The sequence below is a fragment of the Amphiura filiformis genome, chromosome 20 (genome assembly GCF_039555335.1).
Source record: "Amphiura filiformis chromosome 20, Afil_fr2py, whole genome shotgun sequence".
In the NCBI taxonomy this organism is placed as follows: Eukaryota; Metazoa; Echinodermata; class Ophiuroidea; order Amphilepidida; family Amphiuridae; genus Amphiura; species Amphiura filiformis.
Genome location: NC_092647.1, coordinates 13,195,583 through 13,330,360, shown reverse-complemented (window position 1 = coordinate 13,330,360; position 134,778 = coordinate 13,195,583). Strand labels below are relative to the sequence as shown.

The 134,778-nt window shown below is 37.0% G+C and overlaps 4 protein-coding genes across 4 annotated transcripts; all 4 read right to left on the bottom strand.

Moving 5' to 3' along the window:
• Positions 1-19,467: 19,467 nt before the first annotated feature.
• Positions 19,468-57,648, bottom strand: LOC140142124 (uncharacterized). Its single transcript, XM_072164090.1, has 6 exons — positions 57,623-57,648; positions 55,169-55,963; positions 52,720-52,746; positions 40,986-40,996; positions 38,896-39,459; positions 19,468-21,033 (listed from the first exon to the last, which is right to left on the bottom strand). Exons 1-6 carry the CDS (start codon positions 57,646-57,648, stop codon positions 19,754-19,756), a joined length of 2,703 nt encoding a protein of 900 aa, XP_072020191.1. The 3' UTR covers positions 19,468-19,753.
• Positions 57,649-66,411: 8,763 nt separating this feature from the next.
• Positions 66,412-84,627, bottom strand: LOC140142597 (uncharacterized). Its single transcript, XM_072164593.1, has 2 exons — positions 83,421-84,627; positions 66,412-68,247 (listed from the first exon to the last, which is right to left on the bottom strand). Exon 2 carries the CDS (start codon positions 67,669-67,671, stop codon positions 66,982-66,984), a length of 690 nt encoding a protein of 229 aa, XP_072020694.1. The 5' UTR covers positions 67,672-68,247; positions 83,421-84,627; the 3' UTR covers positions 66,412-66,981.
• LOC140142123 (uncharacterized) lies at positions 78,628-95,405 on the bottom strand. The gene is made up of 4 exons (XM_072164089.1): positions 95,023-95,405; positions 88,767-90,568; positions 88,484-88,589; positions 78,628-80,521 (listed from the first exon to the last, which is right to left on the bottom strand). The coding sequence occupies exons 1-4, from the start codon at positions 95,039-95,041 to the stop codon at positions 79,038-79,040; spliced, it is 3,411 nt and encodes a 1,136-aa protein (XP_072020190.1). The 5' UTR covers positions 95,042-95,405; the 3' UTR covers positions 78,628-79,037.
• Positions 95,406-106,250: 10,845 nt separating this feature from the next.
• Positions 106,251-134,394, bottom strand: LOC140142595 (uncharacterized). The gene is made up of 2 exons (XM_072164591.1): positions 134,174-134,394; positions 106,251-107,844 (listed from the first exon to the last, which is right to left on the bottom strand). The coding sequence occupies exon 2, from the start codon at positions 107,840-107,842 to the stop codon at positions 106,754-106,756; it is 1,089 nt and encodes a 362-aa protein (XP_072020692.1). The 5' UTR covers positions 107,843-107,844; positions 134,174-134,394; the 3' UTR covers positions 106,251-106,753.
• Positions 134,395-134,778: the final 384 nt, after the last annotated feature.

Below are 134,778 nucleotides of genomic sequence, written 5' to 3'. Positions count from 1 at the left end.
ATTTATCTTGTCCCCCCCCCCCCAAAAAAAATAATAATAACATGACTACGCCCCTAGCCCCTTATTCCTATTTCATACATTCGATGCAACACAGAAATAGGGCCTATTCAGTTTTGTTGAAAGTGGACTTTATTTTCAGCCAGACGCATATATTTCTACTTATGTTTTCTATTGTTGAAGACATATTGCAAGATACTATGAAGTATAATTTGCAGGACATACGTCTTAAACTTGGTGCACTTTTAAAGACAGTTCTTCATGCAATAAAACATTCACTGTGTTTACAATTATTTTAAAAACATGATTTGTATTATAGTCACAGGATTAAATACATTTCACGGTTGTGACTAGTTTTGTTGGACACTATTATCATGACTATGGAAAGTATGATGGACACATAAGTAGATGAATTGAAATAACATAGAAATATTTACAAACGGTACTATGGTTCTGTTTTATAATAATAATTATTAAGTGTTGTACAACAAGACTTTATATTAACGTCCCCCTAAAAGCAACCCAAAAATTTAAACAAATAGTGTAAAATTGAAATTTGGTCCGGTAAACATAAAATTTCACCCTTTGGCTAAAATAGTGTAAAATTGAGATTTCGTGGGGACCAAAATAATGCCCATATGAAATTTTGTGTGTTTACCCCCTCATACAACTGACTCTCATATACTCGTACGCCACTCAACATGTAAAATTCTTCGACTCCAAAACCGATTTTTACAAAGACTACTCGCGTATAAAATAGTATTTAAGAAAGTAAATACGAAAGTTAATATCAAAATAAAGTTAGACGTTTTTAATCTTTAAAACTTTGATCATGAAATATATAGAAACACTGCAATAAATAACGCACGCAACAATTGGTGTGGCGGGCGTATGTTACAAAATGAATGTTATTTACGTGTTCATTTATCATTCCACCGGGTTGCGCCGTTCTCATCTTGAACGATTGAACCTGAGTCGCAGTTAGAAGCTCGAACTTTTGAACTTGTTGTCATTTGAAATTTGGTAGCTTCTAATATATTACGATGGTGTGAAGTTGGTAAGATATTAGTTGAATCCTCAAGCGTGTCAGCCTTTTCTTTTTCATATAGATATCGTTTAGAATGAACATCAAATTAAATCAGTTTTGATATGATATGTCATCAATTATTACGCGTGATTTCTGGATCTGATGTTTATTATTTGTTTTCTAACGTGACTCGCATGATACATTCAGGGTGGGATGGTTGGGAACTCCTTGCAATTTGAATGAAAGTTGTCGAGTTCATCAGGAAGTGATATTCAACTGAAATTTGAAATGACATAAAACTTGAGATCAGTAAAATATTAGGAAAATTAAAACAACGTTATTTATTGAATTCATTTTAGGTAACAAACGTGTTAGAATACACGCCACATGGACGATAAGATGTTCGCACTTTAGATGTTTTCCTTGATTTTTATCTTCAATACACCAGCAGCAGGCATGATATAATGGTCTTTTTAGCATGGCTTGAGCATTTCGTTTGAGCCAGTATGGTCCCATCAAGACCAAGCGTGTCTTCTCATAGAATGGTCATTTTAAAGAAACAAAGAAGACCAAAATTGTATCGATAATTATGTTGTACATTGTATGCCTAATATGCAACATTACTCGATCGCGCTTTTTTTAGACTTCAAGCCTTTTGTTTTATTCACCATTCCCCGGTATAATGCATGGAAGATTTTCCAGTTGTCATACCCTTTTAGCAGTGTGGTTCTCCGATTTAGAATACCCTAATTAAACCTGAAATATTTAATTGTTCAGACACAATCTTGATAATTGGAGATTAATAACCTGTTCGTAAACTGTGCAGAGGTACAAAAATAGAATGTCATCATATTTATCATCAATGGTCATAAATGTCATTTTTTGTTCGACTAACGCATAACCATGATGGTAAGAATTAATTTTGACGTTCTGTGAACAGTATATCACACGAAACAACCCAAAACAACAAGAACAACACCACCGCCACCACCACCACCACAGCCGCTGCCGCCGCCGCCACCACCACCACTACCACCCCCACCCCCACTACCACCACCACCACTATCACCACCACCACTATCACCACCACCACTATCACCACCACCACCACCACCGTCCGACCACCACCACCACCACCACCACCACCACCACCACCACTACCACTATCACCATCACAACCACAACCACTACCACCAAAACCACCACCACTATCACCACCACTACCACCACCACCATCACTACCACAACCACCACCACCACTATCACCACCACCACCACCACCACCACCACCACTACCACTACCACCACTACAATCATCACCACCACAACCACCACCAAAACCGCCACCACTATCACCAAACCACCACCACTACCACCACTATCACCACCACTACTCCCACTACTACCATCACCACCACAACCACAACCACCACCAAAACCACCACCACCAAACCACCACCACTACCACAACCACCACCACCACTATCACCACCACCACTATCACCACCAACACCACCACTACCAAAACCATCACCACCACCACCACTACCACCACCACTACCAAAACCATCACCACCACTTCCACCACTACTACTCACTACCACCATCATCATCACCATCATCATCCGATAATATTCAAAATGTCCATCATTACCATTACCTCTGACTTCTTACGCAACTCCAACTCTTCGAAAATATAAAGATAAGAAATTAATTGGGCTATTCCATTTAAAAATCACCCCCTTGAGAATGATATTCCAACCAAATCAGTTTTAATCCAAAACAGTGGTAAATGGGTGGAATATTTTGAGATTCCAAACAAAAATCCAAATCAGGGGCACAATAGTGTAAAATCCAAATGGATTTCAACATTAATTTTGCCATTTTTTTCAATTATATTTTTAGGAAGCACACAACACCCGGATGACCATAGTTGTACTGGCTTACGATATAGCAGTGTCATCTTACACAGAGGGAAGGATGGATCCAAATGGAATTCTCAACACATATTGCAACAGTCAACCAAACCTTTGACCGTTTGTTCGTTGTTGTTGTTTTTTTCGTTTCGACAAACGCTATAGACTTTCAGCCCGTTATCTGCTGTGATTTTCAGTTACGCTGCGATTTTCCGCTCAATATTTGATCGGGGCTTTGTTTTGACTCACGGATAAACGTTAAGGGGGTACTACACCCCTGCCAAATTTTGTGCCTATTTTTACATTTTCTCACAAATTATAGCTCATTGGTCACGACAAGTAAGATATGCATATTATAGGGGCAAGGACTACAATTACTGCACTGTAAATTTTATTTCAGCACAGACAACAGTTGTGGAGTTACAGTCAAAATGAGGGAAAACCAATATTTGATCAATAAATCAATAACTACTTGCCTTGAGTTGCTGAATTTTCAGTGCAGTAGTTGTAGTCCTTGCCCCTATTATATACATATCTTACTTGTCACCAATGCGCTATTTTTGAGAAAAATGCAAAAATAGGCACAAAATTGGCCAGGGGTGTAGTACCCCCTTAAACGAACTGGAATTGTCAAATGCGTTTGTCGCATTAGCAAAACGCACGTGAAACGTTGAACGTTATGTCTTTATAATTTTCGACCAGCCCACTCACACACCTCATTTGAACAGCAAATATTAGTATCAAATTTCCCGAAAGTTACAAAATTGATTAAAGTTACCATACCAGCGAATTCAGAAACGTCACATCACCCCCAGCTAAACTTGTTAATAAGCATGATAAGAGCCATCAATTCATAAACTACATATTTTTGCAATTGTAACTCCAGTGTAACAACTCATCATACTCATATCATAATATTTATATGAACATATACCATTTCACCACCCATTGATTTACTACCAGTGAGGTTATTTGTATTTACCTCATCTCCGATCTCAGCTGCCGCGGCAAGTCGAAATAAACAGTAAATTAGAAGATGGAAAAAAAAAAAGTTCTTAATTTATTACTAAGTTTAATTTCTCGCTATTCAAATATGGCTGATGAATTAAATGTTAAGTTTCGCCTCACCTTAACATCAGAATAAGACCATGGCCATACGTAAATTTCCAGAGGAGAAATTCTGAATTTTGAAATTACTGAATTAGTTGGGTTCTTATTTTGTCCGTCTTTTCTTTAATTCTTTCTCTTGTTCTTATTCGTTTTGGTCTTCTAAGGCGTTTGACTATGGTGCGAGAGGTTGTGGGTTCGAGCCCTGGCGGTAGTTAGTACGTTCTCGTGTAAAAATTGAGTTGGCTTGAAATTGGGCAAGCAACTTGTTGCTTTTTGTATCGCTGTAACCAGTACACAACTCGGGCTGATCCCCGGGGCTGATTCTGGCCAATCCTGGCGGCGATGGCCAATTGTGGAATATCTAGGGTGTGCGCTTCTTAGCTGCAAGTCCACATATTGTTGTTCAATGGTTCATGAAATGATGTGGGTCGTAGTTGTCAGCGACAACAACCTGTAAAGTGTACTGAGGCTTGTGGATCAACGTCCAGGCGTTCATGCCTGTGCGTATAGTGCCAAAATCATTGCCTTTTTTTCTCTTTCTTCCTCCTCCAGCACTTCCTTCTCCTCCTCCTCTTCTTCCTCCTCCTCTTCTTCCTCCTCCTCCTCTTCCTCGTCCTCCTCTTTCTCCCCCTCCTCCTCTTCCTCCTCATCTTCTTGCTTCTCTTTCTCCCCTCTTCCTCCTCATCCGCTTCCTCCTCCTCCTCTTCCTCCTCTTTCTCTTCCTCCTCTTTCTCCCCTCTTCCTCCTCATCCTCTTCCTCTTCCTCCTCTTTCTCCCCTCTTCTTCCTCCTCCCCCTCTTCTTCTCCTCCTCCCCTCCACTTCTTCCTCTTCCTCATCCTCCTCTTCTTCCTCCTCTCCTTCCTCCTCTTCTTCCTCCTCTTTTCCCCCCTCCTCTCCCCTCCCCCTCTTCCTCCTCATCTTCTTGCTTCTCTTTCTCCCCTCCTCATCTTCTTGCTTCTCTTTCTCCCCTCCTCATCTTCTTGCTTCTCTTTCTCCCCTCCTCTCCCCTCCCCTCCTCCTCTTCCTCCTCATCTTCTTGCTTCTCTTTCTCCCCTCTTCCTCGATCCTCATCCGCTTCCTCCTCCTCTTCCTCCTCTTTCTCTTCCTCCTCTTTCTCCCCTCTTCCTCCTCTTTCTCCCCTCTTCATCCTCCTCCCCCCTCTTCTTCCTCCTCCTCCTCCTCCTCTTCTTCCTCCTCCTCCTCTTCCTCCTCCTCTTCCCCTCCTCCTCGTCATCATCAATATAATCATCACCTGTTTCCTCTTCTTCATCATCATCACAATCTTGTATTCTTGTTCTTGCGTCTTTTGTGCGTACTGCGTCTTTTTCTGCTTCCACTTCTTCCTGAACCGCCAAACGGGAAACGTAAAATAAAATTTCCCCTAGGCCTAAAGGACGTAAACTTGCATGTAAACGCCGTAGTAAAATGTCCTTAGAAAAATAGTAAAGTCACGTTTTGCGAAGTGTTGAACCCATTTGAAAGGTCACTTCGAGCGTGAGGAAAACCAATAAGTTGGCGAAACAATCTTGGATATATTGCTATGTTGAATGTGTAGGTGTGATAAAACATTCAAAAAATTCATGTAAACTTGGCTCATGCCTAAATAAAGATTTGTGGCAAAAATAATAAAAACATACAGGCCTAAAATAAGGAATAAAGTAAATAAATGACATTGAAACATAAGATACTGAGATGCGTATTCATAAAATCTGATTTTAGTCGCCAGCGGAATCTTAGCAGTATACCGTACCCGGAGACGGGACAAACTCCTTGTAAATGATAAAAGCGTAATTGAGGATTGTAACTAGTAGCCCATCCAAACAAACATCCCAAACAAAAAACAAAACAACAATTTATTAACCACATTATAATATATCAGAATTTGCAAAGAGATTAGTTGTTAACTTGTAATGTTGCAAGTCCGCGTGTAAGACTTACACCGGGTATTTTGAATCAGACAGTGTTTTTCGATCAACATCCATTTTGGGCTCTTTTGTGGATAAGAGCCCAAAATGGATGTTGATCGAAGAACATGTTTTGATAAAACAAAATCAAAATTTTTCATGCAGTAACCTTTATTAGTCATTGCGTGTTGCCTTCACACTTCTCTTTTATTCGATATTAGAACTGCGAGCAGATAGATAGACACACAGCACGTACATCGCAAAACGCGCATATCAGATAAATGTTTTCTCGGCACTGTCATCCATTTGACCAAAATGAATTACAACATACTCGCATAAATCTGGGTGATAGATGTAATGTAACATAAGTTTGTAATGATGATGGTTCATATGAGCACTTTTATTACTCTAACTTGAATGAGATAAATGACCAGTGATATGACTATACCTCTTTCCTTTCATCACGTCCATGCATGTTCTTAACTTCCCGATCTATCACTCTCTTTAAAATGTTTAATCAAGTTTCCTAACACATTATTGTGAAACTTTGAAGTTGGATGCGTGGGGTTTTTCATTACTGGTATCTCTTTTCATTTCGTTGTGCTAAGTAAAAATGAATCAGATCGGGAATCAGATTGGCTTTTCGTAAACCACAGATGGGGAAAGGAAGAAATTAGCGAGAGATCGTAAAAAGGTGATCATTTATTTCATTTGTTGCTTTGGAGCATTAGCATGAGTGTCTTATAAGAGATTCATGGAATCGGTCACCCAAGTACCTGTTATGAGTTTGTCGTGTTTGCGATACATTTCCTACCTCCACCTGGTCTGAAAACTTGGCACATATACCAACCTGTGCTCTAGTAATTATCTGTATGAGTCAATCCATACTCATAAGTCATAATCAGTCTATGTGAGACTGAATGTACCGATACAATAGCGCCCTCTGTTTTACATTAAGATTGCTGTTGGGCAAATTTACATTAAGGAGACTGTTACATTAAGGTTACTCTTGCTTTTTTGCCTAGGGGCGCTTATATTGGGGTCCCGCTTGGAGTGTTTAGTCGTCGTATGGGAGACGCGACTGGCGCGTGCCCCGGTTGTAAAGTTACAATTAACTACTGATAATTAATTTGATAATAATTATAAAAAACGTTATTGCATATACCATTGGATATTTGCCAGCCGTTAAAGTTTCTGTATGGTTACTCCTGTGTGGTTATTAACCTGACGCACCCACCCACCCTCCACATACTTTCCTATACCCAGAGTTTTTCGGAACTAGAGATAGATGCCGTTTTGTGGCGTCTGGCCAGATGAAGGGGCTAGACCCGGCTAGACCCGTGACGTCGCGCAGAGAGAGCTGTTGATGAAATGCACTTTTTTGGCCCAGATCTATGCTGTTTCGCATATTTATCAGCGTTTCCAACCCTTCTGAAACCATCCTAAGGCATTCCATGCGCTACAATGTCCAAATTGTGGCTACATCATAGATATCTGGGCCATCACACAGCATTACCTGGTCTTCGCATATGAAAGTAATTAAGGTGTTCCATCAAAGCTATCGTCGTGTGCTGCCACAGCGGTGGTTCCGGGAACGATGCGTCTAGCCCCCCCCCACACACACACACCCCGACCCCACGTGCAATATCTTACCATCTTTATTTCTTTCCAAAAATTGTCTCCCTATTCTTGGCCTTAAAACAACTGAAAGGTACCATAATTTGGTATTGTTGTAACGCAAGTATAGATAGTAATGTACGTTTTCCATAACTCGGAATACCACTATATAAACATCCCCCAAAAGAGTAATTACCCCTTGAAATAACTGGCCATTATTCAAAAACGGGCTATTGTATTACAAATCTGTAAAATGCGTTGGAAGCAGAATTTATTTTTGCGCATTTTGACACTCATTTGAAACGATAGCCCAGACAACAATAAAACACCGGTTAATTTAGTGTAGTGAGGTCCAGATTTGAAAGTTGCACTTTCAACAATACTAAAACCCTCAGATATCATTACACAGATTTCCTTCCATTATACTGAATACAAACCGATAGAATTTAATGCAAATCTTGGGTTACATTGATTTAAATTCCATTTCCAAAATTAAAGAACCTTTTTGAGAGGTTCAAGACTCAAGAGGGAGGGTTCTCCGCATGAGAGGAAAAAATGCTCTATTTAGAACCTTTATTTTTTTTAAGTCAGTGTATGGCACATGAAGGTAGTATAATAAGGTCCTTTTCTACGCAGGTTAAAGTCACAATTTCTGCAGACATTATTGGCAAAGCAAGTATAGAAGACAACGTCGCTGCAAAATGCACAATTGATTTACACAAAGAATCCCGGTCTTGTTTTGTTGTGAGGTATACCAAAATAATTATTACCACTGTTACCTTTCCTGCAATATGTATAGAAAAGATACGAATCAAAGCTATTTCATTATGTTATATGTTGCTGTAGAATAGAACCATAAGAAAAGGAAGTATGTTGTGGTAAAATAAGACTTACATACATCCATTTATCCAAGCATTTCATCACAGACAGTGGTTCTGTATGACCTACAAATGAATTGAACCAAGAAGTGCTATTGTATAACATTTTTGGAATACAAAAGTTAACTGAATCTGTGGTCTCCCTGGATATTAACATGGTGTCCTGTTGTAAGAGGGAATATGTGCACCTTTTTGTAGGTGGTGTATCCAAAAAACAAATAAATAAATATTAGGGCCCTATAAATAATATAATCGTTTTATACCGTATGAGGTGAACAGGGATGCTAATTGTGCGGGAGCGGGGAGCACCGCTCCTAGGAAATAAGAGCCAAAATTGAAGAAATAATGCCATGGGAAAAAAAAAAGAGAGGAAACAGGAGGGAGAGAGAAGAAAAGAAAAGAGAAGAGGAAGAGGGAAAAGAGGAAAGAAAAAAGAAGAAGAGTGAGGTACAAGATAATAGGGGATGGCTGTGAGGAAGTGAAGCTATTGAATGGAAGAGAGGAAATCTTTAAAGACACTGGTTGTGCAAAATTTTGAGGAATTCACATTATTGTTCAAGAAATAAGAGCAAAAAAGAGGAAGGTGTTGGTGTTAGAATAAATATGGAAATGGGATATGGGGAAATTTACAATTCATCACCATAGGAGGTATTCAATGTAATTTAACAGGAAAAAAAGAAGTTGGATGAAGACAGGTGTAAACAGGGCTCATATCTGAGGAAATTTAGAGAGGTGGCAATTATACCTGAGGAAATTTATAAAGCGTCAGCAATGGGGATTATATGGGAACTAAAGTCATGAAGGAATTCAGTGTACTTAGTATCATATCAATACTAATGCCACTGAGAAAAGGACAAACTGGAAAATATTGAGGAAATTTAAAAAGAAAACCATATAAAGCACTAAACAAGTTGTGCTCCTCTGACAAAAAATGAAAGAGGAAAGGTGGTAAAGGAAAATAAAAGGGGAAAGGAGCCTCTGTCCGACCACAATAAATTAACCCCTAACTAGTGTAAAATACCAAATTTTTGCGCGCTACACGCGCACATTATCATCGTAATGCCTTTTTTGGAAGTTCGAAGACTTAACATACTGTCGCTCTAAAAATTCACGCTATGTTAACATTCTCATCTTTTGAAGTGCAGAATAAAGTATTTTATGCACTTGATGATTGAGGAAATCTTGAGCCTAAAAACCTTGCTCCTGAGGAAGAAATCACAATTTGCACCCCTGGAGGTGAAGTTCGGATAGACAAGTGAATGTACCCCAAATACACACACCCCTATAAAGAGAAAACTGGTTTGTTTGGTTTTTTTCAATCAATCTGATAAATATTTCTATATCTGATCTGATATATTCAACGTAAGTGAAAAACTGCTGGTTGAAAGTGCTCAAATTTTTATTGAAGAGCTGATCTGATATAGATGTCAAACTAGACATTGACGATCAAGAATTGACGATGTCCTTATTGACTGTCTTCGCCATTAAAAAAAAACCAAAACATCCAAACGATGCAACTTTTATCATTTTGATTTGCCAAACGAATAATTTGAGACCGGTTTGATTAAAATAATAGCTTATTTTAATTGTAAACGCCCGTGCCCCCCCCCAATTTGACCTTTGACCTTTTTGCCTATAACTCAAGAACTATATATCGGAGATTGGTCAAACTATACTTTTTTACCGTGATATTTTACGGTTTGTGCCGTAACAAACGGTGATTTCTAAGGGTGTACGTTTCAAAGTCTAGTTCGTTTTTGTTCATTTTCATTAAGAAGACTTCACTCTATATCATATTTATTTTGTGGTGAGATGCTGAATAGCTAGGTTTTGTCCCTGAGCGTTTAAAAAGATAATTAAAATTGAATTTTATTTCACTGATATCAGTCTTGATTAACGTTTATTAGGATTCGTGAAACGTGACGTTTTCATTTGACCTGTTTTTGGTGAAGTTTTGGTGGCAAAATATTCGAGCGTTTTTTCCTTTTAGGTTTGAATTTAGCTTGGACTGTTGACAAATTATTAAAATTTGATATTTTCACACTTTTTTGATATATAACAGTCCTCGAAGTAAATTTTATAAATCTAATGATATATACTTAAAGTGTATGTAGCTGGGAGGAAAAGCCGACGATCAATTGAAAATTTTGACCTTTCATATTGAAGATATGGATTTTTTTTTTTTTTTTACCAAAAAACCTAATTTTTTTGGTGTTTTGTGAAAAAAATCCATATCTTCAATATGAAAGGTCAAAATTTTAAATTGATCGTCGGCTTTTCCTCCCAGCTACATACACTTTAAGTATATATCATTAGATTTATAAAATTTACTTCGAGGACTGTTAAAAATATCTATTTTTAATCATTTGCCATAAAATGTGTATTACATTGCGAATTTCAAAAAAATCAAAATTATTTGATATCAGAAGGACTTTCTTCGTATTCGGAATGCAATTCGATATGTCTGATGTGCTCTAATATCCCACAATAAATACTGTCCAAACGATCATACCCCATCCCTTAAAGTTTGTTGAAAATGTAAATCTGAACAACCACACTCCAATACCGATTTCGGCATGCTTGATATTACTTATAGTTATTTGACATCAATAAAAAAATTGAAAACACATCACTTAGGTCGAGACATTTACTGTATATAGGGCCTACATGGTATAATTGGGTTATAACTGGGTTAAAGCCATTACGGTGGTTTATTCCACAGCGAAGTCCTTATTTTTTCTTGAATTTATACTTTTTGCATGATTGTAATGTCCAATGTACTAAAATATCATGTGAAAGACTAATCTGAAGTGCTTTAATTACCCATTTAGTATGTACTTTTTTTTTTGAATTTTCTTTTCTTTTCGCCAGCCCATAGGGCTGGTACCTAATTCTGAGATGGGATTTGTGTACACTAAAGATTAGCTAAGATTATAGCCTTCTTCTATTGGTATGAATTTTTTTTTTTTTTTCTTGTGGTGGAAATGTTTTTGATGTCTGCTAATTCGATTTGCAAGGAAAAGAAGGTATGTTTTGCCGTTTCAACGAACGAAAACGATTGAGTATTGCCAAAGTTATGTTTGAATTAATTATGACGTAAAAGTTATCATAGGTTAGGCCTACACATATAAACATAAACTTGTTCAGCAATCAGCATATCAAAAATATGACATGGTCAACAATTAGTAATTAGCGGGGAATGATCACTGGAACAAGGTCATATCAGTGGACTACTGAGCATAGCATGATGTTTGGTTGCCTGTGAGTGCATAATTGATGTTGATAACAGATCTAATAATGTTGTAGAATCAAAATCTTCATTATATGGACCACATTGAAGTCAAAGTAATTATCTATCCTATCCTGTATCGTTTTATGGATGAAATTGACTCAAAATGTTATTGATGATATTATTGCTATCTTTAACATTAGTTTTGTCTTTTCAACGGGAAAAATCCGATGGAAAATAAAGTTTTTAGGGGTTAGCTATAATATTGAACAATAAATACCATATTTTGGCATGCACTTATAGAAAATAAATAAATTATTGTCTTACTTTATAAATTATAAATACTGTAAAATGACACACAACTAAAGTGAGGCCACTTTCTATCTTTTTTATTTGATTCATAAAATTACATTCAACAAAATGATTGAAGACTGAGAAAACACACAATGCAGACTATTACAGAATGGAGTAGGTAAGATGCCATGTCCATAGCTTTGCAGGAGTTTCGGACTAACAATCAACACATTCAAAAAACACAGTTTAAAAGTGAAGATTGTAGTGAATGATCAGTCCTTTTATCATGTGCTTGCCACTATCTATACTTTATAGTAAACTATACATTGCGAAATAATATAAAATAAGTTTAAAATAAAATGTGCATGTAAGTTGAGTTTACATAGCGAATTAACTAACAACTGCAGTGTATTTCTTGATTTTAATAATAAGCATGGGTAAAAAGCAGTAAAGACAAAAATACAGAACAATTTGGAGTAAGTAATGAATTAAGAGTTGACAGGAGTTATAGGAGTTAATGCTTTTTGCTGTTTCAGTGTGCATGTTCTCAGCATTGATGGTTTGGTGAACTGTCATGTAACATGGATGTAAGCGTGATCCTAAAAATGCCTTTCACGGTGACCCAAACTATTTACAAGACCTCTTCTGCATTGAGGCTGGCCTTCCCTTTTAAAGGGAATTTTTATTATGTAACAAATTCAGGTGTTTTTCCATTGCTCGGGGTCGCCCGCGCCGGCCAAAACAAATTTAATGCTATAACATGAATGCGGAATTAAGAATAGGTGTTTCTAGTACATCTGTACATACAGCGTCTGAAGACTTAGCCTGAGTCCCACGGGCTCCATGCAAGAATGGCTCTCCGTTGTTGCGCCGAAATCACCGGATTGCCGAAACCCCGAGATTTCGGCAATAAACGAAGAAATCAAGGAATTTCGGCAGAAATTTGTTGCCGAAGTCCCGGGATTTCGGCAGCTCCGAAATCACAGGGTTGCCAGCATAACCCTAACTTACCATAACACTAACCCTAAATCTAACACTAACCCCAACTCTAACCTAAAGCCAAGAATTTTCTGCTTTACAAATTTATGCTAAATTCCGCTTTTCTCCGCTTTGTAATTTTAGCACATTTCTGACATAATAAAATTTCACAAGAATCTTACCAAGAACAAACTGATCGGGTATCATGGCTGCAATGGGAGGTAGGACAGGCGTTGTACGGGAAATCTATGACGGATTTTACTTTATTTTGATGAATTTTGAAGACCCATTTCATTTAGTATTTCATTTATTTCTTTTCAATTGTTTTTTTTTTTTTTCTTTTTCTAGGTCATTTTTGCTTTTTTTTCTTCTCAGAAATGCGTTTTCCGCTTTACCTCCGAATTCCGCGATTTTCGCCGAATTTCCGCAACGCGGAGAATTCTTGGCTTTACTCTAACCCTACCTAAACCCTAACCTAAAATAAGTCTAGATCCCAGTTATTGTTCCCATGCACATAGATGATATTTCTTTCTGACCTATTTCTTTGTAATCCTTAAAGTCCATAGTGTACAAAACAAAATATTGTCCCATGGGTGTGGGAAAGGTCATTAAACTTTACATGGGGTCAAATTTTAAACTTCGTCAAATTGTGTCGACTCTACATTACTAATGTATGTATTCCTCTGGTCATAAGGATTCAGAAAATGTATAGTTTTATCATGGAGGTATATAAATAAATGGAGAATGATCTAGCCAAGCATCTTTTGTACTACGTTGGTTATGACCAATTATTGTTGAATAGGCAATTTCAGGGGATATTGATTATGCTAAGCTGATTACATTGTTAAGTCTGTTTCACTCATGGAGCTATTAAGAATGGAGAGGCAATAGATTATGTAACGCATTGAAAACTTGTGCCGATTTGAAATCTGACAAGCTATTCATCGAAAGGTACCTTTTGTTTGGGACAAAGGGCTTCCACCATTAAATCGGTAAGCTGACCCGACAGTGTATGTATTAACGCTTTACCTAGCAGACTACTGTCAATAAGTGATCAAACGAAAGTCGCGTGTAAGCGCTTACTATAACGAAAAGTACCTTTTGTTGTCATACCACTCAAGGGTGTAATTGAGTAGCCGTAAGCTCAAAAGGCACACATTAGCCGATGATGCAGTTCGTTGTGACCCCACTGACTGTAGGTGCTTCATTTAAATAAATTGAATGCACTTGCTGAATGATTCAGATCAAGGCTGCCATGTCTATTACTGTATAATGGTAATAGCTATACGCATACATGTAACATATAATAAGTATACCGGTAGGCCTATATATAAAAGTTGTTTCACAAATTGACATTTTATTTTATTTTAAGAAGGAGAATGTCATAAACAGTGGCGTACTGAAGGGGGCAGCTCTTTTGTGAGAGGTCTTGGGAGGGATGAGGGATGAAGAGATGAGAGGGGGCTGGAGGAAGAGAGAAAGAGGGACAAAAAGTATGAGGGGATGGAGAAGGGAAGGGAGATAAGAAGAGGGAGTGATACTTTAGCAAGGAAAGAATAAGTACAGAGAAAGGAAAAGAAAGGAATAACAAATAAATGTAGGCCTTATAATAATTATTATAGCAACTAAACACAGCCCCCCCCCCACACATAGGCCTAACACTAACAGCACTATAGGCAGCCATTCGATGATGTCAATGCCTTTATGCGTTACGTATTTAAAACGCCCATTCAGATGTATTTTACACCTGCAAGCACAAGTCACCCAATTTCGAAAATTGGACGTTGAATGTACACTCTCATGAATATTGATTGGCAACATTTTCCAATATGTCAGCGCTCAAATCGGACACAATAGAACAATAGACCATTCAGTGCGCTGGTTTCACTGGTCATTTATTTCAATGGGGTGCTAAATGCAGTTACTTATAATGTTTATTGGAAAGTGCTCATGTTTCAGAAAATTTAATATCAAAATGTCATTTTCGCCAAAAATTGCATTGAAATCAGTCTTTTGAAAAAATAAACACCCTACCTGTAGGCCTATATCTGTGGTCGTATTGTGACCCCCTACATTTTGGTCATGATTCTTGAAAAATTAAAATTAGGCTATGACCCCTATTTTTCTTTCCAAAAGTTATGACCCCCCCCGGTATAGGCCTATTTGGAACCCCCCCCCCAAGAAAATGATGGCCCCTAATAATATTAATAATCATTTAGGCCTAATACTGATAATTATTTATTATAAAATGAGAAGTTTAATGATGATGAAAAGATTTTAGCTGAATTCCGAAGTACTTCCGGTAAATTTTACTCGCTCTTAACTCAATTGGCCCAAATTGGCTTCAATTGGCCCAAATTGGCCCAACATAATTTTTTCGCAATCGGAAGGTAAAAACGTTTTGCTTTCATTTGCACTATATTTGAACTCCCTCAGACCCCCTTAAAAGCTTAATATATGAACATGAAAACTAAGTATATTTGTCAAGTTACGGCACAACTAGTGTTGAAAACAGTTTTAACTTGAGAACAGAACATCCAAATTTCATCGGGTTTTCGCACAATCATACATTGAAACTATAAGCTATCAAAACTGGCGACTTTGAACAGCTAATTGACTAGCTGACGTCATTATACAGTCTCTTTTACAAGCCTTCCGGTACGGGTCAATGTAGGGTCAATTCCTATGAGGAAATTTTGGGAGTGACGATCAATGAACCATGGTAGAGTCTCATAACCATCGTGGAGATCAATAGCTTGGCTGAAGTGGCTAGTCATTCAAGTTTGGTGACTCATTGAATAGAGGTAATCGGATAATCTCCACTTAAGAGATTAGAATTCTGGCGATCATTCTCCATTTATTTATATACCTCCATGGTTTTATTTATCTTATTTATCTAGATGTACCGTTCTTGAGTTATTACAAAAAAGATCAAAGGTCAAGCATTGACCTCTAAAGGGTCAACATTTTAAACTTGCCCCGATTTTGATGAAAATGGTGCCAAAATCTTCGTTTTGATAATGTTCTTAAATAATGCTAATGCTATAGTTCGGGCCCGTACACATTAATGAGGGCCCGTGGAATTTTAGATTCACGGGCCCAAATGGCCCTTGACATTAAAGTTTATTTCCAACGCTGTCAGTATCTCTGTGCTTTTTCTTTGGCATAAGTGCGCTTATTGGCAGTGTCAGTAATACTTCACTTCGGCATGAATTCGTTCGTGTCTTTTCGCGTTACCTGATGGTGTGAAACATCAATGCAGAAGAATCTACACTAACAGGTTTGTGCTTTGTGTGGTGTGAACTCGTTCGTTTTGTGTCAAAATACCAGATTTGTGAAGCCTTAAGGGAGGCTACACCCCTGGCCAATTTTGTGCTTATTTTTGCATTTTTCTCACAAATTATCGCGCATTGGTGACAAGTAAGACATGTATATTATAGTAGGGTTGGGCATACATCAACTTTTTTATCAATATTAATATAAAACATATTGTTTCTATGGCAAAATTTTGTGTAGAACACAATTCTGGTGAAATTTTTGACCTCCGATGATGTTTGATACCACTAAAGTTCAAAAATTCAAAATGGCCGCCAAAATTACGCAATTTTGCCAATAAATTGTAAATTTTACACTTATATGGCATCCAATATGTCTTATTATAGGTTTTTGGTGTCAAGAAACCCAAATATTAAGCTTAAAAAGTGAATAGATGTACCTGTAACTAGTTATGTGGAGTTTGTATTAAATTTAATCCAATTTTCAGCACAAATTTTGCCACAATCGTCTTTTTGAGCAGAGCAAGGTGATGTAACAGTATTCTTTCTAGTGTCACTATGGTAGTTTACTTTAAAGTGGACACCTTATTTGGCAATTCATCCATGCCAAACTCAGGGTTTTAGCACATAACTTAATAAAACATCAATATCAATATTCAAGTTAGATTCTGATTTCACAGCATTTTGTATAGACTGCCTCAGTTCATCGCATGAATTCTGAATTTTCCATCGTATTTTTCTCTTCGCCTCTGACGAATATCAGGGGCAACTGTTACCCTAAGATAACCTACTTCACTGAGTAGTTCCTTTTCTGTTCGGTCCTCAAGTATTCCTACTTTGCTTGGTGTCACAGGGCCCTGCTGGGCCTTGCATTCATCATGGAGTTTCATTGTTCTGGTCAGTTCCTTCTTCTTCAGTTCTGCTTTTTTCATGAGAGCCAGTCTTTTTTGTCATTTTGACTGTATGAAGGTAGTTTGACTCTATCTCCTTTACATCAGATACATTGCCAGAGGTCCTTGCCCATTTCCATTTGTTTCGTTTTTCAACATTGCTAAGTGTCGTAAAAGACGGATCAGAAAGTAACCAATTTGTCGTTATGATGTTTTTACGTGAATGGGTTTGGACTGATGTAGATCCGCCACTTGCAACAATGCGTACATCCAGTTTGGCGAATTCTGATTCACACCCTAGATTTGTAAGAGGTGAAAATTCCATCTTGTCTTCATCAATCTCTACATCCATACCCTCACCACTGCGGAAGAATGCCATTTCAGATAACTGTCTCTCTAACGTATCAATCACTTCATCAAGCACCGCACCATGTAGTCTACTCTTGCCATCACGACTATCCATAGACTCATCTCTGACTTGCTTAAGCTCAGGTAGCTTTCGTTCAAAGAACTTGCGCACTCCTAACCAGGTACGCTCACTTCTATCAACATTCCTGCCTCTGTCATCTATTCCTAAGAGATCCATGAGAGGGAAAATGAAAGCATCTCCCAATTTGGAGTAGATTTTAGCGCAACACAATAACCAGTTATTCTGAATATACGTCGACACTGCCAAAACTAGCTTTTTAGCTAGCTTTTTTGTTTGTTTCTTTACGACATGGCATAACTGGGCATTAACAGCAGAGACAAAAAAGTCATTAAGAAGCTACTGACAAGGAAGCACCAAGAAAGCAATTAACCTCCCGGCTGAAGCTGGCCCCCAATCTAATGGCTGGAATTTTGGGCAGTTAGAGAATTCCATAAGTGGGCTGTAGATGGTAGAAATGATCTTTCATGGCTGACAAGTTTTTATCTGCCACTGCTAGGTCATGGGATCTCACAGACCGTCGCAACCTGGGGTCATGGACGTGGATGTCTGGCATCAGCTGGCATAATAACTCGGACCCTCCTTGTAAAACATACGACGGAGCTTGGCTGCTCCAACTGCTCTGTGTGGCTTAATGGCTGAATACGATGATCTTCATATGCATTCGTTGGCAGACCAATATGACACGCTTAGCTCTATTTTGCAGGAAATATTGCTTTGTGATCTCTGCAATTCTACCGAATCTATTACCAGTGAAGCCCTTGAAACCGGCATGTTCGATGTCTTCCATCTCCATCCATGATGTATATTCGTTACACAGTGATATGGAGTGTGCAGCATGGCTAGGAGAAAATAGCTTTGATATTGCAATGAGGGCCAGCATGTAGACACTTGATCCTGGTGATGTGAAGACCTTCTCACTTGAACGAAGATTTTCTGTTCAATGTTCTTAAAGACTTTGTCAGCTACGTGAGTCGCGCCTAGTATAGTGTGTGCACTGCATTTGAGGATTTTCTCTTTAGTCACCCGAGACTTTGCAAGAGCTTGGAACACTCGCCTGCACGATCTGGCATCCAAAAGTCTATCGCTGCAAGGCAGTTCAGTTTTAGATCATTATGCAACAGCTCCATCAGCTCCTGAGTGACTGATATTTTCTGTAGACTGTTGTCATGGTCTTTCGAGACATGTTAGGACCTGATAATGTGATCAGCTTTCACATCATACATTATTTTGATGCCCTGTTGCTTTGGTTGTGTCGTCAAGACCTACAGTAATTACATCATCATCACTCTTAAAGTGTTCAGCAGGAAGCATCCTCTAGATATCGAATCACAGTTCTGCGACTTGGAATGACATAAGTTAAGTCCTTAGCAGATTTCCGACGCTTTGCTGTATCGTTTTCTGATGTTTTATCATCGTCACTATCCCACTCCTCCTTTTCACTTATTTCTTCCCAATCTTGACCAAAAATAATATTGGCTGTTTGGACAATAATACCAGATAAATATCTGGGGCTGACTTGTAATGTAATCAGCTAAATATTAGACAGTACAAAATCATACAAGGTATATTAATGGTGTAAAAATGTTGGAAAAACAACATTTTTGTGTTTTGGGGTGTTTAAAAAAAAAATTTACCACTTAACACCCTTCATGTACAGAAATTCATGTTAAAAGTGATAAAAATGTGTTTCTTGACCCTGATAACCTATGAAAAGACACGTCACAGGTTGGTAAAGTATGAAAATAAGCGATTTAGTGCTTAAAAATGTGATTTTGGCTCCCATTTTGAATTTTGGAACTTTAGTGGTATCAAACGTCATCATACGTAAAAATGGTTAGCAGATTTGGACTCTACACTAAATTTGGCCATAGAAAACACTCGTTTCAAAAAAAGTATGGTGATTTGCCCAACCCTAATTATAGGAGCAAAGACTACAACTACTGTACTGAAAATTCAGCAACTCAAGGCAAGTAGTTATTGATTTATTGATCAAATATTGGTTTTCCCTCATTTTTGAATTTAACTCCACAACTGTTGTGTGTGCTGAAATAAAATTTCCAGTGCAGTAGTTGTAGTCCTTGCCCCTATATTATACATATACTTGTCACCAATGCGCTATATTTTTTGAGAAAAAAATGCAAAAATAGGCACAAAATTGAGCAGGGTGTAGTACCCTCTGAATTGCAAAACTTACGTTTATATGCCTTCTATTTGGTATGAATTCGCTCATGTGTTTTCAAGTTACTTATCTGTGCAAAAGCTTTACTGCAGCATTTGCAAATATAAGGCTTCTCTTTCGTATGGATTCGTTCGTGTGTTTTCAAGTCACCTGACTGTGCGAAGCCTTTACTGCAGTATTGACATTTATAAGGCTTCTCTTTCGTATGTATTCGTTCGTGTTTTATCAAGACACCAGACTGTGTGAAGCCTTTGTTGCAGTATTGACATATATAAGGCTTCTCTTTCGTATGAATTCGTTCATGTTCTTTCAGGTGCCCAGACGTTGTGAAGCCTTTACTACAGTATTGGCAAATATAAGGCTTTTCTCCAGTATGTATTCGTTCATGTTGTTTCATGCTATCTGACCTTGCGAATCCTTTATTACAGTATTGGCATATGTATAGCTTCTCTTCCGTATGAATTATTTCAAATCCTTTCAAATCAATAGACGTTCCGAAACCCTTATTATAGTATTGGCATTTATAAGGCTTCTCTTTATGAGCATGATGAGTTCGTTGTTCGTGTATTTTCAAGTTACCAGACTGTGTGAAGCCTTTATTGCAATACTGACATATGTAAGGCTTCTCTTTGGTATGAATTCGTTCATGTCTTTTCAAGTTACCTGACTCCGTGAAGCCTTTATTACAGTATTGACATTTGTAAGGCTTTTCTTTGGAATGGATTCGTTCATGTATTTTTAAGTTACTGGACTGTGTGAAACCATTATTACAGTATTTGCATTTATAAGGCTTCTCTTTGGTATGGATTCGTTCATGTCTTTTCAATTCACCAGACCATGTGAAGCCTTTATTACAGTATTGGCATTTATAAGGCTTCTCTTTGTTATGGATTCGTTCATGTCTTTTCAATTCACCAGACCATGTGAAGCCTTTATTATAGTATTGGCATTTATAAGACTTCAATTTGCTATGGATTCGTTCATGGTTTTTCAAGCTCGTCATGCTCGTTGACTGTGTAAACCCTTTATAACAGCCATTTCCACCCTTACATTGACCCTTAACATAAATGCCAAGAGATGATGATTTCAAACAATCCTTTCTACTAGCATCGTAGATGTTTTTCTTTCTGCTTGGTATGATCAACTTCTTCTTATAATCATACCAGTATCTGCGAATCCACAGCTCGTGATGACGTAGATGACTCAGATATCGATGATTATTATTAAAGAACCTTCGTCTGCAATATTTACACACGTGAGGCATCATGTAATCCCATTCTCGTGGTCTTCTTATTTTTGGAGGCATTCCTGAAACGAATGACAAAGACCAAAACCAATTATGTATAGTATCAATAAAGCAATTTCACAAATCTGAGAGACCGCTATCATAGGTGTGGCACTATTAAAAACGGATATATAAGTGGACTTCTTTTCTGTGTATTTTATTTTATAAATTTCATATGATCATACTAATGATCAACAGAAATAGTTTTATTTTAACATCTTTAGTTGTTAGCGAAAAGGTCAAAGGTCAACATTATGGCTCCACGGGCCACGGTCAACACAAAAAATCTCCTCCGATTTTGATGAAAATGGTCTCAGAATACACGACTTGTTATAACAATTTAAATAGCTTATAAACATGACATGTTTCGTTACTTATTTTAAACAAAGTGAAACATATCAATATCCATTCAGTTGCGATGTTAAATTAGTAAAAATAGATCTAGATTGTGCAAACTATTCGGATTTGGGTCGCTACAGTTGCGATATCCATCGCTATTACAAGACAATAAATTTGAGTCCATATTTATTCCTCACATTAGTGTTTACTTCTGAATCGAACATAGGGGCATGGAGAAAAGGCTGAACATAGTAAATTATATTTACCTTCATTTAAATATTTATGATCATTTCATCAAAAAAAAATTTCAAGTGATGATAGTGTGTAATATAAAAAATATAAAATGTCACTATTTTCAGAGAAAATGGTGTTTTTAGACCAAATTGATAGTTATAGGCTTAATTATAGGCTTTGGAGCTAAAAAATTCCAAAATTTTCCAACTTTTGGCTAAAGAGCTACAATTGCCAGAGTTTGAGGCTCAAAGAACTGGAGCATGATCCAAATATCGGTCTTAAGGAACTGCCGGGGAGCCTGAAAAAGGGACCCTTGACCGTCGCACATACTCATACCCCATTTACATGTGAGTACCCCCTCCGGGGCGGCACATCACCGTATGTCACATGTGAGCCGCTCCCCCCCCCCCCCGGGTTGGCGGACGCTTTCTGCTATATCATGATATTGCTAAGTATGCGGTGGTTTATCAACACAATTTACATGATTTAGAGGCAGCAGTTTAAACGAAGATTTTACTTACTTTGAAATAAACGAATGATGACTATGAGCTACAACTGATTATTCCGATGCTCAAAATGTTAGTAATGTTCCCAGGTTTCCGTGTGAATTCACGACTAGACTGATGCGTGACACATAAACACGATAAAAGGTACTCGATTGTAACTTGAAGACAGCATCAATGGTCGAAGTATAAAAATGATGATTGTTGCTACATAAGAAATGCTTTTTGCTTATACCGTGTAATTGATGCTCATCTTGTAATCATAACCAACATGACCAAAGGTCAAGTACTATGCAAAGAAACAAAACATTTACGTACACAGTTTATTGATTTAGTCAAGTTTATAATGATTTGCTCATCCGGTGTAGGCCTATCGTAAAAATCATCAAGATTCAGATTTTGGCCCTTTGTTTTTTTTTGTTAATGTCACAGACAGATACTTTATAGTGGCTTAACATGCTGAAGGTTACGCGGTGTTTTGAATTTTTGTGTAGACAAATTGGCTGCACGTAGCCACCCCGGGGTAGCCACCTAAATTTGTCTTGTTTTTTTCAAAACAAAACAAAACATGATAAGCCTAAAAATCATACTTCATCGTAAAGTTGACACTCTAATGATAATTATGACGCAAAGTTATTTTGTATTGAAATAGGCAGTAGAGGCATCATCACAAACTCCAACAAGTGTAACCTGAGTTCCATTTTCCCCGGCATTTTCCCCTTAGTTTCAAAAAGCCGAAAACCAATGAAACTTTGATAAATGTTCAAAATCTCTCAGTCAACGTGCAATTCTATGTTCCTACTCAATTTTTGTGTCAGTTCCTGGAGAACTCACACCTTCTCCTACAGGTTTGACGATCACGTGACAATTCAAATCATCATATCGAAATATCGCGTGCTCTGTAAAAATATCAATATCGATATCAATACTATTCGTCAATTCAGCCCCAAACCAATTCGCCCACATGCTAATTCGAACCCTGTATATTGATGTACAAAAAGTTGGCCAAATTTAACTATTTCGTGATTTTCTCCATAACCGTTGTTTTTACACCAAATCTGTATATTTAGATGCCTTGATGTCTTGCATTCGGTCACAAACCAATTCCTTGTACTTTGCACTTAACCCTCTATCTTTTAAACCAAATATCCTAAAGAGTCGTGTGATATGTCGCACTTTTCCTCTGGTCATAAAGAACAAAAAAGTCAGCGTTCGCGTATCTGTACGTAGCCGCAGATTGTGGCCCTCACAACACGGGCTTCCGGTGAGCTGCCGGTCCTAGGAAATGGAATATTACTGATAAATATATAAAGATGGCAAAATCAGTAAACCAGTTTAAGTTACAAATAAAGAAAAGTCTAATAAAAAATTACATCTAATATTTAGGCATAATGACCTAATGACCTCACCCATCCCCACCCATCTCCACCCCAACTATCAATTTCTTCTGTGAACTGTGTAATGTCTATCGGGAGCACGGTGGCCGAGCGGAACGGGCTACGACTCATAATCGGAAGGTTGCGGGTTCGAGCCCCGGCGACGCCATCGTGTTGTGCCCTTGAGTAAGGCACTTTATCTCGATTACTCCTCTCCACCCAGGTGTGAAATGGGGAGCTGTTATGAATACTGTCCATTGAGCGCCGCCCAAAGGTATGAGCATGCCTTGGGCATTGTATGGCAGCTGACATATTCTAACGACGGCGGAATAAATGTAAAGCGCTTTGGTACATGTTCACATGTGAAAGGCGCTGTATAAATACCAACATTTTATTTTATTATATGAAATGTTATAAATATTTATATTGGTTCTTTCTTTGCATGTTCTTCTCCTCTTTCTTTTTTCTTTTATTTGTAATTGTATGTTGTAACTTAAGGCAGTGTAAGGGGGTGCTCGCTTCAGGCCTTTGGGCCTTTTGAGCATCTCCTCATTCAAAGGTTGTGTGTTTTATATATATTTTGTATGTCGATTTGAATGAAAATAAAATGATGTATGATGATGATGTACATCATTTCCTACAGAGTCGTGAGATATGTCAAACTTTTCCCTTGGTCATAAGGAAAAAAAAAAAAAGTCAGTGGTCGCATATCTGTAGGATCATTGGTTAATAAGATATAGTCACCTTTTTAAAATGATTTTTCATTTTAAAGCTTATGATATATTTTCTAAACACGAAATAAAACATAATTGACTGCGAGCCGACTTTACAGCTGTTTCGTGATGGACGGTCACATATATTCATTAACATATTAAATCGTTTATCCCTTTTGGTCAATATCGAATTGGTTTGTGGCTGACTTAGCTTGGGACCAAATGCATGAATTGCCATATGGCCAAGTCAACTGTGAACGAATTGGTTTGGGTGCGAATCGACCTGCTTCCATGCTGATACCAGGAAATGGCGAAAAATTACGTACTTTTACAAGGCAAAAAGCAACTTTTCTAGGCATTGTTGACATGGTGCCTTCGCTAAGAAAGTTTCCTACTATAAAGACCTAACTTTTGAGATGGTTTGTATGTTTGAAGGTACAAAATTAACAGTAAGCTTAAAATAAGGCGCCGGGTTTAGCAAGTCATCATCAACGACTTTGACAGATGACGTCAGACGCAATCTCTGTCTTGAATAATATCGACATGGACTAATATAGAGCACGTAGTGTAGACTGGAAACTTGACGCATCGATCCGAGGACAGCTTTTAAACAGAAGTCTTGATAGTAATACGCCGTTTTACTTAGCCTATATCTGGTGGCAGCAGCATTTTTCTACAGTCACGTGATAATGGCACCGGCGGATAATACACGGGGGAAGCCGACGGTGTCCACATCTTTTTTTTTTTTTTTTTTTTTTTTTTCCTTTTTCAGCTTTTTGTATTTTATCTATACTTGGAGCTGGTGGGGGAGAGAAAGCATTAAAATACATTCAGGAAAAATACAACTCGAACCAAAGATCAAGGCTCCATTTCAAAATCAAAATTACAACAACAAAAAACAAAACAAAAGCAAAAAAAGCACCAGACAATGAGCAGGTTCAAAGACTGTGGTCTTGGATGAAGGAAGATGACGAAACAAGAGTCCTGACCCAATCCGAAACCTATTTTGACCTTTACACAAATAAACCACCAGCCCCCTTCTTCATCACATACAATATTTTTTTACAAAAACATCCAATGTTATTTAAACAAAAATCTTTTTGTATTGCGCTGGTATAGGAGTTGCAAGGGCCTGATACTTTGCTGATATCGAATGATGAAATTCGCCATCTTCCTCCTGTGAAAAAATTTGAAGAATAGAAGGCTGACGTTGCGCCAAAACATGCACGCCTATGTAAGTGTATAATTAGGCCTATTTAATGATAAAATGAACTACCACTAAATGTTCTTGTCAGTGCTGCAGTGCAAAACTTTACATTATCATTACATTAAAATAATAATTACATTGTAAATTGGAACTGACACCAATTTTTTTCAGGAATTCTTGTTTACTCAAAGTATGACCATGACTGGTCGATTTAAATCAAAATGCCACCTTTTAGACCATATTTTATCGTTTTAGTGCAATTGTTTCGGGGCGGGTCCCTGTCAACTTATGCAATATTATATCTAATTTAAAATATTATTGATGTATTCCTTTATAACCTGCATTTATATGTTGTATTGTGCTGTTGTTTAATATGCCTGCGGATGTTTGAGCCTGGTCGTGTACCTTCTCAACCCTCCTCTCTGGCCTTAAATGTATTCCTTTTCAATATCTCTGTTTTTATGTGTATTATGAATAAAATTGAAATGATGAAACTAACTAACTGTAATACTTTTAACGTCATAGCTCTTACACAGGGGGGGGGGAGTTTAAACATTTACAGTGCGTCTTTACCAGGCTTAGGAAACACTACAGAAACATTCAAATCTGCAATGAATTTCCTGCTTGCATCATTATATCTAGGATATAAAGTTTGCATATTGGCAAATTTAGGCTGGCCGAGAGCGGGGGAGGGAGGGGGTGTGTTGGCACACTTACCCGCGGAGGTGGGGGCTCATATTTATTGCACAACCCTACGTTAGTTTTTATACCGTTTGTGACAAAGTTGTGGATGTTTCAAATGGATTTTCTTAAAGTCTGAAAATTAATAAAAATTTAATTTTTTACGAACAATTCAGTCGGAACTTTTGAGCTATAGGCACTTAAACAGCGGCCTCATGAATTTCAGCCGACAATCTTGCCTCCTTATAGTTTTAATGTTTAGGTATACTCTATTGTTTTCGTAGCGCAGAAACAAGCACGATTCACTCAAATTTGGTGCCCGTGAGAGTCTGATGTATTTCGCTCCGGTGCTTGTTTGGGTCTATCAATTTCTTCGGAACTTGGGTCCAAAATTTACAAAAAATTGGCGTCAGTAAAATTGCGACCCATCCCCCATTTCGGCAACAAAATGGTATGACCCCTACCACCAGCAATTAAGCTTACCCCCTAAACAGGCTAAAATTGTATTGAAATAAGTCTTTTTGAATAAATAAACACACTATATCTGTGGTCATCTTGTGACTCCCTACATTTGGTCATCAAAAATTCTATGATCCCCTTTTTTCTTTCCAAAATTTTGACGCCCACGTATATTTGGGACCCCCCCCCCCTTCCGAAGAAAATTATAGCTCCCTTACACCATCTTTTTCTTAGAAAATTTCTTCCATAGTTACACCAAATGCGGAAGGATTTAGTGTTGTACCCTCTTAAAACAAGAAGTGTCTTTTAAAAAAGAATTAGTGCTGTGGGATATCTAGAGCAAATATCGATATACAAAAATAATTTTAAACAAGATATTCCTGAAAAAAATTGGTGTCAGTTCCAATTTACAATGTAATTATTATTTGAATGTAATGTTAAAGATGGTTCCGAAAAATGGCCAAAAGCAATTCGACAAATAAAAATATAGGCAAATGTGGTGACTAATTTGCATATCTTGCGACAAAAATTGCATCGGATCTTACGACTGCCGCTTACCACAACCTCATCAAGTTACATCCCTATACGCCTCACCAGTTCTTCGAAATGGCAAAAAAAAAAAACACCCAAAAACAATTTTTAAGTTAAATATGCAAATTAGCTACTTAATTTGCATATTTTGCGCCATAAAAAATGCATCAAGTCTTAGGGCAGCCACTTACCACCACCCTACCAAGTTACACCCATACCCAGATACACCTCACCAGCTCAGCTCTGAGAAACTAACCTGGAAGCCAAAGGCATTTAAAAACAAAGTTCACACAATACAAATACAAAAGACCCCATTATAGCATAAGGCAATTTATAAGTCATTTTAAATTATTTTAAATGTGACGTATACTTTTGTATAATTTGTCTATATCACATTGAGATATAAGATGTAGGGATTTGGGTACTTTTTGTTCAATTTTCACAGAAATTGAAGGATTTTGACCTATGTTTTTGTTTGTCTGTTTACCCCTGGGTCGCTGAAACAAAGAATTATATTAATTAAATCACCTAATTTATAATTAATAAAGGACAAAGAAAGATAAAAGCAAAAGTATGCTTCATTTAGTTAAAACAATAGTAACATCCCTGTTGTGTACAAAAATATAACTCTATACGACAATGCAAATCAGGATCAATTCAAGGACTATTAAAGTGCACAGGGAAATGTTGAGTATGTAAATTAAATGGAACAGCCAAAATGCCAATGGGTATGTAATTTAACTAGAACAGCCTTAAATTGATATCGATATTAATATTGACGTCACAGATTCGATTTGTCACGTGATCGTCAAACCTGTACTAAAGGTGTCAGTTCTGCAGGAACTGACACAAAAATACTTTGTTGATAGAAGCCATTATCCGTGTTCTCCCTCTCTCACTCCCTCCCTCTCTCCGGCTTCCCCCCCCCCCTCATTCTCACTCTCGCAAGGAAGTCCGAGTCCTTTGAACAGACTGAACAGAATACGAATCACCGTCTAAAGATCAGTAAATTCAACACCGCTCGAATATGTTTTAAACATTACTCGTCAAAACCTCTCAAAAATAGGTCAAATGGAAACGTTATGATTCACGAAACTAACGTTAATCAAGACTGATATCAGTGAAAATAAACTTCATTTTTAATTATCATTATAAAAGCTCAGGGACAAAATCTAGCTCTTCAGCATCTCACCACAAAAATAAGTATATACACCAGGCACAAAAAAGAAACTCGTCAGTTATATTCATCCTTGCTGTTCAATAACTTGATAATTTTGGATTATTCTGAAATATACATTTTGTTAATTGACTTTTGCTTTCTCATTTGACACCCTGTTCGTAAAAAACGAACAAGAATTGACCAAGATATGCGCCTCCAAAGCCTCAAACCCCAAAATCAAAAGTTGCATTTTCAACGATTTTCAATGGGAACGCATCGTTGTATTGCGGGCAAATCAATAAAGCACACAATGTCACAGGCACAATTGAATCGTTAAAATGGCAACTTTTCATTTTGGGGTTTGAGAGTTCGGAGGCGCATATATTGGACAATTCTTGCTCAATGTTCACGAACAGGGTGTCAAATGAGAAAGAAAAGTCCAATTAACAAAATATAAACACCTCAAATAAAGAAAGTCCGCAGTCATGTAACCCGTCCTACACCAAAACCTAATCTTGTTATGACAATTTGATTGATAAGGTCATGTGCAGAATCTTGTTAGCTGCAATTTGATACCAAATTTGCTACCGAAAACTCTAAATTCACAGAGATTGATACCAGTATATGAAATTTGGTGCATTTTCAAAAGTTGCAAATTAAAAACGGACCACGCGAACAGGGGCGTAGGCAGCTTTCTTGGTCAGGAGGGGCAAAATAAAATTTCGGGGGCACAGACGAAAAATAATATACCGGTTTCGTTTTTATCATGTTTATAAAGGCTTTATTAATGGGACGATGTGCGCGTAGCGCTCAAAATTTGTGTATTTTGCACTATTTTCGCCCATAATTGGGATTAAAATGGCTTTATCGTATCAATGTGCGCGCGCAGCGCTCAAAAATTTAATATTTTACACTATTTTGACCATGATCGGGGTGAATTTTGGTAGAAAAAGGCGCTTCTTGCGCCTTTTCTTTTCCTTTGCCATCCAGATTTTCTCTTTCATTTTTGGTCAGAGGGGCACTTTTTCAATAATTTTTTGTCAGGGGGGGCACTCTGCCCCCCTTGCCACCCCACTGGCTACGCTACTGCACGCGAACCTGTAGAGGTGAATGGCATAGCACGACCATTGACATACCGCTAGGTCACATCGATCGCATCGTGCCCTAGTACAGTATTCATCAATACATCACTGTTGCAATCCATGCGTTTTAAGGTTATACTAAACTTTGTAATGATCGATCCAGAATGAGACTGCATGTAGCCCCCTTTAAAATTATCTATTTCTGGAAATAAATATCGTAGAGAGAAAACGCAAACTACGTCTAAAAGCTGAAAGTGTAAGGGTTATTATTATGCTTGAATTTTCCACTTGGCTCAAAAAGAAATGTACTTTTCAAACATTTCAATTTTTTTCAATATCCGGAGCATCAAGATTTTTGGGAACAAGGCCATAATTTCTCAGTGGAAGTGGCGATTTTGTTGGGAACTACGACGCACATTACAAACAAGTCAATAAAAGAATGTGCATATTCATTCTTGATATTGCTTGTCTCGATTTGTTTTAGTAAGCTTACATGTTGGCCGAATTTGAAGTAAAATGGCCTCCACTTGTATGTCGTTTTGTAACCAGTAATAATAATTCCGTGCACGATTTCATAGACAAAATTCTGACCTACATTATTTCTATAAACCCTCTTCTATATGCAGGTGCTATTTAAATTTTTATTTCGATAGCAGAAAATTGAGATATTTGCTATTTTTCCGACTCGCTGCTGTCAAATTGTCTAGTTTCGCGATAAAAAGATACAGCGAAATCAATTTTTTTTAAGAACCATTTCACCTCGTTTCGGCTTGTGCTTTGAAGTACAAACTTCAAAATTGATATAGTGATTCTATATTTCAAGCTGCGTCATACTGTGTTTTTCTTACCTCTGATTGTCGCTGCTCAAGGCCAAAATTCGAAATTTTTTGGACAAAAGTGGCACTCTCATTTTGTTTTTTACACACGCTGTTTACGTACGACATGTACGACGGGCTCTATTTGTGGTGTTGCCGCCGTGTGTTGCCGAGTTTGGATTTTAAAATATTTAGGTATTTTCTAGCTTAAAATCTAGCGCCAATGAACCTGGTGCATGGGAGGGAAAATGTGGGGGGGGTAGTTAGGGCGCGAAAAAATGTGCACATTTTCATGCTTGCTGCGCTTGCAACAGGTAGATATTTAGAAATCCATTTAAGGTATGGGTATGGAAATTGGGGATCCCAAAAATTGGCATATAGGCCTAGGCATATGCAAAGGGGTGGGGGCATTTTGGCAGGCCAAGGGGAGGGGCCACAAAAATTTGGCAGTCCAGGGGTGCGGACAAGCGATTTTGGCTGGCCGAGACGGGAGGCAAGCGATTTTTAGCGAGTCGCTTGGAAATTTTGGCTTATAGGCCTAATTAGTAGGCTAATACCGGTACTGATTGCACAGCCTTTCGAGAAAGCAATTTTTGGCAAGCCGGGCCGGGGAGGGAATAAATTTTGGCAAGTCGAAAGGGAGGAAGAATGACTTTACCTAGCACACATTAAAGGGGCATTTCGTGATCCACAGCCTCATACAACCCCATAGGCCTACGTCCTTTCTCACAAGTTAAGATTTTTATACCACTCATCCGCTCTGGCCACATGTTTAGGCATTTTCACACAGATCAATTCGTTAAGCAATGGAAAATATTGCCAAATTTGAATTTCGTTTTAAAAGCCTACTCCCCATTAAAAAAAAACCACTAATTTTGGGGGATTAAAAAAAAGGTCTGTAAAATGAAACAAAAGGCTGCCTCTATCCTAATTATTCATTTAATAGGCCAGGCCTTCATTTCTGAAAATAGCGGGAGCTCAGTTAGTCACTCTCCTATGTGTACTGAGGAGCTTGACAAGGAGCTCAATTGTATAATATCAATATTAAACCATATAATTTTCAAGAAGTGAGCAGCTCAATAAATGCCAGTGGTAAAATTATTAGGCCTACGATATTATATTTGACTGTGATCCGTTTTAATAGGCTAGTGACACTGTATATACCTTTAAAATTTCTAAATTGGTGGAATTGAACAAGCTCTAAATTTCTCATACGTCCAGCATAACCAAGGGCAACTGGGGTGGGGTGGGAAAGCCCCTAGCTATGGCCATACCCGTAGTGGCGGAACCAGAATTTTTTCGCGGGGCATGGGGGAAGTGAATTTGAGACAGGGGCACTTGGAAATCATTGCACTAAATTGCCGCAAAAAGTGGAAAATTACATAATTGTGGGGATTTTGCCTAAAAACTGAGTGGGAAAGAAAAAATATTGGGGGAAATACTGCCCCCCCCCCCCCTAGCGGCGCCACTGCATATCAATCCATGATGCTAGAATGATGACGGAAGTTCTGGCGCTGAAATTCAATTTCAATATCACGAGTTTTTATCAGGGATTTTACCAAGGGAAGGCGATAGGTGTAGGATTTTGCTGATATATACCAGGCAACCTGAGAAAGGAACAGAGGTGTGGCTAAATAAGGGAGTGTTCATTATAAATATTTTCCATTTTCATACTTTCGACGCCGAGAGCATAATTATTTGAAGCGTAGGCCTACATCGTGTCAGTCACATGGTCACATATTTTCTGTTGAAAGAGAAACGCACATGTCTCTGATTAGCTCGGGGATTAGCTACTGCGCGCTGCGTGCTGGCCTGTTGTTGTCGAGTGGAAATGGGAAATTTATGAATGAACTTCCGCAACTTTGCAACCGATGATCATCACGCAGCGGCGTAGCTGGGATTTTTTCCAGGAGGGGCAAGACTGTAGGCCCTATGGGGCGGGGCCCAAATCCACCAAATTTTCCCACTGGGGGCGGGGGCCCAAATAGACAATTTTTGCCAGGCTTATTGATAAATAATATATGGTAGGCCTATTGAGCTGTATTGCATATCGTTTGGATTCCCCATCTCTCTGCCCCTCCTCCCCCCCTCGCTTTTTTTCCTCTTCCCCCCCTCTTTCCCCCTTTTTTTCCTTGCACTAGGGGCAGGGGGCCCAAATAGGCAATTTTGCAATTGCCCCCCGGCAGCTACGCTACTGTCATCACGGTAGACATACGCGGTAGCCTACAACTACAAGAAAGGTTTACAGACAAATATAGGCCTAGTAGGCCTATCAAAATGTTATATTTTTATATTTTCTGGTGGACTCGCGGAGAATATCATGTCATGGAGGTCCCGGCGCTGGGTTGGGGGGGGTCTCAAGGCATTTTGGTATGCCTACCCATGCATGCTTGATTCCGGGAGGTTTTTTAGCAGGCCCGACCATTTTTTTTATAAAAACACCTCGGGGCGGGTCTCTTCAAAACATTTGTACCGCGGGGATCAAAGTCACCCACATTTGGCCTAATTTGACGCTTTTTTAAGGGCACTTTTGCCAAAATGCGCCCAAAAGTTGGTCTTCGCTGTAAACCCACCCATCATAGTCGTTGAAAAGGTAGGCCTACCCCAAAACTGTGGCACATCCACGAACCCGAGGGAGAGACCTCCGTGGGTAAAAACACACCTCTAGCGGGACCAGATTTATAATTTAAAATAGGCCTACATTTTGGAAGCCAGTCATCACGACAAAACGGGCCATGGTAGTGTTAATGGTATTAACACTTTGATTTTAGGCTTACTAATGATGAGTGTAGGCCTATAAATTGCAAATTTGCACACACCCCGGGGGAACCTTCTCAAGTTGGGTAAGGATGCGATTTTAAACCAAATTTGAATAAAACAGACCCAAAATTGTATCAACTTTTGGACTGAAAAAAGTCGCAAATTTTTACTTTTTCGAGAAAATTATTGAAAAATACCCTTCTTAAACCTAATTTTCATGACACTGAGGGTCAATAAAATCATGGCTAAAAATACAACAGAGTCTAAACTAAATGGCTGAAAATGCACCCCAAATCTGCCGCACATCCCCACGACACATTTCACCTTATAGATTTTGAAAATTGTCGCAATAAAATAGGCCCGAACTTATCCCAAATTATCCGGCCCCCGAAAAAATATTTTTTTGCAGGTGAGGTTGGAGTCTTATTATTTTTATTCTCAGAGAGGATAGGGGTTGATATTTTAGCAGGGTACAGTTTGTCTTGTTTTTGTTTTGTTTTTTTGACGTTGAAGTTCCAGATTCTTTTTTTCATATATTATTATTCATTTATTATTTATACCCTGTACGTGGGGAAAAAAGACACACGACAGCTACAGAGAAGCCAAAAAAAAACTCCTGTGAAGTGCATGAAAATGCCCCGAAAATGTGCCAACCGAAACACCCGAACAGGAAGATAAAATAAAAAAAAAAAACCAAAAACCCAGGACATTTCCCGAAATAAGTTCTAAATTCTTTGTCCCCCACTAAAATATATTATGAACACTCCCTTATGAAGTCTGCCCTCTTCCGGCTATTCTGGTAGTAGGCGTTGACAATTACCTATATTTTTGAAGCATGTTTGAACCCGATTTGTTCTCTATTCACATTTTTAACGTTGCAAGTAACATTTCAAGACCTCTATTTGTGACAGGTATTTAATTATCTTGCTAGAGATGTGCCTAAAGTTGAAATTCAATATTTCGGATCGCAAAGATCGAGAGATATAAAGTTAATGAATATCAGTTTAACACCATGGATCATATGGGCGTCTTATATGAACGATTATGATAGCTAAGCAAAAATGGCTGGGATACAGGTTGTATAAATACTACATGAATATTCATGAACTATACAGATTCCATTCTTCTCTAATAATAAAGATGTCAATCACTCTCCTTGACGACAGTTGCTTGGCGCTTTGTAAACAAATCGAATAATAGTGCTTGACAAGAGCTAAAACAAGAAATGTCTTTAAAAAAGACAATGCCTCCAAGATACAAATGGGCAACTTTTGTTATTAGTTAAGGAGACACTTATAATGCTAGCTTTAAGGTAACGCTATTGGATATAGATTTTTGTCTGATTGAAATATGTGAGCCCATTCTCTCCTGATTACAAGACTGAAAATTTTATTTTAATCGGATATTCGGTTACCAAAATATGGCCTGTCAAAATGGCTTTCTTTTATTTTTGTTATGCAATGTTGTCAGGTAGGCCTTATTTTCTAATTATATATGCAAGAGTTATACAAAGTAAAATGTTCAGATCGGCTACAAAATAAGATATAAAACCCATGGATGCCTTTGGCAAATTTCCATTTGCATAATTAATTTGGGCCCTAATCAACTTTTCTAATAAGTGGCCCTGATTAATTATGCAAATTGAAATTTGCCAAAACGCAACCGTAATTTTGTAGTATAGTGTGTGTTCTACCCATGTAGGCCTACCATGCCTCAGTGCCATAGCTCTTTTAATTGTATCTGATTATCTGAAATCTTTACTTTGCATAATTCATGCATGTAATTAGAAAATCATCTGGCAACTGGAAACTGCAAAAATATAGAAAATAAAAAGAAAGTTGTTGCCAATTTTTTGTTTTGGTTTCACGCGCCATTTTGACAGGCCATATCTCAAGAACCGAATGTAATCTACAGGGCATAAGCTTTAACATACTATAGTATTATTTAAATAGAAAGAAAATCTAAATTTGTGCATTAGCCAATAGGGCCACGGTCACCTAAAGCCATCTTGCAGATAATTCTGATGTATGAAATAAGACCTTCAAACTTTCAGATATGAAGAGTTCCAGATGCAGGCAGCCGTTTCTGTTTTTTAAAATATAGGCCTAAGTTGTATCAAGAGTCATTTCTTGTGGATTTTTTGACTGAAAATTACAATTGTAACGTTTCAGAGTAACAGATTTTCGTATCAGATTCTTTTATGCTTGTTTATTACATTTTGTATTCAGGACTAAAATAATATTAATATTATTATATTTAGGGGGGTCTTTTCATAGGCCATTACTTTTTTGTATGTGTAGGCCTAATTGAATAAAAAATCAAAAACATTATTGTTTTGTTTTCTTTCCTTCATTTGTGCTTTGTTTTGCATCGAAAGGGCCAATATCAACACCTTGTTTGTAAGAAGTATTGTGTGGGGAAAGATGATTCTTGCATTTTATTTTTATTTTTATCTTAACAAACAAAAAGCAAATTTCTCAGTCATAGTCTTGAAACGGTCATGGGTATGCATACAAAAATATTGCAACAGTACTCAGTAGAATGTAACCAACTGACACCATACCACCAACATGACCAACCACGCATGGGAAGCAAATACTTTAAAACGAATTATTCCGAATTATATCAACGCAATAAAATTGCAATACTTTAGTACATGATTTGAACAGCAATGAAGCCGGCCATAGGCGCGGCTATAGGCGCGGCTAGGCGCATCATAGTTGAACACGGCACAGCACATACATCTCGTATGCAGAGAAATCAAATAGCTAGCCGGTCTTTTCAATCCCATCATTTCAACCTATTATTATGATGTACGATGATTGCGGCCTAGTCGAGCCTAGCATGCATGCCATTCGGCCTGCTGACTCACCGCGTATTAAATGACACAAAAATACCTCAAATTTTGCACAAAACAATCCATGATGTCAAATTATCACATCCAAAGTGTCGCCATGAACGTCAGCTTCAACTTCTCCAGCCAAAGTTTTTGCATTGATAATCAGGTTTCATGTAATCATGAAATTAAACCTTGTTTAATGTGTTTTCCCATTGCCACACACAGCATAACGGTTGTCCGACTTTATTTCTACGATATTGCTGATGTGCTCTATCTTTATTCCATGATGAGGTTACAACCCATAATTAAATACCGAATTAAAAATACTAGTTTGCGTCTGACGTCATGACAAAGGCGCGCCGTGATTGGTTGCTGACCTGCGCAGTATGGCATTTTTGGTCTGGTTGACAGGACGGCATACGCAAGCTAGTCTTTTTAATTCGGTCTTCAATTATACAACATATGAGTTTGAAAAATTCTAATGCATAATTCATGAGCTTGATAGACTCGCACCATTGGCGCCACGTGCTAGGTGTTTCTAGAATCCCTATAGAATAAGATTAATTTTAATGCTAATTTATTGCACATGCTGAGGAAGCGTGATTACCTTTTGAACATTCGGAAATGGCGATAGGCGAATTTATGTATGGCGCAAAGTGGTGGGGGATATATATTGGGCTTTCGATATTGGGCGGAAATTAGAGTACTTGTCAGAATATAAATTTGTACAATCGGCCTATATGCCGCGCAATGTGCGGCATTTTAGGTGTAAATTTCAAATCATACTACCTCCTGGCGGAGGCAGAAAAATAGGCTAAAAACACATTTTCACACATTTTTTCCGGATTTTTTTTATTTCACATGATAAGTAGACATATTTTCTTACGTATAAGGTAATAATATATTTTTTCTGGAGGTAAAGCCCTTCAACACTTTGTTTAACCTTAAATTGACAATTGAATAAAGCGCGCGCTTGGGATAGTCGACAGGGGCCCATCGTGGGCAAGCAAGCTTGAGCATGATATTGCCACGCCATTTCGACCGCGTGCTTCGTTTGGATTTGCAACTTTCGAAAATGCACCAAATGCCATAAACTGGTACCAACCTTTGTCACTTTTGAGTGTTTGGTAGCAAATTGGATATCAAATTGGAGCTAACAAGATTCTGCATACGACCGTATCAATCAAATTGTCATAACAAGATCAGGTTTTGGTGTAGGACGGGTTGTATGACTGCGGACTTTCTTTATTTGAGCAGTTTATATATACTGTGGGTAAATGTCACTGTTCATAAACACGGATCACGGATGGCACTTGTTGACACAAATGACTTTGCGGGTATGCTCCCCCGCGAAGACCCCTGTTTTTGGACCAGGCAGCTCCAAAAGACCCATGAATTTTAACAAAAAAAGAGAGATTTCTTTCATTTAATTGGATTTCCAAGCTTTTTCAAGTGACATTGGCATTTCTGTGTTTGCTGGGCGCAAATATTATAACATAATGTCATTTAAGTGTTAACAAAATATTTGGCAAAAATGTTGCAAAAATAGATTACAATAACATTTTGAAAACATTAAAAAATATTGTTGTATAGTGTGTTTTCATACAAAACGTTTTTAAAAACGTTTTCATTACCTTTATATAACCCGACATTTTAATGTTATTACCTGTAAAACGTTTTTGTCTAAACCAAAAGCCAAAATATAACTTATTCAAAACGTTTTTAAAACGTTTTGTGTTTGCTGGGGCTCTCTATCCATGTGTGGGTCGTCGTACTTCAAAAGGAGGTACATTTTGAACCAGAACCGATAATGTGTTATTTTAATACAGCAACGAATGAGATTTTAAGAGACTGGTTTATAAAACAACACATCTAACAATAAAGTGCAGAAAGTGCAGAAAGAAACATGTTTCCTGGAGAAAGGGAGTGATCGGTGAAAGAAACACAATTTTTGGAGATTGCCATCTGCGCAAGGAGTTTTAACTCAAAACACTTAACTCCTTGCGCAGTTCTCCAAACAACTTAAAAGTGTTCGGAGAACTGCGTAAGGAGTTATGTGTTTGGAGAAAGCAGCACCATTTCTGTGCGAGGATTTTATATGCAAAGGATAAATAAATGTAAGTGCACAGTGGACTTCGCTGAACAGTGATTTTCGCAGGATAAGCTATTATCATCTAGAAGAAGACTGCTAAAAGTGTGATTATATTGTAGGCTTATGTGCATTTATTGTTCATGAACCAATCATATTTTACTTTTAAAGACTTAGATTTTGTTAACTTAATCAAACAGTGTATTTTGTGTGCTTTCGTGTGAATTCGGGTAAAAGGTGATATTGTATTTTGGCCTTGAGTTTTTACGGCTCGTAACACTTGCAATTATGATGTTGGGTTTGATGCCATTTTATCGACACTTCCACAAGGTCCAGTTCTTATCCAATGCAGTGATTTTCAGGGCAAACATAATGAACGTAACCCACAGATGGTAGAGATCTTTGGATAAATCCACTCCTGGTACTCAAGAAATATCAAGTCACTGGGAAAGTGAGGGAGGGTGTGAAAATTTGAACCCCATCATTTTCTGACAGTTTGGTCCATATAGAAGCCAAAACACCAATAAAAACCAATTTTAGCAAACAAATCCTATACGGAAATACATACCATACCGCACTATATTGACAATTTATTGTATGGCATCTCTTTCGTATGGATTCGTTCATGTGTTTTTAAGTTGCTTGACGAAGTACAGCCTTTATTACAGTATTGGCATATGTAAGGTTTCTCTTTGGCAGTGTTTGGTATGGATTCGCTCATGTCTTTTTAAGTAAGACGCTGTGAAGCCTTTTTTACAGTATTGTCATTTATATGGGGTTTTTTTGCTGTGGATTCGTTCATGGCTTTTCTTTGGTATGGATTCGTTCATGTCTTTTCAAGTGACAAGATTGTGCGAAGCCTTTATTACAATATTGACATCTATAGGGCTTCTCTTCCGTATGAATTCGTTCATGTCTTTTCAAGTGACCGAACTGTGTGAAACTTTTGTTGCAGTATTGACAATGGTATGGCTTCTCTCTGTTATGAATTCGTTGGTGACGTTTCAAGTTACTTGAATCTGTGAAGCCTTTATTACAGTATTGACAGTTATATGGCTTCTCTCTGGTATGGATTCAAGTTATATGACTGTGTGAAGCCTTTATTACAGTATTGACATTTATGAGGCTTCTCCTTGATAGGACTTCGTTCATGTCTATACAACTGACTTGAATCCGTGAAGCCTTTATTGCAGTGTTGGCATGTGTAAGGCTTCTCTTTGGTATGGATTCGTTCATGTATTTTCAAGTGACTAGATACTGTGAAGCCTTTATTACAGTATTGACATATGTAAGGCTTCTCTTTGGTATGGATTCGTTCATGTCTTTTCAAGTGATTTGAATGTGTGAAGCCTTTGTTGCAGTATTGTGTGAAGCCTCTATCATAGTCATTTCTACCCGTACATTGTTCGTTAATATAGACGTGAAGCGATGATGATTTCAAACAATCATCTCTTCTGCTATCATCCCCGACGTTTTTCTTTCTTCTTGGTATCGGTATCAGCTTCTTCTTATAGTCATACCAGTATGCACGGATCCACAGTTCATGACGACGTAAATGACTCAGAAATCCAGGATTATTATTAAAAAATCTTTTGCAATATTTGCAAACATGAGGCATCAGGTACTCCCATTCTCGTGGTCTTCTCATTTTTGGAGGCATTCCTGAAAACGATTGACAAAGACCAATATTTATCTAATATTAATAAGATAACTTAATAAATCTGGGAGACCGTTATCATGGGTGTGGCACTAAAACGAATATTTAAGAGTGATACACCTACTTCACTGGACTTCTTTTCTGTTTATTTTATTTTATAAATTTTATGTGATCATAAAAACTGTACCAATTAACAGAAATAGTACATAATTTTCATTTTTAACATCCTTCTTAGTTATTAGCAAAAAGGTCGAAGGTCAACATTATGGCTCCACGGTCAAGACAGAAAATATCCTCCGATTTACACTGATTTAGATGAAAATGGTCTCAGAATGCTCGACTTTAAAACAATTTAAATAAGGACTAAATTAAAAATACAACATGAGATGTTTCGTTGCTTATTTTAAACACAATGCCCATTCAGTTGTGGTGTTTCCTGAGTAAAAAAGATTTGGATTGTGCAAACTATTCGTTTTTGGATCGCTATTTACAAGGCAATAAATTTGAGTCCATATTCATCAAAATCTGATCATTTTTGTTTGCCCCGAGTGTAGCCCCTATTCACTGGCATATAGGTCAGACCATAATATATAATTTCTGAATCCTAATAAATGAGATGGATAGTTTAATTGGATTTTACATAATTAAAGGAATTTTGAATTTTGTATAAACTTTGACCTCTGAATTCTGGAATTGCACAAAGGGTGCAAATTGTTAAACGTATTAATTTCTTTCTCAAATATATATTTGGCCTCACTTGGTTTGAAAAAAATTGTCGGTCGATTACTTTTTTTTACATTATAAAATAAAATCTCTAACTGCTTATTAAAATATATATAAATTGCATAAATAATGTGTAGCTTGCAATAATAAGCTCACGGTTGTTTGATGGCATGTACATGTACAACTGTATCCATTTTAAACAAAGTTGAACACTGATGGCGCTATTCATCTTAAATCTTGTTTGCGTCTTTACAAGGGGTAGACACTTTTATCTGATTAATACATCCGAAAAATTGGTAACAAATAGCAAGGAAAACTGATTTCTAAATTATTTTATCATGAAATGAAATGAATAAAACTCATATTATTTAGCTAAATTAAACTTAAAATATATGTAAATAGCACCCTCAATTTTCACACAAAGAATAAAAACACTACAAAAAGGCAGATGATAAATAATATATATTTAAAATAGCTAAAACATATGTTTTTATTAGTATGATAATTTTTGGTGTTGTCCCGGTCTAGAATTGAAACTTACATGTTTTCTTTAGAAAAACTAATAAATATGATCACATCAAACAACGGTTTTAAGTGACACATTCTGTTTAAAAACATGTATTTTTGGTCAAATAGAATGCAAAAATGTAGGCAGGAAAAAATGTTTCTGGATTTTCGGAAATTAGGATCGGTATTCTTTTGTACAGTAAAACTTTTGTCCCATTTTCAAAAGTAGGGTCGGTCGCTTGAGGCCAAATTATGCCCTTTTTGGCCTAATCACGCTACATGGTGATTCACAAGTACATACCAAATATGTTGCTATAATATCACCATTATACCTCAAATGAATATTAATCTCCAGTAGGCCTACTAAAATGGCCTGTTATAACGTGCAATGTACGTCTTAATTAATATATAATCTTATAGGAGTCAAGGAAAACAATGAGTGCATTTCCATAGGTCTTGCGGTTCTTGAGTTAAGGCCGATGATATGTTAAAACGAAAGCCGGAAACAAAAGTTATTGGTGTTTTCCTCCTCCCAAAAAAATCATGCACATGGGGAGGAAATGACACCTCTTATACATGTTATATAACATATCAAATTTTGGGCCCATACCAATAAATGTGTGAGCTTTATTTGACTCAATTTACTCTCAAAATTTGAGTGTCAACCCCTGTTAGGTCATGCTCTCCTCCGACCCTTCTAACCTGGGTTACTCATTTAGTGCACTGCAGGTAATTGTGATGTTGTCCAGGCCCTAGCTAGAACCCGGCCTACACCGGATAGGGTAGAGATTTTGACACTTGATTTGGGTTATTGGACCTTTGAGGTTAAAGAATCACGGAGGTGCTTTTGCGAAAGCGGCTGCGAATTCGAGAGTTCCAAGATGGCCGCCGGCGGCCATTTTGAAAATTTTAAATTTTAGTTTTCACTCAATATTCATGTGTAATACATCATTCTATAGGTTTTTGCATACAAGGAATCAATTTCTGACATTATTTTTATGATTGAAGGTCAGTATAACATGTTTACATTCAAAATGGCCGCCGAATGGTTGCCAAAAGATGGGGTTTTCATTAAAATGCATTTAGAATTCAATATTTTAACTTATTTGATGTTAAAAATAACCATGGGATGCTGATATTATGGTGACAACAAAGCATAAGTCGTCTATGTCATTTCTATCATCTCCTGGATATGTTTAAAAATCAAAATGGCCGCCAAAATAGTCTTTTTTCATTCAAATGTGTTACAGGAGTATTATAAAGTACCAGATTTACAATGAAATGGTGCCAAACATTGTGTTATTTTGTATTCAAAGTATCCCTCTGGTAAAGGGGTAACAATATGACATCGGCATCAATTAATATTATCTCATATGGGCATGTAAACATTCAAAATGGCCGCCAAAATGGCTGCAAAACATGATTTTTTCATTAAAATGGTATTTAAAACAGCATTTTAATAGATGTTGTGTTAAATATTTCCATGGAACGCTGATATAATGTTAAAGGGATATTTCTATCCCAATTTCTTCCTGCTCATGTGTTTTTACATTCATAAAATAATCTTAAATCCTAAATTTTATGCAAATCGGACATTCCGTTGGCGAATTATGGACTATAACATACCGTATATTTCAATGGTCCATAGGATTGTGTGTTATACTTTCGTTGGCGACAGAATAAAATTCAAAATCGAACATGTTGGCCGGTTTCTCTGGAAAGGGAATATATTTGCAAGATTCCTCTTGCACATGATCATTATGCACCTAGTATATAAGGGGTCCCGTTGGTATGAGCATGCCGGCAGAATCATTTTACGACAGAATGTTAACCATATGCCATGAAGCTGAAAAAATGACATCTCCTGTAAAAACTGGTATCTTGAAAGTTGGTGTAACAGTCATTTAAAAGAATATAATATACTCTTTTAAATGACTGTTACACCAACATCCAAAATATTATTTTGGTGGCCAAGTTGAATTTTAAACATGCCCAATTACCCATAAGTCCATGCTGTTTTCCTATTACTGCTATGCTATAATGATTATGTGGGAAAATACTCTCCTTTTATGGCACCATCCCTTGAAAACCAGATACCTAGTGTCGCTGTAACAGATTTTGATGAAAAATAATATTTTGGTGGCCATTTTGGGAGTCACTTTTATTTCTTTGAACTTACCCATGGGATAATTTTGAATGACATATTTTACGTTACCCTTCTGCCACAAAGATATTTTTGGATCTCGAAGAAAGCACTCATGTGGCACCATTTCCTTAAAAAATCAGATACATTACATGTTGTTGAGACATAATATTAATTATCAATTTAAAAACTACTTGCATGGTCATTTTGGAGAAAAAAAGAAAGGAAAGAAAGCACTATTGTTGCACATAGTACATTATGTAAATTGTAAGTTGCTGGAAGGTATGGGTCTTGCTTAAAATGCCATATAGTTGAAAGCTTTCCATCCTGTTTCTGTTTTGCGGAATTTGATGGAAAACAAAAAATAGACTATGGGGCAGGTTGGCCCACTTGTGCTGGGGCAGGTTGCCCCATTGTGTTTATGGGCAAGAGTTATGCATACTTTCTCCATTTTCACCCATTTTGTGTCAAATGAAGCAAAATACAATTTACACACCAACACTAGTCAGTTCCATGGATAAAATTGTTCAAAGGCGGAGTATAGTACAAAAAAATCTATATTGTTGTCCTATTTGAGCACTTTTTGACTGGAAATAGCAATATTTCAATATCATATTTCTTTATAATTGGGAATTTGTACATAAAAAGTAATTCATCACTCAGAATAGTTAATAAAAAAAAAAAAAGTCAATTACAATTGTTATCCACAGCCTTTCAGTTTTTCGTTATGGGTTTTATAAGATGATTGGTTAACGTTATTTCCTTGATTTTAGCTATTTCCTCAAGAATGACCCATGATGGCGCAAAATGAATTTTATTTTTTGATTATCTTGGAACTATGATAGGTGATATCTTACCGCAGTTGTAACTTTAGAATGTTTTATTGGAAAGAAATATGGCAATAACACACGGTTGTGCATAGAGGGCCAACCTGCCCCGTTTGGTGGGCCAACCTGCCCCGGCCTGGTTAATTTTCTTTTCGCTCTCTCCTACAACTACTATAACTTTTGTATAAGTCACAGAGCCATATAAATTTGTTAGCATTTACCTAGAGTAAACAGCTCTCAAGTATCAAATTGAGAGCCTCCTAACCCACAAACTGAGCTCTCCAGATAAGTGGGGAAAAAGGGGCCAACCTGCCCCGGTCTCCTTACTAGGTGCATAATGATCATGTGCAAAAGGAATCTTGCAAATTTATCTTATAAATTTATAATTTATATCTAGAGAAACGGGCCGAAATGTTCGATTTTGAATTTCATTCTGTCGACAACGAAAGTATCACACACAATCCTATGGACCATTGAAATATATGTTATAGCCCATAATTCGCCAACTGAATGTCCGATTTGCATGAAAATTTGGGTTTAGGTTTCTTTCATGAATGTAAAAACACATGAGCAGGAAGAAATTTGGATAGAAATACTCCTTTAACATTATATCAGCGTTCAATGAAAATATTTAACACAACATCTATTAAAATGCTGTTTTAAATATCATTTTAATGAAAAAATCATGTTTTTGCAGCCATTTTGGCGGCCATTTTGAATGTTTACATGCCCATGAGATCATATTAATTGATGCTGATGTCATATTGTTACCCCTTTACCAGAGAGATACTTTGAATACAAAAGAACACAATGTTTGGCACCATTTCATTGTAAATCTGGTACTTCATAATACTCCTGTAACACATTTTAATGAAAAAAGACGATTTTGGCGGCCATTTTGGCAGCCATTTTGATTTTTAAACATATCCAGGAGATGATAGAAATGACATAGACAACTGACCATAATATCAGCAACCCATGGTTATTTTTAACATCAAATAAGTTAAAATATTGAATTATAAATACATTTTAATGAAAACCCCATCTTTTGGCAACCATTTGGCGGCCATTTTGAATGTAAACATGTTATACTGACCTTCAATCATAAAAATAATGTCAGAAATTGATTCCTTGTATGCAAAAACCTATAGAATGATGTATTACACATGAATATTGAGTGAAAACTAAAATTTAAAATTTTCAAAATGGCCGCCGGCGGCCATCTTGGATTTCTCGAATTCGCAGCCGCTTTCGCAAAAGCACCTCTGTGATTCGTTAACCTCAAAGGTCCAATAACCCAAATCAAGTGTCAAAATCTCTACCCTATCCGGTGTAGGCCGGGTTCTAGCTAGGGCCAGGACTTGAGCGTGTTTATAGTGAGCCAGATTATCCGGTATTTAGCGTATAAGTACATCTTATACGGTATTGGTCGCCACTATAAACAGACCAATAGCGCTATTTGCCGCACATATTATACGGAACTGATATCCTTCGAAATCGATGGATATTGCAGTATATTCATTCCGTATACGGTCACTATAAACAGACAAGGATTAACGATACCGTTATTCAAGGAAGTGGAGTAGGGTCATATAACTCTCCGAGCTCAAATTTGTCACTGTAATAACAAATCAGCTACAAATATGGTACGGTACTGTAGCAATAATGTTAAAAAGTAGGCCGGTATCGTTTCGACGGCACACTATTTGAAACTGGCACCATATTTGTGTCTCCCACATTGCATTGCGGTGACCTCGAACACGCTGAGTTCAACCACCTCGGATTCAGAATAGCGCTATTGGTCGCCACTATAAACAGCCGAGATAACGGATATGTCACATTCCAGCCTAATCCCATATGCGTATAAAGATACCGTATAAATACCGTACACCACTATAAACACGCTCTATGGTGATTCAACCAAAGAACTAGTACTCCACAACTGAGCTATGGATTGCTGAATAGGCCTAAGTATAATGAACTACCTGTATGCTACTAGCCATACTGGTACTACATGTTGCCCTCTGACTGCAGTCAGAGAGCATCAGTCCCCATTATGCCAATATGTTTGTATATAAATGTATATATATGAATGCATGTGGTGTTACTATGCTATAGAACATTTGGCTCAGAGGTCACAGCTAGGATATCAATTTAAAGTAAATGATTTGGTACATGAAGATCAATCAAAACTAATTATGAACTTGTGACGGCCAGATTTAGTGACCTTCTCTGTCAAACATTGCACAGATTCTCATGTTGAGTATCTGTGATTTTTGTGAGTGAGAATGTTTCACTGGCAAATGCTTAATCAATACTTAATTATTTTGATAAAAGTAAGCCTATATCAAACAGTCTAAGTGGAATAACTTGCATGATGGGAGCAGGAGTAGGTTCCTTCTAATGGTTCCTTCTAATTCAGTCTGTGATGAGAACAACAATGCAATTCAAATCATAGATGTTTGAGAAGTGTGACCTCAGACCAGCCAGCCAGCTAGCCAAGTTCATGAATTAGTGGCCATGGCCATTCACCGGTCAACTTTCATATTGCAACATCATCCCTATATGTCAAAAAATAACTTCATAGGCTACAGAACAGCTGTAGGAATAATTGTCATCGGGACTTGAATGAGGTTAATATTCCACCCATTCCCTGGGTAAAGTCAAGCTCTACTGAATATAGTTTTATGAATTTTGTCATGGGGAGTGAGGTTAGTTTTTTAGTAGCCTGCAGATCCATTAGATACTCTGCATTATCCTGTAAAATAATTTTAATGAGGACGAAGCAAATGCATTTGGCTACTTCGTTTCAAAGTAGCCAATTTGGGTTCAAAGAACAAGGTCTAAACTGAATGTATATCACCCAGGGCTGAAGCCTGGGTGAAACAGGGCTGAAGCCTGGGTGAAAAAATACTAAAATGCAGTTAAGAACAAAATTAAAATATTGGCCTAAACATTTTGAAAGTACCTACCAATATTATATATTAAAGCATAATTTTGTAATTAAAAAATTGTATATTTAAAATATAAATTCTATTTGGGAAATAAGTGGCTGTATGGAAAGATTATACTGCAATTTCGCAGTATACTTATAATGCTATAAATATGCGCTAAATACCGGATAATCTGGTTCACTGTAAACACTCATACGGACTGAATTACAACTCAAGTATTGTTGTTTGATCCTAACACAAAGTAGCATTTTTCACTCATATAAACACAAATAAAGCCGATATCTAAGTAATTGCAATTGTTTTGCTTTGAAAGTTTGTATTCATGTGACCCTAACTTCCATTGAGAAACGCCGGACCGTTGAGCGGACGCTTTCCGCAACATTATATGTTAAACAACATAATTTAGAAAATAGAGCCAGTTGGAAACGAAGAGTTTACTCACTTGGAAATAAACGAATGATGACTATGAGCTACAACTGATTATGCAATTCACTCTTCTTTATTCCGATACTCAAATCGTATAGGCCTAGGCCTAATGTTCCAAGGTTTCCGTGTGAATTCACCTTCTCCAGACCGACGCGTGACGCATATAGAAAGTACTTGGTTGGGAGTTGAAGACAGTTAATCTGGGTGCCAGTCAGGAAGTCGAAGCAGATGGCCGGTGATCTTGTTGCTTGTATAAATAAAGGCTAGGCTGGTTTCTTGGTACATGTACCATTCGCAACTGCATTGCCTAGTTCGACTAATCAGTCCCAGAACAAAATATTAATTTCTGACCGTGTTCTGGGTCTGAACTGTTTCCATATGAAATCTTGATGGCAAATTGGACAAAAGAAGCACATGGTTCTACTTGACAGCTTTTTAATCTATTCATATTACGTGAATCACGCTATTGTGCACCATCCTTCTGATATTTGAGAGTTTGGACAAGCGGAACGGTCTTTTGTCTACCTCTCTGTTTGTAAACAGACGAGGAGGTCAAAATTGTCATCCTCGCCGAATAGGAAAGACAGCGTAATAGCAAGGGGGTGACACTAAATTCACGGTTGTTCTATTACAGTTCGGGGGCACTGCTAATTCAAAGACGTCTCTGATATCAAAGACTCTTCAGTGCCGAGTCACCTGACAGTATCATAATTCAAAGACGTCTCATAAATCACACACTCCCTAGTCTCAAAACCCAACTGGCGCAACGGGAATAATTTTGCGAGTAGGCCTAATCAGCATGATCAGGGTTGTAGCTAGCCCAAGTGCCTGCTAGCTCCTGCTTATTTTACTATCCAATTTACGAATTAAATCGCGGGCTCGGGATACACTCTTTCTAGTGAACGTGAGAAATCGGAGAATGCTAAAAAAATGTTGCTCTTTTTCATAATTGAGCTTAAATGCTGCAGAATAACTTTGCTCCCTCGACGACATTTTGCAGACTTTCAATTCTCCGGACACATCAAAACTGTTTATTGGTTATTTTCGGAGCATATATTTTTTTACAGATTTCCAACTGAGCCGCGAATTTTAGTTTAAGGCTTATATGAACACTCGTGCTCAATAATTCCTTCAATTCAGCCTAAGTTTAGGCTTTTCTGTTTTGCTTGAGGGGGATGTGCTATAATAGGCCTATAGTCATTATCTATGAAAGATAGGCCTATAATTCCTACATAACAAATTTCCTGCGGACCTGACTTCTGCATGAGTATGAACCTGCTCAATTAGGCCTATATGGATAAATGCAAGTTATCCTTTTCTTTTTTGACGGAGAAGGGTGCCTGAGGGGATGAAAGAAGTTGGAGAATTATTTTCAAAAAGTTATGAAAGGCACAATAAAGTCATTTGGTGTAAAAGTTTACACTTATTATTCGTATTATTTTGGGCATAACAGATTTCAACGGACCCGACTTGTGAGGGGAATATTATCCTCAAACTAAAAGCCAATTGGTGCATCATTTTGCATTAGGCCCCTATTATTAACTTATTTTTCCGACCATCATGATTAAGCATAGCCTATAGGCCATATAACCATGTCATGATAATGCATAATATGTATTTTAGAATGGATTTCCAGTGGATGCGACTTCCCGTCACAAATTTCAAGCATGAACATAATTATGATGCGCAATGACTCAGAACGTACTCTTCCTCGTTTCTTCTTGTTTTCTTCCTTGTTTTCTTTCCACTTTTCCCCCTTTCGTTTGCCTAAAAATCCCCGGATATTGAAATGAGCCTGGGTGGCTGTGGCAAAACAAAATTTTCAACCCAGTTTTGCTAATATTTTGTCCTGATTTTTGTAACATTTTCGTTCCGGTATTGGCAGTTATTTTATATATGTTTTCAGTTGTCGGGTTATTTCTTTCAATTTTTGGGAAATCAGACCGAACAAGTAGACCTTTTTCTTTTCCCTCCCTTTTCCGCCCTTCAATTTTTGTAGGGGGCACTATACTGCCCCACTGGCTATGCCCAGGCCCGTATGCAGAGTGGGCCGTGCGGTGGGGCAAAAGTCCTAATTTACGACCGTAGTGAGCAAAAAAATATGTTTTTATGCTTTTTAGTCAAAAAAGGTCCAAAGTTTGTGAAGAAGGTCCACTTTTTACAAAATCGCCCCCTGGAAAAAAAAAAAAAGAAACACTTTTTCAAAATCAGCACCCCGCAAAAAAAAAAAATAACACGAGAATAATTTAACACCCACTAGTTTAGGGACCGTTCACAGACACTTGTTAGGGGGGCCTGATGCAAAAAAATTCACCACTCCCTAGGTAGTGGGAACGCGCCTGGTTTACCTTTGATATCTTTGATGAAATAAATAAATAACATCAACAACAACATCACAAAGCAATTATTTGTGAATCGCTCCCCTTCCCCCTCTTTGACTGCCCAAAAATTCATTGTTCCCTCCTTTTTTGCCTTGCCAAAATATTCACTCCCCCCATGACTTGGGATTTTTTGTTACTTCAAAACGTTGGATATGGCTCGATTTTGCCAATCTAAGTGTTTCTGGGACCATTTGTCAGAATTTGCACAGATAGATATGATGTTTGCACAGGCAGATATTTGCTAAACATAGGAAAGCATATTCCGATACAGTCACCTTCTTTCCGATGTGCTGCATCTAGCCCCAAACTGTAAAAAAAGCACGACGTATGTGATATCACAGACCCCCGTATGTGAAATCACTGACCCGTCTTTGATATCAGAGACGTAGTTGAATTAGCAGTGCCCCCGAACTGATTAGTAACGCAAAACCTATGAAAAATTCCGCTGGTTTACTACCTAGAAAGTGAGGCCAGTTATATCGATCCCGATCCGTTATGAATAATTCATGTTCGACCCCTTGGATCATGTTAATTGATATTGGCAAATAACAACGTTGTTAGTTTTGCGAACTTTGCCTGTTAAGAGTATCGCGCGCCCCAATACATCTGGGCACAAATCAGGCGAAAACGATCTAGTTTAATGAAAATTTGGCTATTCCAGAAAATAGGTGCACACCCCCTATCTATAGAGGAGTACATTTTCAATCAAAGAAATGTCCGGATTTCCAAGTTTGCTTTCTGAAAACGACTGGATTTCCAGTTGCCAATGTTACTGGAAAAAGCTTGGAAATCCAATCAAATGAAGGAAAAATCACGGACATGTTGAAAATGAGCTCTCATATTGAGGATTTCTGGTTTTAAACTATTTTTCTGCCGGATTTTTTTTGCCTTTGGGCACTTTAAAAGTCTGGATTTCCAACAGTCACGACTGGACAAAAGTCCGGATATCCGAACTCCTCTATAGGGGTGTGCATCTATTTTCTGGAATAGCCCAATGGTGGACGGGTATTCCTATCAGGCACCACACAGTGTCATCGCCCGATATCTTCATGGCAGAAATCGCCATGGTAGTTTGAATCCACCGCCACCATGGCCACACATAGCCATTTTATATCGACCTGTTTAATAGTTTTGTGTCGCATCATGGGCCGAAGGACATCTGACTAAGGCTACTGACAATAGCCGCGATTAGCCCGGTTACTGTCCTCGCTGTGTGCATGGAAATAGCCAACTGGTACACGAAATATACTACTGTCTGTTCAATTAGCTTAGATTCTTGAATTTTTAAGATATTTGAAAAAATACAAAATTGCGGTCAAAGTCATCAAAGCAAAGTGTTAGCACAGCCTTAGACCTAACGTGATTTATACTTTTCAAATTCTAAAGTTCAATTTAAAACCCCATTTCTTTTCAATTTTGGTCTTTTCCCGCGATATTTTCAAAACAAGCCGTAGAACGTCGGGTACCATAAACTTTTTTGAATCAATCCATTTAGAGCAATGGGGACGCCGGACGATAAGTCACAATGCGCTGAGATAGTATTTATTCGACCATCCGCATCATATCAAGAATTGTCCAGCAAAATAGCTATATTTGTCAGTAGGCCTATTTCAGATTTGTGTTGAAATCCTACTGTTGAAACATTACCTTATTATTTATGAACTACATGTAAGTTTTCTAAAATAGACCAAGCTTATATAAATACATGCCTTGCGTATTTATTTATTTATTTATTTATTTATTTATTTATTTATTTATTTATCTATTTATTTATTTATTTATTTATTTATTTATTTATTTATTTATTTATTTATTTATTCATTTATTTATTTATTTACTTTGCGAATTTATTTTGCGAATGGATCTGAGAAGGTGTAGGCATTTAGGCCTATTATAAAACTACACATTTATTTTCAATTTAATAGTTATTTCGTTTTGTTTGTTGAATACAAACTATGAGAAGGACAAAAGAACTTTTGTACAAGAAAATATTATTCAAAATAATCAGGTTACAGAAAGCAATTTTTGAAAAGTCACTGTATCTGAAAATGTCAAGCGAATGCTGATATTCTTGGGAAGGAATGATGGTATTAAACAAAACTCAATTTACATTGTAAACCAGTTGAAATAAGATGGAAAAAAATGTTTAGGAAAAGATAATGCTCAGAATAATGTTATGCATAAAACGTAATCGCGCCATATAATTTCGTGTAACAAAAACCGGTGGACCATCATCACCTATAGAACCTATCCAATAACCGGAACGGTATAACAATAGAGGCCCTGCATCATTTCCAAACAAAGGATTTGAACCGGTGTCCTTCACCGTAGTTATGGCGGAGTGCAGTTCATTCAATCAAATGTTGTCATCAACCTATTTGATCGTAGTGCAGGGTAATGTGTGTGAGACGAACTGTCACGGTAGATTGCAATCATGCTTTTGTTGAATGCATTTGAGTAGTCCGCCATATTTACGGGATGATACGTCACATGCAAGGCCTCTATTGAAATGACAGGGCAGATTGGTGAACAGGTTGTTTTGCTATATTGGATAGGGTCTATGCCCTAAGTTGAGAATGGACCGTCCCACTCGATTTGTAAAAAGGTCGCGAACCCTTTGGGTGGACCCAAGTAACTGCCTAAAATGAGGCAAAATTGAAAAGAAATCGTGTTTTAAATTGAACTTGGGAATTTGAAAAGTATAAATCACGTTGGGTCTAAGGCTGTGCTAACACTTTTCTTTGATGACTTTGGCAGCATTTTTTTATTTTTTCAAATATCTTAAAAATTCAAGAATCTAAGCTAATTGAACAGACAGTAGCTTATTACCTATACAGAAAGGTGATTATCAGCCTTCACTCAGCAATTTGATGGCCAGTTTGTCACTTCTAAAACTGGACCTTCGTCTATTCAATTGCTTGTAACTTTACTTCTTGAGGTCACATTGGATTCAATGTGGTGTCAAAATGTGCAGGATTAGAGAGTGCATCTATTAAAAACAAATGTCCCCCCCCCCCCCCAATATTGTTCAGTTTTGAAATTGTGATTATTTTTCCAAGTGTAAGGATACTTTATCGGCGCATTATGTACAGCTCCTGTATAGGTTTCTGTTACCTCCTCATGCAACAGATCATGTTTGATGACAGGCTTTCCACATCACTTGGCACATGTTTGCAGTGACATAAGCACAGGGAGGCAAGGGGCATCCTGTGAGATGCTGGTCGGCCTGATAATTCAGATTGTTAGGTTTTTATACTTTGTAGACCATATTTGAAAATTTCCATCACCTATTTATAGGATGTACCGTTCTTGAGTTATTATAGGTTTTCCCGTCCAATTTCAAACTTTGGGCGTTCAGTTTAGTATAAGTTTCATTCCTTTTCGCGCGAAATTGAATGAACGCTTACATTCTCGATTTCAATTTAGCAAATGTTCAATCTATTTCATTAATACGCATTCAAAATTCTAAATAGTGCACCCAATTTCGCACATTGTGCAGCAAATTTCGCAAATTGTGCAGCCAAATTCACGTGGCCTTGAATTCAGGGCCTATTTGGAAATACAAATTCATATATGGAAAAATGTTTAATCGAATTCGCAAAGTGCAGAATCAAATCGTAAATATTTTACAATGGTTCAAATATAAAAATGCTATTTATCGTGTTTATATTGAACATTAGATAGGCCTACATGTATCGTCAACATAATTCAAACAAGCACGTTGCTATATTAATTGTGAAGGGGAAAAATATTTTTAAGTAATGTTTAAAATTGCCGTATGCATAGCCCTAGTAAAAAGAAAATGAATTATAACTAATTATAATATTCAAAAGCATTTTTCCCGGTTTAGTTCAGAAACCATAAAGTGATGTATGTCCCATAGTTCAATCAAGCTCAGTGTAGTTAAAAAAATCATAATTATAAAAATATAATGAAACTCTTCCTTTACGTTAATGCTACTTCTTCTTATATAGGTCTTTTTTAAATATTCGTATTTCAATTGTATACTAATATGTAGGCCTATCGTATGACTAAAAACTGAATGAACACAGTCAAACCAACATCCAGAAATTAGCTAAGCATATCCTTCACATCACAACCTGTTTAATTAGACCCATTTCGTGTCCATTTCATTGTGTGAAAATCTGTACTATATATAGCCCTATAGTATAACATTTTATATATTAATTTTTATTGGGGGGGGGGGGAGCACCGACCATGAATGGGGCACCGGGTCTGATTTGGGGGCACAAGCCGTTTTCCGACCATTTTCCTGTGGGATTTTCAAAAATTTCAGATCGATTGGGGGCATGTGCCACCCCCGTGCCCCTATGACGCTACGCCACTGGATTAACTGACATGTTAAAGTGTTAATATTTCTAACACCCGAACGTGTTAAGCGATGTTTTAAACATATTTTAATGCGTTCGTGTGTTTAAAACATGTTACATTCGTATTTGCTAGCATTAATGTGTTTATAAATGAACACTGCATGTCAGACTGTACCTAAAGTATACTTCTCATTACAAGCATTACCCATTCAAACATTTGTGTGTTTATTCTGTGTTACATAGGGCTACTCACTTTTTTTCTTCTGCAACGTAGACGTAGGGCCTACAGGCCTGATCAGTATACTTGAAATGCGCATAGTTTCAAATTGAATTTCTTTTCGCTAATTACATTGTCAATGCATAAAATTGTAAAATAGGATTAACAACGTTTCGCAGTCCCCCGTGCATCTTGGGCGAAATTGATTGCATATTTCTTTAAATTAGACGTCTAATGGTGAAATTGAAACATTCGAGAACGAAATTGAATTCACAATAATGAATTGTTCTGATCATACATTAATAATTTGATTGAACTAAAATGAAATCGATTGCTCATAATGCGAAAAAAGAAATCGGGATTCGTTGCGATCATTCAATCTTGCGCGAAAACGAATGACACTTTTATTAAATCAAACGCACAAGTTGCGAAATTGACCAGGAAAACCTATACTAAAAAGGTCAAAGGTCAAGCAAAGGGACAAAATTTTAAATTTGCCCAGATCTTGATGAAAATGGTGCCAAAATCTTCGTTTTGATAATGTTCTTATATAATGCTATGCTATAGTTCGGGCCCGTACACATTAACACATTAATGAGGGCTCGTGGAATTTTAGATTTGCGGGCTCAAATGGCCCTTGACAATTGACATAAAGCCATATTATAACATTTTCATACAAAATAGATTAGCATTTCAGCGTCCAGCACGCCGTGTACGTAATGTGTGTTATGAACATCGTTTATGCGTTCGACAAATAATTCCATCGTAATAATAAAACGCCGGCTCCGGCGTTTTATTCAAAATCTCGGATTTTGACAAAACTACAGCACGTAGAGTCTTAATTTTTGCAGGGTATATTGGTTTAAGTACAATATAATCGTGTAAACAAATGAATTTTAAAGAATCAGTGAGGGCGTCCTCCTCAGCAAATGTTATAATATGGCTTTAAGGTTTATCCAACGCTGACTGTCAGTATCTCTGTGCTTTTTCTTTGGCATAAGTGCACTTATTGGCATCATTACTGTCAGTAACACTTCACTTCGGCAGGAATTCGGTCGCGTCTTTTCGCGTTACCTTGTGAATCATCAATGCACAATCTACACAAACAGGTTTCTGCTTTGTGAGGTGTGAACTCGTTCGTTTTTTGTCAAAATACCAGACGTGTGAAGCCTTTGTTGCAAAACTTACGTTTATACAGCTTCTATTTGGTATGAATTCGCTCATGTGTTTTCAAGTTACTTATCTGTGCAAAAGCTTTACTGCCGTATTGGCAAATATAAGGTTTCTCTTTCGTATGGATTCGTTCGTGTGTTTTCAAGTCACCTGACTTTATGAAGCCTTTACTGCAGTATCGACATTTATATGGCTTCTCTTTGGTATGGATTCGTTCATGTCTTTTCAAGTTACCAGACTGTGTGAAGCCTTTGTTGCAGTATTGACATATGTAAGGCTTCTCTTTGGTATGTATTCCTTCATGTGATTTCAAGTTACTTGACTGTGTGAAGCCTTTATTACAGTATTGACAAATGTAAGGCTTTTCTTTGGTATGGATTCGTTCGTGTGTTTTCAAGTGACTAGACGTCGTAAAGCCTTTGTTGCAGTATTGACATTTATATGGCTTCTCTTTCGTATGAATTCGCTCGTGTGTTTTCAAGGCAGAAGGTTGTGTGAAGCCTTTATTACAGTATTGACATTTGTAAGGTTTCTCTTTGGTATGGATTCGTTTTTCCAAGCTAGTTGATTGTGTGAAGCCTTTATCATTGTCATTTCCACCCGTGCATTGTTCATTAATATAAACGTGAAGCAATGATAATTTCAAACAATCATCTCTTCTGCTATCATCGCCGACGTTTTTCTTTCTGCTTGGAATGGGTATCAGCTTCTTCTTATAGTCATACCAGTATGCACGAATCCACAGCTCATGATGACGTAGATGACGCAGATATCCATGATTATTATTAAAGAACCTTCGTCTGCAATAATGTAGATCTCGTTGAGTTCTACCAGAAAAACAACATATATGATGCCCTGCGAATGCTCGACAAAGTGTTTGTGGACCAAAGAATGGAAAAAAGGCTATTGGCACCGGATTTTGTATAGAATGAGCGGGGAAATATCCATTGGTATATAAACCTATTTAAAACCATGGACATGATGGAAGGCAGACCATGGTCAGACACATGAACCCTCAGACCCCTCTGTGGCCAAAACCAGCATGCTCAGTGCATGCATGGATAGAATGACATCCAAGAATGATTTGGAAATACTTCAGAAAAAACATTTATCTATAAGCAATATAGGCCTATATATAATCCGTAGCATTTCTAGTCAATTGGGTATTTAAAGGTTTCATGTTCAATTTCAAGCAAAAGTAAAGTAATTTTAAAAAAGGAAGAAAGAAGAGGAAAAAGGCAGAAGCCTTGAATCAAGGCTACAATGAGAGAGTTATCATGGGGACTTCAGTTGAGATTGCCCGAGTACCGACTGTGAACTCAGGTAGCACAGTGGTAAAGCTCTGGACCGGTAATCCAGCGTCCGGGGTTCAATCCACGCTGAGTCCTGATTTATCTCTCTCAATATTTTCATATGCCAGTTTGCTCGAGCCCCAATCACGCCAAGTTTTTAAAACATTAGAAAAAGTTACAGGATATCTCCCATTCAGCCGAATGTAATAATCACACAGCCAATTGTACGTATCCACTCCTTTCGTAAACCGTATCTTGATAAACAAATGCATTTAGGCCAAAATATGTGATGCGATCAAGCAAAATCAGTCGGAACTCGGAAATCTTAAATTTTCAGTTTCTTATAGGCTACTAAATAGCATTTACAAAGCTGCTTTTGCAGTAAAACTCATTGAAATTGGACAACCAGTTCCAAAGATATTAGCAATTAAAGTGTTTCCAAAACAACAGGAAACAAAAGGAAATATTAGCTTTGTTTGGCTATATCTCAAAATCAATATTGCCGAGTTCCGACTGATTTTGCTTGATAGCGTCACATATCACAATTAACATGATTATATTGATTTGAATATCGTCAGCCTGCTACGCTAATTGCCTAAGTCATCTTTTTTGTTGTAAATTTGAGAACAAAGAATCAAAATGTGGTTGCTGAAATTTAGAAAATATGGGTCATTTTCATAGGCGTAGATCCGGGGGGATGGGGATAAATCCTCCAATATTTTGCTTGGGGATGTTCCATACAATCATCCCCCCCCCCATGTTGACGCCTGCATATGGGAGGCTGACCAAATTAACCTCATATTTGGCCCTTTTAGCCCACGAAGTCCCAATTTTATTATAACTTTGCACCATATTTTTTATCAGTTTTTTAGGTTCAAAATGGCAAAATTTTTCGCGAGCTTCGCGCGCATTTGTAACGAACCGTATTCTGTCGCGAAAAGTTGCTTGATTCACTGTACTTTATGATAATTTTTTCCAACCCCATTCCCCCAATATCAAAAAGAAATCTACGCCACTGGTCATTTTTTGAATGAAAATCCTAATAATACATGTAAGTACCCTTTTCTTTCAAAATGACCATTAGAAATGGGTAAGCACATCCCCGTCAAAGCCAAATCTGAGTACCATCACCCGGTGGTTAATCAATATAATTTAGATAAGAGCCACAATCAATGAAACTAATAGTTGGCACACCTTGACAATATATTGGAATTCTCCATTGCCGCTCTGATAGTTCAGTGAAATTAGTATAACTATGTTTGATGAGAAGTACAAACCTTCTCCTTTCCCCTTCCCTCCACCCTTCCCACTTCAATCAATGCTGGGGTGACTGTGGAGCCCAATGGAAAAAGTGCTTTCAGTAACATTGAACTGGGGGGGGAGAGGGATGGCGATTTACATTTATAGTATGCCAGTACAGAGTGTGCCAACATTAATTTCCTTGGTTGCAGTTCATTCAGTTTAAACGAAGAGTTTACTCACTTGGAAATAAACGAATGATGACTATGAGCTGCAACTGATTATGCAATCCACTCTTCTTTATTCCGATACTCAAATCGTTTGTATAATGTTCCCAGGTTCTGTGTTCTCTATACTGCTTCGACTACACTGGTGCGTGACGCATACAAAGTATTGGACCTTGAAGAGAGCACCAATGGGCGAAGTAGAATAATGATGATCACCGCTTCATATAACTTAAGAAATGCGGGTGACGCATAAAAAGTATTGGAACTTGAAGACAGCACCAATGGGCGAAGTAGAATAATGATGATTGTTGCTAAAAGAAATTCTTGTTTCTTGATTTCTTATACCGTGTATGGTATAACTGATGCTCATCTTATAATCATAACCGACGTGACCAAAGGTCAAGTACTATAAAAGGAGCAAAACCTTTACGCACACAACTTTATTGATTCATTTTAGTTTATCGAATATGTTAAGGGGTGGGGTATGAACGTTTGGACAGTATTTATTGTGGGACATTAGAGCACATCAGATCGAATTGCATTCTGAATACGAAGAATGTCCTTCTGATATCAAATAATTTTGATTTTTTGAAATTCGCAATGTAATACACTTTTTATGGCAAATGATTAAAAATTGATATTTTTGATATTTAACAGTACTCGAATTAAACTTTATAAATCTGATGATTTATACTTAAAGTGTTGGGATGAAAAGCCGACGATCAATTGAAAATTTTGACCTTTCGCATTGAAGATATGGATTTTCCCCCAAAACACAAAAAATTAGGTCTTTTGGGGGAAAAATCCATATCTTCAATATGAAAGTTCAAAATTTTCAATTGATCGTCGGCTTTTCCTCCCAGCTACATACACTTTAAGAATATGTCAATCGTTATTCTTAATATATCAATATACAGGGGAAAGAAGAATTACGCATCGCACACTAGTACATTTAAACATGAATTTACAAATGGAAACATAACATGCATAGGCAGATATACCAGCGAAAAAACTCCAGACATACCTGCCTGTGCTGGGGACTTGAACCCCAGACCTCTCGCTTGTCGGGCGAGCGCTCTTACCACTGAGCTACACAGACTGTCCCTGATAAACAGGACTCAAGTCTGGTACTTATGGATATGAGCATAGTCAAGGGTGAACAGTACAAACAACACATTACATACCAGTGTACGAGATCAATTAATGATGCTTACCCGCCAGCCTAATAATATAATAAAGAAAGAAAGACTCTTGATTTGACAGTTCCCAGCTCCTATTTACCGGTACACCGTCAGCTTTCATAAGACCCATCATCTCCAAATTATTCCGGGGGAGGGGTATATATACCCACCAAAATTGATGATGTGGTCCCCAGACAAGTTTTGTATCCATTTTCTAACTAGATATTGCGTATTCAAATCATTTTCAATAATGAAAAGAGCTGAAAAGGTCAGATATAATTTTCTCGCATAATTGCGTAATGTTACGTGTGAAATTAAGGCTCGTAACCGTTTACGGCTTAAATTACGGTCTTCTTAGGATATTTTCACATCAAAAGGGCATTTCGTGATCAGCCTCATCCCCCCACTTTTCCCAAAAAAGTTGAGATTTTATACCACTGGAAACCTCTGGCTACATAATGTTTATGTGCAAAAAATTCCTTGCAGATTAATATCGTCACAGAACGAAATTACAACAGTGGCCCATGGAGCAGTGTAATACGTACACATAATCATGCATAACTCGCAAACGCAATATCGGAATCAACTGAAATTTTGGAATAAGCTTTTTTTCTGGATATTTACTGAAAAATGTCATAAAAAGAGCATGCTGCATGGGATCACGAAATCCTCGTTTAATTATAGACGCGGTATTGGTCGAAGCAGCTAAAAAATCTTCATTGTCTAAATCAATATATTATTGAAAGATAACACTTTGATGTTTTGCAAAAGTTCATTCTACAAATCATAATAGTTTGAAAACGTGCTTGTTTTATTGTTGTTAATGAGTTATGTACGTTTTACAAAAGCGTTGTTTTTTCAGCCCTCTTTACAACATGACTCACGAACCACAGGACCTACAAAGGTATATCTGTGATATTTGAATTCTTCTACGCACTCGTTATGATCAATTCAATTTTGCCAAAGCTCACTATACCATTCGCAAGATGCTGTGAACTACCAAATCGCAATAGTTTAAAATAGTTGCTAACCTTAAGGGCTGGGGTATGAACGTTTGGACAGTATTTATTGTGGGACATTAGAGCACATCAGACATATCGAATTGCATTCTGAATACGAAGAATGTCATTCTGATATCAAATAATTTTGATTTTTGAAATTCGCAATTTAATACACATTTTATGGCAAATCATTAAAATTTATATTTTTGATATTTAACAGTACTTGAAGTAAACTTTATAAATCTGATGATTTATACTTAAAGTGTATGTAGGTGGGATGAAAAGCCGACGATCAATTGAAAATTTTGACCTTTCGTATTGAAGATATGGATTTTTCCCCAAAACACCAAAAAAATTTAGGTCGTTTTGGGAAAAAATCCATATCTTCAATATGAAAGGTCAAAATTTTCAATTGACCGTCGGCTTTTCCTCCTGCTACATACACTTTAAAATATGTCATTAGATATAATTTACTTCGAGTACTGTTATATATCAAAAATTTGAAAAATATCAAATTTTTATAATTTGTCATAAAATTTGTATTATATTGTGATTTTCAAAAATGAAAATTATTTGATATCAGAAAGACATGCTTCGTATTCAGAATGCAATTCGATAGGTGTGAGGTGCTCTCATGTCCCACAAAAATACTGTCGAAACGCAATAAACGCTCATTTTAGATCCCTTAAGGCTACAATTTTATGTGACAATGTGAAAGTGACATAATTATAAGCGGAATAATGAAGAGTGTGTTCAAATGGATATTATTAAAAAGTGGATGTTTAGTTATAGGTATGCCTATAGGTAAAATTACCTATTTTATTTCGGTGACCAAAGGTTTGAGGTAGTCAGCAATCACACCTAGCTTAAAGTTTGAAATAACATTCAGTGGTATGCGAAGATGTAATTTAAACATTATAGGCCTATACACTAGAGGTTATCCGTGTTCTATAAGTTGCATATCCTATCAGCGACTGCTATACCTTGTTTAGGAATTTCAAAAGAAGTACCTGCATGTGCAACCATGACTGCTTCAAAATAGCCCGCCATGCAGGTAACACCGAGGTCGTGCATTGAATTGGTTTGAATGAGGAATACTACGGCAATCAGCGCCTTTTGTTAGAAGTCACGCATGAGTAAAGTGGATAACCTCTATTCCCGGGATTATTCACTTAGGCTGAGTTCACATAGAGCGTGTTTATAGTGAATATACCGCGGTAATTCCCTCGCTTTGCACCACTGAGGACCCGGTTCAAACCCCGGCGCGGCCCAAGGACTCATGTGCACTTGGTTTATCCCGATTCCATGCTCGCTCTCGCAGGTTTTCTCCGGGATCTCCGGTTTCCTCCTGTATCGCAAAAATCGGGATTAGTTGTTTGGTTATCAAAAACTTCCTTCACCCAATGGTCACATTGCATTCAATGAGGGGTCATAATGTGCAGAATTAGATAGTGCATCTATTTAAAAAAAATGAATTTACCCACATATGGTTTAGTTTTAAAATTTGAACGGTATACGCTGCACTAAAATCGAACACGCACGATTCCCACTTATTCCCACTATTATTTTTTTCTTGCCCCCCCCTCAGTTTTGAGGCAAGTCCCGCCCCCAAATTACGTAAATTTCCACTTTTTGCGGTAATTTCGCGCAAAATTTGTCGAAATTCACTTTGCCTCCCCCATGCCCCCGAAAATAAATTCCTGGTGCCGCCACTGCTAATGCTGATTCGTCAGTGGTTTATGTCTTATCTGGAAACATTGTCCAATCACTTTTCGTTAAGGGTACCCGAGGTATTGTTGGTCGAAGCAGCCAAAAATTCCCTTTTCATTATCTAAATCAATATATTATGATAAGGATAATGAACTGAGTGCAATGCATTAGTCAAGATAATCGCACGCGCCGTGGAGTTATTGCATTTAGCTCGAGAGCCGATAGGCTCGAGAGATAAATGCAATAACTCCATGGCAAGTGCAATTATCTTGACGAATGCATTTGCACGTGTACATTATCCGTCATACACTTTGAGTGTATTAAAACAATAGGCAATATTAATTGCTGCATTCATTATATTAGTTTTAATATTAGGGAAAATATCTTACATTTTAAAAACACCGTCAGGTCATTGACCAGCTAGGTAAAATTTAACTGGTAAAGAAAATCAATCCCTGTATAAGTTAACTTATAGTGAGCCAGATTATGCGGTATTTAGCTGGACTGCCACGCAGTCTATATTTGTTTATGTTTTACTAACCATTGCAAATCTAGACTACGCGGTAGTTTAGCTAAATAACGGAAAGATTGTCTCACTATAAACACGCTCAATGGTATCGATTGCGCCATACGTCATACTTTAGTAACTTATTCACGCATGGTTTGTAACCAATTGACTTTATGAACACAGAGAGCACTGAACCAGTTCACTGGAAACGATCAATTTAGATGTCCGACTAGTAGGCCTACTACAAGTACGGTGAATTGAGATGAGAAAAAAACATATCAACTGGACTTTATAGCTCTATAATTTGAACTTTAAAAAATCTACTTATATTAAAACACACGACATTGGGATTTTACAATTTGTTCAGTATTATAAAGCATGATCATGATATTATGCGCTAGTGTGTTTTTCCAGGCCCGGCCATGTTATTTTAGATATAGGCCTACATGTATTTCATTTATAAAATGCTGAATTTTTTGCAATAGTGTCATCTTGTGTAATTATGATCCACCTGTTTTTGGCCCTTTTTAATTAATAGAAGCTCGATTATTCTCATTTGATGTTTGATTTATTTGAGGTCATTAATCATAATTTATGACAATGATATTTGCAAAATAGAACACCGTTTGTAACTATACCATTTCAACACCACAGAATGTATATTCGTACTTTTTTGATGGTATATATACCGAACAGACAATTATATAGTTATGTGACCTCTGTGTCGAAAGCGCCACCTAACTCTACTATATAGTTGTGTGAAAGTAGTATTTCTAGTATTTGAGCGTGCACGTATTATCTAGAATCTATTGTTTAGCGTGCGGGTTTTAGATAATGCATTGTTTAGCGTGCAGGTTTATATAATTTGGGCTATGAAGGGTAGTTCGCAAAAATAATGCACGGGAGAAGAATACATAACGATGAATAGAAACGGGCACTAGAAGTGTATTGAAAAATAACACGTAGATGTTTTGCAAAAGTGCATTCTACAAAATCATAATACTTTAAAAATTTGCTTGATTTATTGTTGTTAATGAGTTATGTACGGATTACAAAAGAATTGTTGTTACAGCCCTCTTTACAACATGACTCAAGAACCTCAGGACCTACAAAAGTATATCTGTGAGCGTGTTTATAGTGGGAGCAGATGTGCGGTACATTGCGGTACAATTTCTACCCGGTTAGAGATTATCCGGATACTTGCCCACTATAAACACTAGCAGTATATGTATGTACGGTATATCGATATCCTTCTAAATCGAAGGATATTGTGGCGAGATATTCCCACTATAAACACACCAGTATAAATTGTGTGCGGTATTACCGGAAGTAGAAGCTTTTTCATGATGCGTAGGATGCGCGCAGCTCATTCGGAACGATTATCACACCCAAGAGTTATCAAAACAGAAGCATGTTCACCGCCATGATCATATTGTTGAATGGGCTGTTTATAGCTCGCGCCACAATCTTTACACATTCCCCGTGTGACCTCGGGGTCATTGCAAATGTACGATAATGTTAATTGGTATATAATTTGCGCGGTAACTGTGTCTCACTATAAACAGCAAGGGTATCGGTATATATACAAGGATTATCGTGTACGGTATACTCAAAATGCGGTATATTCACTATATACAATTCTACGCTCGCTATGAATTGATCAATGTAATTTTTGCCAAAGCTCATAATGGTATTTGCAACGCACCGCTCAGTCCGACACGCCTCTATAGTCCGACACGCCGCTACTCTGATTACTCAAATTCCCTATACTTAGGGGCTGAGACTAGTCAGCTTAGGGGTGCGTCAGTAAAAAAATAAAAACACTGCACTAGTCCAAGCTAGTCCGAAAATGGAAACCACTGCAACAGTCCGAGTCCAAAATACACTAATTCGATCTAATCCGAAAGTCGGCGTGTCGGACTGGCAGAGTGTATTTTAGATTCGGACTAGCGGCATGCCGAACTAGCGGAGTGTCGGACTAGCGACGTGTCGGACTATAACGCCTTGTACCCGTATACTTATGGGTATGGCATCCCAGCAAACACAAAAACGTTTTAAAAACGTTTTAAGTAAGTTATATTTTGGCTTTTGGTTTAGGTAAAAACGTTTTAATAACATTAAAATGTCGGGTTATATAAAGGTCATGATAACGTTTTAAAACGTTTTGTATGAAAACACACTACAACAATATTTTTAAATGTTTTCAAAAATGTTATTGTAAACTATTTTTGCAAAACATTTTTGCCAAATATTGTGTCAATACTTAAATGACATTATGTTAAAATGTTTGAACCCAGCAAACACAGAAATGTTTTTAAAATGTTTTATTCAAAACCTTTTAATAACATTTAAATGTCGGGTTGTATAAAGGTCATGAAAACGTTTTTAAAACGTTATCGAAAATATTTTGAGCAAACATTTTTCGCAAAATATTTTTTCAACCCCAAAATAACATTCTGTTTAGAATGTTTTGTATCTAGTTTTCAAGAATGTTTTTGGAATGTTATTAAAACGTTTTATACCCTTTATATAACCCGACATTTAAACGTTTTCTGTAAAACATTTTTGTTTGCTGAGCAGTAGATTATCAAAAAATGTTTTTAAAGGTTATGAAAACGTTTTATACTCTTAATATACCCTTTATATAACCCGACATTTAAACGTTTTCTGACAACCTTTTGCGAATGATGTCGAAAACGTTTTGTGTTTGCTGGGATGGTGTTATTTGTATGGGTTAGTTCATCATGTCTGTTTAAGCCTCCTGATTGTGTGAAGCCTTCATTGCAGTATTAACATTTATATGGCTTCTCTTTTGTGTGAATTCGTTCATGTGATTTCAAGTGACTAGACCAGTCTATAATATCGAATTGATTAATTCGAATTAAACAATTCATTGATGTTAGCACTGGGTAGTAGCCATTACTGCCAGTAGACAGGAAGTCTAGAAAGTTGACCTCAACGCTGCAGGTGGTCTTCCTGTGCTTTTGAATGGGACAGCAGTAACCTTGGCCAATTTTTAGACCAAAATTTTGGATTTTTCAGATTTTTTTCTAAGTTTGTGAGAGCATAGCAAGACTATCCGTCGATGGATTTTTATTTCCGTCGGTAAATATTTTTTAAATTAAGTTTTTCATAACATCTTAAAGAAGCAGAGACCCCTGCTGTATAATAAATTAGCTAGGTAAGTTTTGAGTAACCTTGGTGAAAATTATCAAAAAAGTTCCTATTCTTTTGTGTGTGTACGGTCCATCACCTGTCACTTGATAGTCTTGTAACATGTCTAATGGTGCTGCCCATGGCCACTCGATGAATTGTTTAATTCGAATTAATCAATTCGATATTATAGACTGTAGACGTAGTGAAGCCTTTAGTACAGTATAAGGCTTCTCTTTGGCATAGATTCGCTCATGTTTTTTCAAGTTACCTATAGTCTCCAAATCCTTTACTGCAGGCTTGACATTTATATGGCTTATCTTTGGCATAGATTTGTTCATGTGATTTCAAGTTACTTGGCCGTGTGAAGCTTTTCTTACAATATTGAGATTTATAATCATGGCGTCTCTTTCGTGTAAATTCGTTCATGTCTTTTCAAGTTACCTATATGTACAAATCCTTTACTGCAATATTGGCAAATATAAGGTTTTTCATTAGTATGTGTACGTTCATGTGGTTTCAATTCCCAAGACCGTTTGAAGCCTTTATTACAATATTGACATTTATATGGCTTCTCTTTCATATGAATTCGTTCATGTAATTTCAAGTGACTAGACGTTGTGAAGTCTTTATTACAGAATTGGCAAATATAAGGCTTCTCTTTGGAATGGATTCGTTCATGTGTTTTCAAGTTATTAGACCGTGTGAAGCCTTTATTACAGTATTGACATTAGTAAGGCTTCTCTTCAGTATGGATTCGTGCATGTTTTTTCAAATTACTTGACGGTGTGAAGCTTTTGTTGCAGTATTGGCATTTATATGGCTCATACTGCAGTTACTGTCCGTTTTCCTATACACAATACACAGTGCTCTTTCCCATTGACGCGTGACCTCTACAAATAGCCCTACGTTAAAAGAATGGGGATATGACTAGTTAACGTCGCTGTGTGAAAAATAACCGGCCAATATTAAAAGTACTCTTCTAAAGTTCTAGAAAATATAGTTTTGTAACATGTCCTAAATTTTTAGCTAATTTAGGTGTTTGGAGAGGGTCGTACTTTTGTGTTTTAGGAAGGATATATAAACGACAGATAACACCAAAAATATGAAGAAATTATTTCCAAACCGTGTTAAGTCAACAATCATTATGTTGCTCATTTTCAAGAATGCTGGTTTACAAAAAGCACGCCATTGTCTCATTTCGTGAACAAAAGTACACATACCATTGTTTCCTTTCGTTTCCTTTATAATCGGTTACCCAACTGAAGCTATAATACGCAAACTTTATTGCGATATCGCACATGAAAACAGTCACATGTGCACAGCCAGAGAAGATCCGATTTAATCAGTTGAGCTGTTTCAATGAGTGTTATCTTGGTTTAATAGCTTTTAATGGGGTTAAGTCCTGCAAAGGTCGAGATGAATTCTACTGTAGACATGACTGCATCATGTCCTCTTTCGTATGAATTCGCTCATGTGATTTCAAATTACCTGCGACTACAAAACCTTTACTGCAGTATTGACATTTATAAGGCTAATCTTTGGTATGAATTCGTTCATGTCTTTTCAAGTTACCTGACTGTGTGAAGCCTTTATTACAGTATTGACATATGTAAGGCTTCTCTTTCGTATGAATTCGTTCATGTATATTCAAGTAAGATGACTGCGTGAAGCCTTTATTGCAATACTGACATATGTAAGGCTTCTCTTTGGTATGGATTCGTTCATGTCTTTTCAAGTCACCTGACTGTGTGAAGCCTTTATTACAGTATCGACATTTATAATGCTTCTCTTTCGTATGAATTCGTGCATGTGTTTTCAAGTCACCTAACAGTGTGAAGCCTTTATTACAGTATTGACATCTATAAGGCTTCTCTTTTGTATGAGTTCCTTCATGTCTTATCAAGTGACTAGACTGTGTGAAGCTTTTAATACAGTATTGACATTTGTAAGGCGTCTCTTTGGTATGGGTTCGTTCATGTGCTTTCAAGCTACCTGACTCCGTGAAGCCTTTATTACAGTATTGACATATGTAGGGCTTCTCTTTCGTATGAATTCGTTCATGTGTTTTCAAGGCACCTGACTGTGTGAAGCCCTTATTACAGTATTGACATTTATATGGCTTCTCTTTCGTATGAATTCGTGCATGTTTTTTCAAGTCACCTGACCGTGTGAAGCCTTTATTGCAGTATTGGCATTTATAAGGCTTCTCTGTGGTATGCATTCGTTCATGTATTTGCAACTTACTTAACACAACGAATCCTTTGTCGCAGTATTGGCATCTATGAAGTGTCTCATTTGTATGGGTTAGTTCATGTCTTTTTAAGCCTCCTGACTGTGTGAAGCCTTTATTGCAGTATTGGCATTTATAAGGCTTCTCTTTTGTATGAATTCGTTCATGCGATTTCAAGTTGCATGACTGTGTGAAATTTGTGTTGCAGTACCGACGTTTGCGAGTCTCTCTTTTCTATGGATTCGTTCATGGTTTTCAAGCTCGTTGACTTTGTAAACCCTTTATTACAGTTATTTCCACCCTTACATTGACCCTTAACATAAATGCCAAGAGATGATGATTTCAAACAATCCCTCCTACTAGCATCGGAGATGTTCATCTTTCTTCTTGGTATCGGTATCATCTTCTTCTTATAGTCATACCAGTATGTACGAATCCACAGCTCATGATGACGCAGATGACGCAGATATCGATGATTATTATTAAAGAACCTTCGTCTGCAATATTTACACACGTGAGGCATCAGGTAATCCCATTCTCGTGGTCTTCTTATTTTTGGAGGCATTCCTGAAACGAATGACAAAGACCAAAACCAATTATGTATAGTATCAATAAAGCAATTTCACAAATCTGAGAGACCGCTATCATAGGTGTGGCACTATTAAAACGGATATTTAAGTGGACTTCTTTTCTGTGTATTTTATTTTATAAATTTCATATGATCATACTAATGATCAACAGAAATAGTACAGAGCTTTTATTTTAACATCTTTAGTTGTTAGCGAAAAGGTCGAAGGTCAACATTATGGCTCAACGGTCAACACAAAAAATCTCCTCCGATTTTGATGAAAATGGTCTCAGAATACACGACTTGTTATAACAATTTAAATAAGGAATAGCTTATAAACATGACATGTTTCGTTACTTATTTTAAACAAAGTGAAACATATCAATACCCATTCAGTTGCGATGTTAAATTAGTAAAAATAGATCTAGATTGTGCAAACTATTCGGATTTGGGTCGCTACAGTTGCGATATCCATCGCTATTACAAGACACAAAAATTTGAGTCCATATTAATTCCTCACATTAGTGTTTACTTCTGAATCGAACATAGGGGCATGGAGAAAAGGCTGAACATAGTAAATTATATTACCTTCATTTAAATATTTATGATAATTTCATCAAAAATTTTTTTCAAGTGATGATATTGTGTAATATAAAAATATAAAATGTCACTATTTTCAGAGAAAATTGTGTTTTTAGACCAAATTGATAGTTTCTTTTCTGGATAGAGGTTGATTTGTCTCGGTTCCAGTCGGTTTGTGTTCCTCCGTCACTGAAATGGTTTGTTTTGACGAAGGAGCACAATTCGGTTAGACGGGTAATAAATTTCGGATTTATATAGCACCTTTTCCATCCCATCTAGATCTTGAAGGATTCAAAGCGCTGTAATTCCGCTGCCATAGTGAATCATCACAATCAGATCGCATCATCTAGGCCAGTTGCAGCCGAACCTCAGGCGCAGACCTATCCGCACTTAGATTGTAACATCCACCAATTATCTGTGCAGCTCCCCAAATTCCATTGGGTGAAGGGAGTTTTTGATAACCAAACAACTAATCACCGATTTTTTGAAAGCAGGAGGAAACCGGAGATCCCGGAAAAAACCTCCGAGAGCGAGCATGGAATCGGGAGAAACCAAGTGCACATGATGAGTCCTTGGGCCGCGCCGGGGCTTGAACCCGGGACCTCAGTGGTGCAAAGCGAGTGTATGGGGTTATATCAGATGAGAAATTGTTTTTAGGTACCGCACCGCTCCCCGCAGCCCCGCACCGCAGCCCCGCTATAATATATCAAATGAGAAATTGTTTTTACGTACCGCACCGCTCCCCGCAGCCCCGCACCGCAGCCCCGCACCGCTAAGAGTTATATACCCCCAGTCAAGGTCATCGTAGAGCTATTTTTGACACTACATGTACATAATGTATTCATTATTCTGGGAGTGTGGAAGAGGGGGAGGTTGGAAAAAGGAGGTTTTTAAAAATCCCACAAAAAACACCCCATGATTAAACTATGGTTTTGAATAGCTAAATGGTTGAAATGGCAAGCCCTTTGTGTAGATTTTCATATTGGACCCTCATCCTGCATACACTTCAAAGTTGAGGTACTGCGTTTATCATTTATATTTAAAGCAATTTCATTTGAGACCAAGGAAAACGCATATAATAATTTATTAAAGTAAATGATTTAATTTTACTCATGATATGATGTGTTTTTCCCTGCAATGAAAAGCTGCTCTGTTAATTTATACAATCTTGAACTTCAGCAGCGATAGAAACACCAACCTGAAATTAGGAAAAGGTGTCGATATCGTAAAGCATTTTTAAACATTGTAGGCCTATGCATCGTTTTGTGATCAACACTGTTAAAACACAGTCTATTAAAAAACATTACACGTGATTTGATATGCTTCAACATTCACAAGGAAACTGGTCAAGTAAAGGTATCAAAGCAATTGTTCAAGTTTCCTCTTTGCACGAATCCGTCCATATTATGATAATTTGTAGAAGAGATCACTTTAATGGTAAAGGAATTTTTGGGACACCCTGTACTTATAAATATTCATAATAAACACTAACTTTAACCATAACCCTAACCCAATGGGCTTCTAAATAAAAAAAAATTCAAATTTCAAAATTAGCCAATGGACGACTATTATAGCCAAGCCTCTGCTGTGCGGGACTGCGGTGCGGGGCTGCGGGGAGCGGTGCGGGGCTGCGGGGAGCGGTGCGGTACCTAAAAACAATTTCTCATCTGATATAACCCCATACGAGTGAACTACCGCTGCGCTAACTCGCCCTCGCTCTCCCACGGAGACTAGAGGTTTTTAAACTAATTGTATTGAGCATGCGTGGTGATAAATTGACAAAAAATCTTTAATTTATAAAATTTCCTTTAAAAGGAAAGCCCGGAGGGAAAGCTAAGCAATAAATATACGTCACTATACGTCAATTTGAAAATATCAGTTTTTAAACCAATCACCATAGAGAGTCGTGCGATATGTCAAACTTTTCCTCTGGTCTTAAGGAATACAAAAGTCAGTTGTCGCATATCTGTAGGATCATTGGTTAACGAGATATAGTTACTTTTTTCTACTTTGTGCACTTAACCTCTATCTTTTTAACCACATATCCTAGAGAGTCGTGCGATATGTCGGACTTTTCCTCTGGTCATAAGGAACAAAAAAGTCAGCGGTCTTATATCTGTAGGATCATTGGTTAATGAGATATAGTCACTTTTTAAAAATTGTGTGCACTTAAGGGATCTAGAATGAGCGTTTATGGCGTTTCAACAGTATTTTTTGTGGGACATGAGAGCACCTCAGACGTATCGAATTGCATTTTGAATACGAAGCATGTTTTCTGATATCAAATAATTTTAATTTTTTGAAATTCACGATATAATACAAATTTTATGACAAATTATTAAAATTTGATATTTTTCAAATTTTTGATATATAACAGTCCTCGAAATAAATTTTATAAATCCAATGATATATTTTAAAGTGTATGTAGCTGGAAGGAAAAGCCGACGATCAATTGAAAATTTTGACCTTTCATATTGCAGATATGGATTTTTTCCAAAAAGACCTATTTGTTTTTGGTGTTTTGGGAAAAATCCAAATCTTCAATACAAAGGTCAAAATTCTCAATTGATCGTCGGCTTTTCATCCCACCTACATACACTTTAAGTATGAATCATCAGATTTATAAAGTTTACTTCAAGTACTGTTAAATATCAAAATATCAATTTTAATGATTTGCCATAAAATGTGTATTACATTGCGAATTTCAAAAAATCAAAATTATTTGATATCAGAAGGACATTCTTCGTATTCAGAATGCAATTCGATATGTCTGATGTGCTCTAATCATGCTAATGTCCCACAATGAATACTGTCCAAACGTTCATACCCCTTCCCTTAACCCTCTATCGATCTATAAAACCAAATATAGAGAATCGTGCTATTCGCTACTTGCACGGTTCCGCCATTATGCACTATGTGCGGGGAGAGCCTCGAACTGGCAGCATACATGAAAGGAAGAATTATGTAACCTTACACAGAACGTTATGACTAGTTCAATTCCCATTCATGTATGCTGCCAGTTCGAGGCTCTCCCCGCACATAGTGCATAATGGCGGAACCGTGCAAGTAGCGAATACATGCTATATGTCAAACTTTTCCTCTGGTCATAAGGAACAAAAAGGTCAGCGGTCGCGTATCTGTACGATCATTGGTTAATGAGATATAGTTACTTATTGTACTTTGTTCACTTAACTCTGTATCTTTTTAACCAATTATCCTACAGAGTCGTGCGATATGTCAAACTTTTCCTTTGGTCATAAGGAACAAAAAAAAAAGCCAGCGGTCGCATATCTGTAGTACTATTTCCATGGTAGGATCATTGGTTAATGAGATATAGTCACTTATTGTACTTTGTGCACTTAACTCTGTATCTTTTTAACCAATTATCCTACAGAATCGTACAATATGTCAAACCTTTCCTCTGGTACTAATAAGGAACAAAAAAGTCGCGGTCGCGTATCTGTACGATCATTGGTTAATGGGATAAAGTCACTTATTGTACTTTGTGCCTAACTCTGTATCTTGTTAACCAATTATCCTACAGAGTCGTGTGTCAAAAAAAAAAAAGTCCACAGTCGCATTCCGTATCTGTATGATTGATCATTGGTTGAAAACCCTGACCCATATCTAGGGATTTTCTTATATCTAGAAAGCAGCCTCATGTCTAAGTCTCTCTTGTGAAAAACCGACCCATTGGAGCGGGCGGCACATCACCGTATGTCACATGTGAGCCGCACCCCCCCCGGGCTAGCGGACGCTTTCTGCTATATCATGATATTGCTATTAAAGTATGCGGTGGTTTATCAACACAATTTAGAGGCAGCAATTTAAACGAAGATTTTACTTACTTTGAAATAAACGAATGATGACTATGAACTACAACTGATGATAATACAATCCACTCTTCTTTATTCCGATGCTCAAATTGTTAGTAATGTTCCCAGGTTTCCGTGTGAATTCACCTTCTCTTTACTTTTACCTGCTACATATACGACTAGACTGATGCGTGACGCATAAACATCATAAAAAGTACTCGATTGTAACTTGAAGACGGCATCAATGGTCGAAGTATAAAAATGATGATTGTTGCTTCATAAGAAATGCTTAAATTGCTTATACCGTGTAATTGATGCTCATCTTGTAATCATAACCAACATGACCAAAGGTCAAGTACTATGCAAAGAAACAAAACATTTACGTACACAGTTTATTGATTTAGTCAAGTTTATCCATTATGTTATGGTTTATTTAGTGATTTGCTCATCCGGTGCATGTAGGCCTATCGTAAAAATCATCAAGATTCAGATTTTGGCCCTTTGTTTTTTTGTTAGTGTCACAGACAGATATAACTTTATAGTGGCTTAACATGCTTAAGGTTACGCGGTGTTTTGAATTATTGTGTAGGCAAATTGGCTGCACGTAGCCACCTAAATTTGTTTTGTTTTTTCAAAAAGACAAACATGGTAAGCCTAAAAATCATACTTCATCGTAAAGTTGACACTCTAATGATAATTATGACGCAAAGTTATTTTGTATTGAAATAGCAGTAGAGGCATCATCACAAACTCCAACAAGTGTAACTTGAGTTCCATTTTCCCCTAGTTTCAAAAGGCCAAAAACCAATGAAACGGGACTTTGATAAATGTTCAAAATCTTTCATTCAGTCCTGCAGAACTGACACCTTCTCCTACAGGTTTGACGATCACGTGACAATTCAAATCATCATATCGAAATATCGCGTGCTCTGTAAAAATATCAATATCGATATTAATACTATTCGTCAATTCAGCCCCAAACCAATTCGCCCACATGCTAATTCGAACCCTGTATATTGATGTACAAAAAAAGTTGGCCAAATTTAACTATTTCGTGATTTTCTCCATAACCGTTGTTTTTACACCAAATCTGTATATTTAGATGCCTTGATGTCTTGCATTCGGTCACAAACCAATTCGTTGTACTTTGTGCACTTAACCCTCTATCTTTTAAACCAAATATCCTAAAGAGTCGTGTGATATGTCGCACTTTTCCTCTGGTCATAAAGAACAAAAAAAAAAGTCAGCGTTCGCGTATCTGTACGTAGCCGCAGTGTGTGGCCCTCACAACACGGGCTTCCGGTGAGCTGCCGGTCCTAGGAAATGGATTATTACTAATAAATATATAAAGATGGCAAAATCAGTAAACCAGTTTAAGTTACAAATAAAGAAAAGTCTAATAAAAAATTACATATAATATTTAGGCATTATTTAATGACCTAATGACCTCACCCATCCCCACCCATCTCCACCCCAACTATCAATTTCTTCTGTGAACTGTCTAATGTCTATATGAAATGTTATAAATATTTATATTGCTTCTTTCTTTGCATGTTATTCTCCTCTTTCTTTTTTCTTTTATTTGTAATTGTATGTTGTAACTTAAGGCAGTGTAAGGGGGTGCTCGCTTCAGGCCTTTGGGCCTTTTGAGCATCTCCTCATTGTGTCTTTTATATATATTTTGTATGTCGATTTGAATGAAAATAAAATGATGTATGATGATGATGATGTACATCATTTCCTACAGAGTCGTGAGATATGTCAAACTTTTCCCTTGGTCATCATAAGGAACAAAAAAAAAAGTCAGTGGTCGCATATCTGTAGGATCATTGGTTAATAAGATAATAGTCACTTTTTTAAAATTTTAGCCAAATATCCTAGAGAGTCGTGCCATATGTCAAAAAGGAACAGAAAAGTCAGTGGTCGCAAATCTTTAGGATCATCGGTTAATGAGATATAGATGAGGTGACATGTGTTTACATTTGATACACCCTCTGTTGATCTGTGATCAAAACTGTCAGGCAAAAAACACTATAGTTTACATGGACGAAGTTGATTTTATTCATTAACTTTGGTTTCAAAGCAAACTATACAAAAAATGGTATCAATCTTGTTTATAAATGCATCAAGCTATATACATAATATCACACAAAGCTTTAAAGGTTTTTAAAAGTTGAGTTTTAAAGATATTTATGTGGTCTGTCATAGACACTTCTGTGTTATTTTGCCTGCTTTGAAACAACAGAGGGCGGTCTGAATGTAAACATGTGACATCATATGTCACCTCATCTATAGTCACTTTTTTGTACGGATGTGCACTTAACCCCCTTGTTTTTTTACTTCTGGATATCGTTTGGAGTCAAATGATTTTTCATTTTAAAGCTTATGATATTATTTTCTAAACACGAAATAAAACAAAATTGACCGCGAGCCGACTTTACAGCTGTTTCGTGATGGACGGTCACATATATTCATTAACATATTAAATCGTTTATCCCTTTTGGTCAATATCGAATTGGTTTGTGGCTGACTTACATGTAGCTTGGGGCCAAATGCATGAATTGGCATATGGCCAAGTCAACTGTGGACGAATTGGTTTGGGTGCGAATCGACCTGCTTCCATGCTGATACCAGGAAATGGCGAAAAATTACGTACTTTTACAAGGCAAAAAGCAACTTTTCTAGGCATTGTTGACATGGTGCCTTCGCTAAAAAAAGTTTCCTACTATAAAGACCTAACTTTTGAGATGGTTTGTATGTTTGAAGGTGCAAAATTGACAGTAAGCTTAAAATTAGGCGCCGGGTTTAGCAAGTCATCATCAACGACTTTGACAGATGACGTCAGACGCAATCTCTGTCTTGAATAATATCGACATGGACTAATATAGAGCACGTAATGTGATAAACTGGAAACTTGACGCATCGATCCGAGGACAGCTTTTAAACATAAGTCTTGATAGTAATACGCTGTTTTACTTAGCCTATATCTGGTGTGGCAGCAGCATTTTTCTACAGTCACGTGATAATGGCACCGGCGGATAATACACGGGGGAAGCCGACGGTGTCCACATCTTTTTTTTTTTTTTTTTTTTTCCCTTTTCAGCTTTTTGTATTTTATCTGTACTTGGAGCTGGTGGCGAATCAAAGATCAAGGCTCCATTTCAAAATCAAAATTACAAAAAGAAAAAAAAAAAAGAAAAAAAAAAGCACCAGACAATGAGCAGGTTCAAAGACTGTGGTCTTGGATGAAGGAAGATGACGAAACAAGAGTCCTGACCCAATCCTAAACCTATTTTGACCTTTACACAAATAAACCACCAGCCCCTTCTTTATCACATACAATATTTTTTTTATAAAACATCCAGTGTTAATTAAACAAAAATCTTTTTATATTGCGCTGGTATAGGAGTTGCAAGGGCCTGATACTTTGCTGATATCGAATGATGAAATTCGCCATCTTCCTCCTGTGAAAAAATTGAAGAATAGAAGGCTGACGTTGCGCCAAAACACGTAGGCCTATGTAAGAATGTAAGTGTATAGGCCTATTTAATGATAAATGAACTACCACTAAATGTTCTTGTCAGTGCTGCAGTGCACATTAAAATAATAATTACATTGTAAATTGGAACTGACACCAATTTTTTTCAGGAATTCTTGTTTACTCAAAGTATGACCATGACTGGTCGATTTAAATCAAAATGCCGTCTTTTAGACCATATTTTATCGTTTTAGTGCAATTGTTTCGGGGCGGGTCCCTGTCAACTTATGCAATATTATATCTAATTTAAAATATTATTGATGTATTCCTTTATAACCTTCATTCATATGTTGTATTGTGCTGTTGTTTAATATGCCTGCGGATGTTTGAGCCTGGTCGTGTACCTTCTCAACCCCCTGTCTGGCCTTAAATGTATTCCTTTTCAATATCTCTGTTTTTATGTGTATTATGAATAAAATTGAAATGATGAAACTAACTAACTGTAATACTTTTAACGTCATAGCTCGTACACAGGGGTGGGGGGGCCAGTTTTTGACAATTTACAGTGCATCTTTACCAGGCTTAGGAAACACTTATACAGAAACATTCAAATCTGCAATGAATTTCCTGCTTGCATCATTATATCTAGGATATTTAAAGTTTGCATATTGGCAGATTTAGGCTGGCCGAGAGCGGGGGAGGGAGGGGGAGTGTTGGCACTGGTTGGCACACCTTTTCTTACCCGTGGAGGTGGGGCTCATATTTATTGCACAGCCCTGCGTTAATTTTTACACCCTTTGTGACAAAGTTGTGGAAGTTTCAAATGGATTTTCTTAAAGTCTGAAATTTAATAAAAATTAAATTTTTTACGAACAATTCAGTCGGAACTTTTGAGCTATAGGCACTTAAACAGCGGCCTCATGAATTTCAGCCGACAATCTTGCTTCCTTATAGTTTTAATGTTTAGGTATAATACTCTTTTGTTTTCGTAGCGCAGAAACAAGCACGATTCACTCATATTTGGTGCCCGTGAGAGTCTGATGTATTTCGCTCCGGTGCTTGTTTGGGTCTATCAATTTCTTCGGAACTTGGGTCCAAAATTTACAAAAAATTGGCGTCACCGCGTCAGTAAAATTGCGACTCCTCCCCCCATTTCGGCAACAATTACATGGTATGACCCCCTACCACCAGCAATAAAGCTTACCCCCTAAACAGGCTAAAATTGTATTGAAATAAGTCTTTTTGAATAAATAAACACACTATATCTGTGGTCATCTTGTGACTCCCTACATTTGGTCATCAAAATTCTATGATCCCCCCCTATTTTTCTTTCCAAAATTTTTGACGCCCACGTATATTTGCCACCCCCCCCCCCCTTCCGAAGAAAATTATAGCTCCCTTACACCACCTTTTTCTCCCATAGTTACACCAAATGCGGAAGGATTTAGTGTTGTGTCCTCTTAAAACAAGAACTGTCTTTAAAAAAGAATTAGTTTTGTGGGATATCTAGAGCAAATATTGATATACAAAAATAATTTAAAAAAAAATACTTTGTTGATAGAAGCCATTCTCCGTGTTCTCCCTCTCTCACTCCCTCCCTCTCTCCTCCCTCGCTCTCTTTCTCCGGCTTCCCCTTCTCTTTCTCACTCTCGCAAGGAAGTCCGAGTCCTTTGAACAGACTGAACAGAATACGAATCACCGTCTAAAGGTCAGTAAATTCAAAGCTAGAAAAAAAAACACCGCTCGAATATGTTTTAAACATTACTCGTCAAAACCTCTCAAAAATAGGTCAAATGGAAACGTTATGATTCACGAAACTAACGTTAATCAAGACTGATATCAGTGAAAATAAAATTCATTTTAATTATCATTATAAAAGCTCAGGGACAAAATCTAGCTATTCAGCATCTCACCACAAAAATAAGTATATAGGGCCTATAAATGAACAAAAATAACTAGACTTTGAAACCAACTTCTGCTAGTGCGATAGCTTTTATTTTACCCACAGTATTAAAATACTGTGGGTGAACTGGTGAAATATAATTATAATGTCACAGTTCATAAACACGGATCACGGATATGGCACTTGTTGACACAAATGACTTTGTGGGTATGCTCCCCCGCGAAGACCCCTGTTTTTGGACCAGGCAGCTCCGAAAGACCCATGAATTTTAACAAAAAAAGAGAGATTTCTTTCATTTAATTGGATTTCAAAGCTTTTCAAGTGACATTGGCATTTCTGTGTATGCTGGGCGCAAATATTTTAACATAATGTTATTTAAGTGTTAACAAATTATTTGGTAAAAATGTTTGCAAAAATAGTTTACAATAACATTTTGAAAACATTAAAAAATATTGTTGTATAGTGTGTTTTCATACAAAACGTTTTTAAAAACGTTTTCATTACCTTTATATAACCCGACATTTTAATGTTATTAAAACGTTTTTGTCTAAACCAAAAGCCAAAATATAACTTATTCAAAACATTTTTAAAACGTCAGAAACGTATTAATGGAATGTTGAAAAATTTGATATAACAATAATAATGACACATTCTTGAGACCGATGTTTATGTACAAACGTAATCGAGTATTTTTACCCCCTCCCCCCTAAACGAAACTAGTTTCGTTTATAGGACGTCATCGATCTTTTGGTTTGTTCCCTTATTGGCATCATTGGTGTCAGTAATACTTCACTTCGGCTTGAATTCGTTCGTGCCTTTTCGTGTTACCTGATGTTGTGAAACATCAATGCAGAAGAATCTACATAAAGGGTTTCTGCTTTGTGTGGTGTGAATCACAGATATTGGAACACTCCTTCGTTCGTATTCTTTCAAAATACCAGACGCGTGAAGCCTTTATTACAAACCTTACGTTTGTATGCTTCTATTTGCTATGAATTCGCTCATGTGATTTCAAGATACCTGAAGTTGTGAAGCTTTTATTACAGTGTTGACATATATTATAGGCTTCACTTTCGTGTGAATTCGTTCATGTTGTTTCAAGTTACCTATCTTTATAAAACCTTTACTGCAGTATTGGCAAATATAAGGCTTCTCTTTCGTATGAATTCGTTCGTGATCTTTCAAGGCACCTGCCTCTGTGAATCCTTTATTGCAGTATTGACATTTATAAGGCTTCTCTTTCGTATGAATTCGTTCATGTGTTTTCAAGTTACTAGACTGTGTGAAGCCTTTACTGCAGTATTGACATTTATAAGGCTTCTCTTTCGTATGAATTCGTTCGTGTTCTTTCAAGCTACTTGACCGTGTGAAGCCTTTATTACAGTATTGACATATATAAGGCTTCTCTTTCGTATGGATTCGTTCATGTTCTTTCAGGTGCCCAGACGTTGTGAAGCCTTTATTACAGTATTGACAAATATAAGGCTTTTCTTTGGTATGAATTCGTTCATGTCTTTTCAAGGTATTAGACTCCGTGAAGCCTTTGTTGCAGTATTGACATTTATAAGGCTTCTCTTTCGTATGAATTCGTTCGTGTGTTTTCAAGTTACATGACCATATGAAGCCTTTGTTGCAGTATTGACATATGTAATTCTTCTCTTTCGTATGAATTCGTTCATGTTCTTTCAGGTGCCCAGACGATGCGAAGCCTTTATTACAGTATTGGCAAATATAAGGCTTTTCTTTGGTATGAATTCGTTCATGTCTTTTCAAGGTATTAGACTCCGTGAAGCCTTTGTTGCAGTATTGACATTTATAAGGCTTCTCTTTCGTGTGAATTCGTTCGTGTGTTTTCAAGTGACTTGACCATATGAAGCCTTTGTTGCAGTATTGACATATGTAATTCTTCTCTTTCGTATGAATTCGTTCATGTTCTTTCAGGTGCCCAGACGATGCGAAGCCTTTATTACAGTATTGGCAAATATAAGGCTTCTCTTTGGTATGAATTCGTTCATGTGTTTTCAAGTTACCAGACTGTGTGAAGCCTTTACTGCAGTGTTGACATTTATAAGGCTTCTCTTTCGTATGAATTCGTTCATGTCTTTTTAAGTGACATGAATGTGTGAAATTTTTGTTGCAGTATTGACATTTGTAAGGCGTCTCTTTTCTATGGATTCGTTTTTTCCAGCTCATTGATTGTGTGAAGCCTCTATCACAGTCATTTCCACCCGTACATTCTTCGTTAATATAAACGTGAAGCGATGACGAATTCAAACAATCATCTCTTCTGCTATCATCGCCGACGTTTTTCTTTCTTGGTATCGGTATCATCTTCTTCTTATAGTCATACCAGTATGCACGAATCCACAGCTCATGATGACGTAGATGACTCAGATATGCAGGATTATTATTAAAGAACCTCCGTCTGCAATATTTGCAAACGTGAGGCATCAGGTAATCCCATTCTCGTGGTCTTCTTATTGTTGGAGGCATTCCTGAAACGAATGACAAAGACCAATAATAAATAAGGGAACAAATCTGGGAGACCGCTATCATCATGGGTGCCCGGGTGTGGCACTAAAAAGAATATTTAATAGTGATACATCTACATTCCTGGACTAATGACCAACGGTGACAGAGCTTTCATTTTATTAAACATCCTTAGTTATTAGCGAAAAGGTCGAAGGTCAACATTATGGCTCCACACGGGTCATCACAGAAAATGTCGTCCGATTTTGATGAAAAGGTCTCACAATACTCGAATTGTTACAACAATAATATCTAAATAAGGAATAGTTTACAAACATGAGATGTTTCGTTAATTATTTTAAACACAGTGAAACAGAACAATACCCATTCAGTGGTGGCGTTTCCTTATAATTAGTAAAAAATCTAGATCTACATGTAGATTGTGCAAACTATTCGGTTTTGGATCGCTATCACAAAACAATAAATTAAGCTTGCCCCAGCCCCATTCACTAATTGCTACACATTGATCGCTGGTATATAACTCAGACCATAATATTTTCTGAATCCTGAAATGACATGAATAGTTTGCAATTGGATTTTACCAAATTAAAAGTCATTTTGAATTTTGACCGCTGTATACACTTTGACCTCTGAATTCTGGGATTGCAAAAAGGTGCAAATATTATTTAACGTATTAATTTCTTTCCTAAGTGTATGTTTGGCCTCACTTGGTTTGAAAAAAAACGTCGGTTGGTCGATTATTTTTTTTTTTACATTATAAAGTAAAATCTCTAACTGCATAAATATATGTATATGCAATTGCCTACAATAATGTGTAACTTGCAATATTATGCCATTGTGACGCTTAATTTGCATGTTATTGATGTTTAAGTGGGTTTTAAGTGACACATTTTGTTTAAAAACATGTATTTTTGGTCAATTAGAATGTAATACCGTATTAAAATGTTTTGAATAAACGTGTTTAATAAGAACCCAGCAAACACAAAACGTTTTCGACATCATTCGCAAAAGGTTATAAAAGGTTGTCAGAAAACGTTTAAATGTCGGGTTATATAAAGGGTATATTAAGAGTAAAAAACGTTTTCATAACCTTAAAAATCATTTTTTGATAATCTACTGCTCAGCAAACAAAAAAAATGTTTTACAGAAAACGTTTAAATGTCGGGTTATATAAAGGGTATAAAACGTTTTAATAACATTCCAAAAACATTCTTGAAAACTTGATACAAAACATTCTAAACAGAATGTTATTTTAGTTGAAAAATATTTTGCGAAAAATGTTTGCCCAAAATATTTTCAATAATGTTTTAAAAACGTTTTCATGACCTTTATATAACCCGACATTTAAATGTTATTAAAAGGTTTTGAAAAAACATTTTAAGAACATTTCTGTGTTTGCTGGGTTCAAATATTTTAACATAATGTTATTTAAGTATTGACACAATATTTGGCAAAAATGTTTGCAAAAATAGTTTTCAATAACATTTTTTGAAAACATTTAAAAATATTGTTGTAGTGTGTTTTCATACAAAACGTTTTAAAACGTTATCATGACCTTTATATAACCCGACATTTTAATGATATTAAAACGTTTTTACCTAAACCAAAAGCCAAAATATAACTTATTTAAAACGTTTTTAAAACGTTTTTGTGTTTGCTGGGAACATTGTGTTAGCTGGGTTAGTGCACTACGTGCTGAGACTATTATACCAGGTATAATAGTCTCAGCTACGTGTAAATCATTAATGTTCTTCCATGACATTCAGGGACCACATATATGAAAAGTACATTATATTAAAGTATAATTTTGTAATTAGATAAATACATAATTTCTATTTGGGAAATAGAAAAGTTAACACAAAACCACCTCATACGGACTGCTATTGACCTGAATCACAACTCTAGTATTGTTTGACCCTAGCAAAGTAGCATTTTTCACTTTATAGTCATATATTTACAAGCACAGATGAAAGGAGTACCGTATTTCGTGATCCTAGCATCCTCTATTTATGTCATTTTTCAGTATAGACTATGAGACATGGGCATTTATCTTTCACTTCCGTAGTCCACTCTTGGGCAGAACATAAAAACATAACAAATCAAGAGTAAATATATGTCTGAATTAATATCCAAAAAGTTCCCACGTTTTACTTTACTCATTTAGGAGTTATTTGGGGTTATTTGGAAATCCATATGACATGTAACATCTACAATAGAAATGAAATTTCTATTCAATTTATTTTGAAAGTTACAGCTATTTTAATATTTGACATTTTTGGGCAAAAGTGGAAAAAAATCACGAAAAACTCATTTTTAACCCCAAATAACTCCTAAATGTGCAAAGTAAAACGTGGGAACTTTTGGATACTAATTCAGACATATCTTTACTCTTGATTTGTTGTGTTTTCATGTTCTGCCCAAGAGGGGACTACAAAAGTGGAAAACCAAGGGCCGTAGAGATGCATGGCCCATAGTCTATTAGATATCCACGAAAAAAACCTATTCCCAAAATTTCCGTTGATTCCGATTTTGCGTTCGCGAGTTATGCATGATTATGTGTATTACACTGCTCCATAGACAATGCGTTGTAATTTCGTTCTGGTGCACCAGAACGAAATTCAAATTTCACGATATCTTTGTTAAACGAATTAATCTGCCAGAAATATTTTGTACATAAACATTATGCAGCCAGAGGTTTCCAGTGATGTAAAAATCTCAACTTGTTTTGAGAAAAGTGGGGGGATGAGGCTGTGGATCACGAAATGCCCTTTTAAGCCGATATTTAATTAATTGCAATTGATTTGCTTTTGAAAGTTTGTATTCACGTGAGCCTAAACTGCAACAGTATGTATGCGGTGGTTAATCAACACGGGTAGAGCCAGTTTAAACGAAGATGTTACTTACTTTGAAATGAACGAATGACGACTACGAGCTATAATTGATATACAATCCACTCTTCTTTTTTTCCGATGCTCAAATCGTTAGTAATTTTCTCAGGTTTCCGTGTGAATTCACCTTCTCTTAACTAGACTGATGCGTGACGCATAAAAATATTTAGTTGGAACTTGAAGACAGCATCAATGGTCGAGGTAGAATAATGGCGAGTGTTGCTTCATAAGAAATGCTGGTTTCTTACACTGTGTATCTGATGCTCATCTTATATCATATAGACGGCCATGAACAAAGGTCAAGTACTATGCAAAGAAACAAAACATTTAAAATACGCACACAACTTTATTGATTTAGTCAAGTTTATCGATTATGTTTTATGGCCTATTCAGTGATTTGCTCATCCGGAGTAAAATTCATAAAAATTCAGATTTTGGCAGCTTTGTTAGTTTTAAGTGTCACAGATATGCTAACATAACTTGCTAGTGCGGTTAATCCGTGTATTGAAGACAAAATCAGACATTTTACATGAATCTGCAATTCAGTTCTGTAATAGCCATGTATTGGGCTTCAACTTCACTGCTGTTTTCCTGGTGTTTTTTGTTTTTGTTTTTTGCCACGTTTTTCAATTCAAAATTTGTTAATGACAATGTATCCTTTACTTTTTAGTAATTTATATATAAAGTTAGTTTATACACTGGAATCACTGAACAAGCCTTTAAAGCCATATAATATTTATAACATTTTCAAACAAAATAGATTAGCATTTCTTTGCCATAAAATGTTAGCTTTTACTGTCAGATATATCCCCTTTTATTTTTTATTCTAACAACTACGGCAAAGCAAAGAAAATTGGAATTTACTACCAGCGCACATGTCGCCAATCCCTGCAAACACCAAACGTTTTCGACATCATTCGCAAAATGTTATAAAAGGTTGTCAGAAAATGTTTAAATGTCGGGTTATATAAAGGGTATATTAAGGGTATAAAACGTTTTCATAACATTTAAAAACATTTTTTGATAATCTACTGCCCAACAAACACAAAATGTTTTATAGAAAACGTTCAAATGCCGGGTAAGCCCGGGTTATATAAAGGGTATAAAAACGTTTTAATAACATTCCATCCAAAAACATTTGTGAAAACTTGATACACAAAATGTTATTTTGGGGTTGAAAAAATATTTTGCGGAAAAAATTTGCCAAAAATATTTGCAATAACGTTTTAAAAACGTTTTCATGACCTTTATATAACCCGACATTTAAATGTTATTAAAACGTTATGAATAAAACATTTTAAGAACATTTCTGTGGTTGCTGAGTGCAAATATTTTAACATAATGTTATTTAAGTGTTGAAAAAATATTTGGCAAAAAACGTTTGCGAAAATAGTTTACAATAACATTTTTAAAAACATTAAAAAATATTGTTGTAGTGTGTTTTCATATAAAACGTTTTAAAACGTTATCATGACCTTTATATAACCCGACATTTTAATATTATTAAAACGTTTTTACCTAAACCAAAAGCCAAAATATAACTTATTTAAAACGTTTTTAAAACGTTTTTGTGTTTGCTGGGATACGTACCACTCCTTCGGTCATGTTATAGTACGACCTTTTGTTGTGTATATCACCGTCCCGCACGCCGTGTACGTACTGTATGTTATGAACATCGTGTATGCGTTCGACTAATAATTCCATCGTAATAATAAAGCGCCGAATCCGGCGTTTTATTCAAAATCTCGGATTTTGACAAAACTACAGCACCTAGAGTCTTGATTTTTGCAGGCTATATTGGTTTAATAAAGTACAATTTAATCGTGTAAAAAAATGAATTAAAAATTCAGTGAGGGCGTCCTCCTCAGCAAATGTTATAATGTGGCTTTAATTGGTGGGGGGGCACTCGCATGTGAAGGTAGTACGGGTATGTGCCGCGGTCAACTTGAGTCCCCTTTTCAGGCTTCGGCAATTCCAGAACCCATATTTGGATCATGACAAATGTAGCTCTTTAGCTCAAATTTGGAATCTTTAGCTCCACATCATATAATTTGCCCAATTTTACTGAGTTCACTACACCCCAATATTAAAATTTGAATCCACCAACCCCCTATTATGCCTGAAAATCAGTCAATTATTAGTTCCCAAAGTTTGGCGCTGTGCGCCGCACACCCTACCAAAATTTAAGTTAAGTACCCCGGCCCCAGGCTCCGGGGGTGTAACAGTGACCGAACTTCTTTATCATTATCCGTGTGTGTCTCGATAGTATACTTGGTCCCACTCTCTCATTCCGGGCCATTTTCTTTTTTCGGCCAAACTCCCCGGGGGCACTCCAACTTTGGAGGTGACGCGTATATGTACAGATGTAGGGCTGTTAAGACCCCCTCTTTCAGCATCGCTGTCACCCAAGACACCATATTTTTTTACGAGCACATGCTCTGTCACCCGGAGACCCCCTATTTTTTCCATTTGATCTGTCACTCAGACCCTTTAACAAGTTCAATTTGAACAGCAACTTTCATTTATCACTGATTTTCGTACTTATTTTGAAAAAAGAACACAATGTGTAAATATTGTGGCGCAAGCTTTTAAAAACAGCCCATTCAACAATATGATCATGGCGGTGAACATGTAGCTTCTGTATTGATAACTCTTGGGGGTGAGAATCGTTCCGAATGTCCTGCGCGCATCCTACGCATCATGAAGAAGCTCCTACTTCCGGTAATACCGCACACAATTTATACTGGTGTGTTTATAGTGCAAATATCTCGCGACAATATCCTTCGGTACATACATATACTGCTGCTAGTGTTTATAGTGGAATAATTTCTGACCGGATAGAAATTATACCGCAATGTACCGCACATCTGCTCCCACCATAAACACGCTCAATGACTTACAAAAACGGATACGGAAACAGAAACTGAAAAGATAAAACGATGGCAAGTTTTGGAACAAAACATGGTAATATTGCAAAATTTTTCGCGCTTCCCGGGCACTAGCCCATTACATAGCGAATTCTTGGGCAAAAATAGTCTGAAATTGAAAATTTTCACGTGCTTCGCGCGCAAACGTCCTAGTAAAATCACAACAAAATATGCTCATCACCCTCTCAACCAAAACTTGGCCATTTGAGTCCACATGTCTTCCTCACGGTGAGTTTGGGGGCCTCCAAATTCTGACCTGGCCCAGGGCCCCCAAAAAGGTCAATCCGGCCCTGTATGCACAGATGCATAAACATACAATTACTTCACGCAAATGATAGAATATGCAACATACGAACATTCAATTTTATTGTTGTATCAATCAATATTGGAAAGATCATCTGTCCGTTATAATTTACATGTAGTTAAAAATCATAAAAAAAGTTATAGAAATTATTAACAATGAGAAACATTAATACAATATAACCATGTCGGACTAAAAAGCCTATTCATATTATATACATCACCAGATCACGTGTCTGTCTTTGTTTGAAGTCCGTTTTAGGATATTTGAGTCCATTTTGAACAGCGCTTTTAACAACTTCAGCAAAAATACTCAGCCGATATGTCTAATTATACCATATTGTAGCTCACGATGACTGGTTTTTACAGTGCTTAAGGTTGAATCTGTGTTGAAGGCGATCTGGTGGTCATTGGGTCAAAGGTCATCCAGAGGTTATCAGGTCAAATTACCCTCTTTGGGTTACATAGTTGGTCAGAAAAACCCCACCTGATAAAGAGTAATACACTGCTTGTAATGGTTGAGGGCAAAGGTCATGCATAGGAACAGTGTAATTTACCCATTACCAACTTTAAAGTAATGCTCCAAAGCTGCAGCACCCATATTTATACAACAGTCATATTATGTTGAAAAAGCACTCACGAACTTTTTCATGTTCATTTATTTTTCAGGTTCAAATTATTATTAAATTATTCAAATGCTTATATTTACACCATAACATATTTGAGATTAAACACTGACTTTGTTGTATATTTTTACACCCTGCTACGATTGGTACACTCAGTCAGCAGTTTCTGCATGATCAACAGAATCCACGCGTGCATAGCTGACCCCCGTTCACACACACACCCCCACACACAGCGCCCATGCGAAAGATGGATTTTTGATGTCACAAAAACAACAGAACCGCCAAATATGCAACGGACCCGCCTCACAAGCTTCAGCGCATTCAACGCTACGATAATACACGATGTTTCTTTGGGATATACAGTGACAATCATACTAAAGAAAATTAAATATTTGCAATTAAAAACTTTTTAAAATTTTTTGAACGATTCTGAATTTTATTAATAAAAATGCAGCGATGACGTCATTGGGTTAACGATTTTCCAAATGCTGTTTGGTTGATTGCGTCACTGTCAGTGATCTGTGCATGCACGGTACGAAATGATTTTTCGTATGGGTAAAATACACTGTGATAGGTCATCAAATTCATTCAGAATCCATCGCCTAATATTAATGGCTCTTGAGCCACAGCAGTTCTAGTTGTTGCACTGTGCCTTTCTTTAAGCACCGTCATCCTTATATCTTTGTTAGAAACTGCCGCGATAGTAGATCATTGAATCCACTAGTTCTTCAACAACAGCACGCATGGCGATTTTTTCCGCCGTGTTTGTTTAACATGTTAGCACGGCGCATGGCGATTTTTTTCCGCCGGTTTAACATGTTTAATAGACTAAGGCCGAGAATAAAAATACAATAGATATTTCCCACTATGCAATGCGCCGCTACACATCTCTCACCCGTCTGCAAAACACAATCAAATCCGAATTTTGGTCACTGGTTGGTTTCAAAGCGCTGGCTGGGAATTCAAAACGCCGTTGTAAGCTTACCGTAGTCTTTCAACACACATGTTCATGTACATGTGAAACAAAAGTTTATTATAAAGACCAACATTGAAGCGATATTTTCATACTTTTCTACCCAGAGTCGAAATGTAGGCATCAAAGGTCGAATGTATGATTTTTTTACACATAAAGAGTCAATTTCGATGACGTCACTGGCAACCACGTGATTCGCTAGACGTATTTCTATTGGTTAGTTTTCCCTGACCGTACTAAAAGAATTATTTACCTGGTGTAGTCGATGTGAGCCACTTATGTGCAGAATTAGCATCAGTAAAGTTTCTCTTTGGTATGGATCCGTTCATGTCTTTCCAACTTACAAGACTATGTGAAGCCTTTATTACAGTTTTGGCAAATGTAAGGCTTATCATTTGATGTATTCATTCATGTATTAGCAACTTACTAAACACAACGAAGCCATTGTTGCAGTATTGGCATCTATGAGGTATCTCTCATTTGTATGGGTTAGTTTAGGTCTTTTCAAGCCTCCTGAGTGTATGAAGCCTATCTTATCTTGCAGTATTGGTATTTATATGGATTTTCGTATGAATTCGTTCATGAGATTTCAAGTGACCAGACGTTGTGAAGCCTTTATGACAGTATTGGCAAATATAAGGCTTTTCTTTCGTATGGATTCGTTCGTGTGTTTTCAAGTCACTAGACTGAGCGAAGCCTTTATTACAGTAATTACATTTATATGGCTTTTCTTTCGTATGAATTCGCTCATGTTTTTTCAAGTTACCGTTGTCTGCAAAACCTTTACTGCAGGCTTGACATTTATAAGGCTTATCTTTGGCATGAATTCGTTCATGTGTTTTCAAGTTACTTGACTGTGTGAAGCCTTTGTTACAGTATTGACATTTATAAGGCTTCTCTTTCGTGTGAATTCGTTCATGTATTTTCAAGCTGCGTATCACTTTAAATCCTTTACTACAGTATTGACATATGTAAGGTTTCTCTTTGGTATGAGTTCGTTCATGTGTGTTCAAGTGACTTGACGTTGTGAAGCTTTTATTGCAGTATTGACATGTGTAAGGCTTCTCTTTGGTATGGGTTCGTTCATGGATTTTCAAGTGAGCTATCTGTACAAAACCTTTGCTGCAGTATTGACATTTATATGGCTTCTCTTTGGTATGGGTTCGTTCGTGATTTTTTAAGTGATTATGCCGTGTGAAGCCTTTATTACAATATTGACATTTATATGGCTTCTCTTTGGTATGAATTCGTTCATGTGTTTTCAAGTAACCAGACGTTGTGAAGCCTTTATTACAGAATTGACAACTATAAGGCTTTTCTCCAGTATGTATTCGTTCATGATATTTCATGCTATCTGACCTTGTGAAGCCTTTATTACAGTATTGGCATATGTATGGCTTCTCTTCCGTATGAATTCTTTCATGTCCTTTCAAATCAATAGACGTTCTGAAACCCTTATTACAGTATTGGCATTTATAAGGCTTCTCTTTATGAGTTCGTTGTTCGTGTGTTTTCAAGTTACCGGACTGTGTGAAGCCTTTATTGCAATACTGACATATGTACGGCTTCTCTTTGGTATGAGTTCGTTCATGTGTTTTCAAGTTACTAGACTGTGTGAAGCCTTTATTGCAGTATTGGCATATGTAAGGCTTCTCTTTCACGTGAATTCGTTCATGTGTTTTCAAGAGACCCATCTGTACAAAACCTTTATTGCAGTATTGACATTTGTATGGCTTCTCTTTGGTATGGAATCGTTCATGGTTTTTTAACTCATCAGACGTTGCGAAGGCTTTATTACAGTATTGACATTTAAATGGCTTTTCTTTGGAATGGATTCGTTCATGTACTTTCAAGTTACTGGACTGTGTGAAGCCTTTATTACAGTATTGGCATATGTAAGGCTTCTCTTTGGAATGGATTCGTTCATGACTTTTCAAGTGACCTGAGTGTGTGAAGCCTTTATTGCAGTATTGGCATTTATGAAGCTTCAATTTGCTATGGATTTGTTCATGGTTTTTCAAGCTCGAAATGCTCGTTGACTGTGTAAACCCTTTATTACAATCATTTCCACCCTTACATTGACCCTTAACATAAATGCCGAGAGATGATGATTTCAAGCAATCCTTTCTACTATTATCGAAGATGTTTATCTTTCTGCGTGGTATCGGTATCCTCTTCTTCTTATAGTCATACCAGTATGTACGAATCCACAGCTCGTGATGACGTAGATGACTCAGATATCCAGTATTATTATTAAAGAATCTTCGTCTGCAATATTTGCAAACGTGAGGCATCAGGTACTCCCATTCTCGTTGTCTTCTCATTTTTGGAGGCATTCCTGAAACGTATGACAATGAGAAATTGATCTAGTATTAATAAGGCAAATTTGCAAATCCAAGATACCGCTGTTATTATTAGTGAGGCACTAAAAAGAATATTCATCTGAAATATGGCAACTTAAAAGGGCGGGTCTATTGCAAAAACAAGTTTATCTCTATTCGAAGAGAATAATTATTACATTACAAGTTGACACTTGTTGCAATTTTTTATGCGTATTTCTCCTGAAAAAGGAGAAATTGTGTGGTTTAAGTTCAGCCTCGTACGTGTTCTTCCCCCGTTTGAAGCGTACGTATTCTCAACAAAAAAATTGCAAAAATTTCCACGCTACGCGCGAATTTATCCCACTTTTGCACCATATTTCATCAGCTTAGCTTCAAAATGGCAAAATTTTTCGCTCGCGATGGACTTAATCTGTCGCCAAAAAGTGATGGATTCACTATAGACCACTTGGCATGTGACGTCATTGCCCGGCAGTATGCGCGCGCATTATGGCTATTTCCATTGTTCTTTGCCCTGCAGTGTGCGTACGCATCGTAGTCTGCTAAGGGCATGTGCATTTTAAATCGCCCGCCACATTTCATATAGTACAGGAAAGCCATTGAACAGTGTAGCGGCTCGTTCGAGCATATCGATAGACGAGTCCCTTGCCTTTGTTGATAAACAGTGATGTCAAGTGGACTATACTTCAAGATTTTTTTTTCAAACCCCATCCCCCTCCCAATGTCAAAAAGAAATCACGGCCCGGGTCAAAAACCAATCAAAGTTAAAGGAAGGTGACCTGATATATTTGAAAAATCAGATTCTTTAAAACTTACCTATAACATAAAATGTCGCCCCTTTCAAACATTCATACAAAAAGAACACGTAAATGTTCCTTGTATGTGACTAATTCCTTATGGAATTACTGACATTTTATACAGCGTGATTTTGGTAGTCTACAGTATTTTTTAATAATGATAATCATCATGATAATGTAATAAATTGATATCAAATGAGAGATCCTATTTTTCTCATTAACATATTGAAATTAGGAGTTCCAAATCGGTGTATTTCCGAAGATATGATCAAAAAACTGTAGAATTAGAATTGTATATAATAGGGGCAAGGAATCCAGTTAATACACTGGAATTTCAGTGACTCAAGACAAGTACTATACTTGTCTTGTCTTGTACGATACTACTCAACGCTCCAGTTGAAGCTAATCAAGTTGGAGCCACACGAGTAGGTAGTAGTTATTGATTTAATATTGGTTTCCCTCATTTTTGAATGTAACTCCACAACTGTTGTCTGTGCTGAAATAAAAAAATTTCAGTGCAGTAGTTACCGTATAGTCCTTGCCTCTATAATATAGGCCTACATATCTTACATGTCTTACTTGTCACCAATGCGCTATAATTTTTGAGAAAAATGCAAAAATAGGCACAAAATTGGCCAGGGGTGTAGTACCACCTTAAAGCCATAATGTAGGCCTACCGTACGATCTTATAATATGAAATTGGTTAATTTTACACATGTCCCAACTTGCACCTAAATGGAATCGGCCAAATTTGTTGTCTTTGTAGGTCAACAGAGCAAAGTTCGAAATAAAGTCATAATTTTTTATTATGACTTTATGTCCTCCCATACTGCATGTTAAAGGAGTATTTCGTGATCCTAGCATCCTCTTTTAATGACATTGTTCAGTACATATCCACGAAAAAAGCATATTCCCAAAATTTCAGTTGATTCCGATATTGCGTTTGCGAGTTATGCATGATTATGTGTATTACACTGCTCCATAGACAATACGTTGTAATTTCGTTCTGGTGCACAAGAACGAAATTCAAATTTCACGATATCTTTGCTACACGAATTAATCTGCAAGAAATATTTAGTACATAAACATTATGTAGCCAGAGGTTTCCAGTGATATAAAAATCTCAACTTTTTTTGAGAAAAGTGGGGGATGAGGCTGTGGATCACGAAATGCCCCTTTAAATGGCCAAAATAACCATTGGGATTTCTTTCACTTTACCTGGTTGTTTCAGCTTAAAATGGACAGCAACCCTTACCGGCAGTTATTACATACTAATATTATTTCAAAAATTTGAACAAAGAATAACAAAATTAAAAAATTTGATGGAAATCGTACATTAATTAAGGTTGGTCTGAACCCTGGAAATATGGGAACTTTCGGGCCTCATAACTTCTAAATTGTTGGTCCAAAGTATATAAAAGTATACATATTTTGAATGGCAAAGACTTGATAAGTTCATCTGTGAGGTCAAATTTGGGCCAAAATGGCACTTTTGGCCCCAAATCCCAAAAATAACTGTTTTTGGCCCACTTCTTTTTCGTGCATTGTAGCAAAAAAATTCTTGGGCCATTTTTTTTTTAAAATTATTTTTAAAAACTAGATCAAAATATCTAGGACCAGTTTTTTTATTTTTTTGAATTTCGACCAACTTTGAGAAATTTGCGCCAAAAATGGTCAAAAAATGCTGATTTTTCAAAAAAATCATAAAAAAGCCAGATTTTGGCCCAAATTTCAAATATTTTTGGTGAAATTGGTCAAAATTCAAAAAAATGAAAAAACGGGTCCTGGATATTTTGATCTAGTTTTTAAATATTAAGAAAAAACAATTTTGGCCCAAGAATTTTTTTGTTACGATGCACGAAAAAGAAGTGGGCCAAAAACCATTATTTTTGGGATTCGGTGCCAAAAGTGCCATTTTGGCCCAAATTTGACCTCACAGATGAACTTATCAAGTCTTTGCCATTCTAAATATGTATACTTTTATATACTTTAGACCAACAATTTAGACGTTATGGGGCCCGAAAGTTTCCATAATTCCAGGGTTCAGACCAACCTTAAACCGTTGAGAAATGAGCGTTGTGGTGGAAACCTTCTCCAATATTGCTATGTCTGCATTAGTCTGAATAATCAGTCCCAGAACAAAATATTCATGATCATGTTCTGGGTCTGAACTGTTTCCATTAAAAATCTTGATGGCAAATTGGACAAATACTTGTGTTTTGACAGGTCTTTTGTCCACCGCTCTGTATAAACGTAACCATGGTAACAGACGATGATGTCAGAACTGTCATCCTCGCCGAATAGGAAATTAACAGCGTTTTAATACGGCACTGGTCTGCAGTGAGTAGCTATTACAAATAAAAATCCCTTAAAAAGGGATGCGTCTGGTCCAGAGAAAAGATTGGATGCGTTGTGGTCATGGAAACAGACTTGACGAATCAGGATCCAAGTACTAGTATATTCTCATGACTTTTTATTAATCGACATAAATATAAAAATAGTTGGTGGTATTTAAATAATTTTTTGAGAATTATTACTTTTTATTGTTGATGGTATTGGACATATGTACTCAAGTGATATGTACTCATGATAGCGACACTGTTTCATCTCGTTGACCCCATATAACCTGACCCCGAATGACCTCTGTTGATGACATTGATTAATTAATTATTTATTTAACTGACTACTCTTTCTTCTTTAAAAAGGTTAATATTATAATGCAACCCGGGCACAAAATGGTATAATTCTAGTTGCGGCATGATAGTGGTACTGTTTCACCCCGTTGATCTCCATATGACCTTTGACCCCGGATGACTTCTGATTGATAACCTTTGACCTCGGATGGAATTAATTAATTTATTAATTATTAATTAATTAATTAATTAATTAAATAATTAATTAAATAAATCTATTTATTTATTTATAAAACTCTTTCTGTCTCCATTTATTAAGGGTTAATATATTTAACCAATCCCTGTCACAAAATTAATTAATTAATTAATTAATTAATTAATTAATTAATTAATTATTAATTAATTAATTAATTAATTTATTTATATATTTATTAATTAATTAATTAAATCTAGGCTGGTCAAAACACATCTCTGCTTTCAATGATCACTTTGTGAAATGAAGTGCATTACTTTACCAGCGTGCTTCACAATTTGTGTAATATAATTAGAGAACAAAAAATAGTTTCAAATTATACTATTTCATATCATTCCCGGGATATCATTAAGTTTGGAGGAACATTATTACAAAAATTACAGCAATATAATGTAATACATTAATATTATGGCAACACAGGACTATGTTCATATAATCTTCTGATTTATTATATTGTACTTTCTAGCGTTGACCTATGAACCTATTATGGCCACAATTCTTCCTACTAAATTTATGACACCATAAGCCGCCTTACCCTAAAGAGTCATAAAAGGCTGGTCGGTCAAATCCCATCTCTGCCTCAGTCTCTGTCTCAGTATCAATGATCACATCTTCAGCTGAGTTATAACAGATAACTTCTAGAATGTGTCACTGCCCTGGGGATTTAATCCCGACACTAAATGCATCTGGCCCCTTGGGGCCAGACGCGAAAATATAGTGTTTTCATTTAACCTTTAACGTTGAACTTGAAACGAAGATTTTAAGCTTACCTGGCGCTGCAACTACCATGCTTCTTTATTCCAATGCTTGACCCGTAGCAGGAAAGTTGAGAAAGAACCTTCTTGCGGTAGTTTATATAAAGCTTACATAAATACCCGTATTCGTACTTTTTTCGTAGTATTGTTCCCAATTTTCCGCGGAACTATTTACTGAACAGCCGCACTGAGTGAGTCGGAACTTGACAGCACCAATGGGTGAATGATCAGTGATGATTGTTGCCCGTATTAATGGCAGAATCATGTAAATGTAAATTTTCACGCAGACACTGCGTATCAAGTTATTTATACAAGACCAAACATGGCCAAACATCATGACCAAAGGTCAGGTCCCGTGGCCAAATACTGAACAAAGAAACGCAATCTGTACACACACAACTTTAGGCCGTATAAAATTAATGTTTTGGTTCTCGTCCAGAGGATTTTCATGAATTGATGAGGGAGGAGGTGTTTTTTTTTTTTTTTTTTTTTTTTCAATGTAAAATTACATTGTCAGTAGTTTTTTTTTTTTTTCAACAGTGCTCGAGGAAACGTTGTGGCTCTTTTTTTTTTTTTTCAAATGTGAGATTCTGAGGATAAACCCCTAGAGTACCACAAAAGACTTGGAAGTGATGCTTGTTCTCTAATAAACTTATTTATATGTATGAAGATTTCATAAATCATTCCAAAGTCTAAAAAAATTGAAAAATCTATTTAAAAAAAAAAAAAATCTGACAAATCCCAGAAATTGAGGAGGGAGGGGACGAGAACCAAAATATTAATTTTACACGGCCTTATTTGTTCAGTTTAGATGATTGAAAATTCTTGGCGGATTGAGATAAAAATGTATATTTTGGATTAGTTAAATCTTCATCTTGGGTGATGATCTTGATGGTTTACCCTATGTCATGTTTTCAAGTTTTCTGAATTGCAATTCTGAAGGAGTGCCAGGTTAGGGTTTTCTTTTTCTTTCTTTTTTTGTTTTGTTTTGAAAATGGTGGACCCCCCCTTTAGTCCGATTTTGCACCTGGCATCACTGGGCGTAGCCAGCTTTCTTGGCCGGGGGGGGGGGGGCAAAATAAAATTTCGGGGGTACAGACGAAAAAAATTGCATTTGCATCATAGAATACATAGAACCTGTATGTCTTCGAGCTTCCCGAAAAAGTATTGGGATGCTGTATTTAACACTATTTTACAATAAAATTTCGGGGGTACAGACGGAAAAAATTGCAGTTGCATCATACAATACATAGAACCTGTATGTCTGCGAGCTTCCCGAAAAAGGCCTTATTGGGATGACCTATTTTACACTATTTTGGCCCTGAATTTTGCTAGTTTTCTTTTCCTTTGCCCTCCTGATTTTCTCCTTTTTTTGTCAGAGGGGCACTTTTTCTTTCATTTTTTTTTTTTCAGTGTGTAACTCTGCCTCACTTGCCCCACCGCTGGCTACGCTACTACCTGGCATACACATCGATAATTGGAAAAAGGAGAAGGCCCGTTTTATTTTGTTTTTCTGGTATAGTTTTACATCGCCTTCGGCAGCGATTTTGTTTTTCAATTTCAATTCTAATTTCAATTTTAATGTATACCTTTGGGTGGGGGTCTTTTTGGGCATAACTACACAATACCCACCACACCATGGGCACAGCCCTGAGCTGCTTCAAAGGGAATAGCCCCCTCAATTTGATATTTTCTTGTATTTTGACAAATAATCCCCTATAGTCACATCATAATTTCTTTTACATTTTGGTTCTTGGACAAATGTCTTCAACGAAGCGCCATCTATCTAGTAGTTGGACAAATAATCCCCCTACAGTCACGACATGGCTTTTGGGATTTTGGTATTTGGACAAATAATTTCAGACAGAGAGGGTGTGTTGGTTGAAAACAGCCCGACGGTGTTGGTCGGCGTAGACGCAGTGTCTTCAACGAAGCGCCATCTATCTAGTAGTTGGACAAATAATCCCCTACAGTCACGACATGGCTTTTTGGATTCTGGTATTTGGACAAATAATTTCAGACAGAGAGGGCGTGTTGGTTGAAAACAGCCCGACGGTGTTGGTCGGCGTAGACTCAGTTGAAAACTCATTATTTGAGTACGTCCAAGGTTCCACACCATAATATTAACCAAGTGCGTCCATGTCCAAATAGGATATGCACGCAATTCTTGGTTTTATGTTGGCGCAGTCGGCGCAGACGTAGTTCTGAATTCGATAGAGGGCTTATAGGTCTTGGTTTTATGTTGGCGCAGTCGGCGTAGACGTATAGTTCTGAATTCGATATGGGGCTTTGAAAACAGCATGCTTCTTAACAGGACATAGACACACTTGCGTGTAGGTCTTGGTTTTATGTTGGCGCAGTCGGCGCAGACGTAGTTCTCAATTCGATAGAGGGCTTATAGGTCTTGGTTTTATGTTGGCGCAGTCGGCGTAGACGTAGTTCTGAATTCGATATGGGGCTTTGAAAACAGCATGCTTCTTAACAGGACATAGACACACTTGCGTAAACACAATGCACGACTAAACATAATGTATGAGGGAATGCCTCGTTCTAACAAGAAAGCCCGACTGCGCGTTGGGACGAGAGACCTTATTTTTGTAGTATATTTAGAATCAATCGTATCAAATTTTTACTTGAGTTGTAAAAACCATAAAAAGAGTCTCAATCAGTCTCATTAATTTTATGTATTTTGCTGTTTGTTGATATAAGAAAATATGTAATAGTAAGTGCAATGCATCGCAACAAGACCAAAGTCATATAATTTGGATTATATTATTTTTAGAATGTAGTTCAGCCATCAATTCGCGGGAGAATTTTCCCAATTTTAACGTGATAAAATGGACTTTTATACAATCCATACCCGATGACCCCCCCTTTTTTTTTTTTTTAGTTGCGGCTACCCATTGAACCCCTTTCTTTGGTTGCGGCTACCCATAACCCCTTTTTTCTATAATAGCATCATCTAAATGCAACTAAACAATGCAGAAACCTGTCCAATTTTGCTTCATTTTTTCACAATTATGCCGAAAGTTTCAAAATTTTGCTACATTTTGTCACAATTTTCTACCCGATGACCCTTTCTTTAAATCTTATACTCGATGACCCCCTTTTTTATTTTGTTTGTACCCAATGACCCCCGTAGTTTTAAAAATAACGCTTTGTACCCGATATGCCCCTACTTCGCGACTCCGGTAGGCACATACCCGTCACTTCCAAAATTGAGTGCCCCCCCTCCCCCGAGGTTCAAGTTGGATATGGTATACAAATGTGACTCAAAGACAGAGATATACCATATACACAATTATTGTTTAATTCTTGATGGTTTATTGATAGTAATAACAAAATATACTTACAAAATTGGATGCAAATATAAGTGAGATGATTGTAGTCATACAGTTATAACAAGATTAGAATGTACACGAATTTGTTTGCCTTATTAAGAAATACAGAAAGGTGTACAATAGAGTTGATAATGGTAATCATGGCTATGTGTCATTCTTTTGAAAATATGCAAGCTTCATAAGCATGTAATTGAAGATTCCGCATGTTTTGAAGGTGATAATGATACTTTTTTGTTAATTTTGGCTATGGAGCACGGGCCCAAAACGGGGAGGCTGTATATTGCACGTCCCACGGCTGGTACTAGAGGATGATTTAAGCACTTCCCAGCAAGTCTTGCGGTTAGCATAGCTGTGGGGGTGAACATGACACCACTGCCCGCCCACTGCATACACACGTACACGTGCATGGTTAAATTTGAATTTGGACAGATATATTTACAATAAAAAACACCTTCAAAAAGTTGGCCGATTTCACATTTTATGTTATCTTATCTACAGAAGGTGTGATTTATCTTTCGTGCATACATCACTTTACATCTGAAATCGACCAAGTAATAATGACACACGGACAATTCTTAAACAACATCTTTTGCACAGAGTTCAATGGGATTTGAAAAATATAGTGGCAGTTGAAACTCAGAGGATGATTTTTAAAAGCACTTCCCAGCAAGTCTTGCGGTTAGCACAGCTGTGTGAGTGAACATGACACCACTGCCCGCCCACTGCATACACATGTGCATGGTTAAATTTGAATTTGGACAGATATATTTACAATAAAAACACCTTCAAAAGTTGGTCGATTTCACATTTTATGTTATCTACAGAAGGTGTGAATTATCCTTCATGCATACATCACTTTAGATCTGAAATCGACCAAGTAATAATGACACACGGGCAATTCTAAAACAACAACAGCAGAGTAAAATCTTTCCCCTTTCTCAACACCGGGTAATTTTACTCAATTCATGTGATGTTTGGTTTATAATGTGATTTTTGGTTTACATTGTGATATTTTGGTTTAAAATGTGATTTTTGATAAAAAAATTAGTTTTTGGTCTAAAATGTGCTTTTTGATCAATAATTTGATTTTTTTGTTGGTCAAAAATCAAAAATGTGACTTTTGGTCAAAATTAATGTGATTTTTGGGTTGGAAGGTGTTTTTGGTCAAAATGTGATTTTTTTTGGTATGTATGATTTGTTTTCCTTTTCTAAAACATCTTGTTTTAAAATTGGGAAACAAATGATAATGACGTAGATATTCATTTGTTTTATACACATTACCCACCTAAAAAAAATGCGGACAGTCCTATATTGCATAATATGTATTTCGATTGAACATCTGCATTTTGTACCATTCAAAGAACAGTAGTTTTAGCTAGTAGTAACTATACAGTTAATATTGATGAGAATTTCAATAATATGATATTGGAATTAAATTCATAGTCCCTCTTTAAAAATAAAATGTTATCAATTTCAGACAATTGAGGTTCGATTTAAGGGTACTACACCCTGGCCAATTTTGTGCCTATTTTTGCATTTTTCTCAAAAATTATAGCGTATTGGTGAAAAGTAAGACATGTATATTATAGGGGCAAGGATTACAACTACTGCACTGAAAATTCAGCAACTCAAGCCAAGTAGTTATTGATTTATTGATCAAATATTGGGTTTCCCTCATTTTTGACTGTAACTCCACAACTGTTGTCTGTGCTGAAATAAAATTTCCAGTGCAGTAGTTGTAGTCCTTGCCCCTGTAATATACATATCTTACTTGTCACCAATGCGCTATAATTTTGGAGAAAAATGCAAAATAGGCACAAATTGGCCAGGTGTAGTACCCCTTAAGGAAAGTTAAAAATGAGAAAGAATCCTCACTTTGCAGTTTTTATGTTTCTTATTATTTTGTGATGATAAAAGTAAGGATATTTTAACACTTTAGAAATTTCTCGTTTGTTATGTTTCTTATTACTTTGTGAGGAAAAGTAAGGAATTTTTGTATTACTTTGGAAATTTTTCACTTGTTATCATCATGTTTTGTGATGACAACAGTGAGAATTATTTTCATCATTTCGCCAACTTCTCATTTGTTATGTTTAACGTTTCTTATTATTTTGTGAGGAAAAAGTGAGGATTTTTTATCACTTTGGAATGTTTTCATTTGTTATATTTCTTATTATTTTGTGATGAAAAAGTTGTTCATTACGACGCCAATTTTTCATTCATTTTTAAAAATTATTTTGTGATGAGATACGTGAGGATTTCTATCACATTCGAAATATAATTAGATATGGCACGATTTGGGGGAGAAATTTTGGCACCTATTTTTTGGACATCATAATAATTCATCACTTTTTTCATCACTTTGAAAACAATATTACAAAATGCAATCAAACAATATCAAGGCATGGAATAATAATATTAAATTTCTCAATCCATGGGCTTAAAGCAACATTGTACATTATACAGAAAATTTAAAAAAATCCGAAGTAATTTCAAAATCTTTTTTCCATACAAAATAATGTGAAACGTAACAAATGAAAAATTTGCGAAGTGATGAAAAAATCCTCACTTTTGTCATCACAAAATGATAGAAAACATTAAAAATCAAAAATATAAAAGTAGTAAAAATCCTCACTTTTTTTCACCAGAAAAATATAAGAAACATAATAAATAAAAAATTTGCAAAGTTATGACAAAATTCTCACTTTTTTCCTCACAAAATATTAAAAGACATAAAAATTCAAAATGTGCAAAGTGATGAAAACTATCACTTTTCCTCACAAACTATAAATAAGAAACATAACAAATGAAAAAATTACAAAGTGATGAAAAATCCTCACTTTTGTCATCACAAAATAATAGAAAACATTAAAATCAAAAATATAAAAGTAGTAAAAATCCTCACTTTTTTTCACCAGAAAAATATAACAAACATAATAAATAAAAATTTGCAAAGTTATGACAAAATTCTCACTTTTTTCCTCACAAAATATTAAAAGACATAAAAATTCAAAATGTGCAAAGTGATGAAAAACTATCACTTTTCCTCACAAACTATAAATAAGAAACATAACAAATGAAAAAATTACAAAGTGATAAAAATCCTCACTTTTTTCCTCAAAAATATTAATAAGAAACATACCAAATGAAAATATTACAAAGTGATAAAAATTTCGGGTTGGTACAATTTGTGACCCTAACTTCTCATACCCGACTTTTCAACCTAAAAATTTCAGCCAATATGGTACATATTTTCTAATGATTTAAGCAAAATATTTTTTTAATTCTCAAAACCCAACTTAACTAAATAACAAAAACTGATGCTAAACTTAAAATGTGTATCCATTATTTAAATTCAATCAATCCCGGAAATTAAGCATGTTATTAAAACCCTAAGCCACGATGGGTAGATTTGTTTTTGATTACCCAGATCAGCTATAATGCGTATAATAAAGGCTACTGCATGGAGGTGAGGTTTATGACCAAGAAATGTAAATATTGACTTTCCCTCTGTGTGTGCCCTCTGTGTGTGTCATCACATGAACAATTACGTAATCGTATTGACTTTTGTTGAACCATGGTTGAACTTGTTAAAAGGTCAGTGAACTCATCATCACTCCTGCCAGAGACCATTTTCTCGGGGGGGTGCCCTGTGCAAGGCAACATGATTCAGCTTTGGCCCTTCAGATCTGTAACCTAACTTTTCCAAGCTGTCCCAAAAAATCTCTTTTCCCGTGAAAATTTGCTATCAATGCTAAAATGCGAAGGGGGATACAGGAGCCAGGGGCCAAAATTTCCACATCGCATCGTTCAACTAAAAACATTAATTACCAGGACAAATGCGCGCGAAAAAATTGCAATGAACAAAATAATCATGTGCCATAAAATCGTGCCAAAGCCCACCCCTATAGCCAAAGTCATCCTTAAAGAACTAATATCACTTTCAAAACATACTGAATCTTCAATTATTAGGGGGGGCTGAAAAATATGTAGGGGGGTTATAAAATTTTGGAGTTCTGAATATAGGGGATTCAAAAGTTTTGGGTGTATGAAGAGGGAGGTTAAAAAGTTTTTGTGCACTTAGAGGGGGGGGGGGGGGCTGTAAAAACTTTAGCAACATTAGTCAGTCCTGAAGCAAAAAATAAAGAATAGCCTGCAATATTTTCGTAAATGTTCCAGTATTAAAAACCAAAACAAAAGTTCATTCCAGATAAGGGTATTTATTTGATACAGTTAACATAATTTAACTACGTCCACGCCTAAACGCAAAACCTGCTATTTTTGAACTACGTCTGCGCCGACTGCGCCGACATAAAAACCAAGACCTACGGTCCAAACACTGCATGTAGCAGCAAAACACTCAAACACTTCTGGTATCAAACACCCGGATCAAACACAAAACAACATACCGTCCCAATTCAACTTCAACGGGGACAAATCCCCCTCCAACACTGCGTCCATGCCCCATTTATAAAATCACCCATTTTAATTACGACCACACCCAAAGCCCAAACATGCTAAATTTCGACTACGTCTGCGCCGACATTAAACCAGGACCTATACTTTGTCCAATTTACATGTACCAACAACAAATTCAAACACTATCAAACACAAAACAACATCTTGTAGGCCTACTCCTTCAACGCCATTGTGGGACAAATCCCCCCGCAATACTGCGTCCACGCTCCATTTTAAAATCACCACTTTTAACTACGTCCACGCCCAAACGCAAAATCTGCCATTTTCAACTACGGCTGCGCCGACTGCGCCGACTTAAAAACCAAGACCTATGTCCAACATACTGTTCATGTACTGCCAGTCTGCCACCACATTCACACACAATTTAACATATTATACTAATTCAACATCATGGGCACAAATCCCCCAAACACTATGTCCCATTCATAAAATCACCAATTTTATCCACGTCCAAGCCCAAAGCCCAAACCTGTTAATTTTCCGCTACGTCTGCGCCGACTACGCCGACATAAAAACTAGACATAGAATTTGACCTAGTAGGCCTATACATGTACCAACAACTAATTCAAATACAATCACACAAAAAATACCACATCTTGAACTCCTTCAACGGTATAACGGGGACAAATCCCCCCGCAATACTACGTCCACGCCCCATTTTTAAAAACCTATCAATTTTCAACTACGTCTGCGCCGACTGCGCCTTGTTAAAAACCGACACCTAGGGCCTATAGGCCTACTCCCGAGTAGTACCAGCAAACATACTTCCTTTGTTTTATCTGCAACTTAAATAATGCATCTACGCTGCATTGATCAACCCGCCAATTTAAACTGCGTCCACGTCAAACGCCAACTCTGTCGGTTTTTCGACTACGTCTGCGCCAACTGCGCCCACAAAAAACCAAGACCTATACTTAGTCTCCAGAATAACACACTCACAACATTACCATACACAAATCATTAAAACAGAATACCCCACTCAAGCACAAAACACCCTATTCCAATACATACAAACATGTTACAACTTTATACAACTATACCCCCGAGAGGGGTATTCTGTAGTTACTCCTCTTTTTGTTACCCATCAGTGAGGTGATTTGTTTTATTCCCTCTCCAATATGGCGGCCAAGTGGTGTCACTTTTTTCGGTCGCCGCCCGCTATCTATGTATAGAGGTCAGTGACTACCTCTTTGATTAAATGGCCACACATGAGGTTTGATACATAGCGATTTATGAATCAAAACCTCATATGACATTTTAATCAGAAAAATAAAATAAATATAAATAAATAAAATAAAATAAATAAATTTCGAAATTTATATAGCGCTTTTTCCAGAGGATTCAAAGCGCTGTAATTTCGCTGCGTGTTAAAATCATCACAATCAGATCGCATCAACTAGGCTAGTTGCAGCCGAACCTGGCGCAAACCTATCCGCACTAAGATTGTAACATCCACCCATTTTCTGCAGCTCCCCAAATTCCATTGGGTGTCGGAAGTTTTTGATAACGAAACAACTAATCACCGATTTTGAAAGCAGGAGAAAACCGGAGATCCCAGAGAAAACCTGTGAGAGCGAGCATGGATCGGGATAAACCAAGTGCACATGAGTCCTTGGGCCGCGCCGGGGCTTGAACCCGGGACCTCAGTGGTGCAAAGCGAGGGAACTACCGCTGCGCTAACTCGCCCCTCCCAGAAGACAAGATGAGGCGGGTTTTCGTGAAATAGTCAGAAATCAGGTTTGCAAAATCGGATGCAAATATATAAACATAGTTAACATACATACAATTGGGCCTACTTCACGTAATGACAGAATAAACAACTATGAACATTATGCATCATTATCACACTTTCCTTTGATAGTTTATTACAAGTGTATTGAACATGTTGCATAATAAAAAGATAATTTGTCTCTTTTAATTATTTACAAAGCACAAAAGATGTAGAAATTATCAGCAATGAGAAACGTTAGCATATTAATATTAAGTAGGTTTATTTATACATGTAGTTTAAGTTCTCACCAGTACCAGATCACGTCGGTCTTTACATGCTCTGCTTGAAATCAGTTTGATATTCGGGATAAGGAAGAGGGTTTACTTTAGGATGTGATGTTTGGGTCCATTTAAAAGCCGTGTAAGCTCTGGTTACCATAGTAATTAAGCAAATCATATTGGCTAAATAAGGGAGCAAACGTTACTCAATAACTCAATAACATCACTCTTGAAGGCTACCAAAATTGGTCTGAAGAATTGCTGGCATTGGTATAATCACTGTAATGCATTGTTTACATTGGAAAGGGTCAAAGGTCATCCACCGGTCATCTGGGATCATTTGTCCGAATTGCCTTCAATGCTTATAAACAATTATTCAGAAGAGCCAGTGGTTTAATTGTACATTAGTAACACGTTTGCATTGCTATGAGATCGAAAGCAATCTGGAGGTCATTGAGTCAAATGTCATCCAGAGGTCATCAGGTCAAATCACCTCTTTGCTTACCATAAATGGTTAGAAATAACAATGTAATGGTTGAGGTCAAAGGGCATGCGCAGATCATCAAATTCAGAATCCATCACCTAATATTGAGCCACAACAGCTAATAGTTGTTCCACTGGGGCATCTGTGTTTCTTTTTTTTTTTTTAGCATGGTGGGTTCATTCAATAAAATTTCTCTTTGGTATGAATGCGTTCATGTCTTGCCAAATTACAAGACGCGTGGCAAGCCTTTGCAGTAGTATTGGCATCTACGAGATGTCTTTTGTATGGGTTAGTTCATGTCTGTTTAAGCCTCCTGATTGTGTCAAGCCTTTATTGCAATATTGACATTTATATGGCTTCTCTTTCGTATGAATTCGTTCATGTGATTTCAATTCACCTGACTGTGTGAAGCCTTTATTACAGTATTGGCAAATAAAGGGCTTCTCTTCTTTCTTGGTTTTTCAATTCACTAGACGTTGTGAAGCCTTTATCACAATATTGACATTTATATATAAACCGACTCTTTCGTATGATTTCATTCATGTGATTTCAAGTGACCAGACATTATAAAGTCTTTGTTACAGTATTGACAAATATAAGGCTTCTCTTTGGTATGGATTCGTTCATGTATTTTCAAGCTGCTGGAGTAACTAGACCATGTGAAGCCTTTATTACTGAATTTACATTTGTGTGGCTTCTCTTTCGTGTGAATTCGTTCATGTCTTTTGTGTTTTCAAGTTACATGAATGTGTGAAGCTTTTGTTGCATTATTGGCATTTATAAGTCGTATCTTTGGTATGGATTCGTTCACGAGTTCTCAGGTTACTTGACTGTGTGAAGCCTTCATTAGGATATGTATGGCTTCACTTTGCTTTGAATTTGTTCATGACTTTTCAAGTCACCTGACTGTACGAAGCCTTTATTACAGTATTTGCATTTATCAGTTTATGCATGGCTTCTCTTTCGTATGAATGCGTTCGTGTCTTTTCAAATGACCAGACGTTGTGAAGCCTTTATTACAGTATTTACATTTATAAGGCTTCTATTTGGTATGAATTCGCTCATGTTTTTTCAAGTTACCTATGTCTCCAAAACTTTTACTGCAGGATTGACAATTATAAGGTTTCTCTTTGGTATGGATTCGTATATGTCTTTTCAAGTCACCTGACTGTGTGAAGCCTTTATTACAGTATTTGCATTTATATGGCTTCTCTTTCGTATGAAAGCGTTCGTGTCTTTTCAAATGACCAGACGTTGCGAAGCCTTTATTACAGTATTCACATTTATAAGGCTTCTCTTTCGTATGAATTCGTTCATGTGATTTCAAATTACCTGCGACTACAAAACCTTTACTGCAGTATTGACATTTATAAGGTTCCTCTTTGGTATGGATTCGTTCATGTGTTTTCAAGTTACCAGACTGTGTGAAGCCTTTGTTGCAGTATTGACATATTTAAGGCTTCTCTTTTATGTGAGTTCGTTCATGGGTTTTCAAGTTAGCTGACTGTACAAAACCTTTACTGCAGTATTGACATTTGTATGGCATCTCTTTGGTATGGATTCGTTCATGTGTTTTCAAGTAACAAGACGTTGTGAAGCCTTTGTTGCAGTATTTGCATTTATGTGGCATATCTTTCGTATGAATTCGTTTGTGTCGTTTCAAGTGACTAGGCCATGTGAAGCCTTTGTTACAGTATTGACATTTATAAGGCTTTTCATTGGTATGGATTCGTTCGTGTGTTTTCAATTTACTTGACCGTGTGAAGCCTTTGTTGCAGTATTGACATTGAAATGACTTCTCTTTGGTATGTATTCGTTCGTGGGTTTTCAAGTGACTTATCTGTACAAAACCTTTATTACAGCATTGACATATATAAGGCTTCTCTTTCGTATGGATTCGTTCATGTTCTTTCAGGTGCCCAGAATTTGTGAAGCCTTTATTACAGTATTGGCAAATATAAGGCTTCTCTTTGGTATGTATTCGTTCGTGTGTTTTCAAGTTAGATGACACTGTGAATCCTTTATTACAATATTGACATTTATAAGGCTTCTCTTTCGTATGGATTCGTTCATGTTCTTTCAGGTGCCCAAACGTTGTGAAGCCTTTATTACAGTATTGGCAAATACAAAGCTTCTCTTTGGTATGGATTCGTTCATGTGTTTTCAAGGCAGAAGACGTTGTGAAGCCTTCATTACAATATTGACATGTGTAAAACTTCTCTTTTCTATGGATCCGTTTTTTCAAGCTCGTTGATTGCGCGAAGCTTCTATCATAGTCATTTCCACCCATGCATTGTTCATGAAGCGATGATGATTTCAAATAATCAACTTTCCTGCTATCATCGCCGACGTTTTTCTTTTTTCTTGGTATCGGTATCAGCTTCTTCTTATAGTCATACCAGTATGTACGAATCCACAGCTCGTGATGACGCAGATGACGCAGATACCCAGGATTATCATTAAAGAACCTTCGTCTGCAATATTTACACACGTGAGGCATCAGGTAGTCCCATTCTCGTGGTCTTCTCATTTTTGGAGGCATTCCTGAAACGAGTGATAAAGAGACACCTTAACAACTCTGAAAGACTGACCACTATCATAAGCAGGGGGGCAGGCGTAGCCGGCTTTTTTGGTCAGGGGGCAAAATAAAATTTCGGGGGCACAGACGAAAAAAATTACAGTTGCTTCATACATAGAGACTGTATCATGTATGTCTTCGAGCTTCCCAAAAAAGCTTTATTGGGACGATGTGCGCGCGTAGCGCACACAAATTTGGTAGGCTATTTTGCACTATTTTTGCCCATTATCAGGATGGAAAGGGCTTTATCTTCACAATGTGCGCGCTAAAATGTTGTATTTTACGCTATTTTGGCCCATGATCGGGCTGAATTTTGGTTAAAAAAAGGGACTCCTTGCCCCTTTTCTTTTCCTTTGCCCTCCTGAATTTCTCTTTCATTTTTGTCAGGGGGCACTCTTCCCCCAGCCCCCCCCCCTTCCCCGCTGGCTACGCTACTGGAAGGGGGCACTCTGAGAACAAGAGTAAATGGCGATCTAACAGATTGGTTCAAGACACTGGTAGGAGTGCGTCAAGGCTGCGTAATATCTCCACAACTATTTAACATCTTGCTAGAAATAGTAATGCAAATGTAAATGACAAATAAAACACCTTGCAGTGTTTAAAAAGTGTTACAGAAACCCTAAACACTTGGGTTTACAGTGTATTTAAAAACGTTTTTGTTTGTGTTTTATTACTTCTTTAACCTGGGTCACTCATTCAGTGTAGGCCTATAAATACCGTACAAGTAATCATATGTTCCTCCATGAGACACAGGGATCACAACAATAAAAAAACACCAAAATACATGAAAATTAAAAATTATGAATAGCTGGGCTATATTATTTAGAATATAATTTTTACTTGGGAAATGGAAAATGAAAATGGCAATCACCTCATACTGATTATTATGGCCATGGTGATTGAAATAAGCACTGTGTTGTATGAATGAGCCTTTTTGAAATATGGCGGGCACAAAAGGAGAGGTCGTACTTTGAAGTAAGTAATCTTTTGTATGCTTCCAGGCGGATGTGAGTTCATAAGGGCAATGTCGGGGATTATAGGTCACAATCGATGGGGAGAGATGAGGTCCGACCAGGTCCGACCGAGTCTCCTACACAGGTTACGCTCCCTGTGGAGGGGCGGAACCAAACTGGCTGATGTGGAGACTAAGCCAGTTTGCGTCGGTCTGATACTCGTCTATCCTCGTCTTTAACCATGCGCAGATCTGGCTGGTCAGGAAGATATTTAATATCCCGAATTTAGGGACCGTTCATTATTTCCACCGGGGGGGGCCGGGAGAATACATGGGGGTCAGATGTTTTTGTCAGGCAAAAGGGGGGTCAGATGGTTTTTAGTTATTGAAAGGGGGGGTCAGATGGTTTTGCATCTCCAAAATCCTGGAGCTTCCGGGGGCTTTGCCCCCTGGACCCCCATCTGGAACATTGCCCCTGGGCCCCTGACCATTAGATTTGCGCTTTGCATGTCGGCCGACACTTTGGTCCTAGTCCGGACTTAAGTCGGGCCTCACTTGTTCACCTGCCACGGTGTGAATTGACATAAATTTGCACCAAAAGTAAGTAATTGATTATAACATTTTGAAAAAAAATGGGTCATTGGGTAAAACATTCCAAAAAATGGAGAAAAATTCTAGATTTTGCTTCTAATTTGCCAAATGTACAATACAAATTTGCTAAAATAAGAGAATTTTGAACCATATTTCATAAATATACATGTAGGGGAGAGCGGGGAGTGTTCGCCCTAGGGGCAGGTTCGCCCACCCCTTGTTTCTCAGCACTACGGCTATCAGGGAATTTGGTGATGGCAAAATTAGGTGACATAGGTCATTATAAACTTCTCATATTAGTACCGCGACATATAGGGACGTGTTCATCGAACTGCAGCCAAAACAAAAAAATTACACCAAAACGTAATTTTTTCTTGCATTCATAATGTTGTATTATCATTGATACATAAATACAGATGGTTTTAATGGAAATCTGTATTGGGAACATATGGGATTTGTCAAAGATTTAATGCAGTTATAAACTCCTTATTCGATTTGTGTTTTGCATACCCTGAAGAAAATACAAAAATGTGCACAAGGGGCTTGTTCGCCCTTTTGAGGATGGGGCATGTTCGCCCTATATCTTCCCAGGCGGACTTACCCCAAACTGGAGGGCGGACCTGCCCCATCAGCGTATTATGCAAAATATTGATAATTAAACCATTAAACAAGGTAAAACTACTGAAAAACGTGTTTTTTAAAGTTATGAGGTGTCAGTATTACTCATACCACCGTTTATATCCTAATCCATTTCTCCCCGAAGTTGTAAACATGGTACGTTTAAGCTCAGTTTGGACCCCTACATTTTACCCTGACCCGACCCCTGCAACAAATTTAGTGACTCCCCAGAAGAGAATGAATGCCCTGTATACTCTTGCTAAATGTTTGCATTGAATATGTTATTGTTATGCAATGTTTAAACCTTTTTTGTGATTAGGGTGAACTTACCCCACCATATGGGCGAACCTGCCCCAATATGGGGCAAGTTCGCCACTTTGCAAAACTTTTTTGTTTGCTCTATCCTGTTGCTATTGTAAGTCCTATAGTTCTGGGATTGTGGCCGTATATAGCTAAGACATAGGGCTTTCACATGGGCTAATCAGGTCATCCCTAACCTTAAAATTGACATCGCTAGGCTGGTCAGAAAAAAATAGGGCGAACACTCCCCGCTCTCCCCTACACTGCCATTTTCGTAATAGAGAATCAAGAATAATCAAACTGCTGCACAGTAATGCTGTGGTCAGACTCTTTAATTATATTATTTAATTATATTATGGTTGTGTGATGGACAAATGTTCCGGACAAATGTGCTGTGACTGCCACTGCCACTGAGTAGTGAACACACACAAACCACAGCCACCCTAGCCCTATGGATGGGGGTGTACATGTCTGTGTGCATGTTTTCTCTCGTTCAAGAGTTTTCTAATTCATTAAAATGAATTAGAAAGTTCCATGAAAGAAAATATGTATAATTATCAATTATTTCATTAACGATAACAGTAATGATTCTGGGAAGTGACAGATAAATCTAAATAATTTTGTGGATATATGTTGGATATTATGACAACAAATTTTGAATCAACTTTGAGATCTATTTTGACATTTTTAGATAATCAGTTCACATTTTACATCGATCTAATTGGACCTTCTTTGTCCTAGTTTGAGCCGAACCGAGTCTGTTTGTGTCTGAGTCCGGCAAAAAGTGGACTTGAGTCCGATCAATACATCACCATAGGAGTAGATCCCCCCTCCAATATTTTGCCAGGTGGATGCTCCATAAGCTTCCATACAATCATCCCCCCAATGTTGACGCCTGAATATAGGTTTCTGACCACATATTTGCCCATTTTAGCCTACCTAATTACATAAAACTAATAAATTATAATAATTTTGACCCCAAGTTTCCAAACCTGCCACTTGAAAGATTGTTCTTGGTGCAAAAAACTGTAGTCATATGGGTAATATCACTGTGGTTTGTTCAGGGACCTGTGGTATTGAAGTACATGTACATGCTGGAGCACAGGGTGGCAGTTTGAACCAAAACCTGTGTACATGCATGTGAAATAAATAATATTTTAGAAAAATAAATAAAACAAGTTAAAATACCCTGTGGGGTTCTACCAAGTTGAAGGTATATGAGGATGTGCCACGATTTGGGGTCCTTTTCAGCGATTTTGGTATATTGATGGGTGGCTATTCAGTAAAGACCAATATTTGGAGAAAAGTGCCTAATTTAATACTGCAATTAGGGTAAATTTAGGTGCTTTTTGTGAAAAATTGGTATACTGATAGCCGGGTGGCAAAAACAAAACAGTAAAGGCATAATTTTCCAGCCTGATATGTGGCAGTGATGAGATGCGTTGAGGCAGCTGATCCATGCGCGCATTTTATAGCTACTTGAAGCTGTGCCTATAAATGAAATGCACACTGACATCACTGCTACATGGTGATGAAAAATGGTACAGATGCGAGAAAGTCGGCATTCAAAGGTCTGTGTGGCACATCCATGTAACCAAAATTACAAAGACCCCACTCCTCCGCAGCAATACTTTTTTTTTTTTTTTTTTTGGTTGGGGGGGGTCATATGATTTTCATGTAGCTCAGAGGGGGTCATATGGTTTTATTATCGGAGAAGGGGGGGTCATATAGTTTTCTGCAGTGACTTTCTGTCTGCTCCCGGCCCCCCCTCCAGTAGAAATAATGAACGGTCCCTTACAATATGCCTACCAGTTCCATCGTAAACCGATTTGCTAGAGAATATTTGTTACCATGTTTAATAAATTCGTATTTATAATATAATAAAATGTGGCCAAATGTATATTTGTATACATAGTGTGTGGATCCACTCTTCTACGGACTTGGCTACTAAGCATGTCGGGAAGGATATGGCGGTATGCTGACCTGGGTCAATATGTTCTGGGCAGCTGAGGTCCGACCGATTGCCTACGACCTTGTGTGCGATCATGTACAGGCAATTCCCGATAATAATAGAAGTTCCCTGATGCTTCTCAGCTGACAAAAGATACAGTTAGCAGCCTGGACAACCGATTCTTTTGTTATGCAAGGCTCACTCCGTCATTTAATGTGGCAATACAAACGATCGAATTTGGTGTTGAAACGAGCTAAATTTTGAGTTACACCTTTTCAATGTAAAATTAATTTTCTCGGCCAAATGAAATGCAATCATTTTCATTTTTTCATTAAATGTCAGGTCAAATTGTAGTGCTTGATACATATTTTTTTTTCAAATCCTAGTGTTAAACTTAGGCGTGAAATTCAGTCATTTCGTGTAAGATTTTCGATTTCGATAGGCTTAAACTCTGCCCGAGAGCCTTTTCTTGGATCAACCTTTTAGCTTTTCAAAGTAATATAGTTCGCTAATGAAGGATTTTTCCCAACTTTCTAACGCACATCACCGTGAGCGATATATCATAGTTTTGTCAGAATTTACGTTTTGATTTCACCATTTTTTCACCGGCTGAATTTTTTTCAAAATCAACGCGTGAAATATAAGGTTTATAATACTAGCATTGTGGATCGATATCCCTGGCAGGGCTATGACACTCTATTCACGTGGTTTCTTTTCCAACGCTAAAAGATTACGAATTTTGGTGGTGTGTAAATGAAAAGTGTCCGCACTATCGATTGATTACGTAACTGTTATGAATAATTTATTAGTTTTTCAATGCAATCGCCTCGACCCATTAATACATATTATCTGTATTTATCAAAGTACTTGGAATAGCAATCTGGTGAGTTCACTGAACTACGCCCAAATACTGATGGAGTTTTAATGGCGCTAATCCTCTCCATACACAGATGAACAAATACAATAGGAGAAGGTCAACACATATGACCTCCTATATGACATGTTATATGAGATGTACAACAACCTGAATATCATAAAGATCAGTGTTCGTTTGTGCATATGAACTGCATATTTACAATACTAAATATTACTCGTTATATATTATGTCAAATATTGGTATTATGACAACACGGTGTATACATTGTATATAAAACGACTAATAGATCCTACTATCATGGCGTCAGGTCATTGGTTCATCATATCCCGTATGTTTCTTAAAATTCATTCATATTTGAGACAAATTTCTGTGCCCATTTTATAGGCGTACAGGTGGATCCGGTTTTTTTTGTCATTTTCATTTCTTTTTGATGAAAGAATTAAGGTTTTCCACTGCACGGAGGCCACTATGTGATACTAATTTAATGCTATTTGTAAATGAATGCGGATTCCCGGTTGTTGTTTTTCCACAGTGTGACAACTGTCCACCCATCCAGACAACATCATCACATAATTAAAACGTCTGTATTTGTACGATGAGTAAATATTAAACTGAACTTTGCCTTGGAACATTGTGTAAGACGGTGTAAGATTTTGTGGGCGCCCTCAACATTATTATCCTCTTTGTATCCGTAAATGACATGGCATAGACTGTGTGAATTCTATGAAGACTACTTATACATGGGGTCATATCCATGGACACAAGTAACGATAATTGACAACACGATACGCGACTGTATTTAGGGAGGCTAACCACTAATAATTAATAATGCCGGGTAGGGCCTACTCCTGGGCGCCGTGTGGGCAAGGACGCTTAGGACGGTGACCAAATGAGTCTCAAATTTCACCGGGGAGGGGGGAGGGGCGCTCAAGTATGATAATGTAGGCCTATATGCATTTGTGGCCAACTTTTTTAAACACCCCCTTAAAACGAGTTTTACCCTACCAGCAAATTTAGGATCAATAGGCCTAAGCTAACTTAATACACTAAAGGAAGTTTTGGATGAGAAAACGGACATTTTGATGAGAAACGGCCAAAATTGTGAGAATTTAAATTTTCTCATTCTTTTGGATGAGAAACTTCCTGGTGTGTGTGTCAATCATTATTGTCTTATTAAAATCCGGGACTTTGGTTGACCTGTGCTAGACTCCAGCACATGTTAATGACGCAAAGACAGTTGTGGTAACACCATGGTCGCAGACCTGCAAAAAAGCTCAAAAACAGATAGTAATGAAACCAGTTTTTATTTTCCTTGCTCTAGCGAGTTCACAGAGAAGGTGTTTCTAGTACAATGCAGCGTCGGACTCTAGCTGAGAGCGTAGCCTGAGTCCAAACGGACTCCAAGAAGGGCTCTCCATACACAAATGAACAAACACAAAAGAAAGTAGTCTCCTCCGTGACCAACTTGATTTCGATGGAGCGAAACCAAATTGGCTGCAGAGGAGACGGGTAATTTTGCCATGCAAATGAGGTGAGTGCCCTCTCAAGAATAACTACTCTCTGTCCCTGGGTTTAACAGGAATACCGGCATGATACAGTGTTGCCAGAACTTCAATATAGCAACGAAATTCCCAGGCCTAATAGCGCTCCTATATACTGATCATGTTTATAGCACGATGAGGATATTTCATCATCACGTGAGTGATTCGGACCAATGTGTTGAAATTTGCTTCTCCTCAAAACAACTTTGCCCGAAGGCTTACATGCAATTGGGCAATATTTTAAACAAAACTTTCTTTTACAAAACATTATATTACGCTGTTTTGTTTTATGATCAAGCAAACTGTTTGGAACACACTTCCAAAGAAATAACCTTCGTAACGCCCCGGCGTAACGCCCCAGACTTTCGTTATTTAAACGCCAGAAATAGATTGTCCTTATAAGAACCATCAGAGATTGTGACTTATAAGAACCGTTCATTATCATTGTTAACTTAAACAGGCTTTTGTTTTTAAACATCTTTATAAATTGATTGTTTTTATGTTTGTTTGTAAATTTCGTGCTTTACGCGCTTTGAGTTCCTTATCAGAGATTGTGCCTTATAAGAACCATTCATTTTCATTGTTAACTTAAACAGGTTTTTGTTTTTAAACAAAAACCTGTTCAAGCAATTATTTAAAATTGCTTGCCTAAAAACAGAATAACTTGGATGTTAATACTTGACGTAGTGTTTCAATTGTCATGAAGGTGACTGGGTATGGTGCCTTTTGTTTGTGTTTGTTTGAAACTGCTTTTGGAAACCCACCGAAAGTCATAGGCCCTAATGAAGCAGCCAAAACAATACCAGGTTAAACATGGAAGTTTATAAAAACTTATTAAATAACCTTCAGGAAAAAAAAACATTTGTGGCAACAATAAGCCTTGCATTGAAAGTCATGGTTAAAGTGTGTTGATTACCACACCAAAGTTTCCCTACATACACCCCCACTACCCACCTCACACACCTCTGCACCCACCCCACCCTATAGGCCTACATGTACATGATATTACATAATAATATATAGCATAGCTATACATTTAGGTATAGCGCTTAATTATGACAAATATGGTTAGGCCTATAGGCCTACATGTCAAATTAAAAACAAACCCGACCACTGATGAATCTCTACAGAAACCCGAACACAAGTCTGAAGGGTGTAATGAAAATGGCAACCCGCGAGGGGGGGGGGGTAGGTCATACAAAATTCACATGGAGATAGGAGGGACAGAAGATTAAAATCCCCTATAATAACACGCTAATTTTTCTAGGTTTGGACCGTGGATTTTCATGAACCTCAAGCGTGCATCTCTTAATACGGACTAACCTAGGTAAACAAACACACAGACAGACAAAATGGTTTTCATAATCATGGAATCCATAAATTGAAATTGCAGGCTATAACGGGAGCAAATTTTTAAAATTCACCTCATTTACCAGAAAACCCAATTGGGGATTTGGGCTACCAAATCGCTAGTCGGGCAATCTTCATGATCTTTGCTTTTTAATGAAAAAAACACGGAAATTCTGACAAAACTATAATATATAGACCCACACGATGTGCTTTACAGAGGTGGGAAATATCTTTCTTTAGCAAACTATATTAGTTTGAGACGCTAAAAAAAATTCCGTAATAAAAATTCCCTTTAAAAGGGAAAGCCAGCCTCAATGTAGAAGAGGTCTTGTAATTAGTTTTGGTCAATGTGAAAGGCATTTTTAGGATCACGGCTTACATCCATGTTACATGACAGTCCACCAAACCATCAACGATGAGAACTATACACTGAAACAGCAGAAAACATTAACTCCTAATCTCCTGTCAACTCTTTAATTCATTATTGTTCACTATTGTTAATTCATTATTGTTCTCCAAATTGTTCTGTTCTGGGTTTTTTCAGCTTTTTACCCACGATATCTCAATTTCCAATTTTTTAATACCATAACTTACGAATGTCTGATTTTTATTGGGGAAAACTGCGTTGTGGAGCAAAATAGCTCTTTATGTAAAAGCCTCAAAATTTATAAGCTGCCCAAAAGATGTCTGTTTTTGACATGATACGCCACATTTCTTAAAGACCCATTCAGTGATTCCAGCGCAAGAGTAAAAAATTAAAATTGAAGGATAAATCATTCAAATTGTCATTTGGTGTTTTTAAAAGGCCAACTTTGGCAAAAAACGAAGAAAACAGCAGTATGACGAAGTTGAAGCCCCGCCATTCAAATACATGTAGCTAATTTATACACTGTCAGTATCTAAAAATACAGATTCGTATAATGTCTTATTTTGTCTCAAATAGGCCTACACGGCATTTGGCTGAACCATTCGCAGGCTACCGTAAACGTTCGCCTAATGGCGCTATGGAGTTCATGGAAATGAGAGAGCGCCATCCCTGTAAAAGCCGACTATTATCACTGATCATTAAGGGTACGTGTGAAACCTATCGACACATACAATTATGAACAAGATCGAACAAACTTGTTCATGATAATGCGGTAATCATTCACCTGATACGTTGTGGCCCAGTGAGCAGAGCATTAGACTATAGCGCGAGGATAAAGAGAACTTGTGGAAGATTGATGGTTCGAATCTCATGCAGTAATTTCTGACAGAATATGATGTCTGTCAATGTGTTTTTTTTCTGATTTGAGGAAATTTTATTCTCTATTTTCTTGATTTTATTGTTTATATAATTGTATTATTTTATCTTCTATGTGTCTTTTTCCATGATTCTTTGTTTTTATCGTTTCATTTTAGAGTAACTCAATCCATTCAATCAAATGTTGTAATGAACCTATTTGATTGTATATGCATTTGTTATGTGTGTGAGACGAACTGTCGCGTGCGACAAGTCTTTCAATTCGCGCGAGTGTCCTTGCCTATGCATCAGTGGTCATAAGAGGTATATCATTTTATTCGAAAAGGGGGGTCCCAAATATACGGGGACATAAAGTCTTGGAAAGAATAATAGGAGGGGGTCATAAAATGTTTTATGACCAAAATGTAGAGAGTCACACGATGACCACAGAAAGTGTGTTATTTTATTCAAAAAGACTGATTTCAATACAATTTTGGGGTTTGGGATCATAAAATTTTTGGTGCCGAAATAGGGGGTGCCGGGTGCGCAATTGACGCAGACTTTTTGTAAATTTGGGACCCTCTTCCGAAAAAAATGATAGCCCTCTAAGAGGATTCAAAAGATAACCTCTGCCCCAATAATCCCTAGCTTTATTTGTTTGAAACTGTTCCACGGAGGATGTATCATAATAGGCCCAATCTTCAAATGATATAAATAAAATTTGAATGAGTGAACGAAAAAAATCATACAACGACCAACTGAATAGAGGCTGTGCATATGACGTATCATCCTGTAAATATGGCGGACTACTCAAATGCATTCAACAAAAGCATGATTGCATCTACCGCGACAGTTCGTCTCACACACATAACAAAATGCACTACGATCAAATAGGTTGATGACAACATTTGATTGAATGGACTGCACTGCGCCATGATTACAGAGAAGAAACCGGTTCAAATCCTTTGTTTGGAGCCAATCGATAAACGCAAGGCCTCTATAGCTATCATTGAATACTGGCTAGGATTCCACAACACAATGAGAACATGTTATAAGGCGCTTTGGAAGGCACAAAATACCCCAATGGCTTTCCATATTATGTGCACTCAACAACTATTCAGTATCGAAGCCCGGTATCGAAGTTACGTAATGTTACTATGTCAACGGGATCACGCGCTCAAGTAATGAACCACGATCGAAACAATCAGTACACAAAAAAAGGCATACCAAAATAGCGTGATCGTAATGATCACCATACAAACAGTGCTTGGTTCCGATACCATCACGGAGTTACGTAACTACTTCGTGGTCTGATAGTTATATGATCAATGGTCTGATCTACTTGGGTTCGATCCTTTTAAGAAAAGAAAAATAGCTGATCATTTATAATGCATAAATGAATAAAGTAATGTAGTTACACAATTTGAAACATTGTGGCCGTTTTATTTTTCAAAGGTCATTTAACTGTTAAATGTAGTGGAATATATCACGCATTGATAGGTAGCAGGTGGAGCAAATTTTGTCAGCGGTTTTTGTTACCCTTTGTTCGCAGTGCCTATTTATCTATAAAAAAAAAAATTAAATTAAAATCACAATATTCGTTCGTAAAATGGGGACAAAATCCAAAAACATTTCTTGACCCTTCTTCACATAAAAGTGGTGGCAGAAATCAAGATTCGAACCAGTACTATTCACCATTCAAGGCGCACCCTCTACCGACTTAGCTAACGGGTCAGACAATAGAAGGGTGTAATTTTGAACTGAAGAATATTTAAAAAAATATGAAGAAATTACAATGTTATAAAAAGATTTACCAAAATGAGTTAGGTATAACGTATGAATCGATTTACAAATTAAGTCCAATGGCACTTTGAGAAAGAATATCTGAAGAAACCCCAAAACATTTGCTGCTCTAGCAACTAACCTAGTGACCTAAAGTATTGGGTCATGTCACGATATTTTTTTTCTGAGGCATTATGTCCAGGTCGCTCAATTTAACATACACGTATCCTTAATGCTGTTGAGATTTTACAAGGATGGCGCTCTCACATTTCTAAGAATCCAAAAGCGCCATTAGGCGAACGTTTACGGTATGTTAGCACATCTATGTAATAACAAAGGTACCAAAATTTTGATGATTTTTACGATCGTCCGGATGAGCAAATCACTGAATGGACCTTTAATATGAATAATAGATAAGCTGCCTTTAAAAATATAATTAACGATGTTGAGAGTAGGAATTACCTTGAAAAATGTCTCAAAAATACAAGATGCCATGCAGTTAATATTCCGGTCTGAAACGATCAGACAATATTTTAGACATTAATAACATCATAAACCCAAATCGTGAAAAAATCACCCCGGGCAGATTTTTGGCTATTTCTCCATTTACAATGATTTACGATCCTGCCCAAAAGTGTCTGGTTTCGATTAGTCACAAATACACTGCACTGACTGCAGGTTTTAGTTAATTCGTCATATCATGATATAAACTCACCTTACATGTACATTTTATTTTAAAATAATTTGATATTAATTCGCAATGTATAGTTTACTATTTGATAGATGGTGGCAAGCACATTTATAAAGGACTGATTACTCACTGCAATCTTCACTCTTGTGTGTTTGAATGTCAGCTTGTTGAATGTAAGTTTATGAATGAAATAAAAAAGACGGTAGCTTCACTTACGTTATGTGTCATTTTATTTATAATAAAGAAGTTATTAAATTAATAAAATGAGACAATTTATTTATCTATCAGTGCATGTCAAATGGGGTACATTGTTCAATACTATAGGCCTACATGCATAAGTCATATATTTATAATAAAGAAGTTATTAAATTAATAAAGTAAGACAATTTATTTATCTATAAGTGCATGTCAAATGGGTACATTGTTCAATACTATAGGCCTACATGCATAAATTATGCCTATATTATAGCTAGGCCCTAAAAACTTTATTTTGCATCGGATTTTTCCTGTTGAAAAGACAAAACTAATGTTTATGATAATAACTATTTCATCAATAACATTTTGAGTCATTTTCGCCAGCCCATACGGGGCTGGTACCTGTTTCAGGTTTGGGGTCAGTTTACTCAAGAGATTATATTTTAGTGGTATTGGAATGATTTTTTTTTTTTTACTTTTTGTGGTTAAATTTTTTTTTAAATATTTTAATTCGATTTGTTAGGAAAAGTAAGTATGTTTTGCCGTTTCAACGAACGAAAACGAGTGAGTATTACCAAAGTTATGTTTGAACTAATTAATTATGACTTTAAAAGTTTAAAGGCCTAAATGTAACAATAATAGTTAATATATATAGCATCATATGGTCAGCAGAAGAAAATCTGACATCACCTATGATGTCATATCAGTGTCCTTGACCGGGGGTCCTTACTCCTTGACCACTGAACAGCGTGATATCATGTTGATAACAGATCTATAGAATCAAAATCTTCATCATATCCCCGGATCATATCACAGATTCTCAACAATCTGTGATCATATGGACCATATTGATGTGAAAGTAGTTATCTATCATATCCTGTGTCGTTTTATGGATAAAAATGACTCAAAATGTTATTGATGAAATGGTTGCTATCATAAACATCAGTTTTGTCTTTTCAACGGGAAAAATCCGATGCAAAATAAAGTTTTTAGGGCCTAGCTATAATATGAGCATAATTTATGCATATAGTATTGAACAATGTACCCCATTTGACATGCACTTATAGATAAATGAATTGTCTTACTTTATTAATTTAATAACTTCTTTATTATAAATAAAATGACACATAACTATTTGATTCATAAAATTACATTCAACAAAATGATTGAAGAGAAAACACACAAGGCACTAGGCAGACTGTTATAGAATGGAGTATGTAAGATGCCATGTCCATAGCTTCGCAGGAGTTTCCGACTAGCAATCAACATGATCAGCACATTCAGAAAAACACAGTTTAAGAGTGAAGATTGTAGTGAGTAACCAGTCCTTTATAAATGTGCTGGCCACTATCTATTATAATATAGTAGGCTTAAACTATACATTGCGAATTAATTAAGTTATTTTAAAATAAAATGTACATGTTAGTTAACTCAAACCGGCAGTGTATATATCGAAAGCAGTGAAATCGGACATTCCTAAGCGAAGATATTGAGTTGGTAAGTTCTGGTATTACAAAATTGGAAATTGAGATATCGTGGATAAAAAGCTGAAAAAACAAAAAAAACCAACGACAACAACAACAACAACAACAACAACAAAACAAACAGACCAGAACAATTTGGAGTACATGTAATGAATTAAAAGAGTTGACATGAGATTAGGAATTAATGTTTTCTGCTGTTTCAGTGTGCATGTTCTCATCGTTGATGGTTTGGTGGACTGTCATGTAGATGTAAGCGTGATCCTAAAAATGCCTTTCACATTGACCAAAACTAATTACAAGACCTCTTCTACATTGAGGCTGGCTTTCCCTTTTAAAGGGAATTTTTATTATCCATAAAACGACACAGGATAGGATAGATAATTACTTTGACGTCAATATGGTTCATATGATGAAGATTTTGATTCTTAGATCTGTTATCAACATGATATCACACTGTTCAGTGGTCAAGGACCCCGGGTCAAGGACACTGAAATGACATAATTGGTGATGTAATTTTCTTCCGCTGACCATGATGCTGTATATTGACTATTATTGTTACATTTAGGCCTATACCTAGAACTTTTAGTCATAATTAATTCAAACATAACTTTGGTAATACTCACTCGTTTTCATTCGTTGAAACGGCAAAACATACTTACTTTTCCTTACAAATCGAATTACGATAATTTAAAAAAAATTCCACCACAAGAAAAAAAAAAAAAGTCATTCCAATACCAATAAAATTTAATCTCTTGAGCAAACTGACCCCATTCCTGAAACAGGTACCAGCCCCGAATGGGCTGGCGAAAAGCTCGCAGGCGAACTCAAGGCCTATAAAAATCAAAAATATCACACTAAAAGATACAATTTGATGCTTAATTTTAACACCAGGATTTTTAAAAAAAATGTATATCCAAGCACCAAGTTTTTAACTGACATTACTGAAGAAAAAAAAATATTGCTTTATATTTGACCGAGAAAATTAATTTCATAGCAAAAGGTGTATCTCTGAATTGTGCTGATTTTAACATGTATCGATCGACTTTGGCGCGACTAAGCATTTCTAAAGAATCGGTTGTCCAGGTAGGTGACTGGATAACTCACTTCAAAGTACCCTCTCCTTTTGTGCCCGCCACTTGAAAAAGGCTCATTCATACAACACAGCAGAACGAAGCCGATAGCCCGCTAATGTAAATTGGAAATGGATATAGGTGTAAGGCTGGCACTTTCGCAATAAGGGGCATTCGGTGAGAGCAAAATGTAAAAAATATGGGGTCATTGGGTGAGAGCATGATTTTGGGCATTCGGTGAGAGCAAAATCTCGTGGGGAGGCACTCCAACTTTGGAGTGACGCGTATGTAGGGCTGTTAAGACCCCCTTTTTCAGCATCGCTGTCACCCAAAGACCCCATATTTTTTTACGAACACATGCTCTGTCACCCGAAGACCCCCAATTTTTTCATTTGATCTGTCACCCAAAGACCCTTACAAATTCAATTTGAACAGCAACTTTCATTTTTCAGTGATTTTGTTACTTCTTTTGAAAAAACAATGAAATTTGAAGCCATTTAGAACTAGAAATTCGATTTTCGAGGTTTTTGTGGCGCTGTTTCGGCTCTCGCCCAAAGTTTCCATTTAAAAAAAAGGTCATGTTTTCACCTAATGACCCCATATTTTTTACATTTTGCTCTCACCGAATGCCAAAATCATGCTCTCACCCAATGACCCCATATTTTTTACATTTTGCTCTCACCGAATGCCCCTTAGTGCGAAAGTGCCAGCCCTAGTCTGCCCTACACCTATATCATGCGCGTATCAATTTTTTTTTGGGGGGGGGGGGGCTTGGGGGCGCCAGCCCCCCGGGGGCAAAGTAGGGGGCGGCAAATACGAAGGGGCGGCGGAAGAAGAAGGGGCAGCAAAAACAGGGGCGGCAAAAACGAAAGGGGCGGCAAAACGAATTAGCAGAGAAAAAAGGGCGCCAAAAATTGAAAAAGCATAAAAAATTTTGAAAACGGTTGCTTTTTGGACGCTAGCGCCTAAAACCCTCTTTTTTTTTCTTTTTTTTGCTCTTCACTTTTCAAACGACCGTTGGGTCAACCTTTTCGGGCTGTTAAGGAAGGGCGGCAAAATTGTTTCTTCTTCAGCCCCCGGGGTTGGGGCGGCCACGGTACGCCACTGTATATCCATTTCATATTGAAGTGCCCCCCCCGGGAGCAAACTTGTAAAAAATATGAGGTCATTGGGTGAGAACATGACCTTTTTTTAAATGGAATCTTTGGGTAAGAACAGAAACCTCGAAAATAGAATTTCTAGTTCTATAACTTCAAATTTCTTTGGGTTTTTTTCAAAATAAGTGACAAAATCAGTGATAAATGGAAGTTGCTGTTAAAATTGAACTTTTAAGGGTCTTTGGGTGACAAATCAAATGAAAAATACACACTTAAAACTACGGGGTCAAAAAATGACCCAAACGGGGTCATTTTTGACCCCAGCATAGTTATCAACTAAACACCATACCACTAACGGGGTCATTTTGACCCCATTGGTCGGGGTCATTGCAATGACTACGTATTTGGGTCAAATAGTAACCCCATTGGGGTCAAAATATTACCACATTTCGGGGTCAAATGAAATGACCCTTCAAAGGGTTGCCTTATTGGGTTACTTAATGACCTCATTTCGGGGTCAAATGAAATGACCCATTTGAAAGGGTTGTTTTATAGGGTTACTCAATAACCACATTTAGGGGTTGTTTGGATTTTTAGTAGGCCTATCATGGTCATGCTGGTCCCACCAGGACATAAGTGTGTTTCTGCACAGAGAAAGCATTACATAAACAGCAAACTGCAAAATGCATCTGTGTATCACACTCGCACACAGTCAGTCATCGCCTATGACAGTTCACGTATTTATAAGCTTACATGATATAAGCTTATAACAACTGCAGCCAAGACACCAGCCACGACAGCATGAAATTGGAATGATTAATCTGCGTGCATAGACAAGGGTCTATGCATCCTTGCAGTCTCACTTTTCAACTAACTTTTCATATTCCATCATGCAGACAAGCACACACGACAATCCGCTGAGCTGCACAATCAGAACAAATATGGCGCTGATGTGACCACGTGAGCCGATGCACACCGTGTGTGCAAATAGTTCGAAATGCAAGTCATTATAAAGTTGACAAATTGGGTAACTTCGGTCAAAAAATTAGTTTTATTTATTAATCAACAAACATTAATTGCAGCTCATGTTTAAACTCATTTATGAATTGAGATTTTCAAAGCGGAAGATTGAAACTGATATCAATGCGCGACGGTATCGGCAAAATGACCACTAAGTTTTTGACCACGTTCGTCATGGCTAAAATGACCTTGTGAAAGTGGTCAAATTAAAACAGTACAACCCCTTGAAGGGTCAAAACAACCCCAAACGTGGTCAATTCAAAATGACCACGGAAAATATAACCCCGTAGTTTTTAGTGTGTAGGGGGGGAAGGTGACAGAACATGTGTTCGACGCTGAAAAAGGGGGTCTTAACAGCCCTACATACGCGTCACCCAAAGTTGGCGTGCCCACCCCGGGGAATTTTTATTTACCCACTCAGTAATTATTTTACTTGTTGAAAATTTGTACTCCTGTGAGCCTAAACCGTTGAGAAACGAGCCCCGGGAAACAAGCGTTGTGATGGAAGCTGTCTGCAATATTGCTATCTGGGGTGGTTAATTACTAGAGTGTCAGTTTTGTTCGAAATAAAAAAAAAATATTCTCAAACGCAAACCTTGTCCATTAATGCAACGGCATATATAAACACTGATAAAATGCTTTAAAGGTCCGTAACCCGATCGACAGCATCATCCCCCGATTTTTTTCATTGTTGATGAGGTTTTGGTATCACATAATAGATACTATTTTTCTCATTACTATCCTGAAATTTGACGCTCCAAGTCGATGTATTTCCGGAGAAATCATGAATCACAGCGGTTTTTACAGGTATACCAGTTTGTAAACAATGGTAAATACTTTGGAATTCTGGGAGGGAATTATGAACGAAATATCAGTCACCGCAAGACGGTGCGCCGTATATAGTTATGAAAACGGCAGCGGTAAGCGTGGTGTGCTAAATAGCTCAATTGACTAGCGCGTTTGTTTTTTACCCGAGAGGTACCCGGTTCAAAACCCGGTCTCGGAAGGGTTTTTCCTCTCCATTTTACCCAAACTTTTTTATATTCATTTGAAATGTACATATTGCAAGGGAAATATATTTTGTTTCCTTTTTTCTGAAACGGTACGAAAAAAAAACATTTTCCGTTCAATACGGGCCGGGCATTGTACAGCATGTCAGCATTCGTCATTGCCTGCCCAGAATGCAATTCACGTATACCAAGGTATTGGATTGCAAATTTGGCTATTTATTCACATTTACGCTGAAAATGCTCTCGTTTTTTCACAAAGCAGCATAAAGGAGGCGATATTTGATATTATTATGTAATTTTAAAGACAATCCATATCCAAAACCAATAGGGTTACCCCCCTTTAATGTGTGATTCTCTGAAAAGAGTAACTTTTAAGTCCCGCGACTTTCGGCGCTCATAAAAGTTTTAAAAGCGGATTTTTTTTTTCTTTTTGGCTTAGTCATGGACTTTTGTATGTATAAAAATAGTTAAGAACATCCAAGTGGGGAAAAATTAATTTCTTGGAGTCAAAAAATTCTTCAATATATGACGACCCCCCTGAAAACCCCATGTCCCGATATCACGCACCGAATTTTAGTGATTTTGTAGTATTTTTGTGAGCAAGTGTGGGAAGTGAAAATTACCACTGACTGGGGTAAATATCATGTCTAAGAAGGTTTAAATGCTTAAAACCACTTCTAAAGTCAATATTATGGAATAATTCAAAAATTTGTGTCAAAAATTGCTGTCCCTTGGTTTTGCATCATTGCCGTCACATTGGCATCAAAACGACTGGAGGTGAAGACCAAATATCAGAGGTCAATAATTTGACCCTGTACGCTGCCTTTACAGACAACGAAAACATCAACCCCAAATAGGTGCACATTGGCACTCTTTTCCTGCCAATTTTGAGGGTATCTTCAAGTATACACGCGCGTACCTTTATTCAACATCATCTCCAAACGTTTCTGATCAATTTGATATAAGTCTTATTGTTGAAATTTTCCGGAAAATAATGATGGTTGAATATGTCCCACAAGCTGTTGTGGTGATATGTAACACGTGGGTAAGATTAACCCTGCTATTAATCGTAAGCAATGTCTGAACCATCATCTCCGCTACATCAGTTGGCGTCACAATTTGCCGTGGCGGAGATGATTCTCTATAGGAATTCGTGTAGCAATATCATCTCCGTCACATCACCATCATCTCCATCACATCACCGGATCTTGAGATACAGCGAAGTCCAGTTTAGTTTAACAGAAAATGCTTACCAATTCTAGACCTTCTCATCTGTATGAATTTAATTTTCAAGTAGTGTGAAAACATTACTGAAATCAAATGTCTGTGACGGAGATGATTCTCTATAGGAATTTGTGTAGAAATATCATCTCCGTCACATCACTATCATCTCCATCACAGCATTGTCATCTCCATCACAATTGTTGTTGACCTTTATTTGACCTTTGACCCAGACAACATGGAATTTACTATTTGGAAATGTAATTGATATTGTATGTGTTTACTATGTCAATAGAAATTTATTAAGTTATTTCAAGCAAAATTATGAATATACTTAAGTTTGTATAAAAACAATACTAACAGACATGACATTTTCCGTACAGCCTGCCTCTCATTGTCCCAACTAAATGACGAAAGTACAAAATCATATTCTTTTTAAATGAAAAAAGCAAACATGAATCAAGCAACTTACAAGTTATCCATGAAACTCATAATTAAGAGTTTTAACAATTTGTTTGTCCTTATTTCCTTTTTGGCCTAAATGTGACGGAGCTGATGCTCACCTGGCACAACCTGCAGATTACGCCCTCTATAATATAGAGGGCGCCCTAAAGATTGCGCCAAATATTGTTTTCATGCACTAGAGACTTACATCCTTACAGATATGTAAAGGAAACATTTTATAATCATTTTCAAATTCATATTTGCCTATCTTCAAATAGTACACCTTTTCAGAGAAATACCCTAATATGTATTCCTTACCTCATCACTACACTGTAATAAAAGGGCGCCCAATGGGAGCTTGGACGTGACGGTGAATTCCATGGTGTGTAGATTTGGTATTATAATGATTTTTCTAGGGAAGAGTAGAAGATGATCAAATGCAAGAGAAATGTGTTTGATTGGGGAAGGTGTATGACAGGACCGTTTTGGATGAAATAAATGGGATTGAAGCTTTCGTGTCAATTTGCGATTATGTGGGGTGGGGATTTCTGTTTTGGGACCTATTGTAGTGAGGAGATTGCTTTGGATATTGAATATTGTTGAATTTCGTTATGCAGGGGTATATGATGAATAGTGCTTGGACGTGATATGGTGAATTCCATGGTGGCATCAAAACGACTGGAGGTGAAGACCAAATATCAGAGGTCAATAATTTGACCCTGTACGCTGCCTTTTACAGACAACGAAAAACATCAACCCCAAATAGGTGCACATTGGCACTCTTTTCCTGCCAATTTTGAGGGTATCTTCAAGTATACACGCGCGTACCTTTATTCAACATCATCTCCAAACGTTTCTGATCAATTTGATATAAGTCTTATTGTTGAAATTTTCCGGAAAATAATGATGGTTGAATATGTCCCACAAGCTGTTGTGGTGATATGTAACACGTGGGTAAGATTAACCCTGCTATTAATCGTAAGCAATGTCTGAACCATCATCTCCGCTACATCAGTTGGCGTCACAATTTGCCGTGGCGGAGATGATTCTCTATAGGAATTCGTGTAGCAATATCATCTCCGTCACATCACCATCATCTCCATCACATCACCGGATCTTGAGATACAGCGAAGTCCAGTTTAGTTTAACAGAAAATGCTTACCAATTCTAGACCTTCTCATCTGTATGAATTTAATTTTCAAGTAGTGTGAAAACATTACTGAAATCAAATGTCTGTGACGGAGATGATTCTCTATAGGAATTTGTGTAGAAATATCATCTCCGTCACATCACTATCATCTCCATCACAGCATTGTCATCTCCATCACAATTGTTGTTGACCTTTATTTGACCTTTGACCCAGACAACATGGAATTTACTATTTGGAAATGTAATTGATATTGTATGTGTTTACTATGTCAATAGAAATTTATTAAGTTATTTCAAGCAAAATTATGAATATACTTAAGTTTGTATAAAAACAATACTAACAGACATGACATTTTCCGTACAGCCTGCCTCTCATTGTCCCAACTAAATGACGAAAGTACAAAATCATATTCTAAAAAAAAAAAAAAAGCAAACATGAATCAAGCAACTTACAAGTTATCCATGAAACTCATAATTAAGAGTTTTAACAATTTTTTTGTCCTTATTTCCTTTTTGGCCTAAATGTGACGGAGCTGATGCTCACCTGGCACAACCTGCAGATTACGCCCTCTATAATATAGAGGGCGCCCTAAAGATTGCGCCAAATCTTGTTTTCATGCACTAGAGACTTACATCCTTACAGATATGTAAAGGAAACATTTTATAATCATTTTCAAATTCATATTTGCCTATCTTCAAATAGTACAGCTTTTTTTTTTTTTTTTTTTATATGTATTCCTTACCTCATCACTACACTGTAATAAAAGGGCGCCCAATGGGAGCTTGGACGTGACAGTGAATTCCATGGTGTGTAGATTTGGTATTATAATGATTTTTCTAGGGAAGAGTAGAAGATGATCAAATGCAAGAGAAATGTGTTTGATTGGGGAAGGTGTATGACAGGACCGTTTTGGATGAAATAAATGGGATTGAAGCTTTCGTGTCAATTTGCGACTATGTGGTGTGGGAGTTCTGTTTTTGGGACCTATTGTAGTGAGGAGATTGCTTTGGATATTGAATATTGTTGAATTTCGTTATGCAGGGGTATATGATGAATAGTGCTTGGACGTGATATGGTGAATTCCATGGTGGCATCAAAACGACTGGAGGTGAAGACCAAATATCAGAGGTCAATAATTTGACCCTGTACGCTGCCTTTTACAGACAACGAAAAACATCAACCCCAAATAGGTGCACATTGGCACTCTTTTCCTGCCAATTTTGAGGGTATCTTCAAGTATACACGCGCGTACCTTTATTCAACATCATCTCCAAACGTTTCTGATCAATTTGATATAAGTCTTATTGTTGAAATTTTCCGGAAAATAATGATGGTTGAATATGTCCCACAAGCTGTTGTGGTGATATGTAACACGTGGGTAAGATTAACCCTGCTATTAATCGTAAGCAATGTCTGAACCATCATCTCCGCTACATCAGTTGGCGTCACAATTTGCCGTGGCGGAGATGATTCTCTATAGGAATTCGTGTAGCAATATCATCTCCGTCACATCACCATCATCTCCATCACATCACCGGATCTTGAGATACAGCGAAGTCCAGTTTAGTTTAACAGAAAATGCTTACCAATTCTAGACCTTCTCATCTGTATGAATTTAATTTTCAAGTAGTGTGAAAACATTACTGAAATCAAATGTCTGTGACGGAGATGATTCTCTATAGGAATTTGTGTAGAAATATCATCTCCGTCACATCACTATCATCTCCATCACAGCATTGTCATCTCCATCACAATTGTTGTTGACCTTTATTTGACCTTTGACCCAGACAACATGGAATTTACTATTTGGAAATGTAATTGATATTGTATGTGTTTACTATGTCAATAGAAATTTATTAAGTTATTTCAAGCAAAATTATGAATATACTTAAGTTTGTATAAAAACAATACTAACAGACATGACATTTTCCGTACAGCCTGCCTCTCATTGTCCCAACTAAATGACGAAAGTACAAAATCATATTCTTTTTAAATGAAAAAAGCAAACATGAATCAAGCAACTTACAAGTTATCCATGAAACTCATAATTAAGAGTTTTAACAATTTGTTTGTCCTTATTTCCTTTTTGGCCTAAATGTGACGGAGCTGATGCTCACCTGGCACAACCTGCAGATTACGCCCTCTATAATATAGAGGGCGCCCCAAAGATTGCGCCAAATATTGTTTTCATGCACTAGAGACTTACATCCTTACAGATATGTAAAGGAAACATTTTATAATCATTTTCAAATTCATATTTGCCTATCTTCAAATAGTACACCTTTTCAGAGAAATACCCTAATATGTATTCCTTACCTCATCACTACACTGTAATAAAAGGGCGCCCAATGGGAGCTTGGACGTGACGGTGAATTCCATGGTGTGTAGATTTGGTATTATAATGATTTTTCTAGGGAAGAGTAGAAGATGATCAAATGCAAGAGAAATGTGTTTGATTGGGGAAGGTGTATGACAGGACCGTTTTGGATGAAATAAATGGGATTGAAGCTTTCGTGTCAATTTGCGATTATGTGGGGTGGGGATTTCTGTTTTGGGACCTATTGTAGTGAGGAGATTGCTTTGGATATTGAATATTGTTGAATTTCGTTATGCAGGGGTATATGATGAATAGTGCTTGGACGTGATATGGTGAATTCCATGGTGGCATCAAAACGACTGGAGGTGAAGACCAAATATCAGAGGTCAATAATTTGACCCTGTACGCTGCCTTTTACAGACAACGAAAACATCAACCCCAAATAGGTGCACATTGGCACTCTTTTCCTGCCAATTTTGAGGGTATCTTCAAGTATACACGCGCGTACCTTTATTCAACATCATCTCCAAACGTTTCTGATCAATTTGATATAAGTCTTATTGTTGAAATTTTCCGGAAAATAATGATGGTTGAATATGTCCCACAAGCTGTTGTGGTGATATGTAACACGTGGGTAAGATTAACCCTGCTATTAATCGTAAGCAATGTCTGAACCATCATCTCCGCTACATCAGTTGGCGTCACAATTTGCCGTGGCGGAGATTCTCTATAGGAATTCGTGTAGCAATATCATCTCCGTCACATCACCATCATCTCCATCACATCACCGGATCTTGAGATACAGCGAAGTCCAGTTTAGTTTATCAGAAAATGCTTACCAATTCTAGACCTTCTCATCTGTATGAATTTAATTTTCAAGTAGTGTGAAAACATTACTGAAATCAAATGTCTGTGACGGAGATGATTCTCTATAGGAATTTGTGTAGAAATATCATCTCCGTCACATCACTATCATCTCCATCACAGCATTGTCATCTCCATCACAATTGTTGTTGACCTTTATTTGACCTTTGACCCAGACAACATGGAATTTACTATTTGGAAATGTAATTGATATTGTATGTGTTTACTATGTCAATAGAAATTTATTAAGTTATTTCAAGCAAAATTATGAATATACTTAAGTTTGTATAAAAACAATACTAACAGACATGACATTTTCCGTACAGCCTGCCTCTCATTGTCCCAACTAAATGACGAAAGTACAAAATCATATTCTTTTTAAATGAAAAAAGCAAACATGAATCAAGCAACTTACAAGTTATCCATGAAACTCATAATTAAGAGTTTTAACAATTTATTTGTTCTTTTTTCCTTTTTGGCCTAAATGTGACGGAGCTGATGCTCACCTGGCACAACCTGCAGATTACGCCCTCTATAATATAGAGGGCGCCCTAAAGATTGCGCCAAATATTGTTTTCATGCACTAGAGACTTACATCCTTACAGATATGTAAAGGAAACATTTTTATAATCATTTTCAAATTCATATTTGCCTATCTTCAAATAGTACACCTTTTCAGAGAAATACCCTAATATGTATTCCTTACCTCATCACTACACTGTAATAAAAGGGCGCCCAATGGGAGCTTGGACGTGACAGTGAATTCCATGGTGTGTAGATTTGGTATTATAATGATTTTTCTAGGGAAGAGTAGAAGATGATCAAATGCAAGAGAAATGTGTTTGATTGGGGAAGGTGATATGACAGGACCGTTTTGGATGAAATAAATGGGATTGAAGCTTTCGTGTCAATTTGCGATTATGTGGGGTGGGGATTTCTGTTTTGGGACCTATTGTAGTGAGGAGATTGCTTTGGATATTGAATATTGTTGAATTTCGTTATGCAGGGGTATATGATGAATAGTGCTTGGACGTGATATGGTGAATTCCATGGTGTGTAGATTTGGTATTATAATGATTTTTCTAGGGAAGAGTAGGAAATGATCAAATGCAAGAGAAATGTGTTTGATTGGGGAAGATGTATGACAGGACCGTTTTGGATGAAAAAAATGGGAATGAAGCTTTCGTGTCAATTTGCGATTATGTGGGGTGGGGAAAATTCTGTTTTGGGACCTATTATAGTGAGGATATTGCTTTGGATATTGAATATTGTTGAATTTCGTTATGCAGGGGTATATGATGAATAGTATAGAAGACACAAATAAGTAAGCTCCCTGGCAAAATATGGGGGGGTTATCCCCACCCGGGATCTACGCCTATGTTGACCAATAGAAAACGTTAAGTTTTTATAAATGTATAACGTCTGTGATACATATACATCATCCTCTGCTAATACACTGAAAATCAAATGGAGATGAAGGATAAAGAGGAAGAGTCTTTCAAAATGACACAGTTCACGAATCAGGTGTATAGTCATTTGTTGTAACTTTCCATTTTCATATCTAACCTACTCTGCACTAAATCTTACAATAATTCGTGATTTGAGGCATAATGATACCTACATCCTGACTCTGACATATAGGCCTATAACTCCCCAGCAAACAAACTTTCCAAGTCAATTATACCATGCAAATAATAACATTTGGCCTACTAGAGCTCTAATTATAAGATAACATCTAATTAAGCAAACATTACTGGGTAGCATCAAGGTTTAAGAACTGTTCCCATGATAGATAAGCATGTTGTGGATCCTAGTGTATGGTCAAAGTATATGCCGTGTTGTTTCCATACAGTTTGCCGCCCAATTGTGCCACCATATTACAACTCTGGTAATAACCGCTATATAGATTTGTTTATGGTAATTGGCAAACAAAGGCCATTGATCTTATGGTCAAATGTCATCGTCTATCGGGTTTTAAGACAAACGGTGGTCAGGTTGAAGGCATACAAAGGTCGCGGATTATTTGGTGTTTTTAATTTTGTCTTTTAAACAAAGAATATACGCACACCATTTTATCCTGTGCATAACAGAAAACAATAATAAAATAAAATCCAAACATATTGTGGTATTATTTCTGAGCAAGGGCATAATTTTAGCAAAACAATTGCGGAGTAAATCTAGTAAGAGTGAAATTAGAAGCTTCTCACAAACACATGCCTATATTGTGGGACGCCTCCGTAGAGGGCGCCCCAAAAACAGTGTTTAGCGATTAATTAAACACTTTTCTAAACACAATTTTGCCACCACTTTGTAAACAAGTTTAAAAGCTATTAGATCATGTGTCAAATTTCTCAACATTGGTCAGTGATGGTGTTTAATTTCTAAACATCTGACATCCATATTCTAAACATAACGTTTCTAAACACATTCTTGCCACCACTTTCTAAACACTGTTTTTACAGTGTATCATGCATCCGTGAGCAAATTCGTTGCTAGTGTTTCTCGAGTAAAGCCAGATTAAAAGAAAGATTTTACTCCATATACTTACTTCAAAATAATCGGAATGCTTACCAGCTACAACGATCCAGAGCTCCAGTGTAAGTTACAGATAAATGCCGAGATAGTAAAGATGTTCAAATCGAGATGTTCTCCCAGGTTTACCGTGTGTTACTGTTATGCTACCACACCGGTCCAAAATGGTCGATCCGAGCTTGAAGTTGTTGCATTTAGAAGTTCTCTCTGCTTTTACTGATGGCAGAACTTAACAAATGCACAAGTGGTTTCTTATAATACTGCTCTCATAAAGCTTATGTTATCACCAAAGGTCAAGTACTATATATTATTATGCAAATAAAAGAAAAGAAACATTTTTACGCATACAGCTTTATTGATTTAAACAAGCAGAGAATATGTTTCATTACATCTTCTCTGATATAAGTTTAGGCCCTGTATTTCATACAGGGCGGTAATTACGGTAAATAACATGAAAACTGGGTGGGAATTTTTATTTACCCACCCAGTAAATTATTTAGCCCACCGCATCGTTGCTCCACTGACCACCAGAAACGGGACCAGACATGATCGGGTGATGGCAGTCGACAGTCACAGGCATGATAGGGAAGGGGAAGGGGTGAAGTTCGACATTCTGAGCGC

Coding starts and splice junctions, on each gene's coding strand:
- LOC140142124 (XM_072164090.1), bottom strand. CDS start 57,648: ATGGAGAATTCCAATATATTGTCAAG. Junction 55,964..57,622: donor AATTCCAATATATTGTCAAG/GTGTGCCAACTA, acceptor TTTTTCTGGTAG/AACTCAACGAGATCTACATT. Junction 21,034..38,895: donor ATGTCAATACTGTAATAAAG/GCTTCACACAGT, acceptor CATTCGTTTCAG/GAATGCCTCCAAAAATAAGA.
- LOC140142597 (XM_072164593.1), bottom strand. CDS start 67,671: ATGCATACCACAGAGAAGCCTTATAAATGCCAATACTGCAATAAAGGC.
- LOC140142123 (XM_072164089.1), bottom strand. Junction 88,590..88,766: donor TAAATACCAATACTGCAAGA/TAAGATAGGCTT, acceptor ACTGTAATAAAG/GCTTCACATAGTCTTGTAAG. Junction 80,522..88,483: donor GCTCACATCGACTACACCAG/GTAAATAATTCT, acceptor CATTCGTTTCAG/GAATGCCTCCAACAATAAGA.
- LOC140142595 (XM_072164591.1), bottom strand. CDS start 107,842: ATGCCTCCAAAAATGAGAAGACCACGAGAATGGGACTACCTGATGCCT.